General features: G+C 39.1%; 2 protein-coding genes across 4 annotated transcripts; both read right to left on the reverse strand.

Moving 5' to 3' along the window:
* Nucleotides 1-11,957: 11,957 nt before the first annotated feature.
* ALDH8A1 (aldehyde dehydrogenase 8 family member A1) lies at nucleotides 11,958-26,764 on the reverse strand. Its single transcript, XM_081943240.1, has 7 exons — nucleotides 24,721-26,764; nucleotides 21,904-22,051; nucleotides 20,817-20,972; nucleotides 18,265-18,414; nucleotides 17,401-17,657; nucleotides 16,293-16,454; nucleotides 11,958-15,482 (listed from the first exon to the last, which is right to left on the reverse strand). The coding sequence occupies exons 1-7, from the start codon at nucleotides 24,856-24,858 to the stop codon at nucleotides 15,018-15,020; spliced, it is 1,476 nt and encodes a 491-aa protein (XP_081799366.1). The 5' UTR covers nucleotides 24,859-26,764; the 3' UTR covers nucleotides 11,958-15,017.
* A 145-nt stretch (nucleotides 26,765-26,909) lies between these two features.
* HBS1L (HBS1 like translational GTPase) lies at nucleotides 26,910-79,453 on the reverse strand. Of its 3 annotated transcripts, XM_081943239.1 has the most exons (19): nucleotides 79,239-79,453; nucleotides 77,276-77,341; nucleotides 74,739-74,867; nucleotides 70,899-71,093; nucleotides 69,125-69,574; nucleotides 46,176-46,284; nucleotides 42,195-42,454; nucleotides 41,913-42,078; nucleotides 40,747-40,864; nucleotides 40,244-40,390; nucleotides 39,467-39,541; nucleotides 37,772-37,889; nucleotides 37,586-37,654; nucleotides 34,346-34,450; nucleotides 32,844-32,934; nucleotides 31,062-31,170; nucleotides 28,999-29,099; nucleotides 28,493-28,637; nucleotides 26,910-27,541 (listed from the first exon to the last, which is right to left on the reverse strand). In XM_081943239.1, exons 1-19 carry the CDS (start codon nucleotides 79,279-79,281, stop codon nucleotides 27,530-27,532), a joined length of 2,508 nt encoding a protein of 835 aa, XP_081799365.1. In that variant the 5' UTR covers nucleotides 79,282-79,453; the 3' UTR covers nucleotides 26,910-27,529. The 3 variants fall into 3 exon arrangements, with proteins under 3 accessions (XP_081799365.1, XP_081799363.1, XP_081799364.1); XM_081943237.1 differs by lacking the exon at nucleotides 69,125-69,574; XM_081943238.1 differs by lacking the exons at nucleotides 26,910-27,541; nucleotides 28,493-28,637; nucleotides 28,999-29,099; ... (9 more) ...; nucleotides 42,195-42,454; nucleotides 46,176-46,284 and having other exon boundaries at nucleotides 65,087-69,574.
* Nucleotides 79,454-144,179: the final 64,726 nt, after the last annotated feature.

A 144,179-nucleotide genomic window follows, 5' to 3' on the forward strand; every position in this document is an offset into this window, starting at 1 on the left:
GGCTAGGGGCAGAGATCTCTCAGAAAGAAAGGAAGAGAAAGAATCTCAAAGTTATGAAGTCAGCAGAACTCTCCAAAAACAATCAACATTAAGATGTAACTTTAGAAAAGAACATGTAGGCCACGTAGCCAAAATTTCCAGTATGGACTGTCTGGAATGTACTTCTTTTCATATTTTCAGCCAACCAGATAGCTACGCTCCTTTTCACAATAATCAAAGGACGTTTTCATGCCAACACCACCCATCTCCAATCCCCACAATGCAATTTGAAGTTGATCTGCATTCATTGCGAGTAGGCGGCGATATAAATTTTCTAAAAAAAAAAAAAAACAACGTCAAATTGTCCAAGTCTCAAGGAATATCCTGAGCCAATCAATGTGCATACCCAGCTGTATCAGGAGGGAATGCCACCCAATTACTCTTGCAAGTTACCCACCAAGTTACTGCAAATCCTGGAGCAACAAAAAACACCTTACCTCTGCTCCACACAAAACATAAATAAAATGAATTGATAGTGGTTCCCCATCTACATTTTAGTTCACACTGAGTACATACTGCTGCCCAAAGTAGCAATCTGAGCGCTTCCTAAGAGAAAAGACATTCAAATTTCATAGCTGCCTTTCCCCACACATACGTATCCCATCCTCCTGAATGCTCTGAAAGTGAAAGGAAACTACTTTGTGCAGACAAGTGCTTTTCTTATACTTATAAACATTTCTACCTGCTACTACAGCTCTGAAGCAAGGAGAGGAATACATTCTAATACCACTAATAGGAAGCAGAAACAAAATACTAGAGCTCAGAGGGAGTATGTGGTGTACAGAGGAAAAGGGAATCTTTTCAAGTGCTGTTTCTTTTGTAAATTCTACAACGTTTCTCCTACTCATTCTCGTTCTTCTGGAAAGGCCATTAGCATAGTCAAGAGCACTACGGTCACTGCCAAGGCCTCTGGCTGTGTTCCAAAACTTAAAAGAAAATGGAAAGTCGTCTCTCATAAAGAGCCTCTTTCCTGAAATATGCCAAATGATTTGCATGTCCCCTTCACTCACTCCATTTCAATACCCGCCCCAAATGACTATCTTCAAATCGTGTGAATTGGAGAATGGAGAAGAAGTAGTACTAATTATTTGTATATGGTTTACCATTCAGTAATCTGAGTTCTTTCATGAATGCACAGTTTGACATAATGCTAGGGTGGACTATATTAAGACCCAAGCCTCTATATAGCTTCAGGTTGTTGTTTTTTTTTTTTTTTTTTGAGGCCTCCATAGGGCCTCTAACCACATATGTAAAATTGAGAGTGTACAGATTCCTAACATTATGAATCAGGAAACGTCTGAATGGTGTTAAGATGTAAGTTGTTCTCTGAAAGGCAGAAAATCTAAGTTACTCCTAAAATCTCTGACAGAAATAAATAAAAATCCACAATTCCATTTCTGAAAACCTTGACTCCTGAGAAGTATTGTTGATTATGGCACCCAGAATTCAAAAGACTGTTTGCCATTGGTGTAAAGGATGGGCTGATTGCATAGATTATCTTTGCCTTTCCCTATTTAAAAATTATCTAGTCCAACCTCCATTCAGTCATTCATTCATCCATCCATCTATTCATTACAGGCATTTTTAACAGATTAACAGAGTTGGAAGAGATCTTATAGGTCATCTAGTCCAACCCCCCTCCCTTCAAGCAGAAGACCCTACGCCATTTCTGACAAACGGCAGTCCAATCTCTTCTTGAAAGTCTCAAGTGATGAAGAATTTCTCAATTCTTATGTCATTTTACTGAGTTGACAACACACTTCAATGGGCAAAATCTCATCTATAAAAATGTACTTAATTGTGATAGGTGTAACGCCTATCACATTGTGTATACACCTATCACAAAGTCTAAGTATTTCACTATGGAAAATACCAGGTCAGAGCCATTGAATTAGCTTAAGACAATTTGTGGAACTGGTACCCAGTCCTAATATTTCTTCTGATGTTCAATCAAGTCAACATATTACATGATAAACAGACTTCTAAAAAGAAAACTAGAAGCAAGGGAGACAATCTAGCACCCTTTAATAAGATTCCCAATCTCTGATTTCTGTTTTTCAGTTCCTTTCATCTTGCTTCACTTTTTTTCCTTGAAGGAAAAAGAGATGCCTAAAATAGCGAAAAAAGATGCTTTTAGGATTTCCTGCCACTGCTGCTGCCAAGAGATAGTATGAAAAAAATATGCATTACATAACATTTTATAAGCATCTTAGCTATTCAGGAAATTTAATCTGTAAAGACACGCTGTACTTTGGGACTTCCTTAATGCCAAGGTTATCTATTAAAGGAATAAAGCCTATTGATTTCACTTCCAAAAATGTTCACTTCAATTTTTTTTTCTACAAATATGACTAAAAGTAATGAACAGCAAGATTTTTGAAGTTCTCAAAGGCAGTATAACTGATTTACTCCAGTTTTTATATAGCTTTATTGTACAGTACATATTGAATACTGTATAGTAATATAAACATGCGGTCTTAAGCAAACCTTAAGCCAATCTTATTTTAGAGCAACAGTGTTTAGGACTACATTGTAAAGAAGCCAAATGGCAAGACTTTTGGGACATAACCAAAAACTGGCTAAAACTGATCAAAATAATCCCAAATTTATGCACAGATATATTTGGATTAAATTAAGAGTCAATCCATTTCTATGTTTAGCATGGAATCTGCCATGCCAATAAGCTCCCACAATTAAAGGTTTTTTTTGTTTTTTATAGTATTTATTTAATTAAAAATAAAAGTGGAAGCTGATACATTGTAAAGCAAAGAACCCGAAAGTAATAATCATTTTTATTTACAGGAATGTTTCAAAGCCAAACCAAAGTCTCAAAGTGCTCTGAGAAAATAAAAAATGTGGTTATAAATGTATTCGAATGCTTCGTTTGGACGTGTACCCACCTACCCTGAAAAGTAACACAAAATAAGCAAGACTGTAGATAACATCCAGGGGTAACATAGTCTGTTTTTCTCTGGGAATTGGCTGTTATGTAACTGGGCACACCTACCATACAAAATGTAGGTATTTTGTAAGAGGAGTCATGATATACTCTACACATTCCAAATGTTTTAATTCCCTCCCCCCCAAAATATATCCTACAGCTCAATTAACTAAATATTGAGATCTATGATTTTGAAGTAGTCAGGATTTTAATATATTTGTTCGCTGCATAGGCTTTTGACCCAAAGTTAATTTACCCCATATGCCAACCACTGTTTTAAAACATATCCTCTCTCTGCACCTAGATGTGGGCAAAATGGCAGGCTAAGAGTTTACGCATTCCACCTAAATCTATGTAAGCTGGTGGGAATGGCAGCAGATGCCGCCCTTAGAAGAAATTCAATTCCACTTTGCAAAAACGTCAAGTGGGCGAATAAAACTTTTCTCTCAGCCTCAGTTCTATTTCTAAAGACTACACAGGTCCCATCCCCAAGGGAGATACACCTGGTGGGATCCAGAAGAATGGCCTTCTCCATGGTGGCTCCCTCTGGAATATCATTCCCCCAGAGATTAGAATGGCCCCTACTCTAATACTCTTCCAGAAGGCGCTGAAGACCTGGTTCTGCTACCGGGCCTGGGGAAACCAGAGCGGGATGGGGCCCATTAAATGCCTCATGCGATCAGCTGTCGCTGGGGTGAGAGGTGGGGGTGATTTTATTACATTAATTTATTTGAATTTTTTAATTAGTTTTACTGTTTTTAAATGTGGTTTTTATATTCTGTAAACCGTCTGGAGTCACCATGGGTGAATCGGTGGCAATATAAATTTAATAATAATAATAACAACAACATTAAAGATTTAGTTAACATTAATGTGTGCAAGTTATTTGAATAGATGGGTGTATAAATAACGTGGCTATTTATTGCCTGTTTGGTTACTTAAAGAAGATACTCAGAGATGATTCACACCCTGATCAGTATCTGTTTGCACTTCTACCATCGGGCAGAAGACATCAAAGTATAGCCAGCCAAACAAATAGGTTTAACGATAGTATCTATCATTGAGCTGTCAGACTTTTAAATACAACCACAATCACTCCATGCACATGCTAGGGTTTTTTTCTTTTCCTTTCTTTTTTTCCTTTCTGCTATAATTTTGCACCAGTGAGGTTAAAACTAATTTTGTTGTATTTAAGTACAATGACAATAAAGATTATACTATTCTTCTCTCCTGACTACACCTTTCAAACGATTGAGACTTGTAGTTAATCTATTACACTTTATTTGGAGATATTGCTGAGGAAAGTGTATTGCAGACCAAAGCAAGCAGGTCCAATGCTTCTGTCATTCCAGTTCAAACAGTGGCCTCTTTGCTGAGAGCTTTTCAGAGTCCAGCCTGCAATTAGTCCATTAAAGGAGGAACTACTACAGGCTCTCTAATACTGCAGAGCCATCTAGTGACTTTTTCCAGCAATTACACTTTAGCGATTGTTTACAAATTCTCAAACCTCTTAACTGAAACGTATTAATCATAAGCAATCATACACTGATATTGTCATTTTGATTACACAGTGTTCTTTCCTAAATTATTGGAAGTGCCAGGATTGAAAGTAAAAATTAGGTGGATCGACCTTTTTACTAGAGTACTTGAAGCCAGGCAGACACTGGACAGCCATCAGTTGGAGATGATCTAATTTTTCTGAATCAAGCAGGTTGCAGGCTAGATTACTTGTTATTCCTCCTCCTCCTCCTCCAACTAAATGATTCAACTTATTTATCAACATCAAATATCACGTTTTGTGACTATGATTCACAGCCATTTGGAAATCATGAAAACAATCAATGAGCTAATAATCCATTTTGTACAATAGGCCTGATTTTTCCTGCCTGATATTAGAGAGCAGAATAGAGAAGATGCAATATACATAAAAAGTGGGGTTTTAATTGTACAGTACTGGCTGCCATATGATCACATCCTGCAGGCACCTTTGGCCAAATGGGAAGTTTTGTAGTCTCAGTTAACGCGTCAATGATTGAGTTATTGCTTCGTGCAATAACTATTTATTAATGATAACCATTAGAACAGAACAGAACAAGCCCCATCTGACAGCTATTTATGTGAGAGCTGTCAGACGGGGAATCAATGAGAGTGTTGAATTTGTGCCGCCAGCCGGCAGGCGCGTCTGGACCAATCAGGGCTTCTCCCGTGTCCTCGTGTCTCCTCAGGACACAACAGGAAGAACAGAGTCCAGTCCTACTTTTGAACCCTCCCACCCTTGGCAGATGTAGCAGAAGTCCCATCCTGGTTTAACAACGTTCTTTTTTAGTGCTACCATATTTGGGGAAAACTATGTGTCTGACAATATGAGATCTATTTTTGCTCCTAATTGCTTGTATACTGTATATAAAGAATTTTAAAGTAGGAGTATCTGTTAAATCAATACATATTTGTGACTCAAAAAAGTGTTACACTAATGGCAGAGGAAATTTTTATTTATTTATTTTTTTTATTTATTAAATTTGTCTGCCACCCATCTCGCCACATGCAAAAATACTCATATGTGGTGAGAAGCAAACAGCTGAAGACAGTATCTTCTATCCAAATATTTCTATTCAGGTATCATATACGAAGCAAAATAAGTGTATGAGGCCCCAAAGTTGCAGTTGTCCTTCAAAAGTCTTAGATGCAACTTCTCGGTCTGCCTGTTGCTATCATGGTATCATTTTTTTGTGTTTGAGAAGATTGGAAAGGGTGGTCCACAGCTAAAGATGCTAAGGTGAAATGAGTCCTCAGCCCCCCGCCCAAGTTGTGTATTCCCACCTAGGAGGATATGTTGAGTACCCCATTCGCTACGATATGACAGCAAGGAAGCAGACATCTAAGCGGGAAAGAAGCTCACTGTTACAGGCACATCCACCTCCCATTCACAATGTGATAAGAAGGATGTTATTCTGCCTTTTTACTAATATATAAGCTTTTTGCAGTATTGTTTTAAAGTGGGTTTAAATAAAGAATGCTTTAGTACATGCTCCTCCGGTTTTCTCCTTGCCCCTGTAGTGTTAGTAAACTATAGTATGACTTAGCAAAGTGTGCTAAAATGAAGTATATTGTTATTCACTTAATTGCTGGGAACAAGATTGAAGCCCGAGGATTGAATTGAGAGATCTGAGTTCAAATACCAATTCAGCTTTGCAGCTTCTGAGTGGGCTTGACATCTTGTTTCGTGTACAGGAGGTAATACCTCTGGGAAACAAATAAACTACAAAACGGAGTCCTAGGGTTACATCTATTTACACAATAGCTCTAGGTAAGGGGTGTCAAACTCGTGGTCCGCGGCCAGATGCATCACGCACTGGCCACACCCACCCCTGGTTTAGCGAAGGGGGGGAAAAGTTGTGATATGTCACATGATGACGTGTCATTGTGAGTTTGACGCCCCTGCTCTAGGTACTATACTAACCCCATTGCATGTGGAAGAAATGATAATTTGATAACTATAGTATGATCCTTCGTTTGGTTATACCTATCCAACCCATCCAAATTTCCAAAGTGAGCTAATAGCAATATATAAGCACTTAGACATATATACCACTTCACAGTGGTTTACAACCTTCTCTAAGCAGTTTACAGAGTCAGCATATTGTCGGCAACAATCTGAGTCCTTATTTTACCGACCTCGGAAGAATGGAAGGCTGAGTCAACCTTGAGCCTGTACCACCATCGCTGCAATGTAGTAAGCAACTGGGATGGGGAGAGGGCTGAAGGAAAGAAAGTCAGGGAGCAGTCTCATTGCCTTTTGATAAATGGATGTTTTATGACTGGTCATGCTTCTCTTATGGTGGGTATTTGTGAATGAACAGTTCCTCTCCATGGCAGCCATTTTGTGAGAAATCTGAAAGTCATCTGGTGCTTGTGGGGGTAAGAAAATCAATTATAGGGGGACAATGGAAGGGAATAAATTAAGCTAGGGATTGACTGGTAAATCCTTGCACTGGAACACTCTGAACTTTGATATTTTTTGCTATGCAAAAATTCCACTGGTGAAGGTTAAAAAGCTATAACTAGAGTGGTGAAAAAGAAATGCAGTTAAAAAAAATATTGCGCTGCACTACTGTTTATCATAAAGCAAAGGATGGATACGAAATTCCACAGCTTGTATTTGCCCTTTACTGATCAATCATCAGTGAAATTTAAGCCACCCTTCTGAAGTGCTATCTTTAGAGCCTCATAAAGAATTCCTAAAATAGCCAATTTCACACCTGATAAGTTTCAAGGAAACAAATGTGCTATTCGGAGGAAGATATAAATAATCCTCCAGTTGTATAATACAATTCCACATCCGGTTGTTAAAAATGGGGGACGCAAAGATCTGATGCATTTGAGAGCAGCTAATTTTCCCTGGGAAGTCATCTTTACTTGAGTCGCTCTTCTTCTTCTGATTTCCAAGCTAAACCCTGAGCTACACATATTCTCTCCTATTGCAAACATGGTATTTTCAAAATATTTTATACATTCACTCATCAGTAGACTGGAACTGTTTAGCAATGAATAAATTGAAGATTCATCCATCCATTATATTTTGCCATTTCCTCCATCTCAGAGCAATCCTAAACTTTGATTCCCATCTTATCTACCCTCAAGGCACATCTGGGGAGGTGTCATTCTATGCTGCTGACCATACACAATAGCTATGTTCAACAACAACATCAGAGCACTGATTTGCTGCACAGAATGTGTTCTAGAGCAGGGGTCAGCTACCACTGCTCCTGAATAACATTGACTCATAGAGATGGAAGGGATCTTGGAGGTCTTCTAGCCTAACCCCTGCCCAAGTTAGGAATCCTTATACCAACCTGACAAATGGTTGTCCAATCTTCTCTTGAGGACATCCAGTGATGGAGCACACACGACTCCAGGAGGCAAGCTGTTCCATTGATTAGACGTTCTTACTAATCAGGAAATTCCTTGTTTCTAGGTTGAATCTCTCTCTGACAAGTTTCCATCCATTGCTTCTTGTCCTGCCCCCAAGTGCTATGGAGAAGAAATCCTCTTTTCTGTGGCAGCCCTTCAAGTATTGGAAGACGGCTATCACGTCTCTCCTGAAGCTTCTCTTCATTAGGCTGAAATACCCAGTTACCATTAAGGGTTTAGGGTTTAGCCTCTTATCATTTCTGTCGCTCTTTTCTGCACTCTTTCTATAGCCTCAGCATCTTTTTTGAATGTGGTGACTGGAACAGAATGCAGAATTCCAAGTGTGGTCTCACCAGTGCAGCGTAAAGACATTGTCAGCGTTCCAAGTAATACCCCCCCAACAAAATCAAGACTCCAAGGCAGGCATTTTTTTTTCAAAGCTTGAATTTATTAGAGTTGTCATATTGGCACATGTGGGAAAACCCGAATATGAAGCCCACTGGTTTTCCCCACCCAAACTAAAGTCAAAGTTCCTTCCCTTGCATCCACATAGGCTTCCCATGGTCCAATCAAGTTGCTGTCCCAACTGTAGTTGACTCCCAGTCATGCCTCCCCAGGTGCAGGATGAACGTCCTTGACTCCCAAGGGAAAATATGTTGTTATGGCTATACACCCCACACTGTCTCCACCTCCCCCTCCCGTTCTCACAGCTTGCCCATCCACTGCTATGGCAGCCCTGAAGATTCCAAATTAAAGATGGCTTCAGGGCTGACAGAGGTATTGTCACTTCCTGGGCTTTTGATGCTATTCCTTTATTGATGCAGCCTAGAACGGTATTGGCTTTTCTTGCTGACTCATACTTAAGTGGTGATCCACCAAGATGCCTAGATTCCTCTCACAATTACAATTGTTGAACCATGTACCTCTTATTCCAGGGGTGTCCAAACTTGGGAACTTTAAGACTTGTGGACTTCAACTCCCAGAATTCCCCAGCCAGCCATGCTGGCTGGGGAATTCTGGGAGTTGAAGTCCACAAGTCTTAAAGTTCCCAAGTTTGGACACCCCTGTCTTATTCTATACCTGTGCATTTGGGTTTTTTTCCCTGGCCTGTTAATTTTATCTAATTTTTAAAATGTTAGTGTTATATTAATTGGGTTTGGTTTTTTTGATTGTTTCTAATTTCCTTTTAACTTTTGTAATATGTGTTTTTTAATGCTGTATGCCGCCCTGAGTCCTTTGGGAGAAGGGCGGCATATAAATCCAATAAAACAAACAAACTAAGAGTAAAACCATTTACTTTTACCTTTTGCCACCTTCTGACAGGCAAAGTCAATGGGGAAGCCAGAGTCACTTAACTACCGTATTGCTAACTTAACATCTGCAGCAATTTCACTTAACAACTGTGTCAAAAAAAGGTCATAAATTGGGGCAAAACTCACTTAACAACTGTCTCACTTAGCAACAGAAATTTTGGGCTCAATTGTACCGGTACTTTCCGCCAAAACGAATTCACTTTAAAACAACGGCCTTAACAACATTCTCAAAGGACACACACCTGGCTCCCAATTGTCTTCAGCGTTAGATGTGAATCATACCCATAAATGTCCATAATTTGAACTCTATTTCCTTTCTCATTATATCACACGGCTGATTTCACCTCCTCCCCGTTTCGGATCACTTTTTCCTGGCAACTGCAGTTCAGTGGAGCACAGTACAACTTATGAGGAAAAGGCTGCCAAGAATCAGGACCGTTTTAGAAAAAAGCCTCACACATCATTTCCACTGGAATGATAGCATTCACGGACAATTGGAAGGTTCTTTTATTTTAAGAACATTTGCTCAGGCTCATAGGATTTATAAAAAGGGTAACAAAAATAAAGCAGGGAAGGTCTTCATTTTTCCAAATGTTTCAGCAAGACCATGAACCTGAACTGGTCTTTCTAGAGTGGGAATGATACAAGGGAAGGGGACACATCCTCAGGAAAGGGTGCAGCCCTTGTTATCTGACAGCTGCCCCAAAATCACAATTGATGTTAACCTCTGTGAGACTGTTCTGGGAAAGAGAGGACAGAGAGGGCACAAGATGAGAGAGCTTCTCCTGACAACATAAATAAAAGGGAACATAATTTATTGTCCCAGCATGATAACGTTACACTGCAAAACAACTTGCAAATTAAAAAAAAAGGAAAGATCAAAAGAATAAAACAATAAGTAAAAATAGCAACCTTCTGTGTAAAGGGATAGAACAATCTCCAACAATATTTTTTTTTAAAAAAAATCACACAAAAGACACATGATCAGAAAACTCTGCAATCCCCAACCCCTGGCTAGGTTACAGTATATATCACAACTAGATCATCGTTCCCCATGAAATAATCCCCACCCACCTCAGTCCTACTTGGATAGCCAGTAATACAGATGTGACCTTTCCAATGAAATTAATTTATCAATGTCTCCATATAGTACATTTAGTCAATTCTATATAGTTGACTAAAACCTCCCTATGGAGAAAAGTTTGACTTTTCTCTATAGGGAGCATATGCCTGCGATCAGAAGCAGTGCAGAGAAGGCCCAACTGGATCAGTATTAGCTCAGTTACTATAAAGAGAAAAAAATATGCTAATTAGATGGGCTAAAAGCAGAGGTGGTATTCAGCAGGTTCTGACCAGTTCTGGAGAACCGGTAGCGAAAATTTTAAGTAGTTTGGAGAACCAGTAAATGCAACCTCTGACTGGCCTTGCCTCCCATCTATTTGCTGCCTCCCAAGTCCCAGCTGATCGGGAGGAAATGGGGATTTTGCAGTAACCTTCCCCTGGAGTGGGTTGTGAATGGAGATTTTACAGTATCCTTCACCTGCCACGCCCACCAAGCCACACCATGCCCACCAAGCCACGCCCACAGAACCAGTAGTAAAAAAAATTGAATCCCACCACTGGCTGAGAAAATTTGGTTTCCGCTTTGAAGAATAGGTTTAGCTGTGTTGAAGTATTTAAGATGAGGAAGAGAAAATAGGAAACTGGAATGAAGTCATCAAGTCTCAATTGCACAATTGCAATTACATAATATTTAACACCCAATACAGTTTCACTGACACCCAAATTGCTTGCCAAGTTAGGGCAGATAATTTCCTTTTTCTTTCTACTCTCCCAAGGTAAGTAAAACTAAGGCAGAAGTTGGGTTAGAGGTACACAAAAGTCATCACTACTAAACAGATGGGAATGAGCAGAAGCATTTCTCAAGGTTGTGACTGTATTTGCATTTCTTTTGGTCAAATGGCAAGTATTCTGTGATTGACTTGCATTGTTAAATTAACTCATGGAAGAGAGCCTGTTTAGATAAGCTAAAGGGCGGGGACGACCATGGGTATTGCTTTCCGTTCCTGACAGAAAACTATGTCACAAACAGTGCTAGGTTCGTATTGGTTTGTACCGGTTCAGCTGGAACCGGCAGCGATCCAGGCCTGCCACGCCCCTGAATCAGTTCTCTGGGCAGCGCCATAGGTGCCGCCATGATGTTTTTTGCTTCTGCGCATGCGCAGAACAATTTTTATTGCACTGCACATGTGTGCACAGAACCCACCCCTGGTCACAAATATATAGTGTAAGATCATTCTCTCTGCCTTATCATTGATAAGACAACTTTAGAGAGAGTTAAGTAGAACCTAGATAGCTCTTTCTCTTTGCTTGAAACAAAATTGAATCATATTTTGCAAAACTTTCCAGTCACTGGATGGCAGGAAATAGAAATAGGTGCCCTTTAGTGGTCTAGATATTTTTTGCAACCATGTATTCTTATGAATAGTTTTTATTATTAACAATAATTAATATTACATTATTAATAAGTTTAATATTAAATTTATTAATTGTGTTTGCCTCTCATTTCGCCTTAAGGTGACTCTTAGTTATCTCTAGATGTGGTACATGATTTTTGGAAGTTTATCCAACTGTATGATCCTATGAAAAGAGAAATGTCCGTTCCCAGAGTGGATCCAGACTGGATGATACTAGTCTGTAGTACAGATAAAATATCCATTTTGCTTTCTATAAATTTATTTTTTTTAAAAAAAAAGTTATGTTCATTGGTTCAAATAATATACTAATGGAACCAGTTTTCTCAGTATGTGAATTGTGTGTAAACATTTAAAAATGTGCAATTGACAATGTCAGTTCTAGTTCATATCGTACCTCAGGAACTATAAATTAGATCATTTTGTATTAAAATGCAGTCCAAGTATTTCCTCCCTTAGTCTGTAGGAATTTTGTAGGAAATGCAATTCTCCTTTTAATTTCTCCTCATGTGCATACTAATAATTTACTGGATGAAACTGCCCAACTCCACTGGCTTCTCATATATTTCATTTTTTTTAAAAAAAAAATATCTTGTTTAAATCAATTTTACTTCTGAAAACAGTGAACTTCAGCCGAAACATGAGTATTAATAATGCTGGCATTGTTTTGAGCAAAGACTTAGATATATCATTTTGAAATCTTTGCATGATTGTGTACATGTCTAGATTCAGGACACAGGGAATCAACTGGCAATAACTGACTAATCAGACTAGCATTAATTTCCATCTGTAGGAATTAAGAGACGAATTGACTCGTCAGCTTGACATAAAACTATTAAACCAAATCCTCATGATGGTTATGCAATTTTGTTGGATAAGACAGCTGTTGAAAAAGCTGTTAAACATTCAGGATTTTTGCAAGTATTGAACGGTATCTCATAAGTAGGTCTGTTGTAATGAATCACTTCACCCTCCACTATTTAGTTCTAAGGTTTCCCCATCCCTAAAGCAAGTTTATTTTCATCATCTCAAAACAGAAGGTTGCTTTAACCAAATCTATGTGTGCTTGTGCATAGGTCATTAATGCACTTTGCTGCTACTAATGGATGTAGAGGGCATGTTCAATTGATACTATATTCATTATGGGTCTTTTCTATTCCAATGTGCTTCCATTCTCTTTTTCTCCCCTCATCTTCCCTACAAATGGCCCTAAAAATGGCCTTTCCTTACTGGTTAGAAGAGAGATGCCAGCCTCTACTTTGGCTGACATAGTAACAGGGAGGGTGGGGGCTCATGATATGGGTGGGGGGGAATACTAGGTACTGGTGGAGATATCACGGAGGGTGGTTTGTTCTCACCATCTGCGCATGCTGATGGCTTGTGTTTGGGCTTGGTCAAGGTCAACTGTCTCTGCATACCAACTGAATGAGGCTGCTTGAAGATGCACCCCACACGTCCCCTTTGAGAGCTGGAGATTGGACATTGGGTTGGGGTAACTGGAGGAGGGGGTCTTGGGTAAACTTTTGATATGTACAAGTTTGCACTTTTTTGCTTCAGATCTTGCTTCAGATCTTGCTTCAGCTGTTTTCATTTCATGTCCAGTAAAAGTACCTTTTTCTCTATTCAAATGGAGTTGGGAGTTTTCTTTCTTAGATGCTGAATGAGGCACACTTGACAAGAGATCTTAAGGCTGTACAAGATAGCCCTGTGAAATTTTCAATCCTGTGGGTGGCTGCTGTAGAAAATGTTATGCAGTCTGTTCTCGATTTACGACAGTTCATTTAGTGACCATTCAAAGTTACAACAGCACTGAAAAAAGTGACTTATGACAGTTTTGCATACTCACAACCATTGCAGCATCCCCATGGTCACGCAATTAAAATTTGAACACTTGGCAACTCATATTGAAGGTTGCAGTGTCCCATGAATCATGTGATCATCTTTTGAGACCGTCTGACAAGCAAAGCTAATGGAGAGGCAAGATTCACTTAACAACTGTGGCAAGAATGGTTGTAAAACTCACTTAACAGCTGTTTCACTTAGCAACAGAAATTTGGACCTCAATTGTGGTCATAAGTTGACAACTATCCATATTCCACATTACAGATAATTAGGAAAGAGAGAAAATTAAAGAATCAATTATATACAGCACTTTATATAAACTTTAACAATACAATACTTTACAAGACAGCGTTCAATCTAGTCACTGTCTCAAAATTGAGCTTATAGACCTGTAGACTCTGGAAAGGTCTACCAAAATTATCCAAGTTAAATGAGGTAGGACAGATGGTGAGGAAAGCTGGGTACTACCATTTGAATTATGCAGTGAAAATGAATATTCAATTTAAGACTGCTAAAAGGAAGCCCTTCACACATCAGCAGGTGGAATTCTTTACCACAAGATATAATGGTAGCTTCCAACTTGGAAAAGTTTAAAAAAATTAAACATGGTGAACAATTCTGTTTAGGGCACCATATTTTAGTTTTATTTTCAAAGATAGCATGGTTTCCAAAGCAGTTATTGAAAAATACAAGTGAGAAGGGAGATGTCTTGCTTGAGTTCCCATCAGCATCTAGTTGATTGTTGTGGAAACGGCACTCTAAGCCAGATAAAACTCATCAGCTCTTTTGAAGTTAAAACAAAGCTAATGACAGACTCCATTGTAAAGTCTCATATACCATATTTTCAGAGTATGACGCACCTTTTTCCCTCAAAAAAGAAGCTGAAAATCTGGGTGGATCTTATACACTGAATACAGCACTTTTTGCCTTCCAAAACCCTGCCCCCTTCATCAAAATGGCCATGCATAACCTTTAGGAGGCTTTCAGAGTGCTCCTGGGGACTGGGGAGGGCAGAAATAAGCAAACAATGGGCCGTTTTTTGCTCAATTTTGCCCCCTCCCCAGCCCCCAGGAGCACTCTATAAGCCTCCTAAAGGCTATGCATGTCTTTTTTTGACAGAAAACGGGCCCGTTTTCATGAAAAACTGGCAGTCTTTTGCTCGGGGGGGGGGGAGCAGGCGCAGTCTACAAGCCTCCTAAGGGCTATTCATGCCCTTTTCTTTGAAAAAAACAGGGCCGTTTTCGTGAAAAATGGGCCATTTTTGGGAGGTCTGCAGAGTGCAAAAACTTTTTTTTTTTAATTTACCTCTTCAAAATCTTGGTGCGTCTTATACTCTGGTGCGTCTTAAACTCTGAAAAATATGGTAATTATTTCCATATGCCCCTTTCTACAGTACTCTTAGCAGACATACAAGTATAAACCATGACCATCATTTTTCTCAATATATCAAGAGAGACAAAGCAACACACACAGACTTATGGCCCTAATTACTTCCTATTAGTTCATTTCAGTATATTTTATGGTAACTGTTTTCACCTCAGTAAAAAATTCATACGAATCCTTAGCTCCCTCTCTACCTATCCCAGAGGCTTTCATTCCCCCAAAGGGCAAATTCAGATCTCTGATAAGCCAACAATTGGTCCACACCAATCCAGACTGGAGTCTTTTAGCAACACGATGAATCCTGCCTACATTGTTTGACCAGACCGTGGCTGCCAGGCCATATTTCACTCCATTGGCTCTCCTAATCACTTCCTCTTCTGTGTCAAACACCATTACACAAGCTACAGGACCAAAGATCTCATCTTGGATGCAACAAGAATCATCATCAATGTCTGTGATAACTGTGGGAGGCAAGAAATAGCCATTTTGGTTTCTTGGAGGAAGATCCAATGAATCTATTCCCTCTCCACAAAGAATCTTGCCCCCCTCTGCCCGAGCCTGCTGGATATATTTCTTCACCTAATAGGAGCAGCAACAAAACAAGGAGCGTATTTAGAGAAGACAATAATTTTAAATTGTTAGTAACAATAAGGAAATGAAAGACCAACACATATGAATATACTCTCTCACACCTACATATTTACTATATAAAACCTATATCTAGACATATTGTATGAATTAGTTAAGCTCTTGTGTTTTACATGCTATTTTAAATAACATTAGCTGTTTAAAGGTTGATTTACTTTAATTCATTCATTTAAATCGTATAACAGGAAAATGCCAATGCAATTTTATCATTGGAACATTGTGTGATTATTTCATGTAGCATTATTAATTAAACTTTAAATACTGTATTACATCAAGAAAGCTAGAAAAATCTTAAGACACATTTGAAGTTATGGTAGAAGAATCTGAAATGTCTTCTTCAATTCTGCTGACAATATATTCGAGAAATGAGTTGGTAAGAGGAAATATCAGATTGTTTCCAACTGTGTGCGCCCAACAGTGAATCTGACATCACTAAGGAGATGTTTCAATTAGTCATATTAAGTGCGCATAATAAAAAAATAGGCAAACTTGACAACTGGAAAAATTACTTAATGGAAAAAAAGTCTTGATGGGGAAGCTTTAGGAAATACCCTGAGCCTGAAACAACTTAAAGCAAGTGTTTTAACAAGTGTTTAAACAAGATCTATTCTTTGTCTAAAAATCATTACCAAGATATAAGAAAATCTCTATCATCATATATTGCGATACTTTCTCAAATGAGGAAGAAAACATATTTGCAGATAATTTAGCAAATTGAAAAATATTTTCAACATTGTTTACCTTTGCTAAATGATCTTTACTTATCAATGCCCCCATATCAGTTGTGGGATCTGAAGGATTTCCAACTTTCCATTTTTTAACAACTTCCACAAACCTTTTCAAGAATTCTTTAGAAATGCTCTTCTGAACAAAGATTCTGCTGGTACATAGGCATATTTCGCCCTGGCAAGATCGAACAATGTATAGACAAGGGAGAAATTCAATAAGGAGTCATTATTTCACTGAAGCATGAGTTTTTACGTTCTTTACAAAATATATTAGTATCAGAGCAAAACTCTCTTTAGTTCACCGAAGGAAGAATTTGTTTTCTGGATTTCAGTAAGAGCAGGACAACTCTTAAGATTTACAATTATGCCATAAATATAAATATCAGCAAACTCTTATAGTTTGTTGTTAGTATCCCTATCCATTTTTACCAAATAACAAGGAGCATTTGGGTGGAGAGGAACTATGATTGAGTAGGAAGTTTTACTCCTTCTAAGACTACTGCTTTCATACCCAACAGGCGAGAAGAGAAGTCATATTTTATCTTGGTATTTCCAAGGAAGAGTGTGCAGGCTACAGAAATACTAGCTGTCTCCCCTCCTAGTACCCAGTCCCGGATGTGAGGAGTCCCAAGACACAGTAACAAAAGACACGGGCAACCCATTTAAGGAAAGTAAATCACTGAATTCTCTTATACTAGATCTGATATATTGAGTCTTTTGGGATGTTCTGTGTAGAACAGTAGCAGGGGGACTCTTTGGAATGGCAAACTATGAGGATATGAACAAGAAAGAGTTATTCCAAAACAAATTCTGATAGAAAAAGGGAGCTTGCTCATCCATCATTTTCAAGGGATATCACAACCTTCACTCGCCATACGCTAAATAAATAAACAACATTCACTGAGAGAGGATGCCATGTTAAGTCAGATTTTTTTAAAAAAATATTATCATTATTTATTGGAATTTATTAGCTGCCCAATTCCAATAAGTAAAAAAAGAATCATCTGATTCAGAATAAGATATTTTATATTAAAATCTGTCATGAGGACCCACAGTTTCTCAAACTTCAGAAGTAAAGCTTGTGTAAGCGGAAGGATGAGAAAGCGACTATCTTTTTATACCTGGTTAGCAAAACTGGACTTTACAGTGGCAGGAATACATTGATCCAAGTTGGCATCCTCAAAAATGATAGCTGGGTTTTTGCCTCCTAGCTCCAAGGAAAGTTTCTTACAGTACAAAGCAGACCTTTGGATGATTTGTTGGCCAGTGAGTGTGCTCCCAGTGAAGGAAATCAGAGATACCGCAGGATGGGAAACAAGAGCATCTCCAGCTTTGGGCCCACTTCCGAACACGACATTTATCACACCCGGAGGAAAACCTTGTAGGCAGCAGAGGAGGAAAATCACATAAACAGACCGAACACCATAATTATGTAGTACATTCCATTTAAGTGGCAACTCAGAAACATATATATTTAATACAATACTATGATCCTAACTAGAGTGTTTCGGTGGCCTAGAGGTAGAGCTCTTGCCTAACAATCAAGAGGCTGTGAGTTCAATCCTAGGTAGAGGCAGATATTTCTGTCTCTGGGCACCCTGTGAATATATCTGTTGAACAAAACTCTGCATTGGTGACAGGAAGGGCATCTGGTCATTAAAACACTCTGCTAGCTCCATTCAGTTTCCCAGACTCCACAAGGGATTATGGGGTCGTTAAAATGATGACGACTATGATCCTAACTACTTTTAGAGTATACAAGGGTTATATATGATGGAACTTCCTTGCTTGTTATACGATATCTTTTCAATCTATCTATTGTTCAATCTATAATCGGGTTCTAAATCATGCTATCAATGGAATATTACCTTGATCACGTATTTGATGTGTAAGCTCTTTGAATCAAAGTGTTACCTACTTGTCTCCTGAATCACTAATATGTATACTGCTTTAATTATTTCAGTGGAGCTACTTTTCTGGCATACCTGCTTTATTCAGAAGTTTGCACATCATCCAGGCTGTGACGGATGTCATTTCACTTGGTTTGGCAATTACAGTATTTCCACACATGACAGCAGGGGCAATTTTCCATGTCAGTAAGTAAAGTGGCAAATTCCAAGGACTAATTAATCCAGCTTTCAAAAAGACAGAAAAAAGGAACAAATCTGTTTAAACATGAAGCTTGATACATAGGAAATCCATGGCCCCCTTTTGATACCCAGTTAGATAACAGAGCATGACAACTCTATGTAAGCTTCAGTAATCTTTTGTTTCAGCACCCAATCTATGTACTAAACCAGCAGTCACCAACTGGTGATCCATGGACCACTGATGGTCTGAGAGGAAATTTTGATGGTCCACAGAAAAATTAATTGTATTTTTTATATTGCACTAAACTAGGGGTCCTCAAAATATCGCGCCTGGGCCTGATATGTGCAATGAACATTTGTGTTGCTGCAGAGAGTCTCCCCCTTCTGGGTCTTTTTGTGCAGGTCAGAAGGGGGCAGAAATTCTGACTTGGGGTCTGCTTCAGCCTCCTGGTGCGGGGCTTTGGGTGAAGGCTGACGGCTGAAGGGAACTGCCACTGGTAGCGAAGAGCCGGACGGCCTTGTTCAAGTGGGACTGCATCATGGTCTGGAACTGGCTGATCAGCTCAGCCCGCTGAGCCTCCAGGGGCTGGCACCTGGCCATGCACTCCTGCAAGTCTTCCCTCTGTTAGTAAAGCCTATGCTAGTAGTCCTCAGTGCTCCTGCTGAGCCTACTTCTCGGTCAGATCCAATTTGAACTGAGCCTGCTGTTTTACCAACTCTTTCTCATGGTGGCTGCTTAGCTCCAGCAACTGCTTCCTGTTGGAACCCTAAGGAGCCCAGTCGGGCAGATGAGGAGTGGGGAGTAGAGACTGGCAAGGCGCCCGTCGATGTGAGCGACATCGAGTTGGCCACACCCACACAGTCACATGACCACCTTGCCACGCCTACCCACCCAGTCATTAGGTAGATCATATTAGTGGTCCGTGGAATTTAAAATTACGAATTTAGTGGTCCCTGAGGTCCGAAAGGTTGGTGACCTCGTACTAAACTATCTGCAAAGGAAATAGGTAAATGGAAATGTGGAATAATAACTAGTGTTCAGGTTCTATAAGCTATTGAATTGAATAAGCTATTGAGGCAAAACAAGGCAAGCCATCCCCCAATATCAGGTTTGGCTCATTATTAAAAGTATAGCATCTTGCCAATTAATTATATTCTAATTGAGTGAACTAATTATAATGGACTTACCTATGTTAGAAAAAGGCATGGAAAATTTCAAGCTGTGCTGTGTATTAGAAGAGAACTACCAGATTTGAGATATAAAAGTCCATATGATCACTAAACTACAGGGAAAAGAGACACTGAAAAGTGAGTGATGACATCTAGTGGTCACTAGATGCTTGCAACTCAGAACCACTTAAACTACGGGTAGTCCTAGAGTTATGACTATTAAGGTCAGCAACCATTCAAAGTTATGGTATTGTTGGACAAAGGGATTTACAACAGCTCCTTGGAATTCTGGCCATTGCAACATCTCTACAGTCACATGATCATGAACTGGGTGCTTTGGCAACTGGCTCATGATTACAATATTGGAACGAAATGCTGACACATGATTGCAATTTTCTCTATTCCCTGCTGGCTTCCCAGAAGCAATGTCAATGGAAAAGCCAGCAGGAAGTTGGAATTGTGATCACACAATTACTACAGACTACATAAGCCTTTAAATGGCATGCCAAGGACTATGTTCTTCAAACTAGTGAATAAAGCTAGAACAAAACCTAATTTCATTTAATTCATTTAAGAGAATATGATTAGGCGGCAGTCATACATTTAATATTTCCCCCCTTTTGTTATCTTAAAAATAATAATTTGGTAACAATGCTGGGGAACAATACCCGTGTTTTGTGGGCCAAATGGAACTGAGTATCTCTGGGTTAAAACAAAAAGGGGAAAAAATTAGTATATAAAATAAAGCAATATGCACTGTTGGGAGTATACTCCTAGTGTTGGGCAGGCAAGATAGGTAGATAGATAGATAGATAGATAGATAGATAGATAGATAGATAGATAGATAGATAGATAGATAGATAGATAGATAGATAGATAGATAGATAGATAGATGATAGATAGATAGATAGATAGATAGATAGATAGATAGATAGATAGATAGAGATAGATATCTACCATGACAAATGGTCGCTGTTACTTTAAATGAGTGAATGTACCCAACAGATATAATTAGCTTTGCTATAAGAGGAAGTCAGGAGAGCTCATTCTCTCTCTGATTCTCTCTCTGCTTGTCCTATGATTGATGACTTGATGACTGGAACGTGAACTGCGACTGTAAGCAATTGTTTGTTCTTTGAATTGTGTTTGGACTAATATCTACTATCTGCTATCACTGCTTGTGAAATAAACTAAATTTACTAACATTACCCTTGTCCTAAAAAGATCATTTTTCTTTTTTTTGAAAAACCACTTGCAGCTCTTTGACAAAGACTTACCAATTCCCACTGGTGACCTTTCAGTATAGTGCATGCAGCCCATATGATCCATCTGTGTACATTCTGTTGTCTTATGAAGGATAGATGATGAAAAAAAGCGAAAATTGTATACTGCTCGGGGTATGTCCACTGTTCTGGCAAAAGAAATGGTTTTTCCTGGAACAGAAGGATATTTACCAAATAATTTTATACTTGCAGATGTTGCTGCAATGCTTTTGAAATGTACCAATCACAGAGGTGGGTTTCTGCTGGTTCGCCCCGGATCAGGTGAAACGGTAGCGGTGGTGGTGGGAGGCTCCGCCCATCCATCTGGATGCTCTGTGTGAGCGTGCGAATGCTGGCGCAGGCATGCACATTCAAGAGCGAACCGGTAGTAAAATAAATTGAAATCCATCACTGACCAATCTTTTCAATAGGTTTTATGTTCTAAACAGTTTTTGTAAGAACTGTTTTTAAGCAAAGAATGAAAGTTGTCTAATTATTAAGCAGTGGAGACAATCTAAAAGTTCAAAAGTAAAACTTCAAAAACACAAGAAAGCAAAAGGATTATTAAAGGATTATGGGCAAACCCACGTAAGTGTTTCTGGCCACATTTGACCATGAGAATACATCTTTAGATTGTAAGTTTATCTATCACATAGAAGACAAACAAGAATTCTGCAACAATACAAACAAGGAGATCCATCCCTAAAATAATTTTTGTCCATGCAGAAATTTAATTATTCCCAGCATGCTATATCTGTCTGCAGTTGCATTAAATATAAGGAGCTCGTCAAAAAGAAACAACTGTAATTCAGCACCTGAATACATAGCTAAAGACACAAATGATTCAAAACCAGATAAATCAGTAAATAAAGAAAGTATTTTTGTTTTTATCTTTAAATGTGAATGTGAGAAAGGGCCCAATTCCAATTTGTCCATTCAGACAAGGAATAGGCAAGTTGTTTGTGTTGTTCATCTAAGGCAGTGACTGCTAACCTTTTTTGGATTGCATGCCAAAAGCAAGGGGGCCATGCGCGGGTGTGCCCAAACCTATAATGCTATGCGCACAACCCCCCCCCCGGGGTTAACAGGTTTTTTCCTTTACCTTGATCTTTTGATTCTGCTTGCGCAAATGACTCCAGATTTTCTTCAATAAGGTCTGCTAACTTGCTCATTATTTTTGACCTTTCCTGTGGACTTTTGGCAGACCATCCTGGGAAAGCATTTTGGGCAGCTTTGACAGCAGCTTCCACCTTAAAAATGCAATGGGTAAACACATGTGTCTGCATGAGCAAAAGCCTGTATGGTGCTAGATGTTAACAGAAACTAAGAGAAAGCAGAAAACAAATACCGCTTCTTTGGAGGCCAGAGTTCAGATCCCCTGCTATGTCATCCTGGGTTAGATAAAAACCAATAATAAGCTTTATTTATAAGCTGAGAGGATTTTTGTCATCCTGATCGATTACAATACAGAATAATGTTCTTCTCCATAGTGGTGGAGGTAGCATCCAGACTGGGTTGACCTTCATCCACTCATTGTGAGGACTGAGTCGGAACTGGATGCTACCTCCACTCTACGAGAAGAGGCATCTCAGGTAAGGACCAACGCCTTTTCTCCTGGGCAAGCTTGATCTAGACCAGTGATGGTGAACCTTTTGGGCTCAGCATGTCAAAAATGTGGAAAATACCTAACTGGATGGCATTGCACACTCCTCTCCAAAGAAGAGAAAATATTTTCTCCCCCCCCCCCCCACCTCCCATTTAAGCCACACTGAATAGCAACACTCAGTGACAGTGCACTGGCTGAGCCTGAAGTAAAGGCCTGAGCTTTGACTTTAGCCCTAGGGCTACTGTTGCCATTCGAAAAAGCCCCGTCACTCCGTTCCCCAAGTGTGATTGCCTCCATAGTCCAGTGCTGCTATGCATCCCTTATCTTCAGGTGGTGCTCTCTTTTTTGTTGACAGGTCCCTACCACCTACCTGAGGCTGCTCCAGGTCGCAGAAGGCCTTTATTCTTGAAGCAGCTTTGGAGAATGCTCTTCCACAGCCTCAGAAGCCTCCAAAAGCCATACAAAAGCATGCTCTGTTCTCACATGATTTTTGGAGACTCAAAGGCCACGCAAGAGCACGACCCTCTCACATAACCTCCAGAGGATTGGGAGGCCGTGAGAGAGACAGCCCATTCCATGTGGCCTCCAAAGCCTCCAAACCTGAGAGTGGGGTATGCTTTCAAGAATAGTTATTGGGTGTTGGTTAACACTGGTGTGTCAGCCAAAATGTGTTGATGCATCACCTTTGATATGCGTCATAGGTTTGCCATCACTGATCTAGACATGACTGTTAAAAGTAGAAACTGAACAGCTCTTTGCCAAATGTATTTGAATTAGAAGGGTAAGACATACCAATTGATGTATAGACACATATAGATACATGTATTTGTATGTGTTTTTATCATCCCTTCAAGGGGCATTTTTGTTCTCGTTTGGTATTTTTTTACTTGCTTACTTTCCAAATTAAAATTCAGAACTACAGCCACTAGGCAGCACTATTGAGCTTTTACTCCTGCAGAATCCTGCAGAATTGTCACAATGTCTTTCATTTTAAGCAAGGCCATAGTATTACCGACTTGCATTTTCAAACTAATCAGTAACTGAAATTGTCTCTGCAGGGTACAGTAGCATCCAATGTGCTACACCTGGGTGCATTCATGCCTAGCATATGGCCCTTCCCCAAAGATTATCTAAAATTTGCTATCTAAGAATATATATATGTTGTATTTGTGCTGATAAATAAATAAAGGGAGACTAGTATAGATCTATTTCAAGCTATTTAGCTCTCATCAGCTAGCCATACCCTTACTGGGATTTGAACCTGGGCTGTATTACATATTAGGCAGATTTGTTAGCCACTAAGCCACAGGATCTCCTCCTTATCAGCTAAGCCAGGGAAATAGGTATGTATTTGTGTTACAATATTTGGGCATACCAGGGGTTGTAACACACATACATACATACATACATACATACATACATACATACATACATACATACATACACAATACCATGAATTTAATTATAATAAATTAATTTAATTCATTATTTAACTGAATTCAAATTAATTCAAATGTTATGCTTTGAACTTGTCTTGCTGCTTTCTTTGTCCTGATCTTGCCTTTGATATGTGAGTCAAAGGTTAAATACAAGGCTGAGGGTAAAACATATTGGATACCCCAAGAAGCTTAAAATCAAAATGCCCGCTTTCTTGTCCTGCTGACCACAGTATTAAATGAGCAATCATGATTATTCTTCAAACATATTTTTCTATGTATCTAATATACAATCCATTTTCTGTTTGCATAAGAAAATAAGAGGGCAAAAGTCCACAGTGTAAGTTTAGGGAAAAAAAAATGCTGGTTATACTTCAACCACTGTTTATGTATACTTAAGCAAACATTTGATTGACTGGAATTGAATGCTAAAGGTCGAAGTTAAAGTTGTAAAAGTGTAGAATAGTATTTTATTTCCAACCTCAGTGATTAGATGGTACAATTATTATTTTGACTGGGCCTTTTAAAGGAATCAAGAAGCCAATAAGGAAAGCTATGAGTATTTTTTTTTCTTTTCATTTTGCCTTGAAGTTTGACACAATTCCCACATAAAAAAGACACTTCAAAGGAAATGGCGTTGAACTTTGAGCTGCTGATCGAGGGCTATTGCTGCTGACAAGACACCGTGTGATTTATACTGAAATATAGCCTTATCATCTCCTACAGGCAAAAAAAACATAATTCAATATAACATTCAAACTAGCCAATATTTCAGGACGATTTATGGTCACAATTATTACAAACACCCCATGCAATGTTTTTGTACAACTCTACAAAATCATGAAAACGTTTAATATACATTTCTGTAGGAACTCACCTCTTCCCTGCCACTATCGGGTACTTTACAATACACTTCACCAATAGATGGGTCGTAAGAATCTAGATATGAGGAACATGGCACAAACTGGCCACCGATATAGTTCTCCAAAATCAAGTGAGTCTGAGGGAGGGTCATTGCAGTTCAGTTTGCACTGTCCACGCACGGCTGCTACATTTGTGATTTACAGAGCACTCTTCTTTATTTGCCAGCTTCAACTCCTCCTCTTTTGGCAATTATTGCTAGACTGATCAAAAACTGACATGCGTCCACAGCCTAAACCAAATGAACTATAACTATAAACATTGTGGAAATAATTTAATCAGCATAGTATGATTCGCTTCATAAAACGGCATTATAAAGGATTCCAACCTTAAATGCTGGCAGTAACTTTGAGGGTTTATTTCGTTTTTAGTAAGCTTGTTTATTGTACTGTAACACACGATGTGGAGTGGATAAACCTATACTGCACCCAGGAAAAATGGATTAGATTGTTGTTGTTGTTGTAATTCCTTCCAAGTATTTCTAGGAGAGAATGCAATTTATCAATGAGGTGTGGCAAAAAAATTAAAAAGAAAAGTGAGGTGTCATGGGCAATCTAATTCAAGACATAAAGTGTATTTAGAACCGTTGATTACAGTAGATATAGAATGATTTCCAATTTCCAATATTTGTTATTTACCCTATTTTTCAGAGTACCTTTTTCCCCAAAAAAGAGGGTGAAAATCTGGGTGCATCTTCTACTCCGAATGTTGCATCAGCCATACCTGGGGGGGAGGGAGGAAGTTGGTGCGGTGGTGGCAACGGCAGCAACAGCAGCAATGGATGGCAACAGGCAGCTGATTGGCGGTGTTCTGGGAGGCTGATCCAACCACCAATCCCCGCCACTGCCTAGGGAGCCTGCCACCTGCTCCCAGGCCAAAGCTACAGCCACCCGAGCTACCCCAACACTGCCCGGGGAGCCAGCCTCACCTGCTTCCAAGCGAAGCGAAAGCCGCCCGAGCCTCTCTGCCGCTGCCCGGGGAGCCTGCCACCTGCTTCCGGGGCAATGCCTGAGCCGCCTAACAGATAAGCACCTGATTATAAATGATTAGGGGTCGCAAGGGTCTTCAAACTTGACAGCTTTAAGAGTTGTGGACTTTTAAGTCCCAGAATCCCTGAGGTAACATGACTGGATGAGGAATTCTGGGAGTTGAAGTCCACAAGTCTTAAAGCTGTCAAGGGTTAGTCTTAGGGTTAAGATTAGCACATTTGTAATGGGTTAGACTTAAGGTTTAAGGTTTATTGCCTGTTTGCAGCAGTGGTGGGATATGACCGGGACGCCCTGGTATGGGCGTTCCAGTGCCTGCTGGGAGCACCAGGTACTGTTCTGGTATGGTGTTATGAAGGGCCCACCTGCGCTCATCTGTATTTGAGCTGTTTGAGGCTTCCACGCACGGAGCGTACAGCGCCTGCACAATGCTCCACCAAGGAGCTGGAGCGTCACGGAGGCATCACGGGCGGTAAGTAAGTATGTGCATGTCGCACACATGTGCGTGCGTGCTGCGTGCATTCATGTGGTGGACACCTGGCCCCGTTGCACCGTACCGGTTGCACCGGGATCAGGAACCCACCACTGGTTTGCAGATTAGGGTTAAGGCTTATTGCCTGTTTGCAGGGGGTTATTTTAATTATGACTTTGACTTTACATGGTTGTAAAAAGTATACATAGTTGTAAACGGTATACATGGTTATAAAAATTATTCTGCTATACTGGTATTTTATTAAATAATATATAACTACACATTTGGCTCAGAATACTTTTTTCCATGTTTTCCTCCTCTAAAATCTAGGTGCGTCTTATACTCCAGTGTGTCTTGTACGCCAAAAAATACGGTAATTATTCCTGTTTTCTCCATCTCTCAGATGTACTCAAAGATGTACATACACACACTACTGAAATGAAGAAAGCTTTACGTAACAACGAATATATATTTATGCAGAAAGACTACATGCTTCAATTCTCTTACTCATATAAAAGTATACCTTATAAACTTATCTGTTTTGACTGGCTTTGGGGAGTTGCAATAGGAGCTTTATTTTTAAGTACAACAATCAGATAACTCATGTAGACAGTATGTTTTGTTCCATCAAAACCAATCCTTTTTGTCAGGATTTTAATTCATAAAAGACTATGGAAAAAGCCAAAATTATGCTCAGATGACTACTTTATTATACTTCTGCAATTTAAAAAATAAAATTAATCATTATTGGATAAGCTATATCTACTCAATTGTTTAAATAAAATGAGGATGGAAAGAAATTAGGTTGTAGGTGCAGCATTACATAATGTTTTCTAAAACAGAAGGAAACAGGATTCTTTGAAAACATAGTTGTATAAAACTTCAAATATTTTAGCTCAATTGATGTGTAATTTATAAAATACCGTGCAGCAAAGTATCAGCTCTCCCTATAAATTGTAAACAAACTTTAAGGCTGGAAGTAACATTTTTTTCCATGATGAATCACCATTCTTTAATACATCATTCCAATCAATTTTTGAAAACGATCCACTAGAACTATTGATGGGATGACATTTTAGTTTGGGAATATGCTGAAACTTATGCAGTGAGAAAGTGCAATGAGTATTTTCTTGCTGGTAAATTGTTCTACAGCAACAATGGCCTTGAAATGTTTGCAGAGTACCCAATACATAATTGCCAATACATAATTGTCTTTGTTCCTTCAGCAGATACAAATGGATTCCTCAGAGAAGTATATTTGAGCGTACGATTTCATTTGGCTGGATTGCAGATGTACTGGCACACTATCACTCCTTAATCTAAAATAAAACAGAAATATAATTGAACATTTTAAAAAAAATCATCTGTTATATTATGAGAACAGCTTTCCCTCCAAAAATATACAAGCCTGCAGTGTAGATCTATAATGTTGTATCAAGTACAGAGAAATACTGGCCACTACAGCTGGCCAGGCATATAGAAATGCAATATTAGACTTCTTGGATTCCAGTTTTGTCTCACCAAGCTTATTAATCAATTCAAGTTCAATATTTTAAAAGTAAATATCAATACATATATAGCCATAGGTAAAATCTAGGGCCCAGTCCAGAATGACAATCAAATCAGACGATATATTTTCCTTAGGTAAATTCAAAGAAAGATCAAGATCAGGAGTGTATACCCATTGCATGCATTTTTCTGGGGAAATGGTTTACATTCCTCTCTCTGCATAAATTGGTCCTGATTCAAACTAGGAGCCTTGCGTATTTACACTGAAGTAAGTTTAAAAATGGAGACAGTGAAGCACAAGACATATCTAATCATGTCTTTGCATCCTGAGATAGACAACCCAGTTGCAAACAGGTACATAGCTAAAGAAGGGTGGATTGATTCAAACTAATCTACAGATTAAAATCTTGCAAAAAGCAGATGCAAGTGCTAAGTAACCAATCCTTAGTTATAAACTATCTTAGGGAAGAAAGGAAGATGACAAAACAGAAGAGAACATTTCTAATAACAATTGACAAGGTAAGTTTTGGGAACTAAAAATTTAATTATTTTTACAGTGCTTATGTTTTATTAAAAATAAATGTATGTTTCATTAAAAATGTTTAACAAAATATTTTACACTAACTATATTAGCATCGTCAGAGCTGGTTACTCAAATGTTAATAGTGCATATATGTTTATTTATTTAAAATGGTTAACAAGAGACACAGCCTATGATTTCATAATTAGCATTTATAAAAGCATTCACAACAACACTGTACCTCCACAACTACTCCTGCTGCTATAGTGGATCCTCCATAGCGCAACATAAATCTCCCAAGTTCTTTAAAGTCTTTATAAAGCTCCAAAGCAATAGGCCTTTGAGTCTGTAGTTCTATTAAAGCATTCTGCCCTTTTGTCAGACACCTACAAAGAAAAGAAAACTTGTTAAGAATTATATTACTATGAAAGGCAATTCGATTATGTATGCTTGTGTTTCCAGATATACAGAACAGAAGATTTAGTATAGTTTCCACCTAAAATTGTGCTTATATAGCAACACTCTTTCAATAATTCAGAAAATGCAGCCTGCAAATACACCTTACACTTCCGCATTACACTTGTCAATACGAATAAAACACTCGGTAGGCACTAATGTTAACAGCAATTATTTAAAATATATCATGGTCACTGATTTTACATTCAATTTCTACCAGTTTTAAACTATATTAAACTATATTAATTACACCGACATTTGTATATTAACATATTACCTTAACATACTTACTTAGGTTTTTTCTTGGCAACTTCACCAGTACTCTTATGAAGCACACTCAGCAATTTCCTAATAGTAGCAGGCTCACTTACAGTTTGAAAATGTAAGAGCACCTAAAATAAAATTTCACTTTAATTGACATTGTCAGCAATTGACAAAATACAAGTTTACCTGGAAAAAAAAAGTTCTATGAATACAACATAAAAAGACAATGGGAGATTTTGATCAATTCTACATTTGTATTTTATTGTACAATATAAAGTGACACTTTCCTATTTTCTCCCTTATCAGTATTTTGAAACTCTTCTGAATTATTACAACCATTCTGTCAGTGACTAAAGTTAAGATGGCACTGAACAAATGATGGTTATGAACTAGTCCTTAGAATTCTGGCAATCCCAGCACACCTACAGTCACATGATTGCTATCTGGGTGCTTGGCAACCAGCTTGCATTTACAAACAGTTGCAGCACCTTGCCATCATGTGACAGCCATTTGTGACTTTCTTTGCAAGCTTCCTCTGAAAGTCACTGAGGAAGCTGGCAAGTCACTGAGGTAAGTTTCCCCATCCATTCCATTCTCCCCCAGCCCTTCTAACCTCATGTCACACCATCCACTTGTGCATCTCTGCACACCCACCCTGCGCCTTGCCATGGCTAGCCCACTATGCATGTGTGTACCTCCGAGCCTCACTGACCCTCACATGCATACCCATGTCCCCTTGTTTACTCTTCCCAAGCCCCATTGTGCCTCTCACACCCCCTTCCTGAGCCTCAAATCTCCCTCATATCCTTGGGCACATTCTTGTACCCTCCCTGAGCCCTGCTTCACCTCCCTCGTATTTTCATGCATCCCCTTACACCTTTGTTCATCCTTCCTAAGCCTTGTGCATCCCTGCACATTCTCCCTGATGCCTTCCCACCTGTTGTGGCCGGCCAGCAGAGCTGGCAGCAGATTTTGACAGTGAGGAGGTTGGGGGGGAGCATGGGACAGTCCTGGAGTCTGGGGAAGGCTCTGACAAGTGCTCTGCGTTGGAGGCAGAGATGGGGCCGGGGTCATCTGACAGTTATCAGCTGCCTTCAGAGTCAGACATCAGTGAGGCAGACAAACAGCTGGAGCCTGTTCCCAGTGTGTGCATGTGCAGAGTTGCCAGATGAAGGGAACAGCTAAGGAACAAGGTTCAACCTGGGAGTAAAGCCACAGGTGGACAGGGAACAGCCCTTCCCATGGGGAATAAGAGCAGCGAAAGGGGAGGGGTGTTTGCAGGAGGGAATTAATTCATTCCTGCATTTTTCCAAGTATTGCAACATCTGAAAGATATCAGCCAGGCCACTCTCCAAGCCTGAGAAAGGTTGGTAATTGTGAACTATCTTGAAAGACTGTGGGCCGGAACTTCGCTAGAGAGGAATTCACTGTAAATTAAATAAAAGGGGTTTATTGGGACGAGGACTTGGATTCGTGCTGCTGGGGAAGCCTAGGTCAGAACACCACCTGCCTTGCTGTGTCTCCACATCCTCCCAACCTCACTGCACCTCACTCTCATCCTTACACCCACTCACCTCACTCACTCACTCTCATTGTGCCTCCCTCACATGAAACCTTCCCAAGCCTCCTTCACAACCTCAAACACACCCTCCTGCCCCCACTCTGGCAGCAACCACTTACCCATCACCTATTACCTACCTTAGCAACCTGATTGCAAGCTACCTGGAACTTGCAACTTCCTGCTCGCTTCCCCACTGATTTGGTTGTGGGAAGCCAGCAGAAAGTTGTCTCACCTAACAAAGGTAAAATTTGGTTGGTGACAATAACCAGGTCTCCAGAGCTTGCTGTTGCTAAGTGATTGTGCTTTATGATTGCATCACGTAATGAAGGAAAATCTGGTTACAATTGCTGCTGTAAGGGCTACCTGTATATCCATCTTCACCTAGAATGCTACAATCTCTCTATTTTGTGCTGAGAATGGCAAGAAAACATTGGCATGTAAAATTCTTTTAGCACCATGAGTCCATTTTAAAAGGCAGGAAAATAATACTTAAAATATAAATGAAATCCCTAACAAATTCTACACTCACAGGAAATCCTTTGGTGATGGGTATTTCAATATTAAAGATAAGAACACGAGCTCTGAAGCGTGTGCAGGTTTTAATTGGCTCCTTGGGACAGCAAAATATACAACCAACACTGCAAGAGATAACAGAGTAACACATGAAATATACACTGATAATGACTCTTGCTATATATTTTAATGATACCATGACATGCCATAACATACATCAGCTAGCCCAGTTTATGGGCCATGACAAAAAACAAGGTTGGAAGAATCTTCCCTTCCTACTGCCCTCTGTCAACATTAACATTTGCTTTAGAATAATTAATTTCAAAGTGCTCCCTGAAGCAATAAAATAACAAGGTTTTAAAGCATCAGCACACATGTTGCAGATAGAATGGCCATGCTATCAGCATACAGAAGAATGGGGACAGGGCGTTGAGCAAGAAAGGGATGGTGAAATTTTGCCTTAGCAAAATTATCAGTCATGACATTAATACATAAATTAAATAACAGTGGGGCAAGAATACATTCTTGTTGTACTTTTGTGGAAAAGGATAGATTCAGTTACTTTGCTTTGTAAGTGTACTTTACAGGTTGTTCTCGCTTAGTGACCACAATTGGGACATGCAACTCTGCTGCTAAGTGCCATGGTCATTAAACAGAAATTGACAACTGCAACAAACTGTTGTAATTTTGAATAGTCACTAAATGAGGAGGTCAATAAGCAAGGACTACCCGTATTTGAGTGATGATACCATGATGCAATGCTATTATCAGTCTAAGGAGGTCACATGATCACATCAATTGATGTGGCAGCTAGTTTCCTCTGAACCAAAGGGTGCCCTTAAGTTTATAATTATTACAGAAAACATGCATTAACTAAGAGAAAGAATGGAGGTTAAAAATGAATTTGTGCAGCTGCTTAAAGCCCTGACTCTTTCATACCAAGTTCATACAATAGTCAGAAGAGGCTTCACATGTAAATTGACTGCATGACATGGGGACATGGTATGGCAGGCAGAGAAACATTCTCTATCATGGTTTATCAAATATCAAGCTGTGCCAGATATGGAGTTCAGCACATCCCCCATACGACTTGTCAAAGCAGCTCACCTCCTCCAGACCAGTCTCCTCTCCCAAACTTTTTGGCAAGAAGTCTGCAGGAGGCAGAGCAGGATATCAGCTCCTGCACCTGTCCAATGTTTTGAAAGAGTGAGTGGTATCTCTTCTATAAAGCTTACCAAAATATAGTGAGTCCTCCACAAACAATAGCTTGTTCTCTACTTCTTAGAAGCAAAGTAGCCCTGCTGCATCACAAAGCACCTCTGAGGACGTGTTTCACTCAAAACCTTGTTGAGTGAAACACCTTATTACAGATACACACAGTTCTCCTATTTATTTCAGTCAGTGGCAGTGTCGTGTTTCTATTCCTTACTTGCCTGTAACTGTTATTCAGCAGCAAAGAATTTAAACACCAGTGTTATTTAAGTATTTTTGAGTATGTTACTTTATATACGATTTCCTGCAGATTAAGATGAATACTGTAGGGAATTGTGAAGTATTCCTCATTTGTTTTTTGTAGTCAAACAACTGGCAAGATCTAATTAGGATGAAGAACACTGCCAAGTTCAAACGGCATTTTGCAAGAGTTAGTGAATCTGCACCATTACGGGTGGAAAGACGCAGGTAAACTTCCCACATGCTTCTTCTGCATCTGATAAACCATTCATGATCAGGGATGACGGTTATAAGAGGTTACGTTAAACATAAACGGTTGCTTAGTCAAACTCTATTTTGCACTCACTTGATTTTGATGATATCCATGCCAGTCAAAGTGAGACTAATGTGATCTCCAGCTGCAGCCCAATCCACTGGCTGCTCATGTAGAGCAATTCCTAGAAATGAGTAAAAGCAGTACTAAATAGTGAACAACTTTGGTTTAACAGCTACAAAGAACTGTTTCTGCAATTCTGCTGCATCAACTGCTATTCCTCAGTTTTCAGTATGAATGAAGTGATATTAAAGACTCTTGACTAAAATCAGAGAAACATTTTATTTTCAGGTACCTCTATTATCTATAAATATTTTGCTTATTCATGGTTTTCTGCAAGTCACGGCACTAGGCTTTTATGGGTGTAACACAGCTTTTTAGACTGAGTTATCTGCTTTCATTTTTTCACAAATAAGTGAAAACATTTCTGTGTGTCTTTTCGTGTGGACATGTGTATAATGCAGACTACAAAATTGTATTGTAAAACCCCCTTCATTATTTGAAAGTATAATTGAAGAGTTTCTGTGATATACAGATAATCAGATGCAAATATGAAATCTCATATAGAAATCTTTAGATCCTTTTTTCTTTCTTTCTGAATAAACTCTGGATTTTTAAACTAGACACAAAAAATCAAGCAGATCTAACTCTATGTCAGGGGTCTCCAACCTTGGCAACTTTAAGACTTTGCCAAGGTTGGAGACTCATTCTTTATGTCTTCTCAATTTTAATTAATTTATTTTATGCACACCGGTAAGTTAGTATACAAACCTCTGTTTTTTATCTTGCACATTTATTAATGGATAGCTGAATTATAACGTTATGCTTCATTCTAGTATCATGTATATCATTTAAACATTTCTGTCCAGGAATTAGGATAGAATCTTATAATTTTAAGAAACACTAAGTATATAATGTAAAAAATGCAAAAAACAAAAACAAAAATACAAATGCAAAACCTATGTATCTCACAGGGAAAAAAGTCAGAAAACAGATAACCATAAAATATTTATTTCCTTTATATGTCATTATAAAAATTTTAGACCAATCTAAAAAGACTTTAAATATTAGGCCAATCATGCATCAATAGCAATAGGAGCAAGAACACAGAAAAGGCCAGTTGGGCCAGTGAAGCCCAGGGCAGTAGGGTCTCCAAGTGCAGGAGAGCGAGGGATGGACAATTGCAGCTTCCTGGAGCATGACAAGCAGCCCCAGAGATGTGTGGCTCTGGAACTGCCTGCCATCCAACAAGGCAGAGTGCAGAGCTGGAGGGGCCAAGCCCAGGATGGCTTGGGGTGCATATTCACTTAACAACCCTCAGTTCTTTATTAGTGACAGCAACTAGAACTGCCAGGATTGCTGTCACATTATGTCTTGTTGTATGACATCGCTTAGTAGCAGAAATTCGAATCCCAAAAGTGGTCATATGTCAAGGATTATCTATAAGGTTTTGCTTTTGATAATTTTAGTTACCAATTTCTGAAACTCTTTATTGTGTAATCCAAGGAAAAAAACCTTCGATCCATATACTATACCTTTTACAGTGCAAGTTTCATTAGGAGGCATGACAAGGAGTCGTTCCCCAACTTGGACATATCCTGCTTCGATTTTACCTGTTACACAGAATCCTGATCCTTGATCTGGAACAAAATATATTTGTTTTGAGAAAATTAACTGAAGATAAAGTAATACTATTGATTTTAACTCAGAAAACTTTGTCTAGTTTTCAAAAGAACAAAACTTAATCAGATTGGCTTTATAATGAAAACTGAACACCGATTACAGAATTTTTTCCCCTGTGTTCTTAGCTATACATGTTTCTCTCCCTCTCCTCCTTCCATTGTTTCAAACTATGTTTATTGGCTCTGAAGGGGATGAGGTTCATTGTAGGTCAGCGATGGCGAACTTTTTTGGCTCGTGTGCCATAAGTGGGGGGAGGGCAGGGGGGTCGTGTGTGGGCGTGCCACACCCATAATGCAGTCGCGACACACACCCCAGTGTGCATGTGCGCATGACAGGCACGACCTCCCATCTTTTGCGTGCTTTTTTCACCTTCCCCAGGGGATTTATAGGAGCCTGGGGAGGGCAAAAACAGCTTCCCCCGCCCCTATGGAGACCCTCCAGAGGCTTCAGGAGCTTCCCTGAAGCCTCCGGAGTGCAAACCGGAAGTTCGGGAACGGACTTCCGGTTTGCTCGTATGGCCAGTTTAAGCCCTCCGGAGCCTTCAGGTGCCTTCTGGAGGTTTCCCTGAAGGTTCCGGAGGACGAAAAACAACCCTACGAGCAAACCGGAAGTCACTTCCAGTTTGCTCATTGGGCCATTTTTAGTCCACCAGAGCCTTCAGGGAAGCCTCAGGGATCATCAGGAGGCTTCCCTGAAGGCTCCGGAGGACGAAAAACAACCCTACAAGCAAACCAGAAGTCACTTCCGGTTTGCTCGTATGGCCGCTTTTCATCCTCCAGAGCCTTCAGGGACCTTCAGAAGGCTTCCCTGAAGGATCCGGAAGAATAAAAGCATCTCTACTTCCGGTTTGTCCGTTGGGTTGTTTTTTGTCCTTCGGAGCCTTCAGAGAAGCCTCCAGAAGGCCTCTGAAAGCTCCGGAGGGCTTAAACCGGCCCTACGAGCAAACCGGAAGTCCACTCCTGAACTTCCGGTTTGCCCATAGGACCAGCTTTTTGCGCTCCGAGGCTTCAGGGAAGCTCCTGAAGCCTCCGGGGGAGGCGGGGGGGCTGTTTTCGCCCTTCCCAGGCTCCTATAAAGCCTCTGGAGCCTGGGGAGGATGAAAAATGGCTTTAAAAAAGGCTGAACTCAGCTGGCCAGCGTGCACATGCGCACTGGCCAGCTGACAGGGCAACACCTCACATGCCCTGACAAATGACTCCACGTGCCACCTATGGCATGCATGCCATAGGTTCGCCATCCTGGTTGTAGTTTGTTCTGTTCTGTTTTATTTTATCTCAAACTTTCAATAATAAAAAATAAAATAATAACACTTTGCCTTCTGAGAGCCAATCTGATGTAACGGTTAAGGCTTCATTCAGGCTAGATAGAAACAGGAGACTGGAGTTCTAATTCCACCCTAGTCATGAAGCCTGCTCGGTAAACCTGGGCCAGTCATTCTCTTTCAGGAGTGGAAAGCAGGCAATGGCAAACCACTGCCAAAATCTTGCCAAGAAAAATGCAAAGACCTGTGTCCAGACAGTCACAAAAGTCAATGCTGACTCAAAGACACACACATACATTTGGCTCTTTGAAATACACTTTTAGTCCCCAATATTACACCTAAATTATTTACTTTGAGACAATTTGCTTTAACAATTCATAAACAATTTGCACATTGTAAACAATTTTGAAATAAAGTTACTATGCTGGAATTTCTGCTTCCAGTCTACTCAAAGATTTATTCATTTCTTCAAGTTTGGTTTAGCGTGTTTATAGAAGCACTTCTTGGGTTATGACCATTTGTTTAGTAACCACCCAAAGTTACAATCGTGTGGAACGAACGGTACTTATGACCATTTCTTAAGAGTTCCAGCCATCACAGTTCCCTGCAGTCACATCATCATCCAGTTCATGCACAGTTCATGATTAGGATTTGCCTGCTGACTTCCTACTCACAAAGTAAATGGGGAAGCCTGCAGGAAGTCAGAAGTCATGATCACATGAAATCCTCACTTAAATGACCCACGGAGTCCTCCGGTTACAACAGCAATGAGGACTGCTGGAATTGCTGTTGCTAAGTGATACTGTCATGTGATGGTGCACTTTGGAACTGCATCATTTGGCAACAGAAATTCTGGTCCCAGCTGCCATCATAACCCAAAGACTACCTGAATTAATCTTGCTGAATTAAGACAAAAAGATCCAAATTACTTTTACGTGTGTTTGTTTTCTATGCATAGTGAAATTGTTTGGGGAAAAGATTTTTTTTTTCAAAGGAGTATCATTCCAAAAATTGTTAATAGATATATGGCACTTTTATGGTGTGCAAATAATGTTGTGCTGCTATCACAAACACCAAAATGAGCTCTGAATCCCCTAGCCAATTTATTGTTCGTAGAAAGTTTTAGGGATTAGCTATACAAAAAGAAAAATGCAAGTTTTATAAAGAGAGCTGGATTGCATGCCTGCTGGCTAAATGATCAGTCAAGGATTAAAAAAATTATGTCCTTTGTAAAGTGTGACAGCTGATTTGAAAGTTATCCCCAGATGTCTCTAGGGATGTGCAAAATATATCTCTATATGAATAGAACATTCCAAGGAACACCCTGTGCTTCCATGAACAGATAATCAGGGACAGATTTTGAAATAGCTGCAAAATCTTGCAAAGAATATTGTTGCGTAAATGGTTTAAAGAGAAGCACTTTCTAACATGCTTTTTGTGAAACACTTGTTTCAGATACTTTACACAACTCCAGTAAATTGTTTACAAAAAACATTTGGTGAGACTTCTAAAATATTTTTATTAAAGATTATAATTGCAATAGTAAAGTCTAATATGAATTAAAAGGAAGGAAGGAAGGAAGGAAGGAAGGAAGGAAGGAAGGAAGGAAGGAAGGAAGGAAGGAAGGAAGGAAGGAAGGAAGGACAAATCTATTTTAACCTTGATCAAACAAACCAATTTTATATTCCTTCCTTTTTCTTCTAACAATTTTAGTCCATTCAAATAATATACAACTTGTTTTTTTCATTCCTTTTTGCCCCTTCATACAAGATTTATCCAAACTTTAACAAACCTCTTTTGTAAACCCATTTGGGAAGACTTTACTACATACCTTTAAAAACATCTGATGCACATAATCTGAATGGTTTATCAATTGATCTTTGAGGTGGCTTGAAAGAATCTGTAAATAAATCAATATATATTGTGTTAACAGACATATATTTTACTTGAATGTAATATGGCTTATTGGTACTGTGTTTGCAACAATTTTCAAATCTTCAAAGATGTATATACTTACCAATTTGTTCCAGCAAACATTTTCCTGTGTACCATTTTGCCAATTCACTTGTTTGACTTTTTGTAACAAGATTTTCACCGCCAAGTCCACTGGTAGGGATGTAAGCTACATCTGATTCCTAATTGAATTAAATGTTTATTTTGCAATGCAAAACTAATAATTAACTATATATTATGAAATGCAAGCATCTGAAATTCAAATTAAGCACAATTGCTTTTTCAGGAAAAAGTTTTTAAAATTTCATATAATAAAGTTAATTGATAACTGTTTTAAATTTAGAGACAACTAAGACCATTTAAAAAAGCAATCGAGCTGTAGAAATCATTCAAATTACTGTTTCTTGCACTGTTGAGTGCATCATATTCTGCTAAAGTTTCAGCATTATCGTTTGTGTGCTTGTACCAAAGGCATTTTTGTCCTGACTGATAAAATTTCTGAAAGGTGATCTGGAGCAATTTTTGAAAGCAAATGAAACTTTTATTTGGATCATGCAGCCACCATAGATTATAATCATAAGGCACAATCCATGCTGGGAAATGGAATAGAGGAGTATAGCTCACCCAGTTCTCAAAAACATCATGGCAACTTTCAGTACCCTCAGTCATTATAACTTTTACAACAATCTGATTTTGAAAGAACTGATTTGTAGTTGCTCTTGTCTTTCATATTAGGACATGACCAGAAGATGGTATTTGGGAATATCAATCCTTTGTTGTCCCCAGATGGCTGTAGGCTTCATCTTGTCCAGGGGTGGGTTGCTGCTGGCCAGACTGCCAGTTCAGTGTGCGCAAAATTTTTGAATCAGACCTGTCTATCTAAGGGGACACTTCTCCCATTAACAACCTTCTTAGGTATTTACCATATTTTTCAGAGTATAAGATGCACCAGAATATAAGAGGCAGCAAGGTTTTGAAGAGGCAATTTTTTTAAAAAAAAAGTTTTTGCACTCTGCAAACCTTGCGAAAACGGGTCTGGTTTTTTTTTCAAAAAAAGGGCATGAATAGCCCTTAGGAGGCTTATAGAGTGTTCCTGAGGGCTCGGGGGGGGCAAAAACGAGCAAAAAACGGCCCATTTTCCGTCAAAAAAAGGGTATTAGGAAGCTTGCAGAGTGCTCCTGGGCTGGGGGGGGGGTGCAAAGTTGAGCAAAAAATGGCCCATTTTTTGCTCATTTCTGCCCTCCCCAGCCCCCAGGAGCTTTCTGAAAGCTTCCTACAAGTTCTGCACAGCCATTTTGGTGAAGGAGTGGGGTTTCAGGAAGCAAAATAATGCTGTGTTCAGTGTATAAGATGCACCCAGATTTTAAGCCTCTTTTTTGAGGGAAAAGGGTGCGTCTTATACTCTGAAAAATGCAGTATTTATTTATTTGTTTGTTTGTTTGTTTATATTTGCATTCCACCTTTATTATTTTTACAAATAACTCAAGGCAGTGAACATATCTTCCTCCTCTATTTTCTTTGAGTGGCCCAAAGTCATTCAGTTGGCTTTCATGCCTAAGGCAGGATTAGAACTCATAGTCTTCACATTTCTATCCTGGTGCCTTAACCACTAGACCAAACTGACTCTTTTTTACCAGGTTCTTAATTGTCATCTAAGAATTCTTAACATGATATTGCATGTATTTACATTTTTATTTTTTGTATTCCATGTTTTACTTAAGCGTTTATTTTTTATTTTCTTTTATAACCTTTTGTTTACCTTAAAGCCAGCTTGCTTAAGGAAGTGTCCAAGTTTATTAACAATTTCCTGAAATCGTTCCTGTTGCCAATTGACCTATAATATAAACATGATATTTTACTAAGGAATAGAAACATATTTGGACATTACTCTATGAGTTGAAAAATGAAATGAAAAGATAATGAAAATAATATTTTATTAACCAAGAAATATCACTATCATTAAGAACTTCTCCCTTGCTGCTTTCCTTTATCAAATGAAAATGGCAATATAGTAGAAAATCTGATGTGTTAACAATTTAAAATATATTCAAGTACCAGTTCAATTAAAAATGGATGTGAAGTGGACTTAACATTTCTTAAGAAATGCTATTAATTGCATCTATATAATAACACAGTATGATTAGTGTTCTAGGAGGTTAACTATATTAAGCAATGTCTCATAACAAAGCAAAATTTAAGAATTATATTTTAATTCTTACTTTTAAAAGTATTGGATTAATAATAGTATAACAAAGCAAAAAAACTAAGCACACTGAAGAAATTAACAGGCTAGCATCGGTGTGCCTGATCTATCATTTAACAGGAAACGCAAGCAAATACTTTATTAATATATCTGCTTACACCATTTTCTTCTATTTTAGGTTTTAGCTATCTTTTTTCAAAAGATACTACAGATTAACTTCAAAGTGAATATTATCTAAAATATTTCTCTTCCTCTCTCTGTTCTCTTCATGCTCATTGATAAAAATAAGCCTATATATATATGAAGTTTTTTTTTAAAAAAAAAAGGCAATACCTGATCCATTTTATTGACTGCAACTGCTAGCTGTGTTACTCCCAATGATCGAACTAAAAGACCATGTTCTCGTGTCTGTCCACCAGTCTCAAAACCAGCTTCAAATTCTCCTCTGCTGGCATCTACCACTAATACAGCCACATCAGCCTAAGGAAACCCATTTGATTAGTTGTATTTCTTGGGTACAGGTTAATCATAGAAAGTCTAGATACATCTAAAATGCTTTTGCCTTTTTCTTATTGTTGCCTTATCATAAAGATAGGCTTACTTAAATCACTTCAAATGAAACACAACATTTCTCATTTTGTTGATAGAGTTATAATATGCAAAAATAACATTATCCAGTAATGTTTTAAGAATAATTTATTTCCTCTGATTGTTACAATATAATTTGCATCCATGTTGTGGTATGTACAATATGGGAAAATCAAACTGCCAGTGAATACTACAATTCAATCTAAAAGTGCTTTATGTACGACAGATGATACTAGGAAAGGCTTTACCTGGGCAGCTCCTGTGATCATATTTGGAATGAAGTCTTTATGGCCAGGAGCATCCATTAGTATAATAATTTTTGTTTTTGTCTCAAATTTCGTCATACCTACATCCATTGTCACTCCCCTACAAATAATGAAAAGGCATACAATGGATCCTTTATAATAATATTTAAAATCAATCTGTATACCCTATCTTCTTTTTCTATAGATAACTTTTATTATAGATTTTCATAGAAATAAAATGAAATGATATAAAGTAAAATTAAAAGAAAGAAAAAATATGAAAAATATGAAAAGTAAGAAAGAAAGAAAGAAAGAAAGAAAGAAAGAAAGAAAGAAAGAAAGAAAATATAAAGAAGCAAATTCCAATCTTAGTATCTCGCCTTCTTCTTCAAAGTTACATGTTAACACACTGCTTCCCATATTCAGCTTTTTTAAATCTATAAATCACCAGTTCATTTTTTCCCATTTTCAGCGAAAAGTCTGTAAGAGGTTTCTAGTCTTTCATATATTCACATCTTCTTGAACAACTAGTGTCAACAATATCCCACACAATGTGAGAGTTAAAACAGGAGAGTAAATAAAAAAATACAAATATTATTGAAGTGATAGTAAGGGCATTCAACCATCATATTTAAAATCAAAATTACATGATATAGCTATGTTCGGAAAGTTGGACCAATAAGTGATTATGGTTAGGGGTAAGAGCATATGATATCATAAAACCAATTATAATTTTGATATGAATAAATATTCATTGATCTACCATATTAGCCTACATGCTACATTATATGAACAAGTTACCACTACCCAAGGGACTTTTAACCCAAGTATCACTTTCCGCAATTCATTTCTAATTCTGCAATGGAGATTCAAATATTTCCAGAAGTAATCTGGTACCAATAGCCAAATAATATTTTTTCTAATTGTATCTGGATCTACTCTGGGGTCTCTTAGTAAAATAAAATTTCCTGGAGGCATAAATACTACCTTAAAATTATGTGTAGTGCGTTTCTTGTAAAAACCATAGCTTTATATCAGAATTAGACAGTTTAATCATATATGATTATATATATATTCTGAGTACACAGTACACAGAAACCTCAAAAACAACTTTGCTGTTACCACTGCTACCACAGCCAATTTTCATGTAAAAGGTTAGTTTTTCTCACCTTTCTCTCTCTTCCCCTGTTTCATCTAAAACCCATGCATAAGCAAATGATGCTTTTCCAGCTTTCTTTGATTCTTGCTCGTATTTGTGCATTGTTCGCTTGTTCACATTACCCAGAAGATACAACAAATGACCCATTAAAGTACTTTTTCCTGCATCAACATGTCCTAAAAAGAAACACCACATTACCACTGATTAATTTATTTTAGAAGACGTTCTACGCCTGTAACTGAAAAGAGGAACTACATATATTTTTTTCATTTTTGCACCAAAATAAATATACCTATTACTACAAGGTTAAGCAAATGTTTTCCTCCTTGTCTCTTCTCCAACTCAGCTTTTATATCTAATTGTTGTTTGGATTTTGCAGACTTCTTCACAGGAGTTGGTACCACTGATGAGTCTTCTGACACTTGAATGGTCTGGGAGGGAAAAGTTGACTTAGGTAGTATCTCAGCTATCCCCATATTTCCAATGGTATCTCCAGCAGAGAATCCTTTTTGTGGCATAAATGCATTATGTCCATTCTCTTCTACATTTGCACTACAAAAAGCAGAGAATGAATGTGAGAATGCGCATTTCAAAAGACTACAGATCAAAATAAAATGATCTATATATGTATTTATAATCTCAGATGGAAGAAAAAACAATGACAGTGAATTAACCACTGTGTAAATATTTGGTAAGTTGTTCTATATATGGAATTATGGCGAAAAAATGCATTACTCTATTGCTTTACTAAGCTTCAAATAAAAGGCAGAATTATGTGGGCGTTTTTCCCCTTGCCGCTACAAAAAGCATTCAGATAGCATACAAAATTATTCTAACCATACTAAATTATTATTTGATAAACGTCTTCCACCATTTACCCACTAAGTTTCTTGTCTTGAGATGCAGTCTTAGGAAAGATGAACAGGAAAGATGAAAGATTATCATGCATTAATTATGTTACTGTAATGAGTTATAAAGAGCTGCTTCTGAAGGGACAAGCCTTATGGGGACAGCCCACATGGAGTTCTCATTCATCTCAACCAGACATTTCTTATATTCCAAGGTGTGGAGCAAGGAGCAATTCTAAAATGTATTATTGTTTCAAACTTGAAATAATACTATATGTTATTTCAGTATATATGGTGGGACACTTTAGAAAATATGTGTGCTATAGTGGAATTACAATTAGGTAGCATACTTATAGTTGTTGTAAATACTAATTATAAGTAGAAATATAAAAAAAAATATCATGCTTTAAAGCTAAAAATCTGCCTCGTTGGGAAGTTAAGTTTTACTTTTGTCTTACATTGTCATTAAAGTCCTTTAATCCAGGTTTTAAATTTAGAAAACAAGAAAACATATTCAGGATCTCTTCACCTTAACCTCTATGGCACAAAATCTCTGTGTTAAATTAGTCTGGTTATATATTCTGATTTTAAAATGTGCATTTTAAATACGTATAGAATAACTAAGCTTCATTTAGTCTTGTATTTTTTCCAAGAATGTAGGAGACCAACACAGAAGGCAAGTTTCAAGCAGGCGAAAATGTGCAGCTATGTTGCAGCTTCAATTAACTAGTCAAAATATGAAATGGTGCTGCTTTTTGTGAAGCAGGAACCCAATGATATTCAGACCTACAATAGGAATTAGCAGTTGATGGCATATTGTTCACATGATACATTAAGAAATCCTGGAGCTTTTTTCCTTTATTTTCATTTTTTTATTCTGGAACAAATTAATGTTTCTATCCGGTTGTTTCTGTCAGTGAGGCCTTTAAAATACACAGTTTTCCTTCCTTCTATACTACTTGCTGGTATCGAATATAAGGAGATTTTTGTTGATGTATGAATTAGAACTTTCTCTTCACTAAACATTTTGTCTTTCTCTCACGATAAGCTTTAATTTAAAGTTACATTTAACAATAATATGTAACTCTCTACTTTGCTATCCCAATAGTAAAAACTGGATTAAGTGCAGAACAGAACTCAATAGAACAGCAGATTGTGGACAGGCCATGTCCAGTCTAAGCCCAGATTGGTCTGAAAGGAAGAGGTGGGACGATAGTGAGGCCAACAAATAAGGTGTGGTTGAACAGAAGCACAGGAGAAGCAATGGTGGCATAAAATTAAAGGGAAGAAAGGGGGAGAAAGAAGAAAAGAGATCAGAAAAGCAGATGCGCATGCCACAGAGGAGAGAAAAAAGGGGTGAGGTGCGACAGCCCTGTCCTACTCATTCCATTAAACTCTTTCATGTTTATTTTAACTAACATTTAGAACGACCTAAATGTTTCAGGATTCTGTTCAACTACATTACAACCTTGCCTGAAACTGTTCAGCTGAACTTCAAGCTACATTTTGTTTCTTCCATGCCAAGAACAATACACATTTTCTCCATTTGTAAACACACCGGCACAGGTTGTCTATCAAATTCTTAAACAACGTACTACATGTAGATGGAATAGTTATCTACAAGAAAATAAGACATACCGTGTTTCCCCCAAAATATCAGGGTCTTATTTTCTTTTAACCTACAAAGTATGACTTGGGCTTTATTATGGGGGGAGGGTTTATTGTTTTGGGGTTGCCGGGTGGCTGCTCTCTTGCGAGCGGGCTCCCAAAGAGCCGGACAAAGCCTCATGGGCGAATGGCTGTGTTGCGCTGTCGCAGCAGCGCAACACAACAGCCTTGAAGCGACCACGCTCATGAGCAGCCACCCGGCAAACCCCCTTTGCAGCCGGGCACAGCGCCATTCACTGACCTAGGGGTATCGCCAAGCCACGTGAGCACCTGTTCGCTGCCACCCGGCTCCTGCGGCTTGGCGCCTTCCAAATGCCAGTGAATGGCGCTCTGCACGGCTGGAGAGGGGGGTTGTGTGAGCGGCTGTTCCGCTCTCGCTCACCCACCTCCCAGGCTCACGATGCATGGCCCAGCCCTCATTATGGAGCCAGGGCACCTCCACTGCCATCCCAGCCTGGCTTTTTCCGCGGCGTCCAACCCGAGTCTTTCAGCAGTGGCCACTCTGGACACACGCTCTATTGTTGTGGGCCAGCTGCCTGCAGAGCGTACAACCATAGAGCATGTGTCTAGAGCAGCCACTGCCAAAAGACTCGGGTTGGAAGCCGTGGAAAAAGCCAGGCTGGGATGGTGGTGGTGGTGCCCTGGCTCCGTAATGAGAACTGAGCCATGCATTGGGAGGTGGTGAGTGAGAGCGGAACAGCCGCTCATGCAACCCTCCTCTCCAGCCGTGCAGAGCGCCATTCACTGGCATTTGGAAGGCTCCAAGCCACGAGAGCCAGGTGGTGGCGAACAGGCGCTAATGTGGCTTGGTGATGCCCCTAGGTCAGTGAATGGCTCTGTGCCCGGCTGCAAAGGGGGTTTGCCAGGTGGCTGCTCATGAGCGTGGTTGCTTCATGGCTGTTGTGTTGAGCTGCTGCGACAGTGCAACACAGTCATTCGCCCATGAGGCTGTGCCCAGCTCTTTGGGAGCCTGCTCACAAGAGAGCAGCCTCCCGGCAACCCCCCTCTTCAGCTGGGCACAGCGCTGCTCACCAACCTAGTGGTATCCCGAAGGCGCCAAGCAACACAAACACCTTTGCCTCCCCCCAGGTTCCCGCGGCTTGGTACCTTCGGGATACTGCTAGTTTGGTGAGCGGCGCTCTTCCTGGCCGGAGGTGGGGGGTTGTCCAGGGAGCTTATATGTGGGGGGGGACTTATATTTTTGCCCACCAGAAAAATGTGGCATGGCTGTATTGAGGACATGTAGTATTTTGGGGGGAACACGGTAATAAATAAGATGTAGTAAAGTAGATACTGGTCCATCAGTTAAAAGGAACATATATTATACTGTACAGATAACATATATTATACAATGTGGTATAGAACATGGGCATTGAAGAATGACCCAAATCTCTTCCCTCTCTTTTCTGAATTGATTGCATTTCACATAAATTAAAATAATTTAATTTACAATGCTCTAATCTGAATTCACCTCAGAATAAACTTGCAATCTAAGGAAAGTTATTTTAAAATGACATTGTTGTTCTACCTACAATATGCAGTGAAAGTTTTTTTAAAAAAAATTTCACAAATGCAAGATGTCTTTTATGTCAACTTAAACAAATGAAACAAGAAGCCATGCCATTTATATATGCATATAAGCATATATAATAATAAATCTTTACCAAAAAGCAGAACAAAACAAAAGTCAATAGAGGTTCACTATTTGGAAAAAAAAAAGCTAGCAAAAATGTATTTTGAGGGGAATAAGGGCTTACCTTGGGACTTCAAAGCCAGTAGCTTGCTTCTTTCCAGATATGGTCATTTTGGTAACTTTTGGCACAACGTCAGAATCTGTTCTGAGAGCTTGAGAATCTCTCACTTTTCCTAGCAGAATGAGAAAAAAATAAAACCATAACAATAGAGCAAACTGAGTAGATATCTAGATTGGCCTGCACAATAGGTTGAAAACAGAAAATACAAAATAGCTTCTTAGAAATCCTTTCTATTAAACTAGACATACCCAGTTCCTGCAACCGTTCTTCATATGTTTTAGTCTCCAGTCCCCTAATCATCTTTGTTGCTCTTCTCTGCACTCTTTCTAGAGTCTCCACATCTTTTCTACATGGTGGTGATCAAAACTGAATGCAGTATTCCAAGTGTGGCCTTACCAAGGCATTATAAAGTGGTATTAACACTTCACGTGATCTTGATTCTATCCCTCTGTTGATGCAGCCTAGAACTGTGTTGGCTTTTTTGGCAGCTGCTGCACACTCATATTTAAATGGTTGTCCACTAGGACTCCAAGATCCCTTTCACAGTTACTACTACTGAGCAAGGTATCACCTATACTGTACCTGTGCATTTCATTTTTATTACCTAAATGTAGAACCTTACTCTTTTCACCACTGAATTTCATTTTATTTCAATAGCTTCCATAATTATTATATATGCTGGTTTTGTTGTATTCGGGTCTTTTCCCGTGTAAGGTTGAGATTGTCTTTGCAACGTTTCGGCAGGATCACACCTGCCATCTTCAAGCTGTGGGCTTAAAATGGGAACGGAGCTGCCGTCTTTCTGTAAGTCTTGGTGGGAGGGGATGGGGTGGTGGCTTTGTTTCAGTAAGTGGAATGATTGGTTGTGTGGTTGTATCATGATTGGTAGATTGGTGCTGATTGGTGCAGGTTGTGTGTGCATTGTTGTTTTGTATTTTAACGGCTTGGGTGGTGGGTGGTGTTCGTTTGTTGGCTAGGGCTGGTTTCCAGATGTTTGGTAGGCGGGAGGTATCATCACGTTTGTTCATGCTGTGGGGGTGTTTCTCTATTTCGATGGCTTCCATGATTATTCTCTTGTGGAGGTGCTCTGTTTTGGAGATTAACCTGGCTCCTTCAAAGTTGATTTCGTGTCCTGTAGCTTTAAGGTGCTGGAAAAGGGAAGAAGTTTTTTCTTTTTTTCTTACTGCATTTTTGTGTTCTGTGATGCGTGCATTTATTCTCCTGTTAGTCACCCAAGTGACTATAAAAGAAGCCTTGACAGCTATCCAGAACAAACAGAACCCACCCACCCCTAAACACATCCTGGACCTGACCAACCACTGCCTAACCAACACTTACTTCATCCATAATGGACAAAGATACAAACAGATAGAAGGAGCACCCATGGGATCACCCCTCTCACCCATCATCGCAAACTTATACATGGAACATTTTGAAACTAATGCCTTAGATAAATCTGAACACAAACTCTGGCTTAGATATGTTGATGACACTTTCATGATTTGGCTACATGGGAAAGAAAACCTGGACAACTTCCTTACACATCTCAACAGCCTACACCCCAAAATACAATTCACTATGGAAATAGAAGCAAACAACCAACTTCCTTTTCTGGACGTCCTAATCTACAAAAAACCCAATGGCTCCCTAGGACACACCATCTACTGGAAAAAAACACACACCAACCGCTACTTAAACGCACAATCCCATCACCAGTCTGCACAGATCAACTCTGTAGCCAAGACCCTCATCTCCAGAACCAAACGCCTAGCTGACAAAGACCACCTGAAAACTGAATTACACTCTCACAAACGTATTAATCTCCAACAGATTCCAAATAAAAACAATTACCAACCTAATCCAAAGAGACTCCCCCAAAAAACCGAGACACAGAACAGGACAACGGCATCACCCTCCTCCCTTACAACAAAGGCACCACAGATAAAATGAGCAGAATTCTCCACAAACACAATATCAAGACAGCCTTCAACACTGACCAAAAAATAGCCAACATCTTAAGAAACCCCAAAGACAAAATCCAGCTAGAAAACCAAGGAGTCTACGAAATACCATGCAAAATCTGCCCTGCAACATACATAGGACAAACGAACAGGAGCATAAATGCACGCATCGCAGAAAACAAGAACGCAGTAAGAAAAAAAGAAAAAACTTCCTCCCTTTTCCAGCACCTTAAAGCTACAAGACATGAAATTAATTTTGAAGGAACCAGGTTAATCTCCAAAACTGAACACTTCAACAAGAGAATAATTATGGAAGCTATCGTCAGCTAGATGTCACTTTTGTCAGAGGCGCCTATAGTGGCCCAAGCGCTCTGCCAGCAAAAACGGGCTCCAGAGCTCTGTTGTCAGCTGGGACGGCCTCCTGAAATCCCCTACCAGAGAAAACAGAGCTCAGGATGGCTGCATGCAGCCCTCACAAGCTCCGTTTTCAGCTGTGATATCCTCCTGCAACCCTCTGCCAGCAAAAACGAAGCTCCATTTTTGCTGGCAGAGGACCGTGGGCCAGTCTGTTTCCATGGCGGCCTCACAGACCGGATCTAAGCACACCGCGGGCCAGATTCGGCCCCTGGTCCTTGAGTTTGACATCCCTGGTTTAGATCATATACACCCCTTTAAATCATATGAATATTGTATTCGTTTTTTTGAAGACTTTTGTTCTTGTTTATTTCCTTTGTAATAAACTACATCTTACATGTCTACTATTGATCATGTTGACATTTATTCTGGTTTTGATTATAATTTTTGAAATGCAAATACCATGATAGATATTATTATAAGGGGAAGAACAATCTTGTTCAAATCATTTGGAAATGGGCAATTTCTAGTGGAAATATACTGAAATATATTTTCTTGTTCTAATATACTGAAGTTAAATAGTTAGCTCAGGATGGGAATGCAGGTCTGTACAACTTTCAGATTATTTCAGTTTATATATTTTTCCAGTTTAAAAAACACATCCCTAAAATCTGAGGTTTTGGAAATAATGTTCAAAAAAATTTTTTAACTAATTTGTGAAATTTATTCTAGGCACAGAATGTGGATCTCCTTAATTCAATTTATGTTTGCCATTATAATTGCATCTACGTGGAGGAAAGCTTGCAGTGGGGTACCTCACGGTTCTGTCTTGGGCTCAGTGTTCTTCAACATCTTTATAAATGACCTAGATAAGGGAATTGAAGGGACACTCTTGCAGATGACCCAAGCTAGGGGGAAGTGATAACATTTTGGAAGATAGACTCAAGATTCATAATGATCTTGACAGACTTGGGCTGCAGTTCAGGGTGAGAAAAGTAGGGTCCTGCATACACACAGGAAAATCCAAATGCACAGGTACAGTAGGCAGTACTTGGTTCAACAATAGCGTCTGTGAGAGGGATTAAGTGTCCTGCTGGACCACCACTCATCACAAACATGAGATAGCAGTGTGCTGCAGCTACCAAAAAAAGTCAACACAGTCCTAGGCTATATGGACAGAGGGATAGAATCAAGATCATGGGAAGTGATAGTACTACTCCATACTGCACTGGAAAGGCCACACTTGGAATACTATGTCCAGTTCTGGTCACCAAATATAAAAAAGATGCTGAGGTGCTAGAAAAGAGTACAGAGGAAAGCAACAAAAATGATAAGGGTTCTGCCGGTTAAATCATACAATGAACAGTTAAAGCAGGGTTGTCCAAACTTGGCAACTTTAAGACTTGTTGACTTCAACTCCCAGAATTCCCCAGCCAGAGCTGGCTGGGGAATTCTGGGAGTTGAAGTCCACAAGTCTTAAAGTTGCCAAGTTTGGACACCCCTGAGTTAAAGGAACCAGAAATGTTTAGCTTAACACAGAGAAGGCTTTAGGGGTGACATGATAGCTGTCTTCCAATACTTGAAGGGCTGTGCCAGGGAAGAAGGGGTAAATTTATTCTCCATAGAACCTGAGGGCATGACAAGAAGCAATGGGTAGAAGCTCGATTCAGCATGGAAATGAGGAATTTCCTGACAGTGAGAACAATTAGTCAATGGAATAGCTTGCCTCCATGAGTTATGGGTGTTCCATCAATGGAGGTTTCCAAGAGTGGACAACCATATGTCTGAGATAGCATAAGGACTCCTGCCTTGAGCAAAGAGTTGGATCAGAAAACTTCCAAAGTCCCTCCTAGCCCTATGACTCTAATTCTAAGAATGTTTTTAAAATATTATTATCCATCCACATTTTTTCATTTAACGCCTGCTGATGTAGATTATACCATATTGCAGAATTACAAAAGAGTTAGCATTGCACAAGTTGCATCAACAAAGAGGGATCCTTCTCACCTATTCACCTCTACTCCCTTCTAAATCATGTTTGCTAACAGTGAACTGAGCTCAGAATCAATGTATCTGCCTAGAAAAGACTCAGTCAGCATTATACTAACCACTCAAAAATGTTCAGCTCTTTGCAAATCATTTCTAAATAACTTTCCAAGCAAGAATGAGTTATTTAGAAAAAGGTTATTTCCTAAACAGAAAGGGGGTTTCCAAGTAAAAGCCCTATTTGCTTTCAATTACTGTTTCTTTACAAAGCTCATATATTGTTTTATATTGTTTGTTTAAAATGAGCTGTTCTGATCCCTAAACATTTACAACTCAATAGTAACTATCCAGGGAATCACCTGACAGCAATTAACAGCTAAAAAGACTAAAAGCCCTCTGGGACTGATAACAGACAAGAGGACATCTTCACATTTTATATGAGCTCTAAATAGCAAGAATTTAAAATATTTTAAAATGATTTAAAATAGAACTGATCTTCCAGTTTAGCATAAATGTCAAGAAAAGCATCTTAACAGGAAATATCCCATGGAGCACGCCCAAGAATAATACAAATTATTCTAGAAATAATTACTTTAAATGTTTCCATTTTGTCAATAAATGTACTAACTGGAAAACACTCCTTAAAAGATATGAAAAAGCACTTACTACAAAACATAGTTAGAAGAGACAACACTGTTCTGCTCACAGGGATATAAAAAGAGGAACAGCAATGACCTAAATGGCATGTTCATAGAATCATAGAGGTAGAGGTCAACTAGACTGATCAAATGTAAACCATTGTTAAAAGTATTTTGGATAGATGACTATTTAACATCTGTTTGAAGACTTCAAATGCAGCGAAAAATACCACTACTTGAGGCAAATTAATCCACTGGTTAACTGCTTTTACCATCAGGAAATTCATCATACAGTAGCATCTAACTGAATCAACTTCCCAGCAGTTTCAGACTTGGTCATGTGCAGCAACGCAACAGAGAACTAGTACCTGTATCCCCTCTGTAGTAACCCTTAGATATCTAAAGATTGGTGTATCTCCGCCCCCATACCCCACCCTGTCTTCTCTTCTACAGAATAAACAAGTTCCTTTAATCAACCCTCAGGTTTCCAGTCCTCTCACCATCTTAACAGCCTTCCCCGAGCTAATGTCAGTTTATCAATGTAGTGCCCAAATCTGGACACAGTATAATTTCAACTGGGACAAATACTCCCTGTGACCTGGACGCTATGTTCCTTTTAATATATCCCAAAGTAGCACTGCCTTTTTTAACAATTGCATAATACTGCTTGTTCATATTTAACTTTTCTTCAACCAGAGCATTCAAATCCTCTTCATATGTAGTAAGGCAACTTAGTTTTTTCCTGTGCAATACCTGTGACTTAAATTTTTCGTATCTAAATGTAGACATCTACATTTCTCCCTGTTAATTTTTATTCTACTTAGGACATTTTTTTAAAATCTTTTTTTTAGATCTGTTTAGATCTTCCTGAATCTTTTTCTTCTCTTCTAAAATATCAGCCACTTATCTTACTTGTGAGTAGAAAGGAGAAAAAGTATGGCATAACTTGTTTGTGGAAAACTATAATAGTTTTTGTTAATTGTGGCATTTTATCCAAATATTCACACAAATAATTCAGTTTAACAATGTGTTCAGAAATTTGCTCAGTAACAGCTCTGTAATTTTCTGAGTCCTCCTACGTCCTTTTTGGAAAAAACGAACATGCTTTCCTCCAGTCTTGGGGAATCTTTCACCTGTTAGTGCCTATAGCTAAATCAAGGGTTTTCTGATCTAGTTTATAAGATTTTTCCTCTTCTTAAATGTATACTTTACTAAACAAATTAACAATAAATCAAAAATCATATAAAAATGGATAAGAAAGTAAACAGCTAAATATTTTCCAAGTTATCAGCTGTTGATTAATATGAAGATTCCTAGGGAAAAGAAAGCATTACAGGAATTTTCAAATTGTCTTAAGAAGAATTAAAACTTTGTACTGTGTAAAATTGATTCAGTTCAAGTTAACTTAAGCATTTTGAAAAGCAATTATTTGTGCATTAAATGTATTTGTTCTGTACACTTCCACAGTATATAGAGCTCAGTTTCCAAAAATAACCTCAAGTCTATAATACCTTCTTACAAACCAAAATTTGCTAAATGACTGCAATGTTTCTTTAGCAATTACAGAAAACATCTGGAATAATATGTTCAGGTTTGTGACCATAAATATGTATTATAATAAATACTAAATACTAGGTAGACCTAATATTTCTCCAAAATCTAAACTGAGAGCTTATATAGTCCATGTTGATGTTCTTCAGTAGAATTTCTGTTGAGCACCTGGTTCATTATGAGCATGTAAAACTGAAAGTATAAGATATAACGAACAGATACTTTTACTACCATTTATTCATGTTTCCAGAAATAACATATTATCTGGCACTAAAACTAACATTATGATACCAGAGGATGGTGCTATTGTTTTAAGTTTCATTATCTTACAAGTAAATTGTAAAGTTCTAACATAACAACTGTATTTAGTACTTTGTAAATTAGACTTTAGGTATTTAATAGTGTTAATAAATAAATACTGCTTACTTTATACCTGTGATGGTGAACCTATGGCACGCGTACCACATGTGGCACACAGAGCCATATCTGCCAGCACACGAGCTGTCAGCTCCAGCGCACATGCGCACACCAGCCAATTGATTTTTGGCATCTCGGAGGGCTGGGCGAGGCCATTTTCGCCCTCACCAGACTTTAGGAAAGGCTCTGGAGCCTGGGGAGAGCGAAAACGGCCTCTCCCCCCTTTCCGCTTCCCAAGGAAATACCAAGCTCAGTTTGGGAGGCGAGCAGTGCAGCGGGCATGGGGAGGGAAAGGTATGTGGGGGTTTGTGCATGTATGCGCATGTGGGGGCGCACTTTGTATTATGGGTGCCGGCACACACTCACACGCTATTGCGTGCATGTATTTTTGGCACCCAACAACAAAAAGGTTAGCTATCACTGTCTTATACTATTAGACTGGATGTGACTTGTCTATACATACAAATGAACACTGTAGTTAAATAGTTTAGACAAATCTGTTTAAAGTAAAATTTACTCAGAATCCACACACCTTAGAAGTATACAAATACAAATAGATGATCAATTGCGCCTACTGAAATATGAAAGAGCAAAATAACTGTTTAATTTAAAAAAACATCCAGAGGGGCCATGCATTACTGTAGTTGGGAATGAAGAAATGAGCCAAGGGTTTGAACTGTTCAAATAAAAAAATACTTTCAGTAGTAGCAAAACCTAGAAGGTAGTACTTCTATTTTGGCAAATATATTATGGATACGAAACTTCATATCCTTTCTTCTACCAATCCAAAGGTTGGTTTCTACCGGTTCGGCTGAACCAGTAGTAACATGGTGGCCTGGGTCGCTGGAACCGGCAGCGACCCAGGCCTGCCACACCCACAAACCAGTTCTCTTGGCGGCACTGTAGGTTTTTGCCTTCTGCACATGCACAGAGCAATTTTTGTTGTATTGTGCATGCGTGCACAGCGCAAATGAAGTGCTCGCAGGGATAGCACATCCCTGAGCGAACTGGCAATAGCGGCAGCCAGAACCCACCCATATACCAAACATGACACAAGTGATAAACTTTTCTCAAGATCAATAAACACATACATATGCATATCACAGAAGTACCCTTTAGAATAATCAACATTATGTAATGTGTACAAAAATACAGTAAATTGCAGTAAGCCAGAAATTAAAGGTTTCCACCTTTAATTATATTTAAAAAAGGAAATCTAACTAAGTGTAATTCAAACTAATATTATTCAATATATCACTTTTTTCAGCATATTACTTCTCTCCTTGCTTCCAGTATAATCATATGAACAGGATTATTAGACCTGGTTGTCAAAATAAAAAATTATCACTGAGTGATAGAAAAGAGATCAAGGAGATATTCTTGATTGCCGTTTTATCAATTGTATGGATTTTTGCACCCCAGATCTGGTAATCCTATTTTTGAGAATCTCAAAAAGTTCCATCCAGCGACATATTTCTTCATCTTCTCCTTTCAATTCATTCATTCTGTTATATTCATTTTATAATCACAACCTTATTCATTCTCTACAATCAAATCATTCACAGAAGGCCCAGTGTAAAAGATGGCTTCCAGGCCTGACACATTCCAACGTATTTCTATTATATTGACATTAATTTTGTTAATTCAAACCACATTCATTCATTATTTATTTCTGGCTCTATCTGTTTCTTTACTGCACAAATTACTGGAATAATTCATTTCCACTGAATTCATTTAGATTTTTTCTAACATACGTATCTCTCACTTCATAAAACAAAGTGGGTGGTAGCATGATCTAAGTGATTTTTGCTTCTTCCAAAAACATACACTCTTTGCAAATGACAACATACCACAGCCAACCTTTTAGCAATGTTTATTAATCCTAAAATTTATTATTCCATGTTCACATCTTTAGAAAATATTTTAGCAAATATAATTCATGTACCTGCTCTAGATTTTTGCAATGCACAGGTATAATATTCACTCACTTTCTTTTTCAACCATGGCTATCTTGATCTTTTAAAGCATTATCAGATCTAAACGGTTACATCATGTAACTAATATTTGCTACAAATGATTTAAAATCTCAGTCAAAAACAGAGCATCACTTGCATACAAATGAATTCACATCTCAAACTAACATTTCTAATGTTTTATTTGTTATTAAGTGTTGAAACATTTGCTAAGCATTCTACTTGTTTCCATTGACTGGACATCCATCCATTCAGCATGCTGAACAATCAATCTTCAATTCCACATATTGCAAAATATTCAATTCAACATCTAAAACATTCAAAAATTCAAGCTTATTCATTTTCTTATATATATTTTCCCAATTCAAATAAAATCCAATAACTTTTCATATATTCATGCATTTCTCAATGAATTTCTAAGAGCAAAACTGGCCTGTAGACCAGTTTCTAGAGTGAAAAAGCACTATCCTTCCCCATTTTGCTCATTAGTGCCACACTCAAGCATTTTCAGAAACAGAATTTTTTTCCCAGATACATTTTAAAAACATGGGTTGTACATGGGTTTTGCAATAAATACATTTTCCTCTATTTAACAGCACCCTTCCAATTCTCAGGCACTAATACACTTCTCACACAGATGTTAAACAAGTTACAGAGCTAGTCCATAGTTAAAGATCATCCAATATTTCTCCAGTTACACTGTATACATTTGCTATCATATTATTTTCAACAATATGATTCAACATAATTTCCTTTTCTTTTGACACATTAATATTAAAAATATATTTCAATATCCTTCATTGTATCATTCTATTTATTTGTAAATTGTTTCTTTTTTAAGAAACACTTGAAAAAAGCACCTTTGGGACAAGCATGACTTGGATGACTGAGAATCTCCATAGACATTGACTAGTACAGGCAGTCCTTGACTTATGAATGTAATTGAGCCCCACAAATAACAGTCAGAAGTTGTGATGATCATTAAACAGTTCACTATGTGACCAAGCCCAATTTTACAACTTTTTGCAACAATCATTAAGTAAACACTGCAGTCATTAAGCATGTCCATTTTCACCAAATGGGCATTTCCCCCCCCCCCCCCGAAAACCAGAAATAAATGTCAAAAACTGGCAAAACATGCCAAAAATTGCAGTCACAAGACACTGGGATGCTGCAAATGGCTGTAAATGCTAGCCAGTTACCAAGCACCTAAAACACAATTAGGGGACTGCCGTGATGTGGTGGTGTCACCATCATAACTTAAAAAATGAGTCATAAGTAGCTTTGGGGAATTCCATCATAACTTCAAGCAGCCAATAAGCAACCAGCCATTGACAAGGACTATTTGTAGACTGCCTGTTTAAGACCTTAAAGATGTTTTTGGCAAGATTTCAAAAGTAGTATGCCCACTGTAGTTATTATAAACAACAAGAACAAATGTTTGATTCCTTAGCTTCTTTTGCACTAAAAGCCATACTCTAGATATTTAAATTTGCCTTGTTGTGTAACATGTAAGAAAGGCATTCTTGCTCAAATGTGTTTGTTTTTTTGTAAATGAATGCCATTAATTTTTCCATTACTGCATATTGTCCAAGTTTAAATTGTCATTATCTTTGACAACTTACCTCTTTCCCAATTTATCTTTGCTGACATAAACATACAAATCTTTGAAATAGTTCTTCCATCATTCACTCACTTTAGTTTCATTGCAAAGCATGTTATCATTTTTATCTTTAAGTTACTCGTTCTGTTTGAGTCCAATGATGCAATGGAAGAAGGCAATATGATCACATCTGGACAAAGTTTTAATTTGTTGTTAAATCGAGTTGTATTATTTTTTAATGCTATATTAAATATTTGGTGCATTTATGCAGCTATTATAGTTTATTATTATTCTACTTTGCATATTTTGTTCCATTTTTGTTGCATTATAATAATAAAGAAAAAATTTAAAACCTGGCCACTTTTATGGCACTTTTTCAGAGAAATTACTAAACCTCAGCTCTCTTTTATTCTTGACTCAAAGCTTTTTTCTATACTCACTTCTGAACGCCTTCTAGTTCCATCCATTCATGCCACCTAAAATGCTAAGGGTCTCCTGGAGTCAATAAATTAGTAAATAGACTAAATTATATTAAATTAGCTCAGATTGCTTTCATTCAGGACATTGCTCATCCCCCCCCCCCCCCAATGCATAAATGTTTTAAATTCACTCTTCACTGGAGCATAACAGCAACTATGACCAGCCTATGCCCAGTAACTATTCAGCAATATAGATAATACAATTTATCCATATCATCCATATCATCCATCTTAGCTCTTTCATCATAATTGAATATATTCATTTCCAAGCATAATTCCAATGTAGAAGATTAAATCACTATCTTCCAGATTTATATTTTTCCCCTCATTCAGTTTTGCAAATGCACAATGTTTTATTTTTTGAATTCGTGTGATAAATTAATTCATGTTTTTTATTATGTGTTCCACTTCTAATCTTCCATGTACTATTGTCATTATCAGATATGCCTATAGATGCTGACCTTTCCTGCTTTCAGGTTTTTGGTCAAAACATCCATATAACACTTAGTTTTAGCCATGCCACATGCAGCATTTAGTACTAATATTAAGGACACAATACCAGTGTGGGAAAGCTAGTTTTGACTCATGGTTCTTTGTGCAAAGGCATGCTGGTTTGATTTTTATTTGTATGTCATAGAGCCAATAATAGTGCCAAGTTAATAGAACATTTAACAATACTGACTAAATGTTTCCACTATCTACTATCTAAACATGTTAGTTATAGAAAGAAATACTTGAACTCTAAATCTAAAATTGTGAACGCTCACATAAATCTAATTTGCAAAAAAAAAAAAAAAAAAAAAAACAACCCACCTAGTTGCGTTGACCCTCCCAGATCCGGGTATGGCAGGCCTACGTTCACAATGGTTCTTGTCCTTTCTGACGGGAATATTTCAACCAGTAAGAAGTTGGAGCAGTCATATTTGTTGTTCTTTTGATGATAATTTTCAGTGCTTTTGCTTCTGTTATTTAACATTATTGCTATGGGGGGGGGTGTTATTCACCAGCATGGTCTTAGATACTATGGAATATTGAGATAACCAACTGTACATTTTGATCCAGGATGAACAGACAGTTTGGGAGAACTGGAGGCTGCTAGAGTCTAGATGGGAAGGTAGAAGCACAGACCTAATTCCAGCAAAACAAAGTGGCTTTGGTGCAGAAACCTAATTACAGGGATAGTCCATCTTTGTTGTGGACGGGACAACACTTTTCATGTAGAAGTGGCTCATAAGCTGGGAATGCTTTTGGATTCACAAGTCTTGCTTAAAGAAATGAGGTTCCTGACAGGGAGAGGAGGGAACCACACGGTCAGCTATACTGAACTTGACACTAACAGAGATGAAATGGATAAAGGCGTGACGGTTATAGGAACGTTCGGAGGGAGTAACCATATTACACAAGGATTCACCATAATTCAGGCAGAAGTAATCACACAAAGAATAGGGTTCTAAATTTTAAGAGAGCTGAATTCAACAAATTAAGAGAAAGAATAGGAAAAATGGAAATCCTAGAGGGAAACAACAGTTCAAGATGTTTAGGAGACTCTGAAAAACAAGATAATAAAGAGAAATAAAAACAAGAGATATCTGAAAAGACCAGTGTCATTACACAAAAAGCTCACCTGACAAGCTGAAGGACAAAAAGGACAAACATGATAAATGTTACAAGAGGTTCTTGTAACTAGAGCAGAATACCAACAAATAGCCCAAATTTACAAGAATGGAGTCAGAAAGGCTAAAACTCAGAATGAACTAAGATTTGCAACAAATGCCAAACAGGAAGAAGGCAGAAGTCTAAATTCCTTTTTGGTATTTGTCTTCACAGAAAAGGAAAAAATAGCCCTATCTGTCAAAAGTTGTACTCTGGGAGACAGAAGAGGAATGTAGGTCAAAAATAAATAAGGAATTGGTTAGAGAACACATAGTTGCTCTGAACAAGTTCACGTCTCCTAGATCAAATGGTTTAAATCCCAGGTTACTGAAGGAGCTGGCAGACATAATCTCTGAACCACTGAGGGAAAACTTTGAAAGCTCCTAGAAAAGCTGCCCACGGCCTGGAAAAGAACTGAGATGGTTCCAAACTTTTAAAAAATGCTGCGGATATAGTATATTTAAATGGCAATAAGGGATTTAATAAAGTAGACCACAGACTACTTCTGGGAAAGATAGAACAATGGGAGATAGACAGTACCACCACCAGATGGATTTGCAGTTGGCTGACCAACTGAATTCAGTGGATGGTAGTTAATGGAACTGCATTTACAAGGAAGAAAATAGGCAGTGGGCTTACTCAAGGTTCTGTCTTGGGCCAAGTGCTCTTCATTACCTTCATAAATGACCTAGGTGAGGGGTTAGAAGGGGAACTCATAAAAGTTGTGGATGACACAAAAGTGGGATGAATTCCTAACACTTTAGAAGATAGACTCAAGATTCAGAAGGATCTTGACGTATTTGAGTATTGAGCTCTATCCAACAAGATGCAGTTCAGTGTCGAGAAAAACAAGGTCCTGCATTTAGGCAGGAAAACCAGATGCACAGATACAGGATAGGCAGTACACAGCCCAACAGTAGTACTATGAGAGGAATCTAGATGTCCTGGTGGACCACCACTCAAGTATGAATCAGCAGTCTGCTGCATTACCAAAAAAAGCCAATGTAGTCCTGGGCTGCATGTACAGAGGGGTAAGTATCAAGATCAAGGGAAGTGCTAGTACTGCTCTATACTACACTGGTGAGGCCACATTTGGAACAGTGTGTCCAGTTATGATCACAATATTTTAAAAAATGCTGAGGCCCTAGAAAGAGTACAAAGAAGAGGTGACTTATGACTGTTTTTCACATTTACAACTATTGCAGCTTCCCCATGGTCATATAATCAAAATTCAGATATTTGGCAACTGACTCATACTTATGACAGTTGCGGTGTCCCATGATCATGTTTACCTTTTGCAATTTTTTGACAAGCAAAGTCAATGGGAAAGCAAGATTCACTTAACAACCGTGTTAATAACAACTGCAGTGATTCACTTAACAACTGTGGCAAGAAAGGTTGTAAAATGGAGCAAAATTCACTTAGCAAATGTCTCACTTAGCAACAGAAATTTTGGGTTGTAAGCTCAATTGCGGTTGTAAATTGAGGACTACCCGTAGATATGTTTGCCTGAAAAAAGAGAAGACTGAAAGGAGACACAGTAGTGGTCTTCTAATACGTAAGGGTTGCCACAGGGAAGAGGGTGTTGATTTATTCTCCATACCATCTGGGGATAGGACAAGCTCATCAGAGGAAAATTTAACTTGGAATGGAGAAAATTCCTGTCAGTGAGAACTATTAAACAATGGAGCAGGTTGCCTCTTGAAATTATGGGTGCTCCGTTGCTGGAGGTTTTCAAGAAAATATAATAAACCATTTGTCCTAGATATTATAAAGACTTCTGCCTTGGGTAGAAGGTTAGACTAGAAGACCTCCAAGGTCTCTTTCAACCTTAGTATTCTATGATTTTAAGATTGTGTAGCTGCAAGGGTTCATTATATTTCATTCTAAATGGTGTATCTTTGAAGATGGTTTATTTTGAAGATCATCCAGAACCTTCAACTATACAGAATTAAGATGCTAAAGTGATGCAGTTCCAAAATCTTTCCATTTAATATCCTGCTTTGAATGCTGCATATTTTGTCAATCAGCTTCTGGGTGCAATTCAAGGTTATCATTCTTAACGCTCTTAATGGCTCAGGATCTGGGCATCTTCAGAACACCTGTCCCTAGTGATATTTGTATGTTCAATAACTGCTCCAAATCCATTCTGTAAGAGACTGGCATCCACATAGACCAAGGAGTTGAGGGTTTTTTTTCTATTTGCAGGTCTCCTCTTTAGAACAATTTACCTCTAAACTTCACACTAACCTCAACACAGTTGAGTTTTAGGAAAGCCATAAAAACGTGGCTTTTAAAGAGAATGAAGGTAAAGAAACTAATATGAGTTGGAACCTTCATCATGGGCTGAGTTTGTTTATTGATATTTGATGTCAGATTTTTTTGTAATTTTATTTGTTTCTGATCATTGTTCTTTTGTTATATGCTTTTACATTTTTAGTCTTTAACAAGAAAATATAAACTGCTTAGACTCGACTTGGAGCAGCATATAAACTTCAGTAAGTAAATACATGTATTAATAAAGCAAGTATTCTGAATATCTTTGGCATTTTTTGAAAAAAGTTACATATGACAAATTGTAAAGCTGTTTCCAGAGCTGTTAAAAGAAATATAAAAAGCTATCAATGCTTGCCTGGAGTGAAATGGTAATAATCTAGGATGGATATAAAACCTTATAAAACGAAGTTTTCTATCTAATCTTATTATGGAAATATGAGTTATGACTCACAAGATTGTTATATGTGTCTGTGGGATTCCCTTATCAGATAGATATTTTTCTGCAACGGGACTTCCAAATACAAGCCTTAGATGGAATAACCATTAAAAATAAATTTTGTTTCAGTTAAATTATCTTACTTTGAACCTACTGTGTTTTTTTTAAAGATGTAAATTATTGGTTGATATACCTATCAAATAAATCCACTATCACTTTTCTAAGCAATATTCTTCCAAAACACTGTATGCTGGCTTTAACACTGCAAACCAACATCTTAGGGAAAATATCTTGGAGTGTCATTTTTTCCAGTGTAGGTGTATATAAACTGAATTTCATTTTTTAAAAATGTTTCTCACTGCTTCTGACATAAGCCACTTCCTTTCAGAAGCCCACACACAGCTGTATCAGACAGATTCTGTGACTTTCAAATGTCCCAAGAGACACTTTTGCACAGGCATTCTGTTTAGTGCTCCACATTTTATTGCTCTGAATAATGAAAAAATGAATAAACTATTTCAACATTTACATATTTTTAATTACATTATTTTGAATGAGGACTTTTTATTTGCAACTATTTTTGTGATCCATAAGACAGAAAAAGATTTCTGAATACTAAGATGTTAACACCGCTTGTTCATGCTAAATAGAAGCTGTATTTTCTCTTAACCTTACACTAATAAGGAATAATAAAATAATCCATTGCAAGGCAACCCAAAAAGTTATGTAAAGATTTACATAACTTCTCTTACTCTGAATTATTATTATTTTGCATAGTCAGGGTTTGCTAATCATATTAGTATATATCTCAGAAATCTAAATCTAACATTCAATTATATTTTCAATTCCTACAGTTTCAATGGATTTTGTGCACACCTTTTCAAGCATACTGTACTTTTAGATTTAGAGTTTGCCAAGAAACGTAGGACATATACAGTTGTAAGCAGAATGTTCATAATTGTATATGAACATAACAATATAAGAGTTGTATGTCTGTCCATCTTATGTAACATAATCCAAGAACAACTTATAACAGTAATAAAAGAATAAAAACAAAAAAGCATAAAACAACAAAAACAGAATATCCCTGGCACCCAAATCCAGCACATATGAATATATATATTTATAGACGTTCTCAAGAAATCTGCAATCAGATTGTTCAGGGGGTTTTCTCTACATTAAACCACATAAATAATGGAGGTTTAAAAGATGGGCCAAGACAGATTGCTTGAGTACACTGTTAGGAAAGCATACCTGTTCTCCAAATGTATATGAAATATATTTTTAAATATTATGAATGTAACTATTAAAGGCACATGAGCATTATAGTTTAGGATTAGAAATACACTTTCATATATCATGTTCAAATTTCCATTAAGCTTTTAGGCAAGTTAGGCGTACTACAAGTATATTATTTAACTTTGTAAAAGAAGGAAATTAAAATGTTATTCAGAATTAAATATTAGGATTTCCTACCTAATATTAAATATTAGGATTTCCTGATTGAAAAAAAAACAAAGTGAGGACATATTATAAATATAAACAGAAAAACATCTCTTCAGAGGTTTCTTCTTTTCTGAGTGTATGAATATCTTTCTGAATATCATGAATATCTTTGCAATTTGTCTTTTTCTGCTTTTTGTATATTCAAATCCTATATACGTTTCCTCCTCAGAAAACATACCGTGTTTTCCCGAAAATCAGACAGGATCTTATTTTAATTTTACTCACAAAATATGGCTTGGGCCTTATTATGAGGAGACGGTTTATTGTTTTATGGTTGCGGGCGGCTGCTCTCTTGCGAGCGGGCTCCCAAAAAGCCGGGCACAGCCTCATGGGAGAATGGCTGTGTTGCGCTGTCGCAGCAGTGCAACACAACAGCCATGAAGCGACCACGTTCATGAGCAGCCACCCGGCAAACCCCTTTCTAGCCGGGCAAAGTACCATTCACTGACGTAGGGGTATCGCCAAGCCGCGTTGAGCCTGTTCGCCTCTGCCCGGCTCCCGCGGCTTGGCACCTGCGACATACCAGTGAATGGCGCTCTGCACGGCTGTAGGGTGGTTGCGCGAGTGGCTGTTCTGCTCTTGCTCACGCGCCGCCCAGCCTCAATATGCCCTGGCCCAGCTCTCCCTGCAGAGCCAGGGCACCTCCTCTGCCGCCGCCGCCATCCCAGCATGGCTTTTTCGGCTGCTTCCAAACCGAGTCCTCCAGCAGTGCCCACTCTGGGCGTATGCTCTATGGTTGTGGGCCAGCTGCCCGCAGAGTGTACAACCATAGAGCATACGCCCACAGCGGCCACTGCTGGAAGACTCAGTTTGGAAGCCGCCGAAAAAGCCATGCTGCGATGGTGGTGGCGGCAGCGGCAGGGAGAGCTGAGCCAGGGCATCGTGAGGCTGGGAGGAGCGAGAGCAGAACAGCCACTCGCGCAACCCCCCTCTCCAGTCGTGCAGAGCACCATTCACTGGGATTTCGAAGGTGCCAAGCCGGGGAGTTAGGCAGCAGCGAACATGTGCTCACGCGGCTTGGCGAAACCCCTAGGTCAGTGAATGGTGCTGTGCCTGGCTGCAAAGGGGGTTTGCCGGGTGGCTGCTCATGAGCGTGGTCGCTTCATGGCTGTTGTGTTGCACTGCTGCGACAGAGCAACACAGCCATTTGCCCATGAGGTTGTGCCCTGCTCTTTGGGAGCCTGCTCGCAAGAGAGCAGCCGCCCAGCAACCCCCCTCTTCAGCTGGGCACAGCACTGCTCACCAACCTAGCGGTATCCCGAAGGCGCCAAGCAACGCAATCACTTTTGCCTCCCTCCCGGTTCCCGCAGCTTGGCACCTTCGGGACACTGCTAGGTTGGTGAGCGGCGCTCTGCCTGACCGGAGGTGGGGGGTTGTCCAGGGGCTTATTTGTTGGGGAGGGCTTATATTTTTGCCCACCAGAAAAATGTGGCATGGCCTTATTATCAGGACATGTCGTATTTTCGGGGAAACACGGTAGTAATCAGAACACATTTGTAAGGACTGAATTTAAGATTTTCAAAAATCAGGTCTTTAGCATTCAGTTCTGTTAGGATGGTTTAATCAAGAATTAAGGAATTACATGATAATTATTCAATTGTGAAAAAAAATTAATTTCTATTTCCTAGAATTCTGTATACTTAGTTACTCCTATATAAAAAAAATTAGTTTGGCACTAACTGGAATACTGAATAATTTATCTAAAGAAATAGTCACCCAGAGTTGCCTCTAAATGGAATGGACAGCAAACAAATATAATAAAATAAATAATTGCTAAGAAACGAGTAGAAATTGATCAGAATCTTATACAAATGGACAAGTTTATAATCCTCCACAAATTCATATTTCAGACTGTCCTTTGTCCCCAACTAAATATTTTTTTTTAAATAACATAGGATACATGAGACAAAATGTCAAGTGTGTATTAAATACCTTCCAAAGATATCAACTATTTCCCATTCTACCAGGATGCTAGCTCATTCCCAGCATTAATTACATATAAAAAACTGCATTAATTAATGGAAGTTCAAAACAGCTACTCTGGATGTCCAAAAAATACACAAAAGAATGTGAGCCAACTGATTAAACTTTAATTTTATTATGAATAGAATTCATGAAGAAAATTACAAGCCAATTTTACTTTAAAACACTGAATGCATAAAATGACTGTGATCCTGGCTTCAGAAAACTCTGAATATTTTAGCCTATTTTATATTCCCCAAATAAGCATAAAAGTTTTGGTTAAAGGATTATTTAAACAATCTTATTCTTCAAAAATACACACAAGTAAAATTGTACTACATTTATCCACAGAGTATAGCTTTAAAACATTAAAATATTAATAAAATGTGAATGCAAAATCCACATTGATTCCTCTAAAAATACAACTATCCCCCACTTTTTTAACACGATTTACAACTTGATCATTATCTACAATAGAAGGGCAATATCTACCACACATACAACAATCTACCTATTCTTCAGTTCTATAGAATGCTGCTCTATAAATCAGTATATCTCTGGGCTACCTTTAAATTGCAGGTTTAAGTACTGGAGAATAAGTGGATAAATAGCTCACTTAACAGAGATATGGCACAGTAAACTCATGGCCAGTGTGTATACTAAGTGTGTATCCGAATGTTGCGCAGGAAAAAGAAAATGTATTAAAAAGCAACAATCGCCACAAAAAGATTATACTCACAACATGTAAAGAATATTTAACATCAGAAATATTTTCAAAACGTAATGTAGATTAAAACATTCTAGGAAACAAATAACAATCATAAGATTAAGAAAATAAAATGTCATCTTTGGACACATTTGTTTTCATCTAAATATATACATCAACAATGTATTAAAAAATTTATCCTATAATATTTATATATGTATACAATATAGATGTTGTACATTTGGATAAATACACAACATTAAAACAATTGTGTGGTTTATCCTTTATTTGCATTAATAAGTGTGTACAGCTGCCTATCAATAACTCTCATAGAGACCTTTTCCTTACTTTCTCATCTATTCAAGTTTCTCTATGGGAAATAGAGAAAAATCCTACATTTACAAAGATTGGGAGACCTGAGTTTTGTAAGAATACATGGCAGAATTATATGGATATTTATCAAAAGTGAAAAAAGAAAAACATTTCATGGAGCAGAAAATTATGGAAAAGACATTTTTCTTACTCTCTTAAAAATGTATAAACATTGATATTTAACAAGTTCCCTGAATTGCAACAAATAATTTGTTTTGACATGCAATTGAATGAAATTTGTATTTTCGCATGCCTAAAAAGTATATATTACATCATCTCTCTCATATATATTATGCACTCTCACATGCACATATATATAAAATTGCAAGTTACAGTAATGCAATATTATTCCACTAAGGTATCTACTAAATATAAAGAAATATATATTTTGTATTAATGGCAGTTAAGGAGTCTTTGAACAAAAATGTATTTTCCCTCCTTTCTATCAAATTCTACAACTCTTCTGAAGAATCCAAATTGTTCTAATAAAGCTGATGACCTGAGTTCCCTTTGTTAAAATGACATGGGGAATTATGGGTAGAAGTTCTATAATTCTTTTGCCCACTGCACAAGGGGAAAAAATGAAGGAACTGTGTGCACCAATTTTTTTTTTTAAATATATAATCCTATCAAGGTTCAAGTGTCCAAATATGGCCATATTAAGCAAAATTAAGTATTTAGTCATTTACTAAGTTTTACTAAATAGAGAATAAGTATATTTATTAATCAATGTAGAAACAGTGTGTTTTTATTAGTGTCAAATATTTTTAAAGAATCACTTTATATATATATTATTTTTTTAACAATGCATCTAAAATGTTTAGCAGACACCTTTAGTATATTTCAATATATACATATATACAGTTAAGAAATACAGTCCAGAAAAAAAAAGATTGGCAACAGTTCCTACCATGTATAGCTATTTGGGCAAGCAAAAAAAAAGGTTATTTCATTAAATGAAAAAATAAAGAAAATATTTTTTAAAAACTGTAATGCCCAATGATGCATATACAACCAGCAACTTGATATCAAAAATCTGGTTTTTTTTCTGCCCTTCCCCTCAAGGCTCTCCTTCCCCACCAAAAATGGTTGGGTGACCTATCATATAAGCATTATCTTATGGAATAAAAGAATTTTCACATTGGGTCACTTCATACAAACAATGCAATATTTCTCCAATCACATTCAGGCCAGTCCATCTTTCTTCTGTAATCCACATAAAACTTTATCAATAATCTTCAATTGGCCCCACTCAATTGAATTCTCAGTGGGAAGTAGATTAATCACATAACCTTCCCTTCTATTCTTACATCATTGGCTATACAATATTCCAGGTGAAAAAGTGGTTTACAATACTTTCTTTTAGAACTTATCTAAAAGCCAGGGTGGTTTTCAAATAAGCAAAACTGCTTCCATTGAAGTTTATAAATTGTTTACTACTAGGCCCAACAGTATTTATACACTGCTACAGAGTCTTCATTATTTAATTTTCAAGATGTATGTATGACAAAAGGATGGAAGCAAAGTCTAATTCATAATATGATTTGTTTTTCATTTACTTATGTACAGATCCTTGAAAAACAACACAAAAAATGACAAACTGCAGTGGACAGATTTTCATTTTATGCTAAAATCAAAATAAACAAACCATATTGTAACTCAGATTTATGAATTAATAGGTAAAAGGTAGAAAAAGAAAGATACATGTCTCAAAGCATTTAAGCGGCATATCAAATATTAAAAGCAAAATTGGTGAATTACTTGTAGTTATATATCTTTCCAGAATTTGTTCCACAATGTAATTTTTTAATCTGAAATCATAGAGTTAATATTGTTCTTTTTTAGAACTACTGCATACAATATTTTCTCCAAACAATCAAAGTAATTCAGTAAGTGGTAAAACAATAACAAGACTAGAATCCAGTGCATCCTCAAAACCTTTACTAAAAATTGAGCTACCCAATATAAACTGCTTTTATAAAATCTATTCCAATTTGGAATCCAAAATAATATTGTATAAAAGAGTTTAAATTTCAGAAATAATCAAAATTAACATTGGTTCACTGCACTACCTAGTGAATGCTTTCTTTTGACCTGATTTTATAATATCATCAGGAGATGGTGATTTGAAATCAAATGGAGTGATTGTTATTAAGGGTCCAATTTCATTAACTTTTGCTTCTTGTATTTGCCTGCTATACAAAAAAGCCTTATGAATATTTACACTTTGATGTTTGCATCTCTTTGAAGGATAATGAAGACATAAAGTTATAGCAAAAGTGGAGGGTTTTGCACACAAAACTTTTGCCCATGGAACAGTGCCTTTTAAAATAGGTGACCTCACTTTTTTTTTGCTTTTCTTGCTTACTTTAGTTAAAATCATTTGCTGTCCCTGCTTTGAAAATAAAGCTTTAGTTTCTGGAAGCATTGTATTTAACTGCATTTCTTCAGGCTCTGGTGATAATACTGATTTTCTAATAAGTACACTTAGATCAATATCTGGATTTACAACTGAAGGTTGCACCTTTTTAGCTAAATGAAATTCTGAATGGCAGTTTATTATTTCAGGACTGTCTACTGCAATAGATTTTGCAATTAAATCTGAAAGTGATAAACTCTCAAGCTCTTTTACTGGAGATGACTTAGAATGTGTCAAGGAAGATAAGGATCCTGAGAGTTCTGTCATGCCAGATGATACTGGAAGATGGTTGGCTAGCTGAGACAACGGTGAATGTTCTAATTCCATATCTGTGAGGTCTGCTGAGGGTAAATTGCAAATATCATGCAATGAGCAAGGCTTGCTTGAATTGCTTTCTTGGTGCTCCTGCAGGAGATCAGCCAGTGATGGACTTTCAGACATTGAAAATGCTAAGCTGCTAACCTTTGAAGAATTGCTGCTACACCCTTGAAAGCAACCCTTGTTTTTGCATTCAAAAGATTCAGTCATTTTATTAGATGTATCATTTATATTATCTAGTTTTAAATTATCAAAGTAACTATCCAAGCAGCTTTTGGGTCCACAATCATTTTTTTTCTGTGGCATGATTAATGAACCAGCTTGTGCATCTGATGAATCACCTGTTTCATTAACTATGTCTTTTAAGTCCTTAAGGTCTTTAAACTTAGACCAACTCCAAGAAGTTTTTTCTGATAGGTTTTCTTTAAGCAATTCAGCCCACGAATTATAGCAAATGTCATATTCACTGCATGACTCCCTAGTTGTAGTACTATTACTCTTAGCTTGTGGGAGAGTGTCACACTTGATGGATTTTTCATTGCCATCACTTAATGATAAAGGAATAATTTCAAAGGATTTGCATGAAGATGTGAAAGTTTTCTTTTTAGCAGGGGTTTTCCAACATTTGGATTTGAAGATAATTTTATCACTTGGAACTGAAGTATTGTAAGTGGATTCAGCATTGACAACTGGACCATTAAAACTAAAGGAGGAACCAGTGGAATCAGAAATGTTTTCAACCAAATTAGTCAAGTGATTAATATTAGAAAATATTTCTGAACAAAATAAGCCTTACCTTACAACAGCCAACAATTCCAAGACAGATGCAAGGTCATAGTAATGATAGTTTCAATTTGCAAGCAGGAAAGGCAACAGCAAAATCAAGAAAAAAGAACATGAAAGGCATTTAATTAACAAACATTATTGAAACTGTATTTAGAGTAATACATTATATATTCATGAATTCAACTTCACATGTGTTCAATTTAATTAAAATTGCTATTAATTAATACAACACAGTTTGTCTCCAAATTATATTTACAGAATGCACTATATATCTTTGTGAGACTAAGATTTAATTGTATGCCAAGTAGCACTTTTGTGTTACATTTAGATGTATTATTTAGCTACTCAATGTATAGAAAGAAAAGTGCTTTTTCTTAGACAATCAGTTTTGGGTACTGGCTAAAGAAACTAGGACAGCGATGGCGAACCTTTTTTGGCTCACGTGTCATAAGTGGGGGGAACGCAGGGGGTCGTGTGCAGGCGTGCCGCACCCATAATTCAATGTGCGACCGCCCCAGTGTGCATGCACGCACTACAGGCGCGACCCCCCCCCCATTTTTGCATGCTTTTTTCACCCTCCCCAGGCTCCAGAGGCTTTATAAGAGCATGGGAAGGGCGAAAACAGCCTCCCCCCGCGCCCCCGGAAGCCCTCCGGAGGCTTCAGGGACCTTCAGGAGGCTTCCCTGAAGCCTCCGAAGCAGTCAAAATGACCCACCGAACAAACCGGAAGTCACTTCCAGTTTGCTCAGAGGGTCGTTTTGAGCAGTCGGAAGGCTTCAGGGACCATCAAGAAGCTTCCCTGAAGCCTTCGGAGCACTTAAAACAACCCTCCGAGCAAACAGGAAATCTATTCCAGAACTTCTGGTTTGCCCGGTTTTTGCACAGGCTTCAGGGAAGCTCATGAAGCCTCCGGAAGGCCTCTGGAGAGGCGGGGGGGGGCTCTTTTCGCCCTCCCCAGGCTCCTATAAAGCCTCTGGAGCCTGGGGAGGGTGAAAAATGGCTTTTAAAAAAAGGTGAACTCAGCTGGTCAGCGCACGCATGCGCGCTGGCCAGCTGACAGGGCAGCGCCTCGTGTGCTCTGACAAATGCCATAGGTTTGCCATCACTGAACTAGGAGATGGTGAGTTAAAGCACAAAGCCAATCAAGTGACCTTGAGCCAGGAACTCTTTCTTAGCGCTATGAAGAAGTTAACAGCAAAGTGCTTCTGAAAATGTTGCCAAGACAACTGCATGAACTTGCTCATGTAAGGAGTGAAGACTGACTCCCACACATAAAAAGTGCCATTTTTAAAACTTTTGTTAATTCTGCAAATATAAATATAAACGTACCTTTAGTTGGCTTTCCTACAATTACATTATCCTCATTCTTGGTCTTCCCATTTTGCTTATTGTCTTGTGCAAGGATAGAGTCCAAAGCTTTCTGTATATCAAAGTTTTTGCTGAGTACAGCTTCCACCAGCATTTTTTCTGGCACTGAATCTCCAAGAACTTCTTTCATATGATCAAGGCATGAATTTAGCTGAGCTAAATAATGGAATGAAATAATGAATTATTAGGGGGGAAATCTTGCAGAAAAAATCATACAAACAGCTGAAAATAGATATTTTCATTTCTTTTAAATAATCACCACCATTTTCATCCAGGAAGAAAAAATACAGATTTCATGCATTTTTAAGATGTAGTACATTTCAAATTGGAAGCATTTCAGATTGAAAGGCAATAGGATGTTTTGGAGCAAGCCTGGACATACATGTAGCTTCAACACTGAACTTATTATTCAATATTTTAATACTTTTAATACTAATATAAAAATACATTATATAAATAGATTAAGATGAGTGCAAATTTGAAGATCAATGTATTAGTCAAAATATTTAAAAGAGACACACAAAGCAGAGTAATCAAATTTCAGGCTACAGTCAAAGTTGGTATCATAGTTAGGATATTTTGCTTGCTCCCAGTTTGGTGTAGTGGTTAAGGTGCTAGAAACCAGGAGACTAAGTTTTAGATACCCCTTACGTCTGAAAGCTGCCTGGATAACTTTGGGCCAGTCATTCTTGCTATACAATGTGACCTGATGGGAAATTAAAGGCAAGCATATTAAATACCATATTTTTCAGAGTGTAAGACACACGTATTTCATGAAAATGGGCCCATTTTTTTTCAAAAAAATTGTATATATAGCCTTATGGAGGCTTATAAAGTGCTGCTGGGGCGGGGGGGGGGCAGAAAACGGCACTTTTTTGCTCATTTCTGCCCTCTCCAGCCTCCAGGAGCTCTCTAAAAGCCTCCATAAGGGTATGCACGACCATTTTGGTGAAGGGGGCAGGGCTTCGGGAGCAAAAAATGCTGTATTCAGTGTATAAGACGCACACAGATTTTCAGCCTCTTTTTTTGAAGAAAAAAGGTGCGTCTTATACTCTGAAAAATACAGTATGTTCATAACCTTGAGATGATAAAGATACATATATTAAAAAGTATATTTAAAAGGTGGGCTGAAACTATAATGTAGGACCACTTCTTAGTGGCTCTGGATTTTGGGACTTCCTAGTTCTGGGGACGGTCCATCCCTTGTTCTGTTCCAATATAAGATATAATGTAACATAGCATAATATAACATAAGTAACATAACATAATTCAGCATAGTAATATAATAGATTATTATTTCTCCACCAGAGACAAATTCCTTGTCTGTCTAATCACACTAGCCAAATAAAGTATTCTATTCTTATTATTTTCTATACATAAAATATTAAATATATTAAAAACCAAATAAATGATTAACAAAAAAAAAGTATTGAGAAAAAAGGAAAAGTCAGGAGGAAACCAAGATAAAATTACAACCAAAAAAGTAAAGAAAATAGAAATAGAATAGCTTCCAACTTTCTTTGACACAGATATTGATTAAAAAATACATTAAAACCAAAAACCAAAATTTCATTTCTTTCAGCTTTTCACAAATACTCTGAGTGGTTTTCAAATATAGATTGAAAAATCTTTTGAAACTATGTTTTGTATATGATAATAGTATCAAAACATTTATATGGAGAAACTTAAAAGGACTTATAAATACCTACAAAAAAATAGATGGTAAAGTTGATTTTGTTTTAAAGAATTTGCAGAGATCACAAAATTGGCAGCTTTGATTAAGATCGTTCAGTTATCCTGGGCAAAACCTGTGTTCAATTTGAGGACTTCCCGTTCAAAGAATAAATGGGAGGCATGGCAGGAGCATTTCTGCATAGTTGCATTTGTGTGCCAATTGCAACTGTTCCTGGCCTGGGAGCCCTGATCACGGTTTGGTCTTCTCCCAAAAGGATTCCTGCAATGTGGTCTTCATGGGACTGCCTTTGAAAGTATTTGGAAGCTTCAGCTTGTAAAAAATGCAGCAGTGTGGAGTTATACATGCATATCATAGGCACATGCAGCACCTAGTGCATAATTTTATTTCATTTAAAATATAAGGAAGTTTCTACAGACAAAAATACGGCTGTGCTATAGGTTCACTTGTGTCCCTCATTGTGGCCAATCACTACATGGAAGAGGTACAAACCAGCCCTGAACACTTTTGCGGGATTTCTACCCACTCACTGGTATAGGTATGTGGATGATACTTGGGTCAAGATTAAAACACCGGAAGTGGAAGCCTTCACCAAACACATCAACTCTGTGGACAAATACATTAAGGTCACATAGGAAGATGTTAAGGAAAACAGCCTGGCTTTCCTGGACTGTACAGTGCACATTTAGGAACATAGAGCCTTAACACTGAACTTTACAGAAAACTCAAACATAGAGATCAGTATTCGCATTTTGATTCTCACCATTCACTGGAACACAAAATAGGAGTGATCAGAACCTTACACACAGCACAACATACAAGATCAAACCCAACAGGACAAGATTCAGTGGTCCATCTGCATTTGAAAGACAAAGGTCACTCTTCTGAAGGCAGCAAAGTCCACATTTTGGATTGAGAGGATCATTGGTTTGAAAGAGGGGTAAAAGAATCCATCTATGTTAGAATTGAACACCCCTCCCTCAACAGATGGGAAGGAATAAAACACCACCTATTTTCAGTTTACAACACAGCCCTTGCAGCAGTTTCCAAGAAGCTTCTGCAACCAATTGCATCCTGATTCAAGTGGCCCTGAGGGCAGCCAAGTAGTCTCAACAGCTCTCAGAGCGCTAACAACCAGATGACTGCAAAGAAATACAATCCTTTCATCCCCCCACCATCCAGTCTCAACTGTTAGTACCCATCCTTCCATTCCCGGCATCAGACCTGATGAAGCTTCTTGGATGAAAAGCAAAACAATTTCTTCTTCTTCAAGGAAAAATTAGTCCAGTTGCCTTTTGAAGAAGAAAAACACACACAACTATGACCTGGATGATTGTGAATCTTCACAGACACTCTGCTCCTTAATCTCCATTGGCTGCCAATGACCTTCTGATTTTAATTCAACTTCAACTTTGAGGATGGGTTACTTATGGGACTATCTCTCCAAAATTGTAGGTATCCATCCATGTTCCAGGTTCCATCCATCAGAAGAGTCTTCCAGCTGGATCCATGGAATTTTTTTTCCTGTCATCATACTCAACCGGTGCAATATCAGTCACTTGGTGATCAAACTTATTCCAACTCACTGACCTTTAGGAAGACTTTGAAGACTTGGTTTTGACATCACGCTTGAGGCCATGGAGGTATCAGGTAGCCATTGGATGGCTATATTAATTCTTGTGATGGGTTGATTTCTGGCTGGTATAAAGTACAAATTACAGGTACTCTAGTGGCAGTGGAACTACTAGCCCCTTTATAGAAACTATAAAGTTCTTAAAATCATACATTTACTAGAGTGAATCAGATTAGCTTCTGAGTAATTTCTCAGTATTTTTCACTGGGAATTATTGAAATGATGTGATGTAACAAGGTTGATTAAAGGAGTGTGATACCAAGTCTCCTTGCCCCATCTGTCTGTCTTTCCACCTTCTACCATCATTTGCTTAGTGTTAGAAGTTTTACACAGATTTTAGTTTGTTGCATCGGTTCTTTCAAATGCAGATGTCAGCCAAGTATATCAGTATATCAAGTATTTCTGAAAACCAATAAATAGAGAGCACAATGTACACACATTAAATGAAGGAAAGTTATTATTATTTGTATAATACCTTTTTCAAGTCCAGTCAGCTGGTGACTGGAGATAAAATTGCTATGTTCAGAGTCTTCATAATCATGTTCCTCTAAAGGTTCTGCAGAGACTGAAGTTTTATCTCGTTTTGAATAAATAAACTGAGCAGCTACAATAAAATAAGAACAGAACAAGGATCATCTGGATGAAATATCCATAATTAATTTGCTTTTCTATTCTTAAACTTTTGATGTCTTTTCAAGAACTACAAATATTTATTATCAATTCACAATAGATATTTTTGCAAATCTGATTCTAATTTCTATAGTTTAATACTTGACCATTTATTTAATTATGAGGCTGGGACAATTATTTTGCCTTTTAAATGTTTCATAGAATTAAAACTTTTCATTACAGAAGATGAAAGAGTATCTGTTCTTAGCATAATCATATGGTGTTAATAATTCCCAAAGTCATTTTAAATACATCCTCTAATTATATATGAAATTTCATTATTTCTATTCCTTTTGCTCTGATTGAGTGGGTATAAGAAGAGATATACATGATACTAGACTTTAGATATACAGTAGTGGCCAAAATTGTGGAAACCTTTTGGGAAAAGTGTATTTTTTTTTTTTTTGAAGTACCATAAAATTATATATCAATGGAAAGATAATTTAATCAAGAATGTAATGCAATAAAGTTTGTTCAATTATCTGGATTCTATGAAGCTATAGCCAAATACCCAGAAAAAGGAAGCAGAACTTGCTTAGGTTGATATCAGGTAGCTTTCCTTCATCTTGATTGTAGCCAATGAGCATGAGTGTTTAGCGAGCCAATCAGCTGTCGTCTTGTTTTGGCAATGAGCCAATCAGATCACAGTAAGATTCAGTTAATAATGTCATATATTGAAGCTGAGAGGGCGACATTTGTCAGCGTGTTATGTGATCGCTATCAAGTTGTGTTATTTCATTTAGTGAGCTTGTAAAACGTAATAAAATCAAAGTAATGGTGCAATGAGTTGACTGGTCACCCAGAAAGCAATGTAAAATAGTATTATTAAGTGAACAAGGCTATAGTTATAAAGAAATTAGAAGAAAAATTGGTGGAAGCTTAACCAAAGGTGGCATTTCTAAGTTTTTGAAAAGGTATAAGGAGACTCAGTCACTATAAAACCACACTGGTAAAGGCAGGAAAAGATGCAGATGAAAACCAAGTATATCAGCAAGTGATGATAAAAGAATTAAGAAACTGTGCCTACGTGACAGAAGAAAATCATCTGGGCATATACAAAATGAAATGGTGCAATGCTATGTGAAGTTGAGTACAAGGACTATTCAGAGCAGACTGCAGGCATTTGGCCTAAAATTTAGAATTCCATGAAAAAAGATGCTATTCTAATGGCAAATCCTTCATAAAGGTTATTGCATTACATTCTTGATTAAATTATCTTTCCATTGTTATATAATTTTATACTACTCCAAAAAAAAAGTGGTGTAATTAGCCATCAAACCTCAAAAATATTGTACACTTTTCCCAAAATGTTTCCACAATTTTGGCCACTACTGTAGATAGGAAAGCCTTACCTTACAACATTTGAGCAGTAGTATTCTTCAAGTAAGATGATTTTACCAGATATCAATTCCAAACCAATTTCTAAAGTGCTCATAAGCAAATAAGCTGTACTGGAAATTTTTGCCTCCATTCATTATTCCATTCTTATCAGACTATATGCCAAGTTATTTTGTATACATCTATCCATCTATATACTACTAAAACTTTGCCACTCTAAAATGTCTGTTTAACTGGGCAAAATAGTACTTCATTGGGAAACCTTTTTCAATCAAGGTACTGAGTTAACTTACAGAGAGAGTTCAAAATCTAGGTCTCATGACTCCTTTGGAATTGTAATTTGGAAAATGTTATAAAACATTTTATGTCATAAAAATTACCATAAAGCATTTTATGACATAATGAAAAATGCCATAAGATTTCCTGTGAAACTTCTAATGTTTGACTGTACAATACAGTTCAACATGGACTACTTTCAAGGCAGATACATCTTTAAATATATGCCTGAATTTTTAAGAACTTTTCAAATATATTAGAAGTTCTACCATGTTGAAGATATTGAGCAATCCGGTAAGGAATTATCTCTGAAACAATGACTCAACGGGTCACAGGTTCTCTAGTTCAAAGTTCTCCAACCTTTCTGGGTTGGTGGTCCAGAGGGGGAATGGGGCAGCACTTTATGCGAGCATGTGCACGTACAAATGGAGCTGCAGGCGTTCATGCGACACAAATGGTGATACAAGCATGTGCAACACTTGCAGTGCTAGAGCTCGTGCAATGCTCACAATGCTAGCACAAGTAGAGGGATGTACGTGTGCACTGTCCAGACACTCATGCGCCTCAGTGGCCAACAGTTCATGACCGGGTAGTGGGCTGTGGCCCACAGGTTGGGGACCCCTGCTCTAGTTCATTCCAGTTCCCATACTACATAGAGGTAGCCTAAGGCTACACATCAAATGTGCAAACCTACACCATAAAACAATAATGGCAAAATGTAATGCAAACCTGTTGATGGTGAGATGCAGTAATCATCTTCTACAGACTGACCATAAAGGTCATCATCTTCAAAATCTGAAGCGCAAAAACAAAACCAACCTTCTCATAACTGTAATTTTGAATAATAGTCTTATTTTATTCTAGCAAGCATCGTGATACATTGTAATTAAATCGCATTTCTATTTGAGTCCTTTTAAATATATGCATTAAAGACAATTTAATTCCTGGAACTAATTTTATTTACATCTTCTTCCTGAATATACATTAGGTTTTTCTAGATATTTCTTATTCCAATACATTTAGAACTTATAACTTGCCCATAGAAAACAATAAAAAAATAAGTACCAAATTCTGCAAGAAAGGTTTCAGACATTTTTAGCATTTTTTATTTTTCCAATATACTTTCACTGTTTAAAATAATATGCTCTGGTTAAGGAAATAAGCTTGAACCACAGTGTTAATATTAAATATTAATATAATGCAATTTTTTCCAATTGCAGAATTTGAAGTATTTTCAAAGTTCAATCTGAATATTTAGATATTGAAAATAAGCCAATCTCAAGAGATCAGGCCAATTCAAGTGCTTCATTTCACAAGCAAAAGCCCTTTCTCTACCTGATAGTTGCAACTAGGAAGCAGACATAGTGGCAGAGGGTACCTGTTTTACCTAGGCATGCATGCTGCATGCACAGAAGATATTCCTCTGGTGTATCTGATATACTAAAAGTTCTCCTGAATTTCAGAGGGCATGCAAGGAGAAATTAAATGCAAGTAGACAATTGCTTGATAGCAATCTTTAAAGTCGATGTAATACCATCACTTGTAATAATCTAATAGGAGCATAATACTTCAGTTTAAAAAATGATTACTTATTTTCACAGTCTGTATGGAAGTATTACATTCCTGAACTTGGGATCAGGATTTAAAATATTGTTCTCTTCCGTTTATGTTGAAATAGTGTAGATAAAAGAGTCACAATATAAAAAAATAACAACAGGGATGAAATAACAATTATGTTCAAAATAAGATATGTGGGTGGACTAAAGGACCCTTTTGGTCGGTGACATGATTTAACTCAGTATTAAGTACATATTTAAAAAACTGAAAAGACACACTTGCAAATCACTAAATCAAGACTTAGAAATAAAGTTTAACATTCAGATTTTAAACTCTAATTCAATATGTGCTTGCCTATGCATCCAAAACCTGTTTTAGACGCAGGCATCTGAATAGTTTCTTAAACGTATCATAAGGTGTGACTAATTTGAACGAGCTTAATGCTTAACACTCAAACAGAAGCAAGTCGTCTTATTATTACATCTGGTTTGCTCACTCCAGTGTTGTCTTTTCAAGATGTTATCTCCGCTTCCTTTCCACACAGGCAACCAAAATCCTCCCCTACGCTCAGCTGGGAGATAACACAATCACATCCACACACGACCCTCCGCCCCCATCCTTTTTTTTTTTTTTTTGCTTCTAGCATTCATTCATCAAAGGCATCCCACGGGGAAACTCCGGGGAAACGTCGAGTTGTTTTTAAACCCCGTACTTTGTTGACGTCCATTATCACACGGAAAGGAAGCAGCTGTCAGATTGAGCAACGGGAGGCCACTCTGTCGGGCTTCAAAAGCACCGGGCCTTTCAGTGCATAAGACGGACTTTGGGGACAAGGGAAAACGCGGGGGGGGGAGCCACCTTTTTCCGAATTAGCACCTATCCACGTAAACCGGTCTAGTTGATAACAAGCAGCCCCCTCCCTTCGGGTTCAGGAACCGGACCTGCTTTGGCTCCTGGCCGTTTCCCGCGCTCTCTTCCCCCCCCCACTCCCCCCACCCGCAGAAGCCAGGCTGACCGTTAGTGATGTCACTAACGCTCCTCGCACCGGCCTTGGTCAGAGCCCTCTCGGGAGGAAAAAGGGCGCTTCGAAAGGAGGGCAATAAGAAGTTCTCACAAAGAGAGCAACTCGCTCTACCTTCGTCGTAGTTGTAGCCACGGACGTTTCTGTGCCGGGCCATGGCGGGCGAGCTGAGGTAGAAAAGAGAGAGGCGAGGCCTCCGAAACCCCCCCCCCCTCAAACTTGGGTACCGTAGCAACTCCGTGCCGCCATATTGTTGACCTGGGCCTACTACCACCGCGCCCCGCCTTCAGCTCCGTCGGCCTTTCTGCGCCTGCGCTGACCTCCCTTGCCTTACCCCGACTGCGCATGTGTGACATCGGTGCTTTTCTTTTCTTTTTCCCTCCGCCCCCCCCTCCCCCTCAACGATTGTCGACTCGCGGACTAGGAGAAAGCCGGGTGTTGTAGTGCCCCCTTTCGGCCGGGCGTCGTTCTCTAGATTGCATCTGGTCAGTGGCTGTTGCGGCCAAGATTCTGGAGCGCAATGCTGCACAATTGCCTCGTTCGTCGGAGGGTTTGCATGGGTTTTTTTTTGTTTTTTTCCCCCGAAGAAAATCATTCGGCTTTCAGCTGCATAGCTGCAAATTCTGTCTTCATGCATCTGAGAGTCCGGATTAAAGGGTGCTGTGCCCAATTTAAGATTCAGCTTGGAAAAAAGTGGGGTGTAAGCTTCAGAGGTTCAGGAGCACTGTTTTCCACAGGGGTAGCCCTCTCTCCAGTTTCTTCTGGAATTGCTTGTGAGCGTGGCACACCTTTGATACAGGTAGTCCTCGTTTTACAACAGTTTAGCAACCATTCAAGGGTGCAATGGCACTGAAAAAATGACTTCTGACAGTTTTTCATACTTATGACCATTGCAGCATCCCCGTGATCACATGATCAAGATTCAGAGAGCAAGAGCATTTAGACTTATATACCGCTTCACAGTGCTTCACAGCCCTCCCTATATGCTTTACAGTCAGCATATTCCCCCCCAACAATCTGGGTCCTCATTTTACCAATCTCAGAAAGATGGAAGGCTTGAGTCAGTGAGAATCGAACTGCAGGCAGCTGGCATCAGCAGAAGTAGCCTGCAGTACTGCATCCTATGCTTGGCAATTGACTCATATTTATGAGGGTTGCAGTATCCCAGGCTCATGTGGTCACCTTTTGAGACCTTCTGATAAGCAAAGTAATGGGGAAGCCAGATTCACTTAACAACTGTGTTACAGGTAGTCCTTACAACAATTCATTTAGTGACCGTTTGAAGTTACAACATCACAACGACCATTTTTCACACATGACCATTACAGCATCCTCATGGACACGTAACCAGGATTCGGACGCTTGGCAACTGCTTCATATTTATGACGGTTGCAGTTTCCCCAGATCATGGGATCCCCTTTTGTGACCTGAGAATTGCAAGGTTTAACAACCTTCTTACTAACTTAACGACTGCAATGATTCACTTAACAACTGTGACAAGAAAAGTTGAAAAAATGGGACAAAACTTGCCTAACATGTCTCACTTAGCAACCTAAATGTTGGGCTCAATTATGTTCATAAGTCGACTACCTGTACTAATTTAAAGGCAAGTCATTCACTCAACTGTGGCAAGAAAGGTCATAAAATGTGGCAAAATTCATTTAGCCACTATTTCGCCAACAAAAATGTTGGATGCAATTATAGTTGTAAGTCAAGAACTATCTATTTAATGACAGATATTTCTGATCACAGTTAAACACTTGTCTCAATTGCATAGCACTGGGTATATCACTATTATCTAGCAGGGTATCTCTGGCTATAGAATGGGATAAATATATTATCTGTTGTAGTTCTTGGAAAGAAAAAGAACATGGTAAGAGATCATGATTGTCATGCTAAAGACAATGTTAAGAACACAGTACTTTAATAAACTATTTCAGAGTTATAATTAAGGTTTTCTTTCATTCACCACATCAAGCTACAAAGGACAATAGAACAAATTATGTTATTTAAATGTATCTGTAATAAAGTTTAATTGCTCATTATAAAACAAATATACTACCATTTAAAAACTAATCTGCTATGTCAGATTCTTCATTTTATAAACCAACTTGAAGCCCTATCTGATCGAAATTCGTGCCTGCAGTATGATGATTCTTTTATATCAACATCTTTGCCATTCTGACCTTTACAAAATTATATTAATACCACAGAGTTGGGTGGATATTGAAAATATGCGAGGTCTTGATAATGAGGCACATTATCACAAATTTTAACTGTTTACCCCCAAAAAACTTTTCAGGCATTTATGAATATATTACTCCTTTAAGAATCATTATACTTAATGTTTAGTGCATGTGACAAAATAAACACTCATGCTGTTATACATTATAAATGTTAACATATATTCCACTACATTGTTTTTTGTTTAAAAAAAAAGTACATTGTGAAATAGTTTCAGCTGGACAGCTTGCATAAGTCATTACATCTTATACTTCTTCCTTGTCTCAGAGGAAAAGAATAATAATAGTCATCTGATGTAATCTCAGATTTTATGTTCCACATGAAGTTTCTCCAGAGTTGGTTATGTTGCACCATTCCAATTTTAATCTGTTTCTAAAGTCTTGGAAATGAACAAGGATTGAAAATCAAAAAGTGAGGAAAGGAAAATACTCTTGAGTTCTTGTTTGTTTAAAATCTTGTTATTTCTGTACTGACTTTCTGGGCAAAATATTTTTCTCTTGGGTTAATTTCACTATAAAACCAAAGTAACTGAAAGTTTTAATGTCACAGCAAAGTAAAAAATAGTTGCTGCTGCATTCTTATTCATTTAAAATATTTAGATAGGAAACTTTGTTTTCATGAATTTGTGATCTTTTTATATCATTAGTTTTATATTGATATGCAGGTAGTCCTCAACTTATAACCAGTGACTGAAGTTACAAAGGTGCTGAACGAAGGGACTTACGACCTGTGTCCAAAGTTACAGCCATTGCAGGGCCCTTTTGTCACATGATGAAAATGTGGGTATTTGGTTGAGTGCCCCCCCCCCACTTTTGCCTGCAAGAGCACTGTAACTGCCCAATTTGCCTATGTCCCCCCAACTGTGCCCTTTGGCCTTGGGATGAGTCCTCAGCTAATAATTGGTAAAATTTGCTTAATGACAGTAATGGGGATTGCCAGAATTGCGGTTGCGGTCGTGTGACATCTTGCTTTATGACTTCATCATTTAGCAACTGAAGCTGTAGGCCCAATTTTAGTTTTAAATTGAGGACTACCTATAAGCATTGACTGACATTTTTCCTATGGATTTGGACACAAGAATTCTAATTTTGCAGGTAGATTACCACCTAATGTAACCGTACTCACATTCACTCTATTGTTTCTGTCCATTTGTGGTTCTTGAAAAATCTTGACTGAGTGGCATCGTACTTTACACAAAAATAATGGGAAAAACATGTTTTTTGCCTGTATCAGCTGAAACCAAAATCTGTGGTAACAACTATGTATTCTAAAGCTGTACTGTTGAAGGGCTTCTATTCATAATGTAAAGAATTGTGTTCAAAATTACAAAACCTTTTTTAACAATATAGTTTACATGCAGACCATTTGCTCATTTCTAGACTGCTGCTTCCTTTTTCCAGCTGTCATAATACAGGAATGCAAGCTCTCTGTATGTATATCTTACTTTAAATCAGCCTTCACTTCCATATGTTCCACTGTGTACACTTAAGAGTATATAGAGGGATTTGGATGAACCTTAATTTCCTGCTGAGATGTGCTTTACTCATAGATAGGAAATATGCTAGTTTGTAGAGTAAAATAACTATGAGAAAACAAAACAAGAATAAATGTTAACTAATGATGCCTAAATTTACTTTCCCCCTCTTTCTCCTAATCCCTTTTCTTTTTATGTTGTATCTTTTAGATTGTAAGACTGTAGGCATGAATTGATTTCTTATAAGCTACTCTAGAAAGTTTTTTGGCTACAGGCCAGGGTAAAATACTTCAGACAATAATATTTTTTAAAAATGTTCACTATCCAGTAATGAAGAGGCCAGGTACATTTTCTTAATTTGCACAATAAGAATATTTCACACAGATTAATATTAAAGCACTATGTTGCTTTATAATAAAGGCATAAGGCATTTAAACATGTATTTCAGGACGTGAAGATGAAATAGACTTTCATTCTGCAAATGATTTTTTTAGTCAGGTTTTTGTTGAAAGTGTTTTAAATCTTCTATTTACTAAAGTCAAAGTATGAAGGATTGTATCTCATCAGTCACACATAACCCACCATGTCTTATGTTGGCAGCGAAGAATAAAGAGACAATAGAGCTGTCTTTGTTTAAATATTTAATTGAGACACCTGGATATAACCTTAAAAAAGGGAACTATATAGCTTTAAGTTGTCAGATATAGATGGATGGAGTAAAAGAACCATAAATAGGAAGCACTTTTGTAGTATTTTTTCATCAAAAACACATGTATGGACAAAATACCCGTTGGCTGGGCAGCTACTATTAGATAACACATTCATAAATGCTTGTGTTTAGGTTATATTGTAATGCCATTGTGACCAAAGAGGTAAGAACTCTCCTTGTCTCCAGTATATTACATACATAAATAATTATTGTGGCAGTTAGGCAAGCTTATCCTTCAATGTTTTTGAATGAAAACGAGAAGCAATAATCATATACATTGTACATAAGAGCTAAAGAAAATCATACATTATTCTTAGTGTTACCCAAATGACTAACTCTATTCATTGCGACATTTACTTTTGAATAAACGTGAGCGTAGCCAAGCTCCATTAAGGATCCAATGCATCAAAGCTTTAGGATTTACTTTTTACCTTAAAACCGTGGCTTTAGTTGTACTTTTACCACAGTTTCTCTAACAAATTCCTTGGATGTTGCTGTGTGGAAATGCACTTTATTGAATCCTGTCTTTGCTGTCACTGTTTTCTGGCATCAGTGGAGCCAAGTGACAGTAGAGCTTTTGGAAAAGGTTGAATTTTAAACATGTTGGGAAGCAAATACTCTGTAGATCATCATGATAATACAGTGGTTGAAAACAAAATTTCTCCCTGGTGGTAAAGTACAGTCTATATTATGACCATTGCCATCAGTATCAATGTGTAAGTCATGCTTGTCTTGATGAAAGTAGTACTGTAAATGAAAACATGTAGTTAACAAATAATATATACCTGAAAAATGGGACTTATGACCATTTTTAATACTTATGACTCACAGCATCCCCATGGTCATGTGATTTACATTCAGATATTTGATAACTGACTCACATTTATGATGATTGAAGTGTCCCCGGGTCACGTGATCACCTTTTGCAACTTTCTGACAAGCAAAGTCAATGGGGAAACCAGATTCACTTAACAATGGTGCACTAATTTAACAACTGCAGTGATTCCCTTAACAACTGTGGCAAGTTGTAAAATGGGGCAAAACTCACTTAACAAATTTCTCACTTAGCTACATACATTTTGGGCTCAATTGTGGTCATAAGTTGAGAATTACATGTAGTGACAAACTACAGGTAGTTCTCAACTTATGACCACAATATGAGATTTATAATGTTTACATAAGGCTTCATGATGTAAGGCAAAAAGATGAAATAAAAAATGTCCTTACTAAATTCTATGGTCTGGATATAAAGTTTTCGATGGAGCACTGTTATGAAACTAATTCTCCAAATCCATCTACCGTACTTGATAGAAAGATTTTGTGTCCTTGGAGGAAGCATCTTTTATGTTAATTATTCTGCCTATGAATAAATAGCCCATTGAATGAAACAACAAAGACAAAGCAGTTCAACCGTTGTATAAGAAGCAAGAAAACTTTCTAAAATCCAACAATTCCTTCATGAAAGCTAATCACTGTTTTAGTTTAAAATTGTATTAAAAACAAAAACCTTCAAAAACAAACAACAGCAATCTGATACATTAAATAATTGCAAAGAACACCTTAGGATTCCCAAAGAAGTAGGCAGCATTAAGAATGACTAACACTCAAATACCATGCTGGCATCTAAAATACTGACTGCATGAACCTGTCTAGTCACTAATCTTGCTGAAAAGCCTTTCTACAAAGATCACTTCAGAAATGGTGGGGAGTGTTCAGAAACAGACCCTATTACCCATAGTGTCTGTTTCAGTACTGGAATACTCTATTTTTGTGCACTAGTTTCTTTGTCTTTATAAGGCAGATTACACCCATTTTCTCAATTATAACACACCATTACTGCTCATTCTGAGGTTTTCTACCTCTTGTGATATTACCATATGGTTTATGTTAGATTGGGTAATGGATAGGCGCACACAGGCTTAATGGTAACAACAGCTCTTTATTAACAACAAGTGAGAACAATCCAGCGAAGGTTGAGTCTGACAGCAGCCCTTTTATAGGGAGCTGTCAGACCCTTCGACCAATAGGATTAAACCTTGGTGGAAACCATTGTAGTTGGTATGAGTATCTAACAGTTTAGTTGTGCTCCTCCTGTTTATTATAAATACAGGTAATCCTCGACTTATGAGCACTTTTGAGCCCAAATGCTAAGACCATTGTTAAGTAAATTTGCCTCATTTTACAACCTTTCTTGCTATAGTTGTTAAGTGAATCACTGCAGTTGTTAAATTATTATCAGGGTTGTTAAGTGAATCTTGACTTTGCTTGTCAGAAAGTTGCAAAAAGTGATCACATGATCCTGGGACCCTGCAACTGTCATAAATGTGAGTCAGTTGCCTGAAGTGTCTGAATTTTGATCACATGACCATGGGGATACTGCAATAGTCCCAAGTGTGAAAAATGGTCATAAGTCAGTTTTGTCAGTGCCGTTAAATTTCAAACAGTCACTAAATGAATTGTTGTAAGTCAAGGACTAACCTGTACGTTGTGATTCAATATTTAAACATATGGTGTTTTAATTTTCACACAAATAAAATGTCTTTCTTGAAAGTCAAAGAAGAAATAAACATCAGACATTAAAGAAATAATTATTCTGCCAGCAGTTAGATGAAATCCTAAGGTGTACTCCCACTGAGCACAGCAAGACAAGATTCTGTATTCACATGTTCAGGATTGAGTCAATTATTCTGTTTAACTGCTGAAACCTTTTGATGTGAGAGGTTTTTGTTGTTGTTGTTGTTAAAAGATACGTTAAGTGTCAGCGGTGAACAGGTTGTCAAGACTCAACATTTTTAAACACTATTTACACACAGTCACCTTAAATCAGCAACACTAGAGGGAAAGTTACCTAATTTGGGGTAATGAATAGATAGAAGCGTAACACATTTGTTGCAGACCAGGATGCTAACAGCTGTCAGCCTGCTCAAGGGATATGTACATACTGTATGGTTAGCTATAATCTGTCACTGACTCACCATTCACACACTTAATACTGTGAATAAATAATTTCTTCCTGTTAGAAAAATATGTTTGTAAGCATCGTCATATGGCAATTCGTACCCATAGATAAGTATCAGGAACAACAACTAGGAATGCAGAGCTGTGTTCATTTTTATTTTTTCTCACAACAAAACCCTGATTCTTTTATGACAGAAAATTTGCATATTTTATAGCACAACATGCAAAACAGTTGAAAGTTCACGTGTCCTCAGCTGAGAGTGTTAATCCAATAGTCAACCGGGAAATTGCCAAGGAGTTACTGGCAGAACATTTGCTTTAGGTTCAAGAAAACACTGTTCGGTTTCAGATCCTGATTCTGGAAACAGCCTCATTGATTTAAAAAAAAAAAACTTCACCAAAAGCAATGTTGTATTGCCATACACCACTGGCAAAATGTGTGAAAGCCATCAGATGAGTCGATTTCATTTTGATTTATTGTTTAAAATCTGACCAGGATTCAGTTTTGCTGAAGGATTTCCTGTTGCCATTGTTCGATAAATTAAATGCTTTTCTTCTTGAGAAGGGGACACATTGTGACTTCCAGGGAACAAATGGGAAACTGAAGATACCTCTGCAAAAAATGTAGCTGAGACCATGGCAGAATGAAGAGTCAATGAGTGAATTTCCTCTTCACAGTTCCTCTCCTGAGGAAGAGAGGACTTGGGATCACTCAAAGCTACAGTAGCTACGGACAGTTGCTACTTGAGAAGCAACAGCAAAACAGTGGTCTCCAGTGACTTTAGAGCTCTGGGAGATCAGAGAACGCCATCTTTGCTCAAACCACAGTTGGTGCCTTTCCAAAGGGCACTGGGTTCTCATACTTCCTTTTCTAATCACTTTCTGAATTTACTTGGTAATTGCTTTTTAGCTATTAGAAACCTTCAGAACGACAAGTTTTTACAAGTTTTTCCTTAATGAAAGAAGTTTTAAATGCAAGTTTAAAGACTTAAAAATGTCTTTTGTTTTTGGAATAAACAGCAAAAGGGTGATTACCAGGTTAATTCTGAAAAATTGCAAACAGACTAAAGAAAGCTCCAGATCAATCTGAAATAAAATTTTGAAACTAATTATAAGAATCTTTCCCATCAGAAAATGTTTTGAATTCTTAAAAAAAAGAAAAGGATGGGACTAGGTTGGACACTAGAGGGAACTAGAAGGGACTAAAGATTGACAAGTAAAAGCAAAGAGCACTTACATTTGACTTACATGTAGTCCACAACTTAACAATTGAGCCCAAACTTTATGATGTTAGGTGAAACGTCAAGTGACTTTTGCCCCATTTTATGATTTTTCTTGCCACTGTTGTTAAGTGAATCGTTGCAATTCAGTTTTTAGTTTTTATCTTTCTAATTCTAATGTTCAATTAAATTATTATAAAAAGAGAAAGAGACTGGAACACATTGTGTTCATTCTGTTACCATGAAAAGCACATATATTAGGATGGTGCTTAAATAAATATCTGCCACCTCCTTGTTGTTCCTCCTAATTGAAAGACTGAATGCATGATAAATTTCATAAGAACACTACTTTTAATTTACAAATATTTGACAAAAAATCATGTTTTCTAATGATAATAAATTCAAATAATTTTATCATGGTCATTAAACAGCACAAATAAAAAAGAAAAAAATAGTTTTCAAATATCCAGAACATCCAAAAACCAATAAGGAGGAGTGACATAAAATTCTTATTAGTTAAAACTAACCTAAAATCTATAATTATAGAACCTCTGTCAAATCTGAGGAAAATACAGTCCAGTACAATACAGTACAGTAGCTAACGTCCAAAAAAAATGACCATTGGATGACGCTGAGGTAAAGCCTTTCCCTACCCAAACAAGTTTGATTGCTTTTAATTACGGCACTCTTTTCTAAAGAGGTATGATAGCTAACTGGCTTAAAGACACTAGAGAAGGTCTGTGCTCCAGCGGTTCAAGTCCTAGCACCGTGTGACAGGTTGAACTTATCCTGTCACTTGCCTCGGCTTCTGCCAACCTAACAGTTTGAAAGCATGCTACTGCAAGTAGATAAATAGGTACTATTTGGGTGTGGGGGGGGGGGATAACAGCATTTTGTGCAGACATAGAAACCCAACTGGTGCCAGCCTGCCCAAATGTGACACCCAAACATAAGGTAGCATCGGTGTAGGAAAAAAAGTCCTGGGTGACACTGCAGAGCGCAATTAGACCTTCTGATGCGGAGCTTGTTCACCCCCTGTGGTGCACTTCTGCATAGTGAGCAAGCATGAACCAAACGTACTATCATTCTTAGGAAGCCAAAAAATTATTCTGTACTAATACTGTAATCTTCTGGCTTATGTACTATCGTCATACGCTACATAAATAAATACAGGTAGTCCTCAAGTTACGACCACAATTGAGCCCAAGATTTATTTTGTTAAATGAAAACATTTGTTAAGGGAGTTTTGCCCCGTTTTATGACTTTTCTTGCCAGAGTTGTCAAGTGGTTCATTGAATTTGTTAAATTAGTCACAGGGTTGTTAAGTGAATCTGTTTGTAAGAAGGTCGCAAAAGCTGATCACATGATCCTGGGACACTGTGACTAGCATAAATATGAGTCAGTTGCCAAGCATCTGAATTTTGATCATGTGACCTTGAGGATGCTGCAACGATTGTGTGACAAACGGTCATAAGTCACATTTTTCAGTGCCATTGTAACTGGAACAGTCACTAAATGAAGTTAAAGACTACCTGCAATTCTTTTTCTAATTTTATATGCCACCCCGCAGAACTTGGAAATCTTATATGTTATTTTGGGATTAATATAAGAAAGTAAGAATTGCTTGTACTGTTGGGTCATTATATCCTGTTTTATTAGTCAGGAGTGGAGCAATTAGGGTATTTTGAGATGCTGTGTAAAACAGTACAAAAGAATCTGTTCTATAGTTTGTTCTTGTTCTGAGTCATAAGGACGTACTCTTAAAGGGTAAGGATCTGTTTGTATCTTCCAACAAGGAGTGTCAAGGGTAGTGCATTACGTCAGGCTAAGCTAAAGGCCCTTCTCTGATTTGGAATATTAAGATGTGTGAGATACTTGGCTGATGCCAAGATGTATCTCTGATTGTCCATTATGGTAAGCTGAGTAATATTTCCCACATCCATTTGCCAGTCTATATCATACAGTTGTTGCTTGAGTGTGATTCATGCATGCTCATAGCCCAGAGATAATAGATAAGTGGGGGAGAGTCCCGGAGGGGGGGGGGACGACAACCTTATTATAAGCTACTTGTTTCCACCCACTTTGAAACTTATCTTCTAATACCAGCACCGCTAAGCTTGTAGGGAGAAATATCAACTTCATCCAGCAGAATAGCATAGCTTGCAAAACTCTGGTCTCCATTCTAGCCTCCATGCAAATTGAGGCATTAGAGACGCAGTGTGGAACTTAAGAATTTAGACTGGACCTGTTCAAATGGCTTAATTATAAGAACAACAGAGTCAGCGCTGTTGCTTACCAAATTAATTTATCTTTCTTTCCATAGTAGAACTGCTAAAAATGAAAATGTAAAAGTAATAGAGCATTGGCATTTGAAACATTTGCAGAAGTATTGTATCTATATAATTAGTGCAGCACCTTTCTTTCAACATTGTAAACTTATATTAATTGTGAAACCTCCCTATTTACTTTCTGAGTGTACACTGCATGCAGCTCTCAAGAATAACCCTTTTCATAAGATCAGAGTCTTCATTTGTGATTGGAATAATAAAAGGAAAAATACTTCAGAAATGAACCAGATGTTACCTTATGGCCTTGCAAATCAGAGAAGATAATGCAGTCCAAAAGATTATAAACAAGCTTTCTTTCTCAGAGAAAATAATCTTAGGCATGTCTAGATCTAAAATCATGTTAAGGTTTTAAAGATGATAACTATTGTCTTGAATTACATCTGAAAGCTAACTGGCAGCCAATGAAGTTTCCACAGTAACTGTTACATGAATTAATATGGGCCCCTGTAACTTCCTTGGCCACCTCATGCTCAACCTGGTGACCCTTCTAAATAATCTTTAAGAGCAGCCTCAGATAGATTGAACTGCAATATCCAGACATAAAGTGATTTGTGAAGTTTCCCATTTCAGAAATACCTTTCACTAACATACAAAATCTTCTGGAATTTTTCCCACAAGTGCAGGGTCCACTGAGCATTGATCCATTTGATTGCAACAGGAATTGACCAACCGACTTATTGCCCAAGCCTGACCTCATGGGCCGAGACAAAGTGACTAGCCCAAAGTCACCAGCTAACTTTCATGTCTAAATCAGAAGTAGAACTCTCAGTCTCCTGGTTTCTAGTATAGTGTCTTAACCACTAGACCAAACTGGCTCTCAACTCACATACCAAATGTAGTTGTGCAACTGCACTTTTGGCCACACCCTTTATCTGCTATTCTAAAAGAAACTTTAAGTTCCAGAGGACTCCTGGATTGTAAACTAGTTCCATCCAAGGTATCACAGATGGATGACACTTTGATCACCTATCCTGGGGCTGCAGATATATAATTGAGTATCATCCATATATTCATGATACTGATTCCAAGTTTTTCCACCTGCTTCATGTGGATGTTAAGCAGCCAGGAGGAAGGACCATGATGTGTAACATACCACAATAGAATGCTTGTGGTTCTACCTTCTCCTCCACCAACTGGAACCATCCTGTCTGGAAAGAGTACACTACAGATTCAACCTCCACAACTAGCCCTGAAGGATATCACAATGGATGAAATTGGCAGAGATATAGCAAGACCAGGAGAATCACAGTGCCCTCATCCTGATCGCATCAAAGGCCATTTGCAAAAGCAACCGCTCTTCATATAAATCCTTATACTATTTCAGCAACAAAAAAGTCTGTTTCAGCTGCTTTTCTAAACACGATCAGGGAGGGTACCATTCAGATCTCTCAGAATAGGAAATGACGAAAATCTTTGTGGAGAGAAGGCTGCAACAGACTTTCAACCCAAGACACTTTCATTGTACTTATAGTCCATACATCTTGTACATAAGCTCACTCTGCATCATTTTTCTAGTCTTTGTCAACACTTTTCTTATGAGTCAGCAGAGAGTTGAAAGTCAGTTTTTTAAAAGAGGGTTCTTTTGTATTATTTTAACCATGCAGAAGATAGGCACTAAGGTTATTGCAAATCTGATCCCAGCTTGAGTGATCTTTCCAGAGATCTGGTGCAGTAAGTTTGGGTAGATGAACTCTTAATGTCAACTTCATTATATCAATGTTTGAAGGTTTTTCAGATTTAAACAGAAACTATTAAAACATAGCTTACAGATATTTAAGTCATAAAATCATATCTGCTACAACAACATAATGCTGCCCCCCCCCCTTTCCCTTCCGAAAGACCAGTCTAACTTCAGAATCATTTGAATCCTGGTTACCTGGAGTTAAGGATGGAAAGGTTGAAATTACTGTTGACTGGCTTGGAAGAAAAGACTCCTGGTTGAGCTGAATGAAACAATCCCAGTTGATTTGGTCTTAAACTGTACATTTTTTCTCTATAGCTGTAACCTAAGAAGCAGGATCTGGGGGCCTACTAGTTGAGCAAAAGATCTCATTCTTCCTCTCTGTCAACCATACTGAAGTCTAAGGACCTCAACTCCAGATGACTTGAGTCTCTAACAAGAAAAAGATGTTAGGTGTTTCTATTTTTAAAACTCTGTTACAGAAAAATACACCAGTAGTAGTACTGTTTAACTTTTGCTTGAATGCACAAAGATTGAGGGTCTAGGTTGCAGATAAACCGGCAAACCTTTCCTCCTAAGCAGTGGTGCGTTTCAAATTTTTTTAGAACCTCTTCTGTAGGTGTGGTTGCTTTGTGGGAGTGGCTTGCTGGCCATGTGACCGGGTGGGAGTGGCTTGCCAGCCATGTGACTGAGTGGGGGTGGCTTGGCAGTCATGTGACTAGGTGGGTGTGGCCAACTTGTAAAATGTGGTGAAACCCACTTAACAACGCTCTTGCTTAGCAACCAAAATGTTGGCTCAGAAACTCATTTGAAGCACGCAAGTCTTAAAGCTGTCAAGTTACAAGACCCTTGCGCCCCTAACCCTTTAGAAAAAAACCCCAGGGGTGTTCAAACCTGACAGCTTTAAGACTTGTGGACTTCGACTCCCAGAATTCCTCCTCTCGCTCTTCATCTTGATGATGTGCGGATGGGCAGGGGGAGGGAGCTGGAACCGGTTCTAAACGGCACTGAAGATTTGTGGAACCTCTTCTATAGAAGAGGTTAGGACTGGCAGGAACCCACCCCTGCTCCTGAGTGTTCTGACTTTAAAGGCTTCTCTACACATCCATCTGAACGTGCTTTGAAGCCTTTACACATTCAGAAGCCTTTTTTTGCCAGCCCTAACAAAGTAGAGAAGATTAAGAAGACAATGACATATTAGAGCAGGGGTGGCGAACACGCAGCTCTCGAGCCGCATGCGGCTCCCGGCCAAAATGAATGAGGCTCTTTGCCTCTTATCATTATTTTGTATACTGTGGCTCGGATCGCGCGCTCCCTTTCGGAAGCTGGGGAGGTCCTTTGCAGGCAGCTAGAACGGGCCGCCTGCAAAGGACTTCCCCAGACTTGCTTTGAGGAGCACGGGGCGACTGAGGCTAGTTGTGAAGCCCCAAAGCCCCCACCGCCACTGGAAGAACTGCTGCCACCTCCTCCTCCTCCTCCTCTAACAGGCAGCACTGCCGGATTTGCCGCCCGGCGCTGCGGCTGAGATGAAGCCGCCAAAGCTCCAGCCGGCATCTCCGTGCGTGGCAGCGGCGCCTCCCCTCCGCTCGGAGCAGCTGAGCTCAGTCAGTGCTGGGTTACCCCTGCCCCCTCCTCCTCCTCCGCCGTGCTTTTGAGGAGCCATGAGGCTGCAGGAGCCAGTAGGAAGGCGGGGGGGAGCAGGGGAAAAAAAGCCTCATGGCTCCTCAAAAGCACGGAGGAGGGGGAGGGGGCAGAGGTAACCCAGCGCTGAGCTCAGGAGCAAATCTGGTGATTCTGTTAGAGGAAGAGGAGGAGGAGGTAGCAGCAGTTATTCTGGTGGCAACTCGTACTCGTCGGCATCTTCAGCAGAAGCCCTGCCCACAATGAAGAAAGCAAAGATGGAGCAGATCCACGCAGATGACGTCGCTGCAACATGACTGGAGGAGGAATTCTGGGAGTTGAAGTCCACAAGTGTTAAAGCTGTCAGGTTTGAAGACCTCTGCATTTTTTTTCTAGGGGTGGAAGGGTCTTGTAACTTGACAGCTTTAAAACTTCCATGCTTCAAATGCCAGAGTTCCTGAGCCAACAGGACTGGAGGAGAAATTCTGGGAGTTGAAGTCCACAAATCTTAAAGCTGTCAGGTTTGAAGACCCCTGGGGTTTTTTTTCCCTAAAGGGTTAGGGGTGCAAGGGTCTTGTAACTTGACAGCTTTAAGAGTTGCGTGCTTCAAATGCCAGAGTTTCTGAGCCAACATTTTGGTTGCTAAGCAGGAGCGTTGTTAAGTGATACTGATATTATATAACACTTTGAATTAAGCGGGTACCTTGAAGAAACATAACTTTGAGTTTCAAATAATACTGATTTCGTTGTTGTCTTAGGTGACATCTGTGAAAAAAATTCGGGTGCTCAGGCATGAAAATGTGCCGCTCAAACACTATACTTTTCTGCTCACATCGAAAAAAAATTAGAGGGAACATTGCTTCCGGGTCTGTTTTGGCAGGTCACTGCGTGGTGTGGCTCTCTGACTCTCACAGTTTAAAATTTTGGCTCTTTTTGTCGAACTTGTTCGCCACCCCTGTATTAGAGTATGTTAATGGTACAGTAACACCCACAAATATCTCTCAATTTAGGACTGCAATAGGAGCTGGAAAGATTGTCGTTAAGTGGTGTGGTCATTAAGTGAGTTCACATGACCACACCCAATTTTACAACCTGTTTTGCCAAGGTTGTTAAACAAATTACATGTGATCATTAAGCAAAACATTACATGACCACAACTTGCAACCTCCTGCCAACTTCCCCATTGACTTTGCTCGTCAAGAGCAGCTGGGAAGTTACAAATGGCAATCAGAGGACCACAGGACACCCCAACTATTGTAAGTGCAAGCCAGTTGCCAATGCCATATTGCGGAGGTGTCAAACTTGATTTCATTGAGGGCCACATCAGGGTTGTGTCTGACATCAGGGCGCTAGGGTGGGCATGGCCAGCTTGACACCACTCATGTCATGGGCACCTGTGGTGGCCAAGCTCTCTGTCAGTGAAAACAGCTCCAAAGCTCTGTTTTTGGCTGCGACACCCTCCTGCAACCCTCTGCCAGTAAAAATGGAGTTCTGGAGGGCTGCCTGCAGGCCTCCTGAGCTCTGTTTTCACTGGCAGAGGCATTGCTGTTTTCAGGATAGCCAGAATTAATCCCCCGGGCCTTGAGTTTGACACCCCTGCCACATTGGATTACAAGTAGTCCTCAACCTATGACTGCAATAGGATTGTAAAGATTGTTGTTAACCAGCATGGTCATTAGGTGGAGCATCACGTTACCACACCCAATTTTACAACATTTTTGGCATGCTCACTAAGCAAAACACCTGTGGTTGTTAAGTGAGTACCATGGGACTGTAATTTGCAATCTCCCGCCAGCTTCTCCGTTGACTTTCCTTGTCAGAAGCCAGCAGGGATGGTTGAAAATGGCAATCACTCCAACAGTCACAAGTGTGATCCCCTTGCCAAACTCTTGGATCACAATCACTGTGGAAAAGCTGCAATGGTTGTAAGTGCAAGGACCGATTATAAGTCACTCTCTTCAGTGCCGTCAAACGGTTGCTAAACGAATGGTTGTTAAGCAAGAACTATCCACATAATCTTATAAATCTAAAAATGCTATCCCCTCCCTCTTTGTATGAATTAGACCAGGGGTGTCAAACTCGATTTCATTGAGGGATGCATGAGGGTTGTGTTTGACCTTGGGGGGCTAGGGTGTGTGTGGCCAGGGTGGGCATGGCCAGCTCAATGTCACACATGTTGGGGGCACCTGTGATGGCCCGAGCGCTCTGCCAGCGAAAATGGGCTTCCAAGTTCCGTTTTCGGCTGCAACAGTTTCCTGCAACCCTCTGCCAGCGAAAGCAGAGCTCCCTCCCGAGCTCCATTTTTGCTGGCAGAGGCTCCACAGGCCAGTCCTTTGCTGTTTCCAGGGTGGCCCACAGGCCAGATCTAAGTACCCATGGGCCGAATCTGGGCCCTGGGCCTTGAGTTTGACACCCCTGAACTAGAGGGAGAACTTGTGTGAGGCATTTGGCCAAGGCTCAATCCCCTCTTATCTGACTATTGTCTTGATAGTGGTTCTCTCTCCTGTCCTTCAAGACCATTCCCTGTTTCCCTTGCACTTATCTTATTAGGCTTTTTATCATGAGAAAGCTCCGAGTTCATTTATTCCAAACCCACCTGGAACCTCTGGTCTGATCTCTAGGCTCAACGGACTACAGTCCACAGGGGCTGTGCTTGCCTGCCCACTCTTCCCTCTCACCCACCTCCTTGCCATATGTTTTCTGGTTCAAAACAGCTACTGCTTTTATGGCAGCTCTTCTTCCGTGTAGCATTTAAAAGCTAAACAGTTCCATTGAAAGCCTTGTTTGTATTTCATTGCATGTACTATAGAGACTGCAACTTTTGCTCTTTAGGGATCTAGCACAGCTGTGGGTTAGGTCTATTATGTGGCTTACTGAGTTTTTGCAAAGCCACAAAGCGTGTGTATGTGAAAAGCGAGAGTATCTTAGGACAGGCTTTTCCTTCCAAAAGTGTTGGGATTGTAAATCCCAGGAATTTCAAACCAGCACCAAAACATGCTCTACAAACCACAACAACGTAATCTGGTTTCCAAGTAAGGAAAACTTTTGGAAATTTTCAATATGCTTAAATGCTGGTCAAAAAAAAAATCAGGCTATTCTATGGGATAGTTGTTTCTAATATCTATAAGAGCATCAGTCAATTGACAATTGTACTACATTTTGGATTCTCTAGGAATCTCTAAGACCTTTCATTCACTAACACAGAGGGTGGTCAATATTGTTTTAGGTGATGATCAACTAGTTCCTCTGTTCCAAAAGTTAAGAATAGACTGTCTTATAAATTGTAGGAAATGCCTCTTGGAATTTAGCCAGTATACGTTTTGATCCTCTCTTGATCTTTATTTTCACTAATCCTTTTCTTTTTGTGTTCTTTCCTTTTGTAGATCTGCCAAAATTCTGTCATTCATGTTCCTCCCTCTTTGTCTGTCATGCTCTCCCTTCCCACCCCCAGATATTTTTTGTTAAGTTTAATTACGCATTTTGCCAGCTTTGCTGAGTATAAATTAACTATCCACAATACAGTAAAAGAAAGGTAAGATAAAATCTCTGGCAGGTTCAATTGCTGTTGATTTCATGGATGTGTCCATATTGTTTTCATGGTAACAATATTGAACGGATATGTGTTACCATCTCCTTTTTTTCCCCAATTGCCTAGTTGATAGACTTGGGATTTCCTGGTTGTCTTCCATCCAGGTATTTTCCAGGACTTTCCTTGCTTAGCTTTTTGACATTAGCTAAAGTTCACTAGATATTGCCACCTAGTTTGGCCCAATAGACCAGAACATAGTATTAAGGCAGCATTGGTTCCATTTTCAGCAACCTATAGTGAATTCAGAATGGGCGTATAGCAACCTTCTTAACCTTCTTGATCTCTCAATGGTTTTTAATACTCTTGACCATGGTATTCTTCTGAACCTGCTCAGAGGGTCAGACTTAGGGTCCATGGTATTGGAGTGATTCCTCTCTTTCTTTCAATGGGGAAAGAAAGACCTAGCCCTCAACCTCTGTTTTATGGTGCGCCTCAGAACTCTATACTCTCTCCACAGCATCTAAATGAAGTCACTGGGTGAAATTGTCTGTCATCAGTATGTTGATGATAATCAGTTGTACATTTCTGTCCTAGGCCAAATAGATAGCACAGTCAAGGTTTTTCCCCAGTATCTGGAGACTATGGAGGCCTGGATGGAAAAGAACAGGCTTTAACTCAATCCTGGTAAGACTAAATGGCTGTGAGATTTGGTCCTCTGAATCCAGAAATTAGACATTTATCACCATTATTTCTGGAGGGAGTGAACAAGTATGGACTTCAATAATCTTCCCGGACACACAGCTCTTCTTCAAAGAATAGCTGGCAGTTGTACCTAAGAAGGATTTTGCACGATCTCATTTGGTACACCAATTGTGCCCATTCCTGGATTGGGAAGCTCTGCTTGTAGTCACCCATGCCTTAGTCCTCTCCCTGTGGACTACTGTGATGTGCTCTATATAAGACTGCTATTGAAGACTGTTCAAACTACTGTGAGATGAGTAGATATAGGGACACCATGATATATCCATATAACATTAATTTTAGGAAGTTATACTGGCTCCCAACAACCTTTCAGATGAATTCAAGGTGTTGGTTATCACTAACAAAACCCTACATGGTACAGGACAAAGTTATCCTCAAGACTATCTACAGTATCTTTGTTTATTTCTGACCAGTGACATGGTTGTCCATGCTTGGGTCTCCTTCTTGAGGCAATTTCTTCTGATAGGACCTAGAAGAAATGCTTTTTCTGTTGCAGCACTTTTAGAATAAAAGTTTCCAAACTTACAAACTGTCAAGACCACTTTAAAAACTTGGGTTTTTCCCTAGCCTTTGCCGCCAAGGAAATAGATTAACTCATCTTCTGGAATATGATTGGTGAGGTTATAAATATATTAGCTTATAAATTGCCTTTTGTTGATATATCATGGTTTTTATTGTAATATTTGTTGTTGGTATTAGTATTGTTATGGCATAGTCAGCCAGATACTTAGCCTGGATTCGGCATTTTTATCCACTCATTGATTCCTTCCCAAGGAACTGATATAGGCAGCTGTTATTGTGTCATGGTGTTAAAGATACTGTTGCAGGGTGTAAGTTGTTGTTGTTATTATTATTATTATTATTCGATTGTATCACAGCGGCCAGTTGTTTTGCTGGATTTGGCATTGATTACTAGTCGGGCCCCACCCAGGGGCCTAGGACGTCGTAACGTATTTTCGTAATATACGTGCGGATCCAAGCAGTGCAGCTTTTTGCATTTGACTGATGATGATTTTGTCAAGTTTTAACTGTTTTAAATGTAATTCCTGTGCTTTTGGAATAGCACCCAGTGTGCTGATTACCACTGAAATTACCACTGCTGGTTTGTGCCATAATCATTGAATTTCAATTTTTAGGTCCTGGTATTTCGTGATTTTTTCATGTTCTCATCGACCCTGCTATCACCTGGTATTGCGATGTCTATGATTGTAACCTTATTTTTCTCAACCAGTGTGATGTCTGGTGTGTTATGCGCCAGTATTTTGTCCGTTTGTATATGAAAATCCCATAGGATCTTGACCATCTGATTTTCAGTGACTTTTTCAGGCTTATGTTCCCACCAGTTTGTTGTTGTTTTAATATTATAATTTTCAGTGACGTGCGGTGAGGTTTATGACTGGTGAGGCACTGACACAGTGCTGTTTCAAATATTTTAGACTTGTGGACTTCAACTCCCAGAATTCCACAGCCAGGCATGCTCAGTTCCAATTTAAAGCGACAGCATTTGTTTTTCTCCTTTGCTCCTTCTTTCTTTTTCTTTTTCTTCTCCTTCCTCTCCTTCCTCCCTCTCTCCCTTCCTCCCCCTCTCTCAAACACACACACACACACACACACACACAAGTTGGATTGGACTATCTCTCCTATCCCTTCCCTCTCTCACTCACTCTCAAACAAACCCCCCCACACACAAAAGTTGGATTGGATATCTTTTCCAGTGGCTTGAAAGCAGCTCCTCTGCCATCCCCCCCCCCATTCCACTGCTGCCTTTCCCAAACACCTCCACCATTGCAAATGCAGCCTGCTGTCTGGGTGGGAAATGCCTGGAACACAATAAAGCCCACCCACCACCTCCTGCTGGCAGGCTGGGGTGAGAGGAGAGGCAGAGAAGCCGGAGGGGAGCCGAGCCGAGCCTTCCAAAAGAAAGAGGCTGGGGGGAAGTGTGTGTACTACAGCATGGCTCTTTGCCTGGCTTCCTGCCTCCTCCTGTGGTCTCCTCAGTGCTCGCTTGTGCTCTCCCTCCCCAAGTGTAGTTTGATTGCAGGTGGAGCCACGTTGCCTTTTCAAACTTGTAATCAGTGAAGCTGGGCTAGATTGTTATATAGTTTTATCCAGCTGTGTGTGTGTGAGAGAGAAATGAATGGGGGCCTGGGGAGGAAGTCACTACACTTGGGGAGGGAGAGCACCAGTGAGGTTAAGCAGAGTCATCCACGGTGAGGCAGCAACTAGCTCAGCTTTTTCCTTTTACTTTTTTTTTTCATGATGAGAGTGGTGAGGCTGTGCCTCACTTGCCTCACCTGACTGCACGTCACTGATAATTTTTGCACAAATTCCAGTGGATCATTTGTGCTACTGAACTGTGCCGCAATTTATAATCAGTCTGCATGATTTTTTTTACAGCAGCTGAGTATGTGGTCAACAGTTTCATCAACTTCTTTGCAGAGTCTGCATTTGGCATCATCAGAGGATTTTTCGATTTTGGCCTTAAGGGCATTTGTTCGGATAGCTTGTTCTTGCGCAGCCAGGATTAGTGACTGTAATGTACCTGTTGTTAACCATAACCAAGTTTTTTCACTGTCCACTTTATATTTTATTTTTTCCAGAAATTGACCATGCAATGCTTTGTTCTGCCAACTCTCCATTCTTGATTTTATCACATCTTTTCTGTATTCTTGTTTCGTCTGTTGGGCCTTCAGTAGATTTTTGTTCTTTACTTCGATTAATAGATGTTCTTGACTTTCTTTTAAATAATAAGCCAGTGCATGTTTTTCTTCTTCAACTATTTGCTTCACTTGTAATAATCTTCTGCCACCTGATTTTCGGGGCAGGTATAATCTATCAGTGTCACCGCGTGGATATAAACTGTAGTGCATTGTCATTAGTTTCCAGGTTTTTAGGTCCAAAATGTCCAAATCAGCTTGTGTCCAGTTAACTATACTTATTGTTGTTGTTGTTGTTGTTGTTGTTGTTGTTGTTTCTTTTATTCATTAATAAAAGTCAACTGAGTTTATTATTATTAACTGGGTTATTGTTATTGTTGCTATTGTTATTAACATTGCCATAAATCTTCTAAACAAATAAATAATGAAATAAAGTTTCCAAAAATACCCAGGAGATTTTTAAAAAGTCTAACCTGTAAAATATCATTTGATTATATATTTTCTAGATTCATTTTTTGTTAAACAGACACTTTCTATAGTTCCAGAGATGTTTCACTATGATCACATAACTGATTCTTGGTTGATAATTTCCATTCCGAAAAAAAAAAACTTGTGACTGTTTTCATGATCGTATTAATTGATTCTAATAAATGTGCTTTCGATTTTTACTCTCAAAGCAATGTAACCATCTACATTTTTTGCAGGTATAAACCCTAGTCATTTCTTTAATTTTGAAATGTCTGAAAAACAAACATTGCAATTAGAATCATAATTATGTTTGCCTTATAGGAAATACTTTGAAAAACTAGTTGTTCCACTAGCTTCCTTGTTTCTGGGCTGGGATGACAATTGAGAGCAAAACGAAGTATATCGAGGAAAGAGCTCTGGAGACCAAACTCCTGATCTTTCAGAAAAGATAAAAATGATGCCAGTCTTTTAATGTACTGTCTTTCTGGTGAGACTAGTAGGAGAGAGAAACCCAAAAGAAACAACAGAGAAGACATAAAAGGGACAAAAAAAATCTCACTCTCTTTTATTCTTGGCAAAGTACGCTCTTTTGAAATGGGGGTCTTTCAGCCACAGATTCTCCATTACTTTTCCGATGGATTTGTGTGCCAGCCATCTCATGTTTAGAAGATTGATAATATAGTTCCTGATGTTTTTAAATAAAAGGACAAGTACCCAGGAGTTAAACCAGAAACTCTTCATGAAGTGATGTACCTACATATCTGCAACTATTTGGGAGTACTAACGAAGGTAAGGATTTTAATTTGGATTTTGCTCCATTACTAATAATCTTTCCCTTCAGGGTCAGGATAGAAAGCTGATTTTAGGAAAGAAAACTCCAATTTAAAAAAAAAAAATCATTCTTTACAAGTGGGTAAAAGAAACCCTGGATGGCATCCAAGCATCAATAAGATTATAATCAGCTAATTTGTTCAAAAGGAATTTGACAGTTTGAACAGTTTGTAATGAGCCTCCATTTCTCCCCTTCCGTCTTCCACTTTCTAGCCATTTACTTTGGCAAAATTAGACTGTTTGTCTCCCATAACAGCACAGCTTCTCTTGGTCTAGCAATCTTATACCTGCAACAGCTTTGGGCAAAAAGACATGTATTCTCCTTTGTCAAGCAGTATCAGAAAAAAAGTATTATTGACTAGTTCAAATGAAAGATTTCCTAATGAAGCTATAATTGATAGTCACACATGATACCTGTAATTACATGAAATATTCTTTTGTTTTGCTTTGGGAAAAAAGAAAGTGAACCTTCAGGCTTTCAGGGTGTGTGTGTATGAGAGAGAGAGAGAGAGTTCAAACACAAACCCTTATACACTCAGTTATCCCTCCAGCTACAGATAAATTTTAGCATTCATCAAATCTCTTACCTGTTGGATTCACATACAATCCCGACACACCTGCAGATTTCAGAAGCTCGTCCTGCTGGCTGGCCTCTTCTCCAGCCCATCTCCTGAGTGATTCATGCCAAAACACATGTTAAGCCATCAAAATAGAGAATAATACGAAGCTGGTTATAGTCTTTTCAAGTGAATGCTTCAGAAAACATTGGGCTCCAGCAAAACCAGTCAGGATGTGATATATCACATTCCAGCTTTCTCGTCCCATAGAAAGAAAGAAGAACTACAGGTAGGTAGTCCTCTAGTTATGATCACAATGGAGCCCAAAATCTATTCTGCTTAGTGAAATGTGTGTTAAGCCCCATGTTACGACTTTTCTTGGAGAGAGAGAGAGAGAGTAGATAGGTAGGTAGGTAGGTAGGTAGGTAGGTAGGTAGGTAGGTAGGTAGGTAGGTAGGTAGAGGGATAGAGAGAAACACAGTAGGTAGGTAGGGAGAGAGAGAGAGAGAGAGTAGGTAGGTAGGTAGATGTTTCCAGGTGTATTTATCCATGTGCTGGAGAAGGAAGTCGCTGATAATCTGCAGCACCTAAGACTTAGTTTTTGCTGGCACAGCACTTGATCAATGTAATTCTCATCAATCAGTTAAAGAGCTTTCCAAAAGGAAAAAATTTTTTTTTGCACTCTGCAAACCTCCCAAAAATGGCCCGTTTTTTGCGAAAACGTGCCTGCATTTTTTAAAAGGCATGAATAGCCTTGAGGGCTTGCAGAGTCCTCCTGAGGGGGTGGGGGGCCAAAAATGAGCAAAAACAGTCTGTTTTTTGGGAAAATGGGTCCATTTTTTGCCAAAAAAATTGCATGCATAGCCTTATGGAGGCTTTTAGAGTGCTGCTGGGGGCCGGGGGGGCACAAATGGCCTGTTTTTTGCTCATTTCTGCCCTCCCCAGCCCCCAGGAGCTCTCTGAAAGCCTCCATAAGGCTATGCACAGCCATTTTGGTGAAGGGGCGGGGCTTCGGGAGGCAAAAAATGCTGTATTTGATGTATAAGATGCACCCAGATTTTCAGCCTCTTTTTTGAGGAAAAAGGGTGCGTTTTATACTCTGAAAAATACGGTGTCACCGTGGCTGGATTCAGACAGCATGTGCTACTTTTTACAAAACAAAAACTAAAAATAAATAAATAAAATATATTATGGTTAAGCTTAGTATGGTGGCCAGTATCATCTAACCCAGGTGGGATCAGGGATTAATTTCAAATAAACTATAATATAGGAATTTAATCTACTGGGCATTTAAAATTCTCGGTTCTTTAAGGTACTTCACAGCTATTAATCATGACCTCCAGAGGGAATCCAGTTTTGTGTAGCTTAAGAGTGTGGGGTCCATGTGTTCCCTCAGTTTTTTAAGCACTGTGTTAAACACCATTGATAAATATATAAAGATAAATCAGACTCTGTCTTCATATGGCAAAATGTACTTAGTCAACTTTCCAAGATTGGTATTAAATTGTTTGTTTTTCTCTGAAACTGGATTTAATCCAGACTGTTACCCAGGATTCCCTATTGCTGTTGTTTTTACTTTTTTTAGAGCAATTCTACATTCAGGTTCTACCAGATGGACTACCTTACAATCTGTTATATTAGCAGAACTTGAGAGACATGCCAATATAAGAGATATGTGGAAGAATCATCTAGATACATCAGCGGAACAACTAAGACAAGGGGACTTAGGGGACTGGAGACTAAAACATATGAAGAACGGTTGCAGGAACTGGGTATGTCTAGCTTAAGAGAAAGAAGGACTAGGGGAGACATGATAGCAGTGTTCCAATATCTCAGGGGTTGCCACAAAGAAGAGGGAGTCAAACTATTCTCCAAGGCACCTGAGGGTAGAACAAGAAGCAATGGGTGGAAACTAATCAAGGAGAGAAGCAACTTAGAACTGAGGAGAAATTTCCTGACAGTTAGAACAATTAATCAGTGGAACAATTAATCAGCTTGCCTCCAGAAGTTGTGAATGCCCCAACACTGGAAGTCTTTAAGAAGATGTTGGATAGCCATCTGTCTGAAACGGTATAGGGTTTCCTGCCTAGGCAAGGGGTTGGACTAGAAGGCCACCAAGGTCCCTTCCAACTCTACTATTGTATTGTATTGTAAGGGTTGTGGCCACATGGAAAGGATCAAATTATCTCAGGCTGTTTTAGTCCATGATAATGCTTCAACTCACGGACCATTTTTTTTTAACCAAGCCAAGAACCAGTGCAAGGATCTTTTTCACCCATCAACCTCTGTGGCATTTGAACTCCTCCATTGGGGAGGCACTCACGAGAGAAATAAGGCTGGTCCTTAAGCACCTTGGAAAGCTCCAAATGAGGAATTTGTTCTATGAAAAATTTGAAATGCATCAACTCCTTCCAGCTTACACTTTCCGATTTCCACTCTTTCTTTTCCTAACTCTAGGTCTCTGCTGGGTAATTTTTATTATTTATTTATTTATTTATTAAAGATCTGAACATGGGTGATCTTCTCCTTGTAATGACTTCCTGCTTTCATAAATGCGCCCTGCTAAGCAGTGCAACTGATAAGCCAGAGTCAGAGATTCCAAGGAGAAATCAATTAGATTAATCTAGGCCAATCCAGTTCAATAAATCTCTCGGGATCCAAAAGAAATACTAATATTTCTGAAGAACAAGCATAAAAAATACTTTAAGTGAAGACTAAAGATCACAAATCCCAGTAAGGATCAGGAGAGCTGCAACAGATGTTGCTTCTAATACTTATATCTCATGTCGCATCTGTATTCCATATGTGCTTATTAATATATTTATATTTATTGAATTTATCCTCCTATTTGCCCATGGTGACTCAAGGCAGCTTACAGAATATAAAATCACATTTAAAACATTAAAACAAATCAAAATAATAAAATCAATTAATATAGTATAATATAATAAAATCATCTCCCCTCCCCCAGCGACAGATCACATGAGTCATTTAATGGGCTCCATCCCGGTCTGGGTTTCCCACACCCACTGCAGAACCAGGTCTTCAGCGCCTTCCGGAAGAGTACTAGAGTGGGGGCCATTCTTATCTCTGGGAGAATGATGTTCCAGAGAGAGGGAACCACCATGGACAAGGCCCTTCTTCTGGGTCCCACCAGATGTATATCCCTCGGGGATGGGAGCCGCAGCATTCCCTGCCTCCCCACTCTGATGGGTCCGGTAGATGTGACCAGCAAGAGACGGTCCCTCATATAACCTGGTCCAGTGACTTGCGGTGAGGTTTATGGCTGGTGAGGCACTGACGTCATCACAATCTTTTTATTAAAATGCCTTAGTAATACATATAGTTTTAATAAAAGGATCCGGGCCATTTTGTCCCATCTTTGCGTGTTTTGAAGAGGTGGCGGGCAAGAGCGTATCGCCGAAGACCATATGCGGTGACCACCAGTGGCCAACAACAACAAAAAATTATAAATAATCTTATTTTCAGATGCATTTTTTTGCCATCTGTTATTTTCTTTTTTTAAAAATCAGACTTGCCTCCAATTTGTGCCTTCTGGCAAACTGCAGTTTTCTTGGCAAGAGATCTAGCTTGCCATTGCTTTCGTCATAGATCTGAGAAAGTTAGTTTATTTATTTCTTTTCCCCCTGATTTGTTTCCCTCTCTTTTCTCTCTCTCTCTCTCATTCTCTCCCTTCAGCTCTCTTTCATTTCGCTAGACTCAGGTCAGCGCGAGCTGCGGTCCCATTCCCCTCCTTCCTGAGCCAACATAAAGGGGACCGCGGTTCGCACTGACCTGAGTCTAGTGCTAAGGAGTCTCCTGCACAGCATGGCTGTTCTCCGCAGCGCAGCAGAGTTGCTGTCCCCTTTAGAGAGAGATAGAAAGAAATGAAAGAGAGCTGGAAGGAGAGAATGGGAGAGAGGGAAAAGAGAGGGGAACAAATTAGAGAGAGAAGGAGAGAGAAATGAAAGAGAGCTGGAAGGAGAGAATGGGAGAGAGGGAAAAGAGAGGGAAATAAATTAGAGAGAGAAGGAGGAGAGAGAGAGAGAAATGAAAGAGAGCTGGAAGGAGAGAATGGGAGGGAGGGAAAAGAGAGGGAAATAAATTAGAGAGAGAAGGAGGAGAGAGAGAGAGAAATGAAAGAGAGCTGGAAGGAGAGAATGGGAGGGAGGGAAAAGAGAGGGAAATAAATTAGAGAGAGAAGGAGGAGAGAGAGAGAGAAATGAAAGAGAGCTGGAAGGAGAGAATGGGAGGGAGGGAAAAGAGGGGAACAAATTAGAGGGAGAGGGAGAGAGAAATGAAAGGGAAGGGAGCTGAAGGGAGAGAATGAGAGAGAGAGTAAAGAGAGGGAAATAAATCAGCGCTAAAAGACACCCCCGTCCTCCTCCTTTCCTCTCCACAACCTTCCCCCCGAAAGCTTTTTCCCAAATAATACCAGCAGCCATTTCATCTCCACCAAAGTAGATACACACACACACACACACACACACACACACCAAACAAAAAAATAAAATAAAATAAAAAATGGTAGAAATGGAGAAAGGAGTGAGACCTCCAGAAAATAAAAGAAGCAGGAAGCTGGCTCATCCTGTAAAAAGGGAAATCAATGAAGAGATGAAGGTACATCTCTGTGCTCCTCCTTTATTGTCACTGTATCGCAAGCGAGAAGGGAAGAAAAAGGGAAGAGCTGAGTCACAGGAAGAACGAGCGCCCTCTACTATGAGGCAGGAGAACTGCGTGCCTCACCTACCTCAGGATTTTTTAGACTTTTAACCGTCGCTTAACTTTGCTCGAGCGATCATAAAATCCTAAAAAGTCAGACTAGATGAGGCATGCAGTTCTCCTGCCTCATAGTAGAGGGCGCTTTTTAGAGACTTTTTTAAACAGGCAGTCATTCATGGTGAGGCAGCAGCTAGCTAGCTTCACCTGAGCACTCGCCTTTTCCCTTTTACGTTTTTTTTTCTTTTCATAATGAGAGCGGTGAGGCTGTGCCTCCCCTGCCTCCCCTGACTGCACATCACTGACATGATCCCAAGCCATGAAGGACTTTAAAGGTCATTAAATAGTCATTGTGAAGAACTTTCTGAGAAAACATTTACTTCTAAGGAACCCAACCTTAAATTGTGGCTAACTGCAATGCTCCACTGCTTAGCAACAGTACTATTTCCATGGCTTTGGAGGCTCTGAGATATTTTGAGTCAGAATTCAAATAGGTGAAGGGGGCTTATAATGCCACTAATACCATCCTTTGCTCTTTTAGGTGTAAACTGTCCCTGTGATATTCTCGTCAGACTCCTTTCCCTGTGGAGTCACCCAGGGAAAAGTATATCTTGTGTATTTGACAAGTATGGGGAAGTAAAATATATTTGATTCTAGGTTCCTTATTTATTTTTACCAATAGATAAGGATTCATAGGCATTTCGCTTCAAGGGCCATGTGTGCTCTATGAACATATCCATTCCTAAAGGCAGCTTCATGCAATCCTTCCCAAATAAGAGTAAGTGAACATTCTGATGCATATTCTATAACTCTCTGCTATGGCTTGCAAGAGTAAGAACACTTTGCTTGCCATTTAATCACAGACAACACAAACCTATGAGGAAAGAAAGAAAAGCACAAAACAAACCTTTTTGTAGAACTAACAGAGCATGATGGAAAGAACAGATATCAAGGAAAACATCTTTTCACAGGCCTTGGATAACATTGATTGATTGCAGTCCAAATATATGTCAGTAAAATTTATTGTGACTATAATCTGAATAACACATAAAACAAGCTAATTAACTACAGGCTTTTCAGAAAACAGATGTTTTTTATGTAAACCCAAGGAGAATGTTTCTGTTTTTTTAAAACAATCTTTTACAAAAACTGCCACGAGGTATTATAATGTTATAATAGTATCTGGTAGGGAATGGGGAAAAGGGCACATTGCTTAAGTCTGAAATAGATAAATTAGATGCAGGGTGGGAGGTGTGTGGATGGATGGATGAACGGACAGGGTCTTGTATGCCATCTAGCCCAGTGCTGCCTATTCAAATAGATAGCACCTCTCCACTTAACATCTGATCCACAGCTTTGGATCTCTTGGATGGTCAGTCCTAGGGATTCAACCTAGGACTTCCTGCATGAAAAATTGATACCACAAAATGATAAGAATAGTGCTCAGTGAAACACGAGTTTGTTCCAGTGTAACTAAATTTTTAAACTAAAACCTATATTAGGCAACAGGAAATATAAGGCAGAGATAAAGTTTTTAAAGCTGTGGGAGTTGGTGAATGGCAATGAGATTATGACATTTGTTCCATCAGAATAAAGAGATGAAAGGAGAGAAAAGGAAAGTAACTTTTTTCATGAAATAACTATAAAGTTGTAGCTGGTAAATGCAAGAGGCCCAATATAATTAAAACAAAACATTTTGAAGTCCCACAAGGTGGTTCAAGACAAAGTTCATTGTGAAACAGTACTTTTTAATACAAGGCATGTTGATTAACTTTTAAAATACCAAATACCACCAGCAGCAGCCTAATATGCGTGTGTGTCTGTGTGTCTGTATGTGTCTGTGTGTGTATTTGATTTGGGGCTCATTTTTAGAGCCCATTTAATAATAATAATAATAATAATAAATTTGAATTTATTAGCCGCTCCCTTTCCAGGCAGGACTCGGGGCGGCGTACAATGGGGCATATAAAACATAAAACATGTGTACAAACACATAAACATACATATATACAAAGACACACATGCACGGAGGAGGTAACAAATTACAACATTTAGACAGTTAAAAATCACCATTAAAATACCCCAATTGTAAGAAACCCAATATACAATTAAAATTAAAATTTAAAATTTAAAAAGACAGTCAGGAGGAGTGAGAAAAATTACGGTTGAGCCAGGCCAGATAATTGAAAGAGGTGGGTCTTCAGCTGTACACGGAAGGAGCGGAGATCGGAAGTAATCCTGATGTCACGGGGGAGGTCATTCCACAGGGCTGGGCCCATCACAGAGAAGGCTCTGCTCCTGGGTGTCGCCCCCCGACACTGTTTGGCGAACGGCACCCGGAGAAGTCCCTCTCTGTGTGAGCGAATTGGTCGTAGGGATGTGTGGGGCAGGATGCAATCCTGCATGTAACTAGGCCCTGTGCCATGAAGCGCTTTAAAGATCATAATCAAAACCTTGAAACGCACTCGGTAGACCACAGGAAGCCAGTGCAGCTCGCGCAGGAGAGGTGTTACAGGGGAGTATCTAGTCCTCCCCATAATCACCCGCGCGGCCGCGTTCTGGACCAACTGTAGTCTCCGAGTGCATCTCAAGGGAAGCCCCATGTAGAGAGCATTGCAGTAGTCCAGGCGAGACGTCACTAGCGCATGGGTGACTGTGCGTAGGGCATCCCGGTCCAATAAGGGGCGCAATTGGCGCATCAGGCGGACCTGATGGAACGCCCCCCTTGCCACGGCTGTTACATGGTCATCTAGGAGGACGCCCAAATTGCGCACCTGTTCCATGGGGGCTAGTTGCACGCCCCCGATGGCCAGAGATGGAAGCACCTGGTTGAACCGGGAGGCCGGAAGCCACAGCCACTCCGTCTTGGAAGGGTTGAGTTTTAGTCGGTTGCCATCCATCCAGACCCGTACGGCCTCCAAACACCGGGACATCATTTCGACGGCCTCATTGGGGTGGTTCGGGGTGGAAATGTATAGCTGAGTATCATCAGCATACAGATGATATCCCACCCCAAAACCACGGATGATCTCGCCCAGCGGTTTCATGTATGTGTTGAACAGGAGAGGCGAGAGCACCGATCCCTGTGGCACTCCACATGTGAGTGGCCTCCGGGTCGATCTCTGCTCCCCTGCCAACACACGTTGCGTCCGGTCTGAGAGGTAGGAGCCAAACCACCGTAAAACGGTGCCCCTGACTCCCAACCCCTCTAGCCGGTGCAACAGGATACCATGGTCGATGGTATCGAAAGCCGCCGAGAGATCTAATAGGACCAGGATAGAGGAACAACCCCTATCTCTGGCCCTCCAGAGATCATCAACCAATGCGACCAAGGCCGTCTCCGTGCTGTGCCCGGGTCGGAAGCCGGACTGGCGCGGGTCTAGATAATCATTTTCCTCCAGGTGACGTGGGAACTGCTGTACCACCACACTCTCTACAACCTTCGCTAAGAAAGGAAGGTTGGAGACTGGACGATAATTGACTAGGTCCGTTGGGTCCAGGGAAGGCTTCTTGAGCAGGGGCCTCACCACCGCCTCTTTCAAGGCGGCCGGTAGAGACCCCTCACCCAACGAGGCGTTCACTAGGCCCAGGAGCCAGTCGCGCGTAACCTCCCAGGATGCCAGTACAAGCCAGGAGGGACACGGGTCCAATAAACATGTGGTGGGTCGCAGACGTCCACGCAACCTGTCCAAATCCTCGATGGCAACCGAGTCAAACTCCTCCCAAAGCGGTCCCTCAAGACTCGCCACGGGCGTCTCTACTGAACCACTGAAAGGGGCCCATCCCATCCGGATTTGAGCGACTTTGTCCTGTAGATATTTCCCAAACTCCTCTGCTCTGCCCTGTAAAGGGGCTTCCCGCGGTCTCTCAAACAAGAGGGAGCGAGTCACCCGAAACAGGGCGGCAGGGCGGTTATCTGCGGACGCAATAAGAGCGGCGCAATGTTGACGTTTGGCCGCTCTTAATGCCACGAGGTACGTCCTCAAATAGGCTCATGCCTGTGCTCGGTCAAATTCGGAACGGGAGGATCTCCAACGACTCTCTAGGCGTCTCTTGTGGCGTTTCATCACCCTTAGCTCCTCGGTAAACCAAGGGGCCAGGGTGGTTTGTCGCCGCAGGAGAGGCCGCAAAGGCGCCACCCGGTCTAGGGCCCTGGTAGTCGCACTATTCCATGCGTCTACCAGGTCCTCCACTCGGGGGCGGGTCAGGTCCACAGGAGGTGGCCCAAGCTCCGTCTGGAACCTATCTGGTTCCATCAGGCGCTTGGGGCGGAACCATCTAATACCTTCCAGTTCCGCCTCCTCGCGGCGGGGGGTAGCACCAGGGAAGTCCAGCCGGAGAAGTGAGTGATCCGACCATGACAGGGAATAATGGCTGGATCCCCTATTCCCAGATCACTCATCCACTGGCCAGAGACAAAGACAAGGTCCAGCGTGTGGCCTCCCTCGTGAGTAGGGCCCTGAATTAACTGGGTCAGGTCCATGGCTGTCATGGAAGCCATGAACTCCCGAACCCCCTCAGACGCTTCTCCCATCGACGGCAGATTAAAATCCCCCATCACTAAAAGTTTGGGGGTCTCAACCGCCACCGATGAGATCAGCTCAAGGAGTTCAGGCAGGGCCGCTGACGTATAGCGAGGAGCCAGGTATACTATCAGCAGGCCCAACTGCCTCCCTGGGCCCCATCTCACGACAAGGGACTCACACCCGGATGTCTGTGGCACGGTGAACTCTCTCGGCTCTAAGTCTTCCCGGATAATCACTGCTACCCCGCCGCCCCTTCCCTGGGCCCGAGGCTGGTGAAATGCTTGATAACCTGGCGGGCACATTTCCACGAGGGGTAGACCTCCCTCGTGGCCCAACCAGGTCTCGGTTATTCCTGCGAGGTCCGGCTCCCCCTCCAAAATTAGATCGTGGATGAGGGGGGCCTTATTGACAACGGACCTCGCGTTGCATAACAGCAGTCTCAGGCCTTGGGTCTGTAGATCCTGACCACCTAGTATGCAGGGGTTGGTACAAACGACCGGGAATGACCAAAAACCCCGGTCTCCCAACCGACTACGCGCTCTTGATCTGTCCTCGCACCTGCCCCTCCCCACGACCGTTGGTATCAAAGAGCCCTGCACAGGAATGCTATCTCCCCTCACCTCCCCCACTCCGCTCCCTCCTCCTTCGACCACACCTAGATGCCTGGCTCTCCCATCCCTCCTGACCTGTTCCCCCCCCCATCCCTGGAACCCCTTATAATTTTTAAAAAGCTATTAATTAAAAAAACCCTCAATGTGTGCTTCCTCCACCTCTCTGGGTTAATGAACCCGTCCTCAAGGTGGGCCCTCGAAAGGGCAGGAGGCCATACCTGCGAGAGGGGGGACTCTCGCAGTAGCAGTAGGTCAGACCTTGTGTACGTGAGAATCATACAAAAATCATACAGTTATATCACGGGGCAAGATTATTTCAAGTGCTGAAGATGGAATCATAGTTTGTCGTGAAATTGTCCTTACCCTAGATGGAAAGGGTAAGTTGGTGGGCTAGCCGACTAGCTAGATTTATCTAAGGAGGCGCTCAAGATGGTATTGGAGCCGATTAAAGCAGGATGTTAATGAGAGAGCCATAGTCATGATAATAAAGAAAATAAAGAAAATTGATGGAAATCGAAGTTTTGGCAAGGGAGGCAGTTGTCAACAGGGGTAGAAGGGAAAAAGTCAAGCCTTCAGCAGATGACCACCAATCCCCCCGGTGTCTCTCCTCCATGTCCAGGCCCAGGGAAGAATGGCCATCTGCCTCCTCGGGGGTCCTGGAGCTCATCTTCCCGGGGGCTGTTGTTCTCGAATCCGAGACCGCCATAGCTCCCTGAGGCTTTCCCAAGCCTCCTGGAGTTGGCAGCACTCTCTCTAGCCCCCCCGGGTCTCGTTCTTCTTCTTGCAACTCCCCTGGAGAACCAGGGGTCATGGCGACCAGAGGGTGTGGCGCTCGGCGTCTCCGACTACCTCCCCCGCCGCCGCCATCGCCAAACCCTCGCCGCCTGAGCTGTGCGAACCGCCAGGGCAATCCTCACCTCCGACATTGATCTTCAAAGCTTGCCATTCTGGCCTGCTTCCCTCCGGTCTGCTTCGCTCAGGTCCACCCTCCACCAGCCGCTTCCTTTTGTTCTACCCGACTCCATTCCACAGAACGCGGCTGTTCACCAGCTCCTCGGCCAGCGCGTCTCTAAACCTCCATGTCTCCACGCGCTTCTCCGCTCGGCGCCTTTCGCCCAACCAGCCGACCACCCGATCACCCTGCCCAACCAGTCCAAGCCAGGACAGAGCCGGGGGTGGTCGCCGACAAATCCCGACCCTCAGAATAAAACCGAGGGTCGGCAGCACCCCTCCCAGCAGGGAGGCCCCTCCGCAATCATACGGAGCTCACAGATCGGCCGCCATTCCCTCCGGAAGCCCCTCCTCCATAATCCATAATTTGCTTGTACTGTGAACTTTTTGATACATACAGATCCTCACCCAATGAGAATTCAAATTCCAAAGCTTCAAAAGTTTCCCATGGACTGCATGAGTGTCATTATGACAAGAGAGAATTCAAAGAAATAATTGAATGATTACTTTAGGTGGATATAATGACCTCAGAGGACCCAAAAGTAACTGACCATAGAGCAGAAGAATAATGCGAAGCCAATCAAATGGAAATAGGTTTTAAGCTACATGCAGATGCAAAAATCTGGGAGTAAAGAACTGGACTTAAAGATGAATATAAAGCAACATCAATCTGCAATGACTTGCCAGTATTCTTTAGCTAAGTTTACACTACTGAGGAAAGCGCAGTGCTTGCTGTTTGTGTATGTGAAGAAAAGGATTGTCAGGCATTTATTGGTTTCTTTAAAATAAATTCCTTTGTTTACTGCTGTTTGAGGGTCCAAGAGTTGTTCATCATTGTCCATGAAAAGTAGAGAATGATGGCACACGGCACCTTTGTCACCTTGGCTATCAATCCAAGAATGTAGGAATAACAGAGTACTTAAACTTACTACTTAAAAGATAGAAAAACCTAATGTATCAATTTTTAACCTTTCTAACAGGGCGAATTAGAAATTCAAGTAAAAGTGGGCAGATACGATATTATTGCCATTACAGCAACTTGGTGGGATGAAACCAACAATTGGAACATACAGCTAGAAGGATTTAAATTATTTAAAAGAAATAGACCAAATAAAAGAGGAGGTGGAGTTGCACTATATATAAGAAATAACTACGTCTCTACAGAAATAGAGAACAACAATGATGAGAACTATCTTGAATGCATTTGGGTCAATATTAAAGGTTGTGGGGGAAATGACATTGCCATAGGTCTATACTACAGGCCACCCAACCAAGCAGAGGAAGTAGATGAACTTTTTGCTAGTCAGCTAACTAAGGTATGTAGGAAGCACACCACAATAGTAATGGGAGATTTTAACTACCCTGACATCAACTGGGAAACAAACTCTGCACCAAGTGGAAGATCCAACAGGTTCCTAACAAACCTAGCAGACAACTTTGTTTTCCAAAAAGTAGAGAAGGGAACAAGGGGATCAGCCATATTGGACTTAATTCTCACTAACAGAGAGGAAATGATAGAAGGTATTAAAGCCATAGGAACCCTGGGGGCAAGTGACCATGCAATATTGGAATTCAACATTATGCAAACACAAGTAGTAGAACAAAGTCAAACTAGAGTCTTGGACTTTAAGAACGCTAATTTCAATAAACTTAGAGTGAGCTTGGGAAAAATTCCATGGATGAGAATCCTCAAGGGGAAAACAACTCAAGAAGCTTGGGAAATTTTGAAAAATGAGATTACAAAAGTCCAGTCTAGCACAATACCAATGAAGAAGAAAAATAACAGGTCCCAAAAGAAACCAGCATGGCTGTATAAAGAACTATCTGACAAACTGAAAGACAAAAAAGTATAAAAAGTGGAAGGAGGGGGACATAACTAAGGCAGAATATCAGCAAATAGCCTGAGCCTGTAAAGATGAAGTGAGGAAAGCTAAGGCTCACAATGAAGAAAGGCTTGCCACAAAAGTAAAAATTAACAAAAAAAAGCTTCTTCCAACATGTTAAAAACAAAAAAAAAGTTAAGGAAACAATTGGTCCATTGCTAGGAGAAAGTGGCAAGAAGGTGACAAGCAACAGGGAGAAAGCAGAACTATTTAACTCATGTTTTGCATCTGTCTTTACACAAAGGGATAAAATAGTCCAACCTATCAAAAGCAGCACCACAAAAATCAGATTAGGAACACAAATTGAAATAGGGAAGAAAATGGTAAGTGAGCACCTGTCTACCCTAGATGAATTCAAATCACCAGGACCAGATGGATACACCCCAGGGTTCTGAAGGAACTAGCAGATGAGATCTCAGAACCACTGAATTACATCTTTCAGAGATCCTGGAACACCGGGGAACTACCAGAGGACTGGAAAAGAGCTGATGTGGTTCCCATCTTCAAAAAAGGGAAAAAAATAGATCCAGGAAACTACAGACCTCAATACCAGGAAAGATTCTGGAAAAAATAATCAAGCAACGAATTTGCAAACACCTAGAAGCAAACAAAGTAATAGCCAAAAGCCAACATGGATTTGTCAAAAACAGATCATGCCAGACTAATCTTATTGCATTCTTTGATAATGTGACAAAATTAGTGGACCAGAGGAATGCCGTTGATATAGTTTACTTGGACTTCAGTAAGGCTTTTGATAAGGTAGACCATAACCTACCACTAGATAAAGTAGAAGAATGTGGGTTAGACAGCATCATCACCAGATGGATTCGTAACTGGCTGACCAACCGCACTCAACGTGTAGTCCTTAATGGAACTGCATCTACATGGAGGGAAGTATGCAATGGGGTACCCCAAGGCTCTGTTTTAGGCCCAGTACTCTTCAACATCTTCATCAATGATTTGGATGAGGGAATAAATGGGGAACTCATCAAATTTGCAGATGACACCAAGCTGGCAGGAATAGCCAACACTCCAGAAGATAGGCTTAAGATACAGAAGGATCTTGACAAACTTGATCATTGGGCACTATCTAATAAAATGAAATTCAATGGTGAAAAGAGTAAGGTTCTACATTTAGGCAACAAAAACGGAATGCACAGGTACAGTATAGATGATACCTTGCTCAGTAGTAGTAACTGTGAAAGGGATCTTGGAGTCCTAGTGGACAACCATTTAAATATGAGCCAGCAGTGTGCAGCAGCTGCCAAAAAAGCCAACGCAGTTCTAGGCTGCATAAATAGAGGGATAGAATCAAGATCACATGAAGTGTTAATACCACTTTATAATGCCTTGGTAAGGCCACATTTGGAATACTGCATTCAGTTCTGGTCGCCACGATGTAAAAAAGATGTGGAGACTCTAGAAAGAGTGCAGAGAAGAGCAACAAAGATGATTAGGGGACTGGAGACTAAAACATATGAAGAACGGTTGCAGGAACTGGGTATGTTTAGCTTAAGAGAAAGAAGGACTAGGGGAGACATGATAGCAGTGTTCCAATATCTCAGGGGTTGCCACAAAGAAGAGGGAGTCAAACTATTCTCCAAGGCACCTGAGGGTAGAACAAGAAGCAATGGGTGGAAACTAATCAAGGAGAGAAGCAACTTAGAATTGAGGAGAAATTTCCTGACAGTTAGAACAATTAATCAGTGGAACAGCTTGCCTCCAGAAGTTGTGAATGCCCTAACACTGGAAGTCTTTAAGAAGATGTTGGATAACCATCTGTCTGAAACAGTATAGGGTTTTCTGCCTAGGTAGGGGGTTAGACTAGAAGACCTCCAAGATCCCTTCCAACTCTACTATTGTATTGTATAACAACATATATCCTATGAGTGCATTTTAGCACAAATTCATATATTTTAATAACATAGCACTTTATCTTCAGTCACTCTAGAAGGAAATCAACTGCCATGTGTTTCCTCAAGACAAATGATAACAGCTTGGTGATAGACAAGGAAACAATCTATAGACAGATGTGAAAGGTCTAACAGATGATAGAGGACATTCTTGGAGGAAGAAGGGTTAGAATCTGAACTTACTATTTAAGGTTTCAGAATTTCATCTATACAATTTCATCCATACAATGTGGTTTTGCCAACTAGAACAACATGAGGTAGAGTGCCTTCAATGGGCCAAAGAACAAAATCCTGCAAAGCAAACTGTGCGGTAAAGGGACTGTGTGAAGATCAGAAGGTAGAGGTTCAGAAAGATCACTCCATAATACACAAAGCCTTGAAATCACTTGCACTTTGAGAACAAAAAAGGGGCTATCCTAGAGAAAACACGACAGCCTCCGAGCTTTACTTTTTGATCAGCTTTTCACCTCAGCATTAACCAGACTGCTGGATCTGCAACTCAAATCAGTTTGACTCCATTAAGATTGGGATATTTTGTGGAATCAGATAGCTTTAGAAGGCAATAAGTAAAATAATAGGCTTGTCTTCATAATTCCATGTTTTATTTGAAAGGGGGAAGGAGGAGTGATTTTCCACCTCTGAGGCAAAGAAAGGAAAGCCAGATGTAAAGGGTAAATATTAGTCCTAAATTGGCATAGTATTTGCTTCCTGTTCCAAGATTTGCTTTAACTTTTTGGAACACTTTCATTTATTTAAAAAAAAACACTCTCTTTTCTGTTACTCTGTAACAATGGCTTACGTGTGTGTGTGTGTGTGTGTGTGTGTGTGTGTGTGTATGTATGTATTTGTGTATGTGTGTGTGTCTGAAAGAATACTCACACTCATACGATGGCCCAAAACTGTAATTTCCCACTAGTTCAGGTCTTAACATGATTGGACTATTTGGGTGTTTAGACAAACATTGAAAATTACTCCCATCACTTTCTGATTTTTACCTCCTGGCTTCAGTCTTTGATTTATTGTCTACCTCTCAAATGTGACATTTTTGTGATATACTTTAATAGTTGCCACACCCAACACCCTTATATTATTATTGTTGCAACAGGAGTTCCCTTCCCCTGCACACATTTTCACTCAGCAGCAAGCTTATTGGAATGTTGTAGATAAAAAAAACGGGAGCACAAAAGTAATGAACTCCTTTGTGAAGAGATCTGTGGAGAAAGTATAAAGGACCCGAATCATAAAACCTGACAAAAATAATTAAGAAATTTATTATTATTATTATTTATTCAATTTATCAGTCGCGCCCTCTCCACGAAGGGACTCGGGGCGACGTACAATCAAATAAATAGGCGTGTGGCATGGAGGAGGTAAATACATCAACATTTAACAATTCAAATAGAAATAAAAGCCACGAAATTAAGATAAATAACAGTAAAATTACAACAATTAAAACAATAAAATACCCAAAAGATTTAAATTTACAGTTTAAAATTGCCAGGGAGGTTAGAGAGTTCTAATTGAAGCATTTTCTTCCTAAGGAAAGGTTAAAGTATTTTTTTTGAATTCAGGAAAAGAAAAGTATCTAAGGTGGATATTAGAATGTTTGTCAAGAATTGAGAAAGTGAATTCACACATGTACCACATCCATATTTGATACAAATTGCCCGTGTCACATATTATGCAGGTGTGTTTTAACCGTGATTTGTGAATGCATTGCAATTGGAGTCACACATTTCCTAAGTCAAAATCACACTTCATTACAGGTTAGTAAACTCTGAGAATCCAATCAACTAAGGCATAACAGAAGAGAAATGCTTTTCAGTACAAGGCACGCTTAATTTATGTAATGTATTGACATACCAGCATGATAACTGATGAGTAACACCTGCAAAAGAACATGGGTAGGTTGCTGGAAGGGATGAACAACGAACCTCTGAGTGCATGTCCCAAAGGTGCTTTTTCAAAAGGCAGGGATGCATGTTAAAAATAGATACCCTCACAGGTCACCTGGGCATGAAGTTCATCCCAGCTGCCTAGCTAAAGCAAGCCTGTATCAAAGGGCAGCAATATAGGAAAATCCTGAAAGATTTCGGGACAATCACTTCAGTGATGAAGACAAAAGTATCATTTCATATTGCATTGTAGAAGGAAACCATGAATCATTGTTATATTTTTACCAAGAAATCACATGGATAGACAATATGAAATTATTGACAATATAAATGCCAAAGGACAGGCCCCACAGATCAAATCGCTTTTAATGAGCAACTGAGGAAGAACATTGTGAATGGCTTTAATGTCTTCATTTGATGAGGACTGAGTATCATTCAAATTTCAATTTCTACCTAATAGTACAGTTTAGCTAATTTAAAAGTACGTATGACATAACCAAGTATTTATTGATTCCAGCAGGTCTTATTTAGTACCAAAGCATTGCTTACCAAACTTTACTGTGCCTGGCCCTAATCTTCAGAAGAAGTAAGAGAATATTAATCTGATTATAAGATGCTGAAAACAATTGTCACCACAGCCATGTGATAGTATTCTCTTTCTAACTTCTTTTAAACTTAAAAAAGTCCCATTTTTAAATAACCTTCGGAGATTCAGATTGGGAATAAAGTTCCATTTGGTGTGTTTGCTTTCAGCTGGACAGCAGTGTCTCTTCTGCAACAAAGCCACAGAAATCTGTGGCATTTTGAAAGCTAATGCATAAAAGTTCATATAACACAGTCCACTTGATTGCATAGGTCTCATGAAGTAGACTGTGATCTATATAAACATATCCTTTAATAAATATGCTATTAAGTGGCAACAGAGCTCTTGCTCTTGTTTTTATGAAGCTTGAAGATCAGCATTCATTAATAGCTATCCCTTAAAATTGTGTGTGTGTGCGTTTCTTGAATTTCCAAAAAAGAATAAAAGATAAATGAGCTAGAAAAAAATAGAAAAATGAAAAGCCAGGAAGAAAGCAAGATAAAAGTACCAAAAGAAAAGAAAAGAAAAAGTAAAGAAAATAGAAAAAGAATGACTTCTAACATCCTTAGATACAGATATAAAAACACATTAAATTCTAACTCTAAAGTTAACAAAAGTATGTATTACTTCTATAATTCCATATAATTCTGATTCTCAAATTACCCATTTAAAAATTGAGAAGAGGGGAGTCCTATCAGAAACAAGCAAATTAATAAGCAAGACATGTAAAACTCAGAATGACAAAAACCATTTTGTTAAGAACAGAGATCCAACTAATTTGGACCTTCATCTGTCATAATTTTACTCCAGACTAGGTATAGAGGTAGTAGCATCTTCCTTATTCTATGATCCAGACTGGATTACCAGTAATCCTCCACTTACAACAGTATATTTAGTGCCCATTCAAAGTTAAAACGGCACTGAAAAAAGTGACCTGTGACCATTTTTTTCATACAACCATTGCAGCATTTCCATGGTCACGTGATCAAAATTCAGACCCTTCGCAACTGATTCGTATTTATGACACAGAAGGTCGTGTGATCACCTTTTGTGACCTTCTGACAAGCAAACTCAATGGGGAAGCCATGTTCACTTAAAAACCGTTAAGTGAACATGTTATTAACTTAATGACGACAGTGGTTCACTTAACAATTGTGGCAAAAAAAAAGTCATAAAAAGGGGCAAAATTGACATAATAACTGTCTCAACGACATACATTTTGGCCTTAATTGTGGTCATAAGGATTGTCTCATCTATCATGGAACACAAGAAGGTAGAGGCGAACCCGAAGTTTGCCATTCCTGTTATAAATATAGAAACAGAAATTCAGAGCAGAACTAAGCCCAAGCTATTAATGTACAAATCTATGTGAAATTCTGGTGCCAGAACTGTTCTTATCACTCTCTTTTTTTCCCCTCAAATTTTAATAACTCTTTTATCAGTAGATGGCTGTCACTTTTTAAAAGTTTTATTGTGTATTATTAAAGTCAAATAAAACATTCCTCCATTGTGATCCATCACCTTATTCTTGCCTGGATTAAAGCGTGCCTTACAGGTTTTACTTTTTTCAGTATCAGAAGATATTACTTTCTCCTGTTGATGCTCCTTGACATAGCTAGTGTGTTGACTGTGTGATATTTAACAAAAATAACTCCTAACATTATGCAGCCACATACTAGCATGACATCTGTTGGTGAGAGAAGGTGTTGAGCAATGCACGATCAGTTCAAAAAGTTCCTTTCCCTGTGAATGTTTTGACAAAAATAGTGGCTTAGAATATTTTCTGATGGTCCAGATTCTCTTACCCTGATCCTTAGAAAATGTATACATTATATTTCTGGCTCTGAAACTGGTAGAGATTCCAGTACCAAATTCCAGTACTTAAAACAGAGATATACACAGAAAATATAAATATATCAATTTAAAGCTGTCTTTCTTCAGTCAGTAGTTTATGGAAACATATTCCAAATAGATTTTTTTTTAATGGTTAACCAAATAAGTGGATACATATTCCAAACAGAGTCCAATCAGGCTAGAGTTCTGTTTACATCGACTTATTTCTCCCAAGTGTTATTTTAGGTTATCATTTCTTTGAACATAGTCCTAATTTTCTTGTCATTTTATTGCTTCAGCTTCACCAAACACTTTCTTCAGTCTGTTCAGAACATTGTTTATTATGCTAGATCTTATATCTTTTATTGCAAAACATGTGTGACAAATGGCTTCTTCAAGTTTCAATACTAAATGACCTGGAAAGTACATTTTGTACTTTGCTGACTTAGTCTTTAATATTTTCAGGTATAGTTGGAAAAAATCTGTACCAAGAAACCTTGGAGATCTGTGCCAGAATGGTCAATACTAAATTGTTCAATAGTATTATTCAATATAAAATAATCTCTATGTTGCTAATGAAGCCTTATTTCATAATTGGAGTTAGATAACAGTATTTATATACTTTTGGAGAAACATTATAGATTTAGATTAACTCAAATGCCTTAGAACAGGGGTGTCAAACTCATATTGTTACAGCAGTGTCACGTGACTTATCCGGACTTTTTTCGCTGTACAGGGTGTGGGCGTGGGCGTGGCCAATGTGTGATGCATCTGGCCTGCGGGCCATGAGTTTGACAACCCTGTCTTAGAATAACATTTGAAAGTCACTAATTATGGAGGTAGTAATAATCTTGGAAGAAATCCTTTTTCTCTTAATTTTTCTCCATCTTCCTCTGTCCCAAGCAATGTTTTTCCACCAATGCTATATAGCATGCCCTATTCCAGTTAGCTGGATTCTTTAAATTTTGCTCAAGTGAGGAAAGCTACATCTGTGAGTCAAGTTATATTATTATGGAACAGGATGAGCAACAGATTACCCAACAGATGTGGCAGACTAAAACTATCATCCCTCATCACTATTATGCTGACTAAAATTAATGAGGATTCAACAACAGCTTAAAAATTACTCATCATAAACCATGCCACAAATAAGATCTACTAATTTGATTGTGTGCTTCCAAACTTTGAGATATGTAAGAGTACAAACTCTTAAATAGACTAGTGAGGTACCTAAACTTTTAAGAACTCACCAAAATTTGCTGTGGCCTGCACAGCCAAAAAACTTTCTACAGTTCAACAAAAGGGGGGGAAAACAGATGTCATTTTGGAATTCATACATTGTTATTGAAATAATAAGCTGCTACATGAAGAAATGAGATCTTTCACTGAAGGTTTTCAGAGAGACCATCCATCTGTCCAAGATATGTCAGTGGATCCTGCACTGAGCAGAGGTTTTGACCAATGACCTGTAATGCTCTTATAACTATATGATTCTATGAAATGAACAGATTTTCTTCTAAATAAGACATTCACCAGTCACCATGAATAATTATTCTTAGGTCTTCAAATAGACCAGAAACTTTTTTTCTGAATTTGTCTGTCATCTTGCAGGGGGGGGGGGGGGGAATGCATAGATTAGATTCATTGAGAATATGATACAATTTTTCCCAAAACTCTTTCCAGGATCTTTCATTATCACTATTCATTCAAGCATAACATGCAGCAACTGTCATACCTTGTTTACCTGAAAATAAGACTTATTTTCTTTTGACCCCCGAAATAAGCACTTGGCCTTGTTTTCAGGGAAGTCTTATTATTTTTGAGGTGCAGGAGGTGGCAAGCGTGGTCACCTCATGGCTGCTGCTGTGTTGCAATATTTTCAGGGAGGACTTATTTTCAGGGGAGGACTTATTTTAGTGCATACTCTCAAAAGCCCGACTGGGCTTATTATCCAAGGAGGTCTTATTTTTGGGAAAACAGGATATGTGGATTTTCACTTTCATTCACACTGATAACAACCTAGATTTCATAAGTTCATGACTTCTGACATAAATATTATTTATTTTACATTTGCATCATAATTAAATTTACAGTTTTATTTTATGCATGTATTCATTGACTCCATTCTACAGGCTATCTAATAAATACTTCCCCTTTGCCTTGATTTCCCAAATGCACAATTTATCCCTCCATTGCATTCCATTAATTTATGTCCTTTGTGGTCTGAAAATGGTGCTGAAATAACAGCATTTTATTTAAGTCTATACAAGTTTTAATTTGTTCTATTTGTTTGATTGTTTTATTGATTGATTGATTTGGTTGGTTGGTTGGTATGTATGCATGCATGTATGTATGGATAGATAGATTAAACTTGTGTGCCAACTCCATACAAGCTACTAAAGCAATTAAAAACGTGTGTGTGTGTGTGTGTGTGTGTGTGTGTGTGTGTATACCAGAGATGTGCGGTCAGGGGAGGCAGGGGAGGCAGAGCCTCACCTCTCATCATGAAATAATAATATATAATAATAATATCCATTAGGGAGTTTCATATATATAAGAGGAAGAGGAGGGAGGAGGAGGAGTTCGCGCGGGGCGGTGCCAGCTGGGCAACCCGCGGAGGCAGGAGGGTTCTCGGAAGCGCCAATAACCTTCCTACCTCCGCTGTACTTTGCGCGCTCCTCGCGACTGCAATAGACGTCCAGAAGTGGCAGGGGCTGCCTGATCCTCCATCGCTCGCTCGCTCTTTCGTCCGAGGGGTCCGGTGCCACTCTGGTTACCTCCGTCCTGCTGCGCCCAGCAGCGACGTCGCCGACGTCATCAAGACGAAGTGGCTTGGAGGCAAAGTGCTTTTCAGTGCTTTTCTGTGCGTCTGGCGTTTAGGTAGATAGCCGGATGTCCTAAACGCCAGACGCACAGAAAAGCACTGAAAAGCAGCTGCTGTTGGGGATCGCGGAGCGCAAGCCGGCGGAGCGCGCTCAGGAAGGCAGGGAATGGGATCATGTGTGCTGGAGGATGAGGCAGCCTCAGCCTCCAGCACACGTGGTCCCATTCCCCGCCTTCCTGATGATGTCACCAGCCTCACCAGCCATAAACCTCACCGCACGTCACTGGTATATACATACATACATACATTTTTATTGCTTTGGTAGCTTGTATGAAATATATAGTTATAATTTTGACTTCCAATTTGTCTTTATTTGTCCTTATTTTCATATCAAAAATGATAATATCTCTCTCTCACATACACACACATGCAAGATACGAGATCCTATATATAGTACTACTTGTCAGGTTCCAACTAAGAGTTGACATACTCCTATAATACAATTTATAATACAATATAATACAATCTACCAATTTGAAAGCAGTGTCTGGAAAGTAGCTGTTAATTCATCTATTTCCTTCTCTTATAGTCCAAATCACAATTTTTTACATTCCACAGTCATCACCTGATTGGCCCCGATACTAGCTATTTTGGCTTTAGTCAGTCACACTTTTCACATGGGACTACAGGACTTTACCCAATTATGTCTACTCATTTGTGAATCAGTGACACAGATTCTCTCCCTTCACTGTGTGTTATACACATTGCAATAGGATCTCTAGAACAGATTTGCATAGGGTATACAGTGGGGCAAAAAAAGTACTTAGTCAGCCACCAATTGTGCAAGTTCTCCCACTTAAAAAGATGAGAGAGGCCTGTAATTGGCATCATAGGTAGACCTCAACTATGAGAGACAAAATGAGAAAACAAATCCATACAATCACATTGGCTGATTTGGAAAGAATTTAGTTGCAAATTATGGTGGAAAATAAGTATTTGGTCACCTACAAACAAGCAAGATTTCTGGTTCTCACAGACCTGTACCTTCTTCTTTAAGAGGCTCCTCTGTCCTGCACTCATTACCTGTATCAATGGCACCTGTTTGAACCTGTTATCAGTATAAAAGACACCTGTCCACAACCTCAAACAGTCACACTCCAAACTCCACTATGGTGAAGACCAAAGAGCTGTCGAAGGACACCAGAAACAAAATTGTAGACCTGCACCAGGCTGGGAAGACTGAATCTGCAATAGGCAAGCAGCTTGGTGTGAACAAATCATCTGTGGGAGCAATAATTAGAAAATGGAAGACATACAAGACCACTGATAATCTCCCTCAATCTGGGGCTCCACGCAAGATCTCACCCCGTGGGGTCAAAATGATCACAAGAACGGTGAGCAAAAATCCCAGGACCACACGGGGGGACCTCGTGAATGACCTGCAGAGAGCTGGGACCAACGTAACAAAGGCTACCATCAGTAACACACTACGCCACCAGGGACTCAGATCCTGCAGTGCCAGATGTGTCCCCCTGCTTAAGCCAGTACATGTCCGGGCCCGTCTGAAGTTTGCTAGAGAGCATTTGGATGATCCAGAAGAGGATTGGGAGAATGTCACACGAAACCAAAATAGAACTGTTTGGTAGAAACACAACTCGTCGTGTTTGGAGGAGAGAGAATGCTGAGTTGCATCCAAAGAACACCATACGTACTGTGAAGCATGGGGGTGGCAACATCATGCTTTGGGGCTGTTTCTCTGCAAAGGGACCAGGACGACTGATCCATGTACAGGACAGAATGAATGGGGCCATGTATCATGAGATTTTGAGTGCAAACCTTCCATCAGCAAGGGCATTGAAGATGAAACGTGGCTGGGTCTTTCAACATGACAATGATCCCAAACGTACCCCCTGGGCAATGAAGGAGTGGCTTCGTAAGAAGCATTTCAAGGTCTTGGAGTGGCCTAGCCAGTCTCCAGATCTCAACCCCATAGAAAACCTTTGGAGGGAGTTGAAAGTCCGTGTTGCCCAGTGACAGCCCCAAAACATCACTGCTCTAGAGGAGATCAGCATGGAGGAATGGGCCAACATACCAGCAACAGTGTGTGCCAACCTTGTGAAGACTTACAGGAAACGTTTGACCTCTGTCATTGCCAACAAAGGATATATAACAAAGTATTGAGATGAACTTTTGATATTGACCAAATACTTATTTTCCACCACAATTTGCAAATAAATTCTTTCCAAATCAGCCAATGTGATTGTCTGGATTTGTTTTCTCATTTTGTCTCTCATAGTTGAGGTCTACCTATGATGCCAATTACAGGCCTTTCTCATCTTTTTAAGTGGGAGAACTTGCACAATTGGTGGCTGACTAAATACTTTTTTGCCCCACTGTATTACATACCAAATGATGCAAAAGCTCTGTCTGGGATTGCACCAGCCATGAGACAACAGTATTGTTGTACTTATTAAGTTCATCAGCCAGGAAGAAAACTGTAGCTACACATTATAGTTTAATTGGAGCCAACTCTAGTTGAGGACCCTTTCTCCAAGCAAGGTTTTTAATGCTATTTTGACCATTGTTTATATAGGATTGCTGCAGGAAGCTTTGAGAATACTAATGCAAAGATTTTTTAAAAAAAAACAGTGAAAGAAACAGATGAATAGTTCCAGTATGATAACTCACGGTTAGCTTCTTCCCAAAAAGGAAAAATTAAAACATTTTATATTTCTCAATAAAATATTGCTGTCTGAGAATAGAATAGGATCACGTAATCCTTTAAACACCAAAAGGAAATTGTAAATAAAACATAGGATGGCCCTCGGGGTACTGGAAAGTATAGAGAAGATGGAAAAAGCAGATGGCATAGAATAAAGACTCCTGAGAATCTAAAAGATTTGCCAACACAGGGTGCCAAAAAGTGCGGGTGGGGTGAGATTAGAAAATTTCTTTTTAGTAGGAGCTGGAAGGCAGGTGTGCATGTGTAAATCTCAAGCAAACGGGAAACTGATGCTGAAAATAAAATAGCTGTTACTCTGGCTTGTACTTTTCAGTAATACATACTCCTAATGAATTAGTGGAGAAAGAAAGAAAGGCTTTTAATGGGAAAATTCCAAAAGAATGGCAGCAAAAAATAGGCAGTCCTTTGTAGACTTGAACTTCAGTAGTTACACGGCAAGATATGGTTTCCAACACTTGAGAAACCTTCTGTTTCCTCGAACAATCACCGAGACACAAAAAGATGAACAGCCTCCTGAAAGCAACACGATGCCTGCTTGGAGCAGACCACGCGTTGTATTGATATTTTAAAAGTCCGAAATCTCATCTCAATTATGGAACATTAAGAACAGATGATAGTTATTGTTTGGATTGTTCTTCCATTCACCCAAGGGACAGTCATTCCTATCAAAGCACTTCCTTAAAGTTCTTGGGGCTATTTCCAAGAATTAGCCCAACTTTGACCAGATGATCACCAGCTCCAGAGAAAGTAAGAAAGAAGAAAAGTGGTACTCAATCAGAGACGTGCGGTCAGGGGAGGCAGGGGAGGCAGAGCCCCACCTCTCTTCATGAAATAATAGTATATAATATTATATACTATATATATATATATAATATTATAATATTATATACATCCATCCGGCTGCGCCCGGGAGCTGCGGAGGCAGAAATGTTGTCGGCACTCCCGGATGACGAAGGCACAAAAGCGACTGCAATATGCAGTCGTGAGGAGCACGCAAAGTCCAGCAGAGGCAGGAAGGTTCTCGTCGTTCCCCAGTCGCTTTCGAGGACTGCGGAGCGCGAGCCGGCGGAGCACGCTCAGGAAGGCGGGGAATGGGATCACGTGTGCTGGAGGCTGAGGCAGCCTGAGCCTCCAGCACACGTGGTCCCATTCCCCGCCTTCCTGATGACGTCACCAGCCTCACCAGCCATAAACCTCACCGCACGTCACTGTACTCAATACACATGGCCTTTGCTCCTATAGTCCTAGGAAAGAGGCAATGGCAAACCCCTGCTGAAGATCTCTGCCAAGAAAAACTACAGGGACTTGTCCTGGCTGTCTCTGAGAACGGGGCATGACTGAACAGAAAGGGGTTAAAAAAAAGAATGGCTAAATAGGACATTTAGCAGGCTAGAATGTTAATGCCTATGGCTAATTAAGGAGACCTGGGATTACTTCTCTTAATACACCTTTATTCAATAACATGCAATATTGTTGTATTTTGCTTGGGGAGGGGGGTTATTTCTCTTTCCTACTTAATGTTATGTGCATGTGTATTTATGGCCTCAATATGAGTTTTTAACTTTTTTTCTAGGAGCATTAGTGCTCCTATTTCAATACTATGGATAATGGGTGACATTACTGAAAGAGGGGAGGTAAGGTCCTTTCTTTTTTAAATGTTCCTTTTTTCACCTCCTTTAGCTACCCAAGGATCCTGGGGAGCTAGGAACTCTCCCAGGCCTTGATGACGTTCTTGCTTTATTCCAGGTAGATTTCCAGTAATATATACCAAGATCTTCTAGATGCTGATATTGTGTTTCTTAAGTTCCCCTCTCTCATTGCATGTAATGCACCAAGAGTAGTTTTGAAAAATGACTAGTTTTGAGTAATTAAGTATTAAGCGCAAAACAAGTGTGGCAGTGGTCCAAGAATGAGTAATTAGGCATTAACATGATATCAATGCAGCAGTAGTGAGAAAAGAGGTCTCATTTCCCTTTACATCTGCAGAGAATCACCCAAGGGAACTCTCTTCACCTATAAGCCAGACAGCCCCATCTGAGGGAGATACTGCTTCCCTTTTCTGTCTATTGGCTCACCCTAAGAGCCATCCAGGCAGAAAGCCATTTTTTTAATGTTGCCTTGTTACATTTGTGTTGCATTTGTGCTGATAAATAAATAAAGGGAGACTAGTATAGATCTATTTCAAGCTATTTAGCTCTCATCATATATTCCCTAATCAGCTAGCCATATATATATATTCGTAGATTTTCACGGGTGTAGGTATGCTGGTCTTGTTGTATTCAGGTCTTTTCCCGTGTAAGATTGCGATTGTCTTGGCAACGTTTCGGTGAGGTCTCACTCGCCATCTTCAGGCTGGTGTTTTCGGCTTAAAGCATGGTCGGAGCTGCCATCTTTCTATAAATCTTGGTGGGAGTGTGTGGAGTGCTGGATTTGTTTTAGTAAGTGGATTGATTGGTTGTGTGGTTGTATCATCTTTTTTTTCTTACTGCATTCTTGTGTTCTGAGATGCGTGCATTTATTCTCCAACGAACAGGAGAATAAATGCACGCATCGCAGAACACAAGAACGCAGTAAGAAAAAAAAATTCCTCCCTTTTCCAGCACCTTAAAGCTACAGGACATGAAATTAATTTTGAAGGAACCAAATTAATCTCCGAAACTGAACACTTCAAAAAGAGAATAATTATAGAAGCTATCGAAATAGAGAAACACCCCCACAACATGAATAAACGTGATACCTCCCGCCTACCAGACATCTGGAAGCCAGCAAACGAGCCCCACCCACCACCCAGGCTGTTACAACACAAAACAACAATGGACACAAAGCCAGCACCAATCAGCACCAATCTACCAATCATGATACAACCACACAACCAATCAATCCACTTACTGAAACAAAGCCAGCACTCCACACAACCCCACCAAAATTTATAGAAAGCCGGCAGCTCCGACCATGCTTTAAGCCGAAAACACCAGCCTGAAGATGGTGAGTGAAACCTTGCCAAAACGTTGCCAAGACAATCTCAATCTTACATGGGAAAAGACCCAAATACAACAAGACCAGCATACACACACACACACACACACATTCTACATACATACATGCATATACATACATGCATATACATACATACATACATACATACATACATACATACATACATATAATACAATACAATACAATACAACAGTAGAGTTGGAAGGGACCTTGGAGGTCTTCTAGTCCAACCCCCTGCCTAGGCAGGAAACCCTATACCGTTTCAGACAAATAGCTATCCAACATCTTCTTAAAGACCTCCAGTGTTGGGGCATTCACAACTTCTGGAGGCAAGCTGTTCCACTGATTAATTGTTCTCACTGTCAGGAAATTTCTCCTCAGTTCTAAGTTGCTTCTCTCCTTGATTAGTTTCCACCCATTGCTTCTTGTTCTCACCTCAGGTGCTTTGGAGAATAGTTTGACTCCCTCTTCTTTGTGGCAACCTCTGAGATATTGGAACAATGCTATCATGTCTCCCCTAGTCCTTCTTTCTCTTAAGCTAAACATACCCAGTTCCTGCAACCGTTCTTCATATGTTTTAGTCTCCAGTCCCCTAATCATCTTTGTTGCTCTTCTCTGCACTCTTTCTAGAGTCTCCACATCTGTCTACACACACACACACACATATACATACATACATACATACATACATACATACATACATACATACATACATATCACCACTCTCTGTATGTTGGCTCCCTCTTTGCCTGTCTTACAGAAGCCTCTTACAGGGGTGTCAAACTGGGGTCCATGGGCTGGATGCGTCACATGCAGGCCATGTCCACCCCAGCTCCGTGAAGGAAAAAAACATCACGATACATAACATGACGGCAACGTGACGCTGTGAGTTTGACACCCATGCTCTAAAGCATCAGTCTTGCCAATGTTGATTACAGAATCTTCTAATGCTTTGAAGGAGATTGGTGATGAGGCCTTGTTTAAAAAAATCCTTCAATCCTGAATATTTTAATATATTCTACATTAGGCTTTGTTGGTAAATAAGGAGGTAGTGCTTTTACTGAAACCGATTATGAGATGCTTTCCAGCAAATGCTACGATCCATAGAGGCAATTTTGATTGTCTGAAAGGATGATTGTGGCAGGGGAAGGATACTGTAAAATCTCTATTCTCTCCCCACTCCAGGGGAAGGTTACTGCAAAATTCCCATTCCCTCCCGATCAGCTGGGATTCGGGAAGCAGAGAATAGATGGGGGTGGGGGCAGTCAGAGGTGGTATTTACGGTTCTCTAAACTACTCAAAATTTCCACTACCGGTTCTCCAGAACTGGTCAGAACCTGCTTAATACCACCTCTGCTTCTGATGTCATTGACCACAGTAACTTGCAGAGAACTTTAAGGTTGAAGTCATAGCTTGTGGTGGCTCTATGACTGTCCTTCCAGAAACACTAAAGATAGCACTGTAGATATTTGGTTTAGTTTTCTACCATAGGAATTGTACTGAGGAATCCTGTCCTATTGCCTAATTAGAGTTAATACATGGCAGAGTACTTAGAGTTCTGCAATATAACTTCCTTTAGAATCCACACACTGGGAAGTAAGCAGCTATGAATCCAGGACAGCACTTGGCTAAAGAAATTACTTTTACTGTAAGTACAAAAAGATCTAGCAATGATGACGAACTATTGAAGAAGCAAGCAATTAACCTTCTTTTTAAAATAGGCCCAGAGTTTAAAACTTCACCTCATCCACTGTTCCTTACACAGTAAGGGACTGATCGCCATTTGTTTTGTAACATGTGGAGGTCACTTGGTCTCTCTGGTCTTCAGCTGTTTCCTTCTAGCGTCACATCAGATTCAGGCTGCAAAGATCTGTACAAATATTACAGTATAGTACATATTTTAGTTGCCTTTGTTTCTTTGCTGCTATCCAAATTTTTGCAGCCCTCTTCTGATAATCCTAATTTAGTATCCATATGAAACATTTCAAAAGATATCATTCACAGATTTGGAGACAATTGTCACTTTTTCTCAGCTTGACCCACCTCACAGGGCTGTTATTGAAAGGGAAAAAAAGGGAGAAAGGAGTATTAGATACATTTGCCATCTTGAGTTATTTATAAAACTAATAAATACAGGTTAGACATAAATAAACAAGCTGTCATCAACATGCTAATTGCACTCATTTTGCCTTTCCTTTGAGCTCAGGATTGAAATTCTGCAGGGCATAAAAAGATGAAAATGATTGCAAACCGGTATAATTTTTTTCTGATTCCAGAGATTGCTCTTTGGAATTGGGAATACACCTGTTACGTTGGATGCCAAGGATCAGATTGCTTATATTTTGACAGCAAAATTGCGCTGGTTGGTGAACAAAATCTTGGTTCTCTGATATGGGATTGTGGGCAGGGAACAGCTCAGCAGTAAGATTAACTTGGAAATAGCTGGCAGACCTTGTGTGATGTGATAATGCTAAAAGAGATTTTTTAATACGTGCCTTTGTGTACAGTTGGCATGTTTCCATATTCATTCTTATTCTAAGAGATTTCACTATGTAGCTTTGCCTTTAAAAAGACATCAGTTCTGTTGAGCAGTTGTCTACAGCCAAACAATACACCATTCTCTTTAGGTTTTAAGATACAAAGTACAGTAATTATTCTTTACTGACTAATAAAACCAAAGTCAAATTTCTGTGAAACCATTTGAAAAATTTCAAAGCCAATTGATATTAATCTGTATTGAAGATTGTAACAAGATACTTTTTTTCTCTTGTGACATTATTTTATTTATTACATTACTCAGCTGCTTTCTTGTTGATTGGATCCTCACTGCTCCTTACAGAATTTATGAAGTGCACCTGAAATCTGCTATTGTACAACAGTACTATTAAATAGTACAACAGTACTAGTAAAAATTGGAAAAAGCAACTTCCAAGCCCCTAGTCCTCTTGAATATGACTAGTTCAAAGCAGAATGATTATTACCCCAAGAGAAACAAATATGCATGAAAGATCCCCCAGCCAGAATTTTACATGTACTTTTAGATATAGCAGATTCTACTCCTGAAAATATATGCTTTATTTTAAATAGAAGAGCAGGTTTTTTTTCAGCAATAGGAATTACAGATAGTCCTCAACTTACAATCATTTGTTTAGTGAATGGTTGAAGTTACAACAGCACTGAAAAAAGTGACTTATGACCATTTTTCACTTTTATGATCATTGCAATATCCCCCTAATCATATGATCAAATTTCAGACACTTGGCAACTGGTTCATATTTATGACGGTTGCAGTGTCCCTTTTGCGACCTTCTGACCAGCAAGGTCAATGGGGAAGCTAGATTCATTTAACAACCGGGTTACTAACTTAAAAACTACAGTGATTCAATTAACAATTGTGACAAGGAAGGTCATAAAATGGGGCAAAGTTCCGTTTACAACTGTCTTGCTTAGTAACAGAAAATTGAAGCTCAGTTGTGGTCATAAGTTGAGGACTACATGTATTGTCCAGCCCAGGCCAATAAAATATCCAGATATATGTGTGATCCTCTTCCACGTTTTGTTTTGCTCTGCTCTGCTCTGTTATTTTCTCTTCTGTTTAATTATGCTTTTAGACATGACTACCACCCCAAACATTATCTATTAGTTCTTTATGTAGTCTTCAGTTTGATGCATTTTTGCTTGACCATTTAGGTAACAAGAAATATATTCCTCAAATCTTTAACAAATAATTCAACATCGTATTTCCTGAATTTAATATTTCTGAATATTTTTCCCAGTTGGTGATCTTTCAGGATTTTGCCTTGAATTCAAAGCAAAATTACCTACCTAGAAATATAAAACTCTGAAGCTTTTATTTGCATTTCAGTGGAAAAAAATGTGTACCGTGAACTATGCATCATTTTTATCATGATGAGCATATCTAGCACTCAGAAGAAAGCTATGAAACTCTGCTACAGGAATTAGAAAACCTCACAGGGTTGATCTTGCTAGGATACTGTCAATAGATTAAGACTTCACGAGTCAGAACTGGTTGATTCATAACAACTGGAGCAAGGGGAAGAATATTTGTTTTCTCCTATCTGTTTAACACTAACATTACCAAACCTGTTATTTTTTCTCAGCTCACGTTCCAGATATGACTCAGAAGAAGAGTAAGATTCAAAAATGCAAAATCCAGGTTTTACTAACTGTGGCTTGTGCAGCCATTTTTGTAAAGGACAACACTTGGTTCATTTCTAGACATCATTTGGTGTGTAAGATGACCTTGTGGCCATTTTAGGTCTGGAAATGGAATTAATTAGACGTCTGCTAGTAGAATGCATTTTAAGTAAACTATATCACATTTCAGAACAAAGTTACTCTTATCAACTGTTTTAGAAGCATACCCATAAGAGCACAGAGCACAACCTGAGGATGACATTCAAGAAGATCCTAAAATTATTGAATTGTCCACAAGAGTGATTTTTGTCTATTAACTTGCATTACCATGCAAGTGGGTAGTTGCAGGACATTTTATGTGAAGGATTTGTTTTTCTGCACAACAAGGATTACTGGCCACATGGGCTGCTCTTGGACAATTTACAGAAATTTCTAACATAGCTGAGGATTTTGATTTTGATTTAGAAAGATTTGAGAGATGCAAATCACATTTGTTTATGTACGTAATGTAATAGCATCTCCTCAATATAAGAGACTGGATTGAGAGCATCACACACCATAGACAAATCTCAAGAGCGTAGGAAGCCTCATTAACAGGAAAATAAAATGCATTGCTATGGGGTAAACATTTACAGCACACTTGCCACTTTAAATTAGTGACTTGTCACCATTGTGGGAGACAGGACCACATTATACAATGTCACGCTTTCCAAGGGTACAATGTGGTCCTTCTTTCCTTGCTTTTTCAAAGACCAGGGAGCCAAACCCATATTCTGTGAGTATTACCAATGTTAGAAATGATGGTAGATGCATTAAATAAATGCTTTTATTTTGTTGAACACAAAATTTCAAAGTATATATATTAGGGGTGTCAAACTTGATTTCATTGAGGGCCACATCAGGGTTGTGTTTGGCCTTTGGAGGTGGGGATGGGGATGGGTGTGGCCAGGGTGGGCGTGACCAAACACAATGTTTCCAGAGTGGCCCTTTGGTCCAGATTTAACGACTGATCTATAAGCTTGCTATAAATGCCTCCATTTAGTCATGTGTGAGGCATCCACAGAATCTATTTAATCTGATGAAATAAATTTTGTGGCATCACAACTCAGCCTTACTCCTTTCCTAAATTACAAGTATAAAAGGCTGGAGCTTGCAGCCTTGTGATGGGGAACGTCCCTTTAGTCATTTCACCCCCTTCCCTGCCAGACATCTTTGACCCTACGCTGACGCTCAATAAATATTAGCCAATTTTAAAGAAGAAGTTTATGGCATCATAAAAAAGCTCAAAACTATATCCTGGTGCTAAGGTCATTTTTTAAAAAAATCACATTTCTTATTTTTGCCTTCCCTGGAGAAAGAGAACTGGAATGAATGGAGTATCATAGTACTATGTCATGCGTGAAACATAGCAATTGAGCAGTTCTCACTCTAATTCTTCTAATGAAGATTGTCTGGGGATTTCAACGCAAACTTTTATCATCTGGAACCAGAACCAGTACCAAATACACAGGATATGTTTGCCCCAATGACTGGAGGCAAATCCAGTAAAGGTAAAATGGATTTCTCATGTGTCATCAGCAGTTAGATTTGGTCTCCGTCTTAGAGCAGTACCTAAACACTCAACAAACATCTGTATGAGTATCAAAGACTTCCTTTGGGGATTTCAACACTCCTGCAGTTTTTCAGCGTACAATACAATGGATCAAGTATTGCAAAGCTTAGGTCGTACTGTCTGCATCCTGGATAATACTTTAATTCCTGCTAGCTTTATGGATGAACATTTAGCACTACTCAATAATGTGATAACTGGTGTTCTAATTATCCAAGGTTTACTTTCTTCAAGAGGCAGTAGAGTACTTACCATACAATATTGGTTGGCATGACCTCAGTCTTACCAGAAATATGGCTGATGGAGCACAGTAGTGGTGAATACATTTTCACCTATTTATTTCAGACTTGTTAAATTACTATAGACAAATTTTGTCATCCTAGTCTCATTTCTGCAACCACTGTCCAATGGAAAGGGAGAACAAAATGTGAAAATGCTTTTCAGATAACAAACCACGTGGCTTGCATATAATGACCTAAATAAACCATTGAGGTCAGTGTGATATGCCTCCACAAATGATCCTGAAACTGTTATTTCACATTTCATGGTTGATGAAGAAGAGCATTCTATTGCTTTTGTGTCAAGAATACTATCTTCAATACCATTATGCCCCACATTAAGAGGGGTTCTTGGCATCATTTCTGGAATAAAATATTCATGGTGGTCTTCTTCCTCCTCCTCCTCCTTCATTAGTTTTCATCTTCTAAGCAACACCCATAGTCTTTGTTGTGAGACACGGAGATATTTAACAATTGTTTCAACAAACAAACAAATATTTAAATATAAATAACGGGAATTATTTTAAAAAATACTTAGATGGAAAAACTACCCATTCATTGTAAAGATGGTTCATTTGGAACTACTCAGGTAACTTCAATATTTTGGCAAAAATATGGGGTTATTTTTTCAGTGCTGGCCTAGCTTTTTTAGATTTGGTCAAATGAGGAAATCTTTATTTTGAGGTAAATTTTCCATAGAGCAGAGCTGCATACTCTTGTGAACTTGATGGCTATACCACCAAAATATCAAAAAAAATTCTGAGATGAGCTTCCTGATGGGCCACCAGCTATCAATAAAATGAAGACACAAGCCTATCATTCCTTAGTGCATCTGAGCTAGGTCAAGAATTTGTACATCACTGTACTATTTGTTATTCAATATGAATCAAACCCTGCAGTGCCTCTTTTCCCGTGGATAGCATCAAAATGGGAAAGAATCCACATGAATTAGGCTGAAATAAGGAGACAAACCTTCTATGTTGTCAAATATTGTTATTCCAAGTGTGGGTGTTAATGGAAGTACTGCCTACTGTTAGTAACCAGTACAGTATTCATGCTGCTGCTTCTTGCTGAGAAATCCTTGTGCGATCCAGCAGGCAAAACATGTAGACCAGGGGTGTCCAAACTTGGGAACTTTAAGACTTGTGGACTTCAACTCCCAGAATTCCCCAGCCAGCCATGCTGGCTGGGGAATTCTGGGAGTTGAAGTCCACAAGTCTTAAAGTTCCCAAGTTTGGACATCCCTGGTGTAGACTATTTAGCCATGATAATGTCATTTTGCCCGGAGTGCATCCTGAAGAGGCTAGACTATATTGCACCCTTAAGAAAGAAACATGGATAAAATAAAAATCAGGAACAATATATCCATATTATTATATATAATGACATATTCATATTAATATGCACGAAGCCATTTATTAATATTGTAAATATGGACACTCAGCTTGCTGACAGCTGTGCTGGCTGTTTTAAAGTTCATACTTAAAGCCAGCAGTAGATGGCCCACTTTTCACACATTGAAGGTTATAGCGAAATTGACATAACACTTTAAGGAAAAGAAACACATACAAAGCTTTAGCTAAACACAGATGTTAGCAGATACATGTTTGCAAAGACAAGTGAGAACATGATTAGAAAAAAAAACAGAGATAATTTCTTCCTGAAAGATATGGGTAATAAGTAGTCATAAACCATTAAGAGGGATACCAAAGCCCTGATAGTATAGGATATAACATCACTACAAAAATAAAGTAACATGGGTGGGAACACAAAATTGTTAACCTAGAAATATTTATTTGGCTGGGTGGATGGGAACTGTAGTCTAATACATCTGGAGAATATTAGAATGGAAAAAGCTAATTTAACTTCCTTTTTCTTGTTTTCCTCTTAACTCAAAATTCTTAGCTGTATAAAAAAGGGTTTTGGAAGATTCTTCAAAATAATAATGTTGTGGTCAGGCACACAGTGATGGGTATTAGTATCTTTTGGCTCCCCTATATAATATTTGCATCCCAATAACCATTTAATTGCCTCATAAAGAACTGAACAGAAACAATTGGTTACATAGATTATTTGATTATTGAAATTTATTAGCCACTCAACGCCAGTAGGTGGTGTACAAAACTGGAAAATCCATAAAAACTATGGACAAAATCCAAATGGACAGCCAAGACTAAAACAATCTTATAAACAACACAAATGAAACAAAACACAGGCCACAGATATACAGGACTATAATGCATTGATATATCAACCCGAGGCCTGTGACCAAAGCCAGGTTTTAGGAGCTTTCTGGAACCTAAGAGTGAGGGTGTGGTTTCAAAATATAGTGACCCCAACAGAGAAAGCACTAGATGACAACATGTAATAGATACCCTACAGCACACCTCTGTCTGAATATATGGGTAATATATGGGTATGTTTAGCTTAAGAGAAAGAAGGACTAGGGGAGACATGATAGCATTGTTCCAATATCTCAGGGGCTGCCACAAAGAAGAGGGAGTCAAACTATTCTCCAAAGCACCTGAGGGTAGAACAAGAAGCAATGGGTGGAAACTAATCAAGGAGAGAAGCAACTTAGAACTGAGGAGAAATTTCCTGACAGTTAGAACAATTAATCAGTGGAACAGCTTATTTATTTATTTATTTATTTATTTATTTATTTATTTATTTATTTATTTATCTAATTTATATGCCGCACCCTCTCCACCAAGGGACTCGAGGCGGCATCTTTAAGAAGATGTTGGATAGCTATTTGTCTGAAACGGTATAGGGTTTCCTGCCTAGGCAGGGGGTTGGACTAGAAGACCTCCAAGGTCCCTTCCAACTCTACTATTGTATTGTATTGTATTGTATGGGTAGACAGAAGCGACTGGAGATAAGTGGTCCCTCAGATGTCCAGGCCTTATGCCATACAGGGCTTCATAGATAATAACCAGCACCTTGAACTTCATTCGGAACCTCACTGGCAACCAATGCAGCTCACGCAGCAGTAATGACACGTGGGCATAACAAAAGGCACTATACCACTGCATTTTGAACCAGCTATAGCTTCTGGGTAGAACTTAAAGGCAGCCTCATGTAGAGCACATATTATTGCAATAATTCAATAGTGAGGTAACCAGGGCACGAATAACTATTGAAGGGCTTCCCAACCAACAACTGGTAGACAAGATGAACCTGTGCAAAGGTCCTCCTGGCCACTACCCACTCTTTCAGCAGTAGCTGCAAATCCAGAAGGACCCCAAGTTGCACAACAGTTCTGAATGGAGATGTGCAACTCCATCCAAGACCAACAATGGTAACATCCTCAAACCAGGAGGCCAAATAGCCACAGCCACTTGGTCTTGTTAGTATTGAACTGAAGTCTTTCCCAGTCAAAAACAGATTTCAGACTCCAGGTCAATAACAACTTCACCTATATCACTCGGATTTGAGACATACAGCTGGGTATCATCAGCATACCGATGATACCAAACCCTGGATCTGAGAGTGACCTCTTCCTGTGGTTTCATGTAGATGTTGAACAGGAGACAAAAAAATATCAGGCCCTGAGGGGCCATGGACATGATCTCTCCCCTTCTCCCATCAACACTGGCTGGGAACAACTGCTAAAGAAGGATGTGTACCACTAGGGCACAATATCTCCCACTCCTAGCCCCAGTAACCAGCCTAGAAGTATACTATGGTGAAGAATATCAAAATCCACTAAGAAATCAAGAAGCAATAGGATCGACATGTCACCATGATGGCTTGTTTAGCTACTGTCCATAAAAGTTCTGCCACCCTCTTAACCCATTAACAGAATAGTTACTCTTAGTAGCAATGTGATGATGGAAAGCAGAATACATCAGCTGAAAATTAGAAGTCAGTGGACTATCCTAACATTCAATTAGATTAAGATTTTTCTGACCAAAATAAAATATCTGGAATTTTACTCTTACTAAGCCAAATTACTCTTTTGATTGATATTCCAAAAGAAACCAAGAGAGACTACCCAGTTCTCTGTAGGAAAACTCTAATATAGGAAGTGTTTGCTTTGCTTGATGATTATCTACTCAACATTGAGAGGATTCTCTCATTACAGTTTCTCTTGTTCATGCAGCTCAAGGGCATGTAGTGTCCCGAGGCCACAGTTACTAATGGCACCCACCCACTGATGTGAAGATTTGCATTTTTAGAATGATTCAAAAAGTGGGGCATCCAAGGCTTGTGCTTCTTGGCTATAGCTTAAATCTGGCCCTGCATGACTAATAAATTTTACTGTAGGCCCATTCAATTCCAATATTTAAAAGAAAAAGTTAAAGATCTGGTGAGTTTTTCCAAATTATTTTGAGGAAGTTGAACACATTAAAAATGTCCAGCACAACAAGAAACATTGCTTGACCGAAGAATTTGCCATATAGTAGGACCAGATTACTAATGCTACTAAACCTTATTCACTTCAAGAAACTGTAATTTTAATCAAATCTATGCAATTAGGAAAGGCTTCTGGACCTGATGGTTTTCTAATGAATTACTACAAGAAATGCACTGGATATTTATCTCTTAAGTGGAGATATATAGTATTTTCAAATAAATCCATGTTTAATTTTAATGAAACAAATACCCTCAAGGCAAGGGTTCCACTATGTGTTTTAATTATAGAACTTTACCTTGACTAGTGTTAATGTTGCTTTTTAAACAGCTGTTGATCCAGAAATTACAACTTGTGCACCTCTCTGTGGTGCATACAGAACAAGCTAGGTTTATATGAAGTTATCAACTTTGTGATAATATCACATTTTACTCAGTGTTCTTGCTCTAACAAAATAGATAGGATCCACAACTATAATTTAGAAACTGAGAAAGCCTTTCGTATGATCTATTGGACTTTTTTCAGGCACTTTTAATTTACTTTGGGTTTTCCCAAAAGTTTTATATTTTGTTTCTGCAAATAAGTGACCATTAACAGTGTGCCCTTTCCTTTGTGAAATTTGTGACAAGGATGTCATTTTTTAATACTTTCTTTTTAATTTTGCTTTAGAATCCCCCGCTTGTATGATTAGGCAGTCTAAAAATACCAATGAAGCTGTGGCATGGAACAACCATACAATTCTACTGCAGGCCGCTACATGTGCATAGAATTTTATTTGTTTTGAAAATAAACTAAACATTTCTATTCTTAATCTCATTAATCTCATTTATTGCACTAGTTCTCAAACTTTGCAATATTGCAACTCTCTAAAAAGGATAATAAATTTGACTGGTCCTCCCTCCTTCAAATAGATTTAATAATTTGATTAATTTGGGACAAGAACTAAGTATGCTACTAATTTTTAATAACTTGAATGATTAAATTTATTCTGTGCATCAAACGCATTCTCAAATGTTGAGGAACTGCAATAGCCCACCATGACTATATGAGTAGATATATATATGACTATATAGTCATGTAGAAATTAGAGATTCTCCACTACAGTGTAGACATGAAATCCTTTAATGAATGTCACAATGAAATGGAAATATGATTATTTTTGCATCTTCTAAATCTATACACCTCAAGTAATGGAAGAAGCAAGAAATAATCAGCACCATGTTAACATGTGCATTAGGCCAAGGGAAATTAACATGAAAAAGTGGATATTTGAAAAATATATTGGTCTATTGTTTTGCTTAATCCTCCAATTTGTAGCAAACTTTATGCACTTCATTTATATCATATAATTTTTCTATAAACAAGTAACAGGATAAAAGTAGATAGGCAGACTATATGCTTTGCCTATATGTGCTTGACACTTAAGAGGAAGGTCAGAAACAGGTCATTAGTGAAAAGTAGCACCATGAGAATCAACTCTTCCATTAGGGATTCCCCTTCACTGTGACAGACGTAAAAGTGGGTAGAGAATCTTAAGAGTTACCAGAATATGGTGGGGAAATCACTTTCAAACTTCTCCCTGCAAAGTGTTCTCTGCAAATCTAGAAGACAACTCCCCATTTGCATTTTTGCATTAAGTGCATTCAAAATGTACAGCTGTACATTATTGCATTGATTGTTGTACTGAATCTAGGCCTTTTTTTATTAAGTGAGTTTGTGTTGTAAAGATACTATACTTGCTGTACTATACTTGCTGTCCCGTCAAAGCACAGTTTGTCCCCAAGAAAAGGCACAGAAACCATTCTTCCAGCTAGCATGACTAGGAGTTATTGCAATTGCCTTGTGGAATAGAGGGGCAATGGACAATATTTCTCCCTCTTGTTTTATACTATTTTGTGACTCAGTTGGGAGGCAGGATGACTTTATTGATCAGGCAGGATGGGTGTATGTGTGCCTCCTCCTCTTCCTTCTCCTTCTCCTTCTCTACCTCCTCCTTTCACAGAGCCTATTACAAGAACAAAATGAATCAGGTAAAATCTCTGATCCAACTTCAAAGCATTCCATTTCGCATTTATTTCCAACAGGAATACTAGTGGCAATCCTACCATTACCTTGGTGTCTCCTGCACATGATGGCCACTTGTGTGAGCTATCTTGAATTGACTTCCAACGTTGTCCTCCACAGCCCCACTGAGTTTTTGAGGAAGGCCCTTAATATCTTGTTGACTTTGTATAGCGCCATTCAGAGATCCATGCACATGGCATTAAGTTGTAAGCTTTCCTGTAATCAATCCAGGCTGTGCTCAGACTAGTCTGTCTAGACCTTGAGTCTTGGGCAATAGCTCTATGAGAAACTGATGTTTTGCTTCTGGTGTTGCTCCTAATCCCTTCTGAACTGTCTTCATGTACTGGGCCATATGGTCCTACAGCCTGGTAGCTATGATGCCTGATAGTACTTTCTATGTTATGAGGAGGCTGATAGTTGCCTGATAGTTGGACGGTACTATTTCTTTGTGGAGGTCTTTCATGATCAACAATGTCATCCCTTAAGTTAGCCAGACAGGGTGGAAGTCTGATGCTAACAGCTGGTCCATCTGTGCTGTTTCGGTGTCCATGCACTATTAGTTTCTTTAGCTTCTGTAGTAAGTGTGGATCATGTACGAGCCAGATGCTGTCCAGCTCTTCATGTTATTGACCCACTGTTGGATGGTGACTGGTTCCTGTTTTGGGAAATTGCTGTGGTTTGCTCTCAAGCCCTGCAGACACTTTTCACTGATATCTCGTGTCTTCTCTTTCTCCCATATATTCTTCCAGTACTGTTCAGTTTTTGCTGTTGTTGGCTCTTCTGTTACTGTATTGTTGCACTGCAGTTGGGAGTACACCTTGGACGGTTCTTTGGAGAACAATAATATTTAAACAGCATTTAAATTATAGATCACATATATGTGATGTGAGTGTATGTCAACAAATATTCATCAACACAATGGTAAATAATGTCAATATAATTAGTTATTTTGCAAAGGTTTTGTGGCATGTCATTAAGTATGAACTGAGTTAAGTACTTTAAATTACAGCTTGTTTTCACCTAATTTTGTCTGATGGATTAACAAAACTAAAATCAATAGCAAAATTAGCTATGGTCCATGTGTTTTATACCCATGGGCTGACTTTGATTTGTGAGATACATGAAAATGTCACGCAGCTTCATTGCTTGAATTGTAACAGATTAACATGATTTACCCCAAGGAAATAAATTTATCAATGCTTTATCTTGCTGCTTTAACCCGTATTATTATATTACTTTTTGAACACAAATTTTTCCAAGCTAAAATCCATTAATGAAATAGCAATAGATTGTATCCAATGGTGTGTGGAAAATTGAATTATCTCACTTTTGCCAAAATAATCCCCATATTACTTTTATATTAACTTGTAAGTGCATTATTCATTCTTTAACTATATGTACTACTACTCCATTAGTTTAAGAGTCATAACAGTACATTATAATATTCAAGAAAGTGAATACACTTTAAAAATAAGCACAGCTGAACCATCACACATTTTTCAGCTGTACAGAATGATTGCATAGACACATTTAAGCTAGTCGTATTCCACTGCTATATCTTCAGTGATTGCAGTCTTCTGCATATCTGAAAGTATCTTCTCAGACCTTCTCGGACATCTGAAGGTTAAAAGCAGAACCTGCACAATATTGCATATAAACATATGCATTCTATGCTATCAGTAATTGGGCTTTCCAATCCAAAGTCTTTCGTTCTTAAATTTGATTAATGAATGAAGTACTGGAATTTGAATGACTGTTAATAAATTGAAAGGATGACTATTAACCAGGAGACAAAAATTGCTGTACCTTTTTATTTTTTTTAGGCATGGCCAAAAATATGCTGCTTTTCGAATATATTCAAAGGCCACAAAACTTTTATTAGTTATATACCAGGTTGTATTACTTGCAAATTACATCCTATAAATTAAATTAATTAAAACATGAATACAGATGAAATGTGTCCAGTAAAATATTCTACAGCATATTGTAAAATCTTAAATGGATTTTAACACCATTAAACATTCTTCACATGGTTCATTGATTAAAGTAGAAA

This window comes from Natrix helvetica, assembly GCF_964273705.1.
Source record: "Natrix helvetica genome assembly, chromosome: 2".
NCBI lineage: Eukaryota > Metazoa > Chordata > Lepidosauria > Squamata > Natricidae > Natrix > Natrix helvetica.

Bases quoted from the DNA above. Each gene is read 5' to 3' on its own strand.
- ALDH8A1 (XM_081943240.1), bottom strand. From the start codon at position 24,858: ATGACCCTCCCTCAGACTCACTTGATTTTGGAGAACTATATCGGTGGC. The intron at 17,658-18,264 runs GTATGCCAGAAA...GCTGCCTACAAG, and splicing joins CAAACTTCTGAATAAAGCAG to GTTTTCCTCCGGGTGTGATA. The intron at 15,483-16,292 runs GTAAACAATGTT...TGCTCCTATTAG, and splicing joins GTAAAGATCATTTAGCAAAG to GTGAAGAAATATATCCAGCA.
- HBS1L (XM_081943239.1), bottom strand. From the start codon at position 79,281: ATGGCCCGGCACAGAAACGTCCGTGGCTACAACTACGACGAAG. The intron at 31,171-32,843 runs GTGAGTGCAAAA...TATCTCTTGCAG, and splicing joins ATGGATATCATCAAAATCAA to TGTTGGTTGTATATTTTGCT. The intron at 29,100-31,061 runs GTGAGTGTAGAA...ATTTTATTTTAG, and splicing joins CCATCACCAAAGGATTTCCT to GTGCTCTTACATTTTCAAAC.